We start from the raw sequence: 144179 nt of genomic DNA on the forward strand, positions 1-144179 counted from the left end.
CCATGTATAATTTACTGATCATGTAGATGTTTATAAAAGCTCAGATTAAAGTTATGTTTTATTTGATCAGAAACAGAGAAAACTGAAGAAAAAGTGACTTTCTCAACAAAATTTAGCATTAACTGAACATAAACCCAGTGTGGAGCCTCTGAATGTCCAAATGGGTCATATCTGATGACCATGAAAAGATGATAAACTGCATTTTACACCAATTATTTACATGGATTGATGGTCTCAAAACCAAAATATTTTATGATCTTTTATGACACATGTATGCTCCTATGCTTTATATGCAACAAAGTAATTTAGTGGTTTTATCTCATAAAGACCCAATGCTACTTTTATGGCAGTTCCCAAATGATTTTTTCTCTCTGTTTAACCTTTTTTTTAAGTGATTTATCATCATTTATTATAAAATTATCTTCTACATTTTGTATTTTTCACTGTAAATCATGTATTTTCCTATATTTAATTTAGATGTCAAGAGTTAATTCACAGGTTTTTATGTCAAAAACAGAGAAAACTGAAGAAAAAATGACTTTCTCAAAAAAAAAAAAAAAAAAAAAAAAATCACTAATTGAACATAAAACAAGTGTCTCCATCCACTGTCACTGATTCAAACTCCATGGGTTTTACTGGTGAATCAATGTTATAGAAGATGACAGTGTTTCCATGGTAACTAGCCTTTGAACGTCCAAATGGGTCATATCTGATGACCATGAAAAGATAATAAACTGCATTTTACACCAATTATTTACATGGATTGATGGTCTCAAAACCAAAATATTTTATGATCTTTTATGACACATGTATGCTCCTATGCTTTATATGCAACAAACAAAGTAATTTAGTGGTTTTAACCCATAAAGACCCAATGCTACTTTTATGGCAGTTCCCAAATGAATTTTTCTCTCTGTTTAACCTTTTTTTTTAAGTGATTTATCATCATTTATTATAACGTTATCTTCCATATTTTGTATTTTTCACTGTAAATCATGTATTTTCCCATATTTAATTTAGATGTCAAGAGTTAATTCACAGGTTTTTATGTCAAAAACAGAGAAAACTGAAGAAAAAGTGACTTTCTCAACAAAATATATCATTAATTGAACATAAAACAAGTGTCTCCATCCACTGTCACTGATTTAACTCCATGGGTTTTACTGGTGAATCAATGTAATAGAAGATGACAGTGTAACTAGCCTCTGAATGTCCAAATGGGTCATATCTGATGACCATGAAAAGATAATAAACTGCATTTTACATTAATTATTTACATGTATTGATAGGATTAATGGATAAGAACATATTAAACATTTTAGATCAGTATATGCTCTTGGTTGCCAGTGGCTGTTTTGGGTCTTTATGGGTTAAGGATCACATGTAGCAGAGAACTCCGGGAAACACCTTTTACATAACAACAGTATGAGTGAAGAGGTTTCATTTCCTTTTGGGTAGAGAAAGTAAACAAAACAAAACAAACCAAACCAGTTCAACCAAACCAACAAAGCTGAAGTACAACAAACCAGTTCCAACCCGCTAAAGCAAACAAAACAAATGCAAAAGGAGCCTGGTATTATTCTGTGGATTGCAGAGGTCTTGGGTTTTAATTTTGAGTCAGCATCATTTATTTCTGTAACAGAAGGAACACACGCCAGTTAACAGCTGACCACAGTGACATCTAGCTCCGGTTTGTACCTCTCATGTATTATTAGATTTCTGTCAGGTCACAGAGTCAACAATCACTCTATATTAAAATAGATGTAACCTGTGATAATATTCAACAAAGAAAAAAAAAAAACAAAACACACAGAAGTGGTTCGACGGTGCTTTCAAAAGAATCGACTTCTGTTTTGATTTGGAAACAGAGACATTCACAACTAATGAATGTGTTCTTAAATGCACTTAATGGTTTGCAACACAATGAAAGATAGTCGTGGAAAAATATATTGGACCATCAAAACACATGAAGACATAAAAAAACACAAAAAAAATTTAAATAAATAAATAAATAAAAACACATGAAGACAATACACAGAGGGTAAAACAAACAATAATTATCAAATAGTAATATTAATCAGACAAAACATCATAAACAGTGACATGTGAAGTAAAATTAATGTTTATTATCTTTAGTTTATGTTTAGTTGTCAGGGTTAGAAACTGAGCATTTATTTGTCAAAGTTAATAAGTTGGAAGCAGGAAAAATAAGCCAAATGCACCAAACGGTGGTAAAATTAGCAGCCAACAAATGAGGTGAATACAGGGGTTGGACAAAATAATGGAAACACCTTAAAAAATCAACAAAATATAATTTAATATGGTGTAGGTCCGCCTTTTGCGGCAATTACAGCCTCAATTCTCCGAGGTATTGATTCATACAACTTGTGAATTGTTTCCAAAGGAATTTTAAGCCATTCTTCAGTTAGAATACCCTCCAACTCTTTTAGAGACGATGGCGGTGGAAATCGACGTCTTACTTGAATCTCTAAAACTGACCATAAATGCTCAATAATGTTGAGGTCTGGGGACTGTGCCGGCCATACGAGATGCTCAACTTCATTAGAATGTTCCTCATGCCATTCTTTAACAATTCTAGCTGTATGGATTGGGGCATTATCATCTTGAGGTGAAGGTGTTTCCATTATTTTGTCCAACCCCTGTACTTTGAAGTTTATTTATTTAAAGGGACAGCGCATATTAATAAACTCATTGCATGCCAATATGCAAGACTGCAGCCAAGGCTAATTTCCATCTTTAGTCCCTAACATAAACATGACACACATCAAAACAATACAATCCAGCATACTCATGCAACAAATACAGTCATGGAAAAAATTATTAGAGCATCAAAATTCATTAAAAATAATCATTATGCAATCCAGTACTAACTCCTGCGTGTATCGTGACTAAAACAGACAGAAAAGAAAACATGGAATGCCTAAAAGCACTGTTTTTGTCAGTACAATGCCATAGATATTGATGTAAGAACTAAAGTGATTTTGGTTATTATTAAGAAAACATGGAAAATGGATAGATATCAGCTCTGAAATTAAACTGTTATGAGCTATTTTTGTTATCATTATATTTGTGTATAAATGTGTATGTGGTAAGTTAAATGTTTAAAAAAGAAAAATCAGTTGTTAAAAACTAATGTTAAAAATTAGTAGAGTGGGAGAGCAAGCTCTATCAAAACCAAAGATGAAAGAAGACAATTTAACCCTTTATGGGACACTCATAGAAATAGTCTGAAATTTAAAATTTCCACCTTAATGTGTTATTGTAGGACATAACAAGACTTTAATACTATTGTGAAATTTTTCAATTTTTTTATTGTCATGTAGAAAATCAAGGTCAGTGAAGTTACCATATTTGGTCCCTTGCCTATAAGAGGCAAAATAAAAAAAAAATACAAGTATATTGTATATAAAAAAAATAGAAGAAAAACACATGTACATTGAAAGGAACATACATTTTAGAACACTAGAACATTAGACCAACATAGTGTTGAAGAAAAAATTCTTACACCATCAAAAGTCATCAAAAACAATGGTTATGCAATCAAGTACTAACTCCCGTGTGTATCATGTGACTAAAACAGACAGAAAAGAAAACATGGAATGCCTAAAAGCACTGTTTTTGTCAGTACAATGCCATAGATATTGATGTAATATTGATGTTATTATCAAGAAAACATGGAAAATGTCTAAATATCAGCTCTGAAATTAAAATGTTACGAGTTATTTTTGTTGTTATCATTATATTTGTCCAAAAAAAATGTACCTTTAGTTGTACCAGGCATTAAAATGAACAAGAAATTGAAGAAAACAAGGGTGGTCTAATAATTTTTTTAGCGACTGTAGATACAGGAAAATCATGCAGAAAAACACGAAACAGAACTTCAGTCAGATGCATTAGTTATTCTTAAATCTTAATGCAGTTCAAACAATTATAAACCGTCGAGGCCAAAAATGTGTTCTGAGAGTATACAGTGACTTTGACCTTTGACCTAATCCATTCATTCTTCTGTCTAAATGAATGAATCCCTCAAGGAGTGTGTGTGTGTGTGTGTGTGTGCGTGTGTGTGTGTGTGTGTGTGTGTGTGTGTGTGTGATATCACACCCATGAGAATGAACAGACAAAGGTCAGAGCACACCTGACCTTTTACCTTAACGAGCAAAATCTTTTCAGTTGATTAGCTCAGGGTGAATGTTTATGTCCGATTTTGTGACGTTCTGCCAATATTTTGTGTTTTAAATGAAATGGAGACTGACTTACAAATAAAGCGATGCATGCTCTGATGGTAAAAAAAATATAGAAGAAGAAGAAACCTCAGAGGGAGACGAATCAAACTCATCAGGAGGACAAAAGCAGAGGTGAACTGTGAAGGTATTCCCATCTGTTATAAGCATCCACATTAACTTCCTGCTCCATTTTCCGTAGTGTGTACATTCCCACTCCATGTGAGATTATTGACCACAATGCAAGTGTAATTACTATGAGTTATGGTTCATTTTTATTCAGTTTCATTTATGTGGGGCCAATTATAATACATGATTATCTTATCTTATCTTATCTGTCATGATTATTTATTATTCACAAATTCAGATCAATAAATTTTGTCCACTAATTTTCTTGTTCCTGTTTCCTGCTTCATCACACGTCATTTCATGGATAACTTTTCCTGATCTTGGCAGTCACAAAAAATATAAAACAAGTGGTACCAGGCACAACAAACCCCACCCCTCACATGTATTGTAGCTTATGTTGGCATCGATATAACTGATGTCATCATGTCTATGCACATGCAAGTAAATTGAAATAAAATTGATGTTTTCATAGACATTTTAAATTTTGCCCATTTTAGTAAATGGGAAAAAAAAAAAAATTAAATTCATAAAAAAATTGAACTGTGATCTACTTTTCCCAAAATGTAATCACATCTATTCTGGGTCACTGGCAATCTATAAACTCAATTTGGTATGAATTCAACCAATAGTTTTACTGCTACACACATATGAATTTTCACCCATTATAAGTAAATGAGGATTTTTTTTTTCTTTTTAATTCATAAAAAATTTGATCTGTTACCTACTTTTTCCAAAATGTAACCACATCTATTCTGGGTCCCTGCTAATCTATAAACTCAATTTGGTATGAATTCAACCAATAGTTTTGCTGCTAAAGTGTTAACAAACAAATAAACAAACAAATAAACAAACCGAACCAAAAAAAAAAAAAAAAAAAACAATACCCCTTGCCTCCCTTTCAGGGGGCAGGGTAACAATATTTGTGTATAATAGATTAAATACACAATCTCAAATTCCTCTGTTACAATTTTTCAAGCTGTTTTACTGTAGTTTTTGTGAAATTTTGCCCATTATAAGTAAATGGGGAAAAAAACAATTTTTTTTTTTTTTTTTTTAAATTCATAAAAGATTGAAACTTTGACCTACTTTTCCCAAAATGTAATGACATCTATTCTGGGTCACTGCCAATCTATGAACCTTACTTGGTATGAATTCAACCAAGAGTTTTGCTGCTACAGCCATTTGAAATTTTACGCATTATGAGTAAATGAGGAAAAAAAAAAAAAAATTTAAATTCATACAAAATTTAAACTTTGACCTACTTTTCCCAAAATGTAATCAGATCATTTGTGGGTCACTGGCAATCTATAAACCCAATTTGGTATGAATTCAACCAATAGTTTTGCTGCTAGAGTGTTAACAAACAAACAAAGAAACAGAACCAAAACCAATAGCCCTTGCCTCCTCTTTGGGGGGGGGGGCGGGGTAATAATGTTAAAACCTGTGATAAGTATTTAGATCCTTAACATAAGATAAAGTACCAATGCAGTAGTTCATTAATCTAAAGGCACTGATTGGGTCCTTCTGACTAATGTATTATTTTATTCAGCCTGGTCCCCACTTAGATTTAACTGAGCAAATATCTAAAATCCTCCAGTTGGATCATTCCTGACCTGAAACCCATTGAGAATCTCTGGGATGTGATGTCGAAGACTAAATGCAGCAGCCTGACTCTCCAATATCGCTACAAGGTCTTAGTGAAAAATTAACGTAGCTCTTGATGGAGATAAATGTTGTGACATTTATCGTGGCGTTGCATAAGCATTACGTGGTATAAACAATGCCACGGTGAATGTGTTACGTAATTGAAGCTAAATGTGGTCCATAGACATGTTGTGTTTGTGTTTCATCCAAAACCTGCTTTTTTTTTAATAATATTAACTCTCCAAGACTTAAACAGCTGCCAGCGGAGAATAGCAACTACTGATCTAAGGTGTTTAATCATTTTTGAACCATTAATCCTATCAACACATTGAAATAATTCAGGTAAATACAGTTTCTCAGCTTTTCAGTAGCATCAGATATGATGTTCAAAGACTCATGGAAACACCGTTGTCTCCTGCAACATTGATTTATGAGTAAAACCCATGTAGTTTGACTAATGACAGTGGTTGTAGGTGTTTGTTTTTATGTTCAGTTGATGATATATTTTGCTGAAATAGTCACTTTTGCCTCAGTTTTCTTTGTTTTGATGGAATAACCTTTGAATTTAATGCAAATAATACTCCTTGTATATATGATAAATGGTGAAAAATGACTTAAGAAAGGTTAAATGTAGAGGAAAAATACCACAAAAATAGTTCTAATCCTTATAGTACCAATATCTGTACAAGTATGTATTTGTTTGGCCAAAATTAATCTGAACTCATAAAGACCCAACCAAAAGTATCCAGTGATTTAAACTGTTTAATACCTGAGGATCTACTATCAATACATGTATCTTTTCATGGTCATCAGATATGACCCATTTGGGCATTCAGAGGCTCCGTAGTTACCATGGAAACACCATCATCTTCTACAACATTGATTCACCAGTAAAACCCATGGAGCTGGATCAATGACAGTGAAGGGACACACTTGGTTTATGTTCAGTTAATGATAGATTTGTTGATAAAGTCACTTTTTCTTCAGTTTTCTCTATTTCTGACATAAAAACCCTCAACTTTATTCTCAGCTTTTATGAACATCTACATGATCAGTTGATCAGTTAAGTAGGAAAATACATGATTTTCACTTAAAAATGCAAAATGCAGAAGATAATATTGATTTACCAGTAAAACCCATGGATTTTGATCAATGACAGTGGATGGACATGCTCGTTTTATGTTCAGTTAATGATAGATTTTACTGAAAAATTTGCTTTTTCTTCAGTGTTCTCTGTTTCTGATGTAGTAACCTTTGAATTAACTTTGAGTTTTCATGAACATCTACATTAAATGTTGAAAATGAAATACAGGAAAATACATTATTTACAGTGAAAAGTACAAAATACAGAGGATAATGTTATAAGAAATGGTGATAAATCACTTAAGAAAAGTTAAATAGAGAGTAAAATTAATTTGGGAACTGCTGCAAAAGTAGGGTCTTTATGAGTTAAAACCAGTAAATTATCTTGTTTGTTGCATATAAAGCACAGGAGCATGCATGTGTGTCATAAAAGATCATAAAAGATTTTGGTTTTGAGACCATCAATCCATGTAAATAATTGGTGTAAAATACAGTTTATCATCTTTTCATGATCATCAGCTATGACCCATTTGGATGTTCAGAGGCTCCATTTTGAGAGGCACTATAAAAGTATAACCCACGAAGACCCAAACACCCACTGGTGACCAAAATAATTTACTGATATAAAAAGTTAAATATCTGTTGATCCATTAATCCTATCAATCCATGTAAATAATTGGTGCAAAATACAGTTATCCATCTTTTCATTGTCATCAGATATGACCCATTTGGACGTTCAGAGGCTCCGTAGTTACCGTGGAAACACTGTCATCTTCTACAACATTGATTCCCCAGTTAAACCCATTGAGTTGAATCAATGACAGTGGATGGACACACTGGGTTTATGTTCGGTTAATGATATAATTTACTGAAAAAGTCACTTTTTTCTCCAATTTCTGTATTTTTGATATAATAACCCTAAACTTTAATTTGAGCTTTTATGGATATCAATCATGATCAGTAAATTAAATGTAGAAAAATACCTGATTTTCATTTCAGTGCAATTCAATTCAGTTCAATTCAATTCAATTCAATTTTATTTGTAGAGCCGTATATCACAACAAGATAAATAATAAATAAAATAAATAAATAAAAGTGCTTCACAACAGGTATGTAACATAAAAACATAAAAAAAGACACACAGAAAGGCTGTGACCAGGCACTGGCTCCAACCTGAACCACCTAATCTGAAAAAATGGGTCGATATTGTGAATGAAATTTACCAGATGGAAAGACTAACCTTCTCCCTTCGCTTACAAATGAACAAATTTTCAAATCCATGGTCAAAGTGGATATTTTTTGTTTACACTTACCAAACACAATCTGTTGGAACCCTAAATGTACAAGAAATGACAATATAATGACAATGTATTTGGAATTATCTTGTTTTTTGATTATTTAATTAATTCTACTTTTTATAGTTTATTTTTTCTTTTTTTTTCTTTTGAGAGAGAAGGTCACAGTCTCTTGGTCTTTCATGTGTGTTTTCTTTATGTAACAATGCATCCATTGTTCACTGTTCAATTGTTTTGTTTATTATTAACAAAAAAAAAAAAAAAAAAAGAAAGAAAAACTGATATGTTGAGAATGGAAAGATTGGTTATTGGTCACATATTTGTTACGTGACCACAATGTAATTTCAATGTATGCTGAAATCTTCTCAATATTTCTAAATAAAAATCTGAAAAAAAAAAAAAAAAAAGACACACAGGGCTTTACAGATTTAGTTGAATATGAAAACAAACAGCAGTCAAATAAACAGCAGATGAAGGAAATGGATTAATCTCCCGGGGATCCCCCATCCTTAGACCCTCCTTCTCAGCAAGGAAAACCCAGTGGGAAAAGAGGAACCTCGGGGAGAACCACAGTGAAGGAGAGACACCCCCCTATGGACAGACAGGCTTAAGAATGCTAAAATACTGTCCATGTTATGAGTATAAATGGTGAAAAATCTCTTTATAAAAGTTAAAAAATAGAGAAAAAAATCATTTGGGAACTGCCACAAAAGTAGTACAGAATCTTTATGGGACAAAACACCATAAAGTACAAGTATCTCAAAACTGAACACTTGAGTAAATGAACTTAGTGACTCTCAAACCACAGGATCGCAGTGCAATAAACCAGAACTATGACACATAAGTCAGCTGTTTCGTAATGGATCTGAGGTTAAAAAAACATAATGCACAAAGGCCTGATTTTTGAGTCAGCAGCTGACCTTCCGGCTCTTGGAGAACAATAAAAGGATCAATAAATTGGATAATGGCTGTTTTCTCAGGACTACAGTGGATGAGTGTTGCTTCCCTTTGCTTCGGGGGTCATAATGCCCTGACGCTCCCCTGGGTCTGCATACAGGGACAGTACAGACAGTAGAGGGTTATTAAGCCCTGCGTACATTACCCATAAATCAGCTGATGTATGAAGCATCACAGGAGCTGCATCCGGCTCCTCCTCTCCGCTCAGACTAATGCAGCCATTTTCCATGCAAACAGAGTGTGTTTCTTTGTTTCCTGCCCGCCTCCTTTTCCAGCGAAGGCTCTAAAAGTAGCAACAATACAGCTGACATGATTTTTTCCCCTCTGTTTTTTCTTTTTTTTTTTTTTTCTCTTTGCTTCTTCCCGCAAATGTTTTCCAGGCATTAACGGTGCAAACAAGTCGAAAGAGCAGACATACTGTGAGACTTTAATTTAAAGGGCAGAACAGCCACAGTGTATAATTTGATCCTATAAACATGTTATTATATTCCCTAGATATCTCATTAGTAAAATCCTAAAGACAAAACAAGCTCAATACTTTACTTTTATGGTGCGTTAACACTTCTTTGTCATACCTGCGGTTGAAAGTTGCAGATGAGAAGAAGTGGATCAAGCCTGACAATTTCTCTGTGTTGCTATGTACGTGTTTTGTCTCATTTGTCGTCATTTTATACAGAAGTAAAACATGTGCCAGTATTTAAATAGCCCTTTTCATTTTCACTTCAGTATTCCCAGAAATAATGTTTGATCTCTTAAAAGCAAAGGGTGTAGATTGGATTTATGTTTCCCATTATTTAGCAATAATTTCACAGTTTTCTGGAAGCACACTTCTTGATTCATTTCAATAGCACACTTTTTCTTTCAATAATATATTTATTGAGATTTTTACAGGCTATATATGGGTGCTTCTAGGAAAATGGTCCCTAAAAACAAGATATGGGGGCTAAAAATTCAAACCACGTGTAGACTAATGTTATGAAGCAAGTTTGGAAGTACTTAGTGTCTTTTTTTAAAAATAAACACTTACTGAGATAAAAGAGAAACTATTTTTCATATTTTTTATATTATTTAACATTATATTTAATACAAAAATCTGCATGTAACACAGTAAAAAGAACAAGAAAATTACGTGCTACTATTTTTTTGAATATCTTTTTATTCTCTCACAGGTACATTTTGGGAATTTAACTAATTGTGCAAGGCTGTTTCACAAAAATGACCGTTGTTGCAAAATCATTCGCTGTTTATATGCGTTTAACTGGGCAGGTTCTGCATGTAACATGAGTGGACACGGTGGGTTACACACAAAACCTGGAATGAGACTGAGATTTATGAAAAACCCACATGTCTGGATTAGAAACACCACTAGGATTGTCAAATTTAACAGTGTCTTTATTTATTGCAGTATATAAGATCATTTCAAGTCATATTTTTCCCATCAAATGCACTAACACCTAGGTAGTTTTTCATGTCCCAATTTTGGTTCTATTTTTGAACCCAATGTTTTATTAAAAATTAATTAATTTTGGGATGGCTCAGAGCATGAGTATAATTTTTTTTTTGCATTTATCTCAGGTCATCATTAGGTACATCCTGGGGGGAAATATGTCTAACTTTACCTTTTAATATTTGGTCTAAAAAGCTGGGAAAGTGCCAGGTACTAAAATGTACCCAGTTTCATAGAAGCACCCATATACAAAATAAAAAAAACATATAAACAATCAAACAAACAAATAAAAAAGCACATTTAAAATCAATGATTGAATCCATGAGAGTCCTTCCAGATGATGAGTAGTGTCGTCAGAATCCAGTATATGATTGTAGACTGGTACAGGGAATAATTAAATAACACACTTATTAGTTAGATTAGGATATTTTACTGATAAGAACTGAACATTGAACTCTTACATTTATTTATTTGTTACAAAATGTTTAGATATTTGCTCGTTCCTGCTGTTTATGGTGTTCTGGGTATGGAAAGACCAAGAGTTTGGCATTTTTGGAAATGCTTTCTTTCAGAGATTAAGATCAAAAAGATCAATATCACTGTTATGTATATCTGATAACCCACAGTGAGGTACACTTTGCAAAAAAAGGCTTGAAAAAAGAAAGAATAGTGTGCTAGTTTTGATCAAATAAGGTAATAAAACATCTTTTTAATCTGCAACAAAAGAAACTGAAGAGCTGAGGCACTGTACTCCATTTTTGGCCAAGAAATTTAATAGTTTAGTACGTGAATGTGCACAAGCAAAATACTCTCACTGTAAAAAAATCAAAATCTTACCAAGTGTATTTTTCTCAGTTGTAGTGAAAATATCTCATCACACTTAAAATAAGACATAATCACCTAAAGAGTAACTTTTCAGTGAGATATAAGAACTTATTTTTAAGTTCTTATTTTTAATTAAAGACTTATTTGCGTAATTCAAGCAAAAACAATCTGCCAAGGTCAAGGTTACTTTATTTGTACCCGTAGGTAGATTTGTTTTGCAGTCTAGGTGATTGCTTTGGTATTACAACAATACATACATTGAACATGTAAGACAGGTATTTGATTGAGCTTACAGACTGAACAAAAAGACAGGACAAAAAGTGCTCAGTGTTCCACCATTCATCAGTATAGCAGCATGGATAAGTAAAAGAATAAAATAAATAAATAAGATCAAATAAATAAAAACAAGATGCAATAGAACACAGTAAAAACCAGAAAAGATAAAAACAATCCGGGATAAAAACCAGGATAAGAACATAAAATTTAAAAATTTGAAGTCACAATAATAATAAATAGAGCAAAGAAATGGGATAAATAACTAAAATAAGTTAGTAAAGTGCAATGTCACTATTTCTTATTGAGCTCAGTGACAGCAACAGGAGCAAAGCTGTTTTTATAACGCTGTGTCCTGCACCAGTGGAACAAGTGAAAATAATCTTGGTAAGACTTCTTGAAATAGAATTTTCAAGATCTGTTGTTTAAGAATAAGTTCTTATATCTCACTGATAAGTTACTCTTTAGGTGATCATGTCTAATTTTAAGAGTGATGAGATATTTTCACTGGAAATGAAAGACAAAAAAAAAAAAAAAAAAACACTTGGTAAGATTTAGATTTTTTCCAGTGTTGGGTATTATCATATGTGTATGTGCGTGTGTGTGGATGAACTAAGATGTTCCCCAGATTTCGTTGGGCCTTTACATATAATCTCTTAAACCCATTAATCCATGTGTGTGTTTCATATTTATTTTCCACTCAACCTTGGAATGAAATAATCAAACTTCTTCCCCTTTTCTTGAAAGGACAGGTCCTTGTATTAATAAGCAGACACTCAAAGTATTTTCCTTTATTAACACAGCGTTGCTTTCCAAACAGCAGGGATTTTTCCCTCTGTGGTAACGTCACTGGAAATGTTGACACAACATCAGGCTTCTCCCAAAAACACTCGACTCCAGGGACCAGGATTCCAGTCTGGCCTCCTTCACGCTACAAACTCCTGTGCGATGCTGTTGAGATGTCGTCACTGCTCCGGCTCCGAGTCGTGCTCAGCTGAATGGAAACTCTGTAGGACTGAAGTGATTCACAGAGTCGGTGGCAGTGACTCAGTCCAGGAGCAAAAAGATATTGGCCGTGCTTTAAAGAGTGTCTTAAAACTGAACTATATGTAGGTCACATGGGAACAGTGAAAAAGGAGGATTTATTTTTCCTACAGGCTCACATGGTGGAGCGCTGAACGGAGTTGGAGGGCTGGAAGAGGGCACAGAAATGGGGGTTTTCCTCTGCTATACTTTTCCGAGAAGCGCTGCATTAGAGCTGGCATTGGGAAAAGTGATTTCCTCTCTGAGGATTAGTAAAATTCTGTCACTCAGCGACATGTTTCCACTGCTGCACCACTGATTAAACATCAAATCCACTCACTGTACGATGCTTCAAGTTTGCCTTTAAAGTAGCTTTAGCGACAGTAAATTCCAGCCTTAACCAAGACGATTTATGCATAGAAAATCTCCCTTTTAAAATAGGCTCAAATGCCAGCGGTTTACACACAATTATATACACTTTGTGTAATCGTGTGGTGTGTTTAATCTGTGTGGAGGTGAAACAAAGACAGCGGCTGTTCTCTGAGGTGACATCATGTATTCTCTGCCCATCCCAGTCTGCTGTACAGCTTTGATGGATGACATGGGGATACCATCAAATGTTCCTCCTCCAAGGCCCAACAACCACACCAAACACACACACACACACACACACACACACACACACACCGTCCTTTATCAGTAAGCATCGTTGGATCCCTGCCCGGCTGCTTTGGGACAGCCTTTACAAGCTCTATGTGCCAGAGGACGTCTGTGAGACCTTGACACTTCATGGTTTCATTTACTCGTATGCGTGAGAAGATGGACATGAAGAAAGATGCATGCCATACACGAACACAATTTGCACACATACATTTCAATGTGACTTATCATTCAGACTGATTTGAAGGTTCAGGTGAAGGGTGTTTAGTTGGTTACAGTCTGCAGCTTCACAGCTAGATGTCACTAAATATTACACACTGGACCTTTAAATGCACCGGAATTTCTTTGTAACACTAGAGTTTTAATGGATTGGATTTCTATTGTGCTTTTCTAGGCACCCATAGCACTTTACATTATTGACCCATTATTCATACTCTCATATTCCCCCTCTGGTGGTGGTAAACTACACCTGTATCCACAGCTGCCCTAGGGTAGGCTGACGGAAGAATGGCTACCAATTTGCGCCTCTGACCACCAACGAACATTCATACACCAGTGTGGGTGACACTGGAGGCAAGGTGGGTGAAGTGTTTTGCCCAAGGACACAACGGACTGACTAGGACAAAACGGGATTCGAACCACCAACCCTTTGGCTACTGGACAACCCACTCTACCTCTTGAGTCATGGTCACCCCAAAACAATAGGAACATAACAATTCAAAACAACAGGAAAATATATAGAAGTGTGCAGGGGCGCCGCTACCAATTATGGGCCCCATGAAAGCATAATCATAATGGACCCTACAGAAATTGACTATCTTCTCAATCTGTCGTGAAGGTGTGATTCATAAACAACGTCACTTAAGATACCGTGGAAACGACAATGAAACTTAACATGCTTTCAACATTCGCCTCCCAACTTCTACACCTCTCTTATACAACGGATCTTACACAAAATTTTCATAACTTCTATATCCATTCAACCCCCTCCACTGTTCTATCGGCCCCCCACAAATACTGGGCCCCATGAATTTGTCATGTTTACCCCCCCTTATCAGCACCCCAGGTAGTATGGCAGAAAAAAGTATAGTATCCTGTGCTTGTTTTCACTCCCACTGCCAAATGTTAAGTGACTCAGACAGAAATCATGTCAAGATAAGATTAAAAACATATTTTCAAATGACATTTAGTCACATTGTTCAAAATACATACAGTATAAATCCTTCCTGCACAGATAATGAGATATAAAAAGTCAATATTATTGTCTCTCAACAGCTTTTCATTGTCAGAACAGGACAGGAGAACACAGTAATGACTACAGAGTTGCCTCTTATACAGTGGTGGAAAGAAGTTTTTAGCCACCCCATGCATTTGGGATATATTGCATTAAGAATCACCCAGAGAACTCCACCAAGTATTGTTCCATTCTCCAAACCCACATGCTCCCTTCTGCACATGCTCAGTTCTGTCGAGGTCAAAACTGGATGTTGCAGCAAGATAATGAAACACAACCAGGGCAGGACGTGATGAAACTGTCAAGAATTTAATGTTGTTATTGTTTTCTTGTTAACAATGAACAAAAAATAATAATAATTTGCATTTGTTTGTGTCTGTCTGATTCAACCACACCTTTTGAAAAACAAAAATGATTTTTTTTTGCAAATATTTTATGATAATACATGAGACTGAGTAAAATTTTAAGGGTGTCCAGCATTTTTTCCACTACTGTAGGTCATTCCATGTTGTATTCAGGTGCCCTCATTAACCTTCTGCTCCTTATATGCAGATAGAGCCTGTCTCAGCTACCAGTGGGTGAAAACATTAACCTATTAAGTGTGTTTGTTTGGACTGTGGGAGGAAGTACTTTGAAAGAACCCACATAGAGAACATGCAAATTCCACATAGAAAGGGCCACCCCCCCACTGCTGGCTGGTTTTGGAATGGAACCGAGGACCTTCTTGCTCTCTTCTTACAAGTGGTACGATGACATTGACTGAAACAGGCCATTGCACTGACTAAAATGATATATTATCTGTGTTTGAAAACAAATATTTCATTCAACGTAAATTACGGTGGCTACGCTCCATATATCTGGAACAAACTACCAGAAAATATCAGGTCTGCTGAGAGTCTGAGTTCTTTTAAGTCAAGGTTAAAAACTCACCTGTTCACTGCTGCCTTTGACTAAAAGGCTTTTGACTTTTTAAATGTTATATTCTCCTTCGAAAACTCTGCACTGCAACTCTTACTTTAATATGTGTGTGTTTCTATATTTTTGGGTTTTATGTGTTGTTATTTGCTGTTTTTAATCACCTTTTATATGTTTCTTTTATAATGTTTTAAATGTGTATCATTTTCCCTTGTCGTTGCATTTCCTGTGTGAAGCACCTTGAATTGTCTTGTTGCTGAAATGTGCTATACAAATAAACTTGCCTTGCCTTGATAGGTGGAAACACGCTTCATATACAGAAACAACTTGTGATATTTAAAGAACACAAAAGCTAGAGGAAAACACTGAAAATGCAAAAAAGCTCTGCAAATACAGAAATGCGCTGTAAGAAAAGAGTGCTGCAGAAACTAAAACAAATGCAAGAACATAACGCTGCATATCCACTCATACAACGGAAGTGCTCCAGGCCTCCAGGGGCAGCGCTGAGTTTTCACCAGAGAAACAGACAATGGCCAGAAGAACAGTTTATGGTGGAAGGACTGAAGTGATGTTTGACGTGAGAGAGCACACAGAAACATAAAGATACTTGTTTTTACATTTGGCCTTAATGTTTTAAAATATTATGAAGACCATGGGGGTTTTTCCACGCATGACCTGGAAACGGTTTGACTTTGTGTATCGCTTCTTCCGGTTTACTTGTCAACAGTGGCTGAGCCATACTGAAGTGTCACTGCTGTGTACCCTAGTGTACATCAAATAAATAGAGGCAACTATATTTAAGTTTTCATGGTTTTCCTTCAGATTTAGTTAAAATGAAGAAATTCATCGAGATGAGGGGCCGAACTTCAGAATCAGGAAGTACGTTCATGTGTAGCTGGCATTTCTGGGGAAAATCAGCGGTATTGTGTAAGAAATCAAGAGGTTTAAAGTAGGGAAAACAGTCTGTACCTGCAAAGCTGAGTACCACAACCCAACCCGATCCACACTGAAATACACTGCCTACACAGTAACTCACTTTTAAGCGCTTTATTTTTGGCTAAAGCACACGCATCAGTTCAATTAGCAATTTGCTGTTAGAGCATTGACATGTCATGAAATGGCGTTGAATAACATGTGAAAGGATGACAATGCGTACATATACCATGCCAAATGCAATAAACTGCTGTGACATACGATGTGATTTCATGAGATCAGTCTGAGATCATGACCATCACAATCATCAACACAAAGGTTTAGAAGGTCTACATCAAGGGTGTCAAACTCATTTTAGTTCAGGGGCCGCATTCACCCCAATGTGATCTCCAGTGGGCCTTACCAGTAAAATAATAATAATAATAATAACAGTGAAAAAAGGAAATCAGGTTTACATCTACAAAGTTTCCTTAAAAATCTGAATAACATGACATAACATGAACAACTTAAATTGTCTTAAGAAAAACGAGTACAATTTTAACAATATTATGCCTCGGTTTATCAGTTTATCATTTACACATGTGCGTTACAATTGCACAAAACACTGAGTAACAGGCAGAATATTTGTAAAATTGCATGTACTTTTCTTAAGACATTTCCGTTTATTCATATTTGTTCAGGTTATTCACGTTTTTTTTGTTAAGGTATAGTTTGGTAATGTAAACATTTTCATGTAATTTTACTTTTTTACACCAAAAAAACAAAGAAAGAATTTGGGGTTGTCATTATTTATAGGTTATTATGATAATATTTTACTGGTCTGACCCACTTGAAATCTAATTAGACTGTATGTGTCTGTATGTGGAACCTGAATTAAAATGATTTTGACACTATTGATTGTTAATATCTTCAGTGTAATTTTTGCAGTTTCACAAATCCATCCAGATTGGACCCTTTGGCGGGCGGATTTGGCCCCTGGGCCGCATGTTTGACACCTGTGGTCTACATGGTTTTAGATACTTTAAGATGAAAATGTTACATATTGTTAGCCTCATAGCATAATTGCAGAAGTTAAATTCATATTATTCGTATTATTATTGTTATAGTCATATATTTTTTAGGATGTAGCCAATGATGCAAAATGAAGCAGTGGTGTTAGGAGAGTAAAGTTGGGCAAGTATCACTATTTGGCCACAAATATGACAAAAATATAACAATATTATATGTCCAGTCTGCAGAGAAAACATATTGTTCACCATTTAAACTGAGCTGAAGTTAGATTATTTATGACAGATGCAGATATGTGCTCCTCCTAGACTTTGCATTATATAAGCTGCAGTGTGACTGTCATGCCATTATATAAAAAGGGATTGCTGAGGACGTCAACTTCGATTCTCTTTGAAACTTGAGATGGGTCGTAATGTCCAGGGAATATGCAACATGGCTTTTAATTGACCAGCTTCCTGACAGATATAGCAGCAGGGAAATGCCCGGAGCGTCTATTTCTACCTGCGTGGACCTGAGGCTGATTGGACGTACAGTCAGATGGTGTGTGAACTGAGCTTTGAGACGGCGTCGAGAGCTGAGAGAGTACTCAGCGATGTACCCTTCAACACAAAGAGACAGCTCTTGTGTGGGGATGCCTGCTGTTGTTATTGTACGGCTCAGGAAGGCTGGAGTATCTCTGACCTTGAATTCATCTAGTGGAGCTGATTGCTCACACAAAGTAATGAAATGTGACTCACACTGTTGCCATTCACACGATGGCAACTGCATATTGAGCTGAGTGACCCCCGAGACAAAACACAGCAAAAAAGAAACACTAAACTGTTTAAGTACGTGCAGTAAAATGTGATGAATGTGTAATGTGTTGACCAAACTGCACCAAGGTGAGCCATCATAGCGAGGATGTTTCCTCTCCAGTGTCTGTAAAACATCTCCAAACACAAGAGAGAGGCCGTCTTGTTTAAAAGTGAGTATTAGGGAGCGTTAAATCAACCAGTCAAGTCATGTGGTCAGATATTGTTCTGTTGCCTGAGCAGGGAATATTTATATGTGTGTCTAAGGGTGGTTGGGGGGGGGGGGTGGAGTCAGAACGTTGCCAGGGCAACAGCCTCAGTTATGTAACATCATATGGTGTGGTGTAAACAAAGCATCCAGTAGTTTATACACCCCACCTTTTTTATCAGAGCTGTGGAAATTATGTAAAAACCAGCATTTTACCACAGTGACTACATTCAAACCTGGAATTTATTTATGTGAAGATTTTCTTCTGTAGCTGGTAAAAATCACCTTTTATTAATACAAATTATACCCGGCACGATAGACATTATAGCCTCATAATTCACCTTTAACAGCTATGCATGGCACGTCTAATTGAAAACCCTGATATATGGTTTTGTTACTGAGGCCACTGGCTGTTTGTGCTTTGATCCTGGATCCTGAAATGGTGCTTGAATGGAAAAAAAAAAACATCTTAAGTGATATGTGTATATGATGGGGCTTATCTCTACAGGGCAGCTTTGGTGCCACAACCATTATGTTGTATTTATATAGGGTGTTTACGACCGGGTCTCCGGATATCTACAGCAATAGGAAGTGTACAGAGAAAAGGGGATGAAATAACGCCACCCTATAAATACTTCAGCAACATCAATCTTTATCCAAATGCCTCGCTGTGTGCCAAGAGAAATAGGACACTAAGACACTCCCTTATGAAGACTGTTTTTTTTTCTTTGGAGAGTAGTTCTGGATAAATATCTATACTTGATATGAAGGCCAACAAAGACTGAGAAAGAGCAACAGTCCCCCTGGTTACAGAGCATCAGTTACAGAAGGACACAAACACAAGTGTCTTCCCTCCACATAAGAGGCTATTGTTCAGGGGACAGTTCTGCTGGGCAGCTGTGCTTATTTTCTGTAACCACTCGAGGATATTAATAGCCTCGCTGCTGTGGGGGCAGATGAGGAAGTCCCCTTCTTTAATATGACCAAACTGAGGTTATATGGCCGCGCGCACACAAAGGTCTGTCTGACATTCAAAGTTTAAGAATGTCAGCTTTTTGATCCCAGAAAGAAGAAAAGAGTGAGCTCTCCTCAATCTGTCACATGACATTTGGATCTGTGTTTTAACAGCGGAGTCAACTCGGTTCGCAAAATTGTCTCAAAGGGCTTCTTTATAAGACTCACAGACCCTCATGTCAAAAAAGGGAGAAATTATCAAGAGATAAAGGGTGAAACATGCACAAGAAAACCAGAAAATGTAGTTCACAGAAAATACTCCACTAAAATAAAGACACTGCTTCCGAAAATATCTCTATTATCAGTGAAATGTGTTATGAGTTTAACTGTTTTGATTGATTTAACATTAAATTCTTAATTTTAATCAGGACTGTTTTTAGCTTTAGTTTTGACTGTCTCTTATTCTTGTTTTCATTTCTTTCTTTTTTTTTAATCTTTTTTACACTTTCCTTTTGTTTTAATGTTTTATTCTGGTATTGTCCTCGTATTAGTCTATGATTTTAACCCTTTCATGCATAGTGGTCACTACAGTGGACACCTATTCTCCAGCTGTTCTCTTGTATGTTCATGGGTTTAGTTGTTTTAGTTCCATGTCCTCCTGAGATCCACCAAATGCATTTGTGTCCTCTGTAGGGGACAGGTTTAACAGTTTTACTAAAAAAAAAATGCTGTTCATTGCAAAGGACAATCCATTAAAAAAATAAATATATACAAATAATTAAAAATAAATAAATAAATAAATCTGAAAAACCTATTGCATTATGCAGCCTCCAATCAAGATGACTGTTTAATGTAAAAAATAAAATAAAATTAAAAAAGCTAAAAAAAATTTTTACTTTACGGGGTCTCAGGAGGATATCAACCAACACAGTGGATCATCTACACTGACATTCATACCATTACTGTAACTTTGCTGTTCTTGATTAACCTGATCTGCACTAACATGTTTGAGTGTAAATCAACTGCTAGTTTTCTCAAACAAAAAGTTTTTTTTTTTTTTTTTTTGCATAATATCTCCATGAAATTAGTAAAAACTAGTATTAGAGTGTGATAAAATGTGAGAAAACATCAGATTAGCTGCATTAAACATGTTTTTATTTCATAGTTTTCACACAGTATATCACTTTATGATGATGGGCTTTAAATATATGTTTCTTTGCTTCAAAAATTAAACGCATGGTGTCCAGCTGAGTGGACATTTTTGTAACTCCATAAAAAATAGGTTCATAAAAAAAAAAAAAATCAACCACATTGTTGTTTTCACGCCTAAATAGGAATAAAAACACTCAGGAAAAAAATCTTGATTAAGGTTCTCATAATTCATGCATGAAAGGGTTAATGTAATTGCATGTGCTTCTATGCCCTTGTAAAGAACTTGTGCATGACTGGTGCTACACAAATAAATTTGCCTTGCCTTGCCTACGAGTTTCTTGTCCAGTTTCATAGCTTTATTTAAAAAAAAAACAAAAACACACAACCCAAAAAAAAGATGTCCACTGCAAAGGACATTCATTATAAAATAAAATGTACCTGAAAATATTAGTGCATCATCCTCTTTTCACCTAAGACCATTTTTCATGCAAAAAAGCAGAAACCTGTCCTGTCAAGGGTCAAAGGAGGTTCAAAGTCAAAGTAGCTGTTGTACCGTAAACTGGAAACTGTTACATACAGGTTTTGCATTAATTTTACTACTGTCTCTTTGTGTATGTTACATTTGACTAGTACATGTTGAACACAAAGTACTTTACATTCTGCCGGTTGTTTAATCCACAGCAGTGCATCACATTCTATTAGATGGTCATGTTTTTGTAGATTTAGAGATACATGAGTTTCAGTAGATAAGAAGGTGATGGAAAATTGCAATCTGAAAAGAAACTAAAGATGTCAGACAAACGTAGTGGGGTAAAAAATACAGTGTTTGCCTCTGACGTCCAGTAGCAAAAAAAATGTAAATGCTTTAAATTCAGAACTTGAGTAAAGGTCGTTACTTCCATCACCTTTAAAGATGAACATGTCATAAATGTCTTGCAAAGTCCAATATGATGCAAGAAAAGAACAAATATGAGAACATACTCAGATGCAGCAAAATACTTTAGTGTTCAGCCACTGAAGCACAGGTGTCAAACATGCAGCCCGGGGGCCAAATCCGGCCCCCCAAAGGGTCCAATTTGGCCCTTGGGATGAATTTGTGAACTGCAAAAATTAAACTAAGATATTAACAATCCTTTTAGTTCAGGTTCCACATTCAGACCAATTCAATCTCAAGTGGGCAGGACCAGTAAAATACTATCATAACAACATATAAATAATGACAACTCAAATTTTTGTCTTTGTAAATGTAAATATTTTCATTTATTTACACTAAAACAAAGTATAATTTTGCAAAAAAAAAAAGTGAATAATCTGACCAAATATGAACAACCTGAAATGTCTTAAGAGAAGTAAGTACAATTTTAACAATATTCTGTCTGTTATTAAATGTTTTGTGTTTTTGTAGATCCACTGTGATCTGTAAGTTATAATGTACATGTGTAAATGATAAACTGAGACTGAATATTGTTAAAATTACACTTATTTTTTCAGTTTGTTCATGTTATTCACATTGTTTGAAAGGATAGTTTGTAGATATAAACCTTTTCATAATATAAATTTACTTTTTTCACTCTAAAACATAGAGAAAAGTTTGGAGTTGACATTATTTATATATTATTCTGTTATTATTTTACTGGTTTGGCCCACTACAGATCAAATTTTGCTAAATGTGGCCCCTGAACTAAAATGAGTTTGACACCCCTGTTCTAAAGAAAGACAACCTACCCCAAATGTTCAGTAAGAGGCAGCATTCTGAATAATATGAAGACACTTAGGCTACATTCAGACTGCAGGCAAATGTGGCCCAAATCCGATTTTTTTTTGCCCATATGTGACCTGAATCCGATCTGTTAAAGACAGTTTGAACAGCCAAACCTGATTTTTTTCAAATCTGACCAAGGCCACTTTCATATGCGTTCCTAAATCTGATACGTATCTGATATTTTCCAATGCGACTTCAGTCTGAACGGCTAGGTCACATTTATCCAACCTTTATGTCATTGAAATGCGACAAACATCACAATTCTGCATCCCAGGAGGAGGAGTGACGGGGAAAAACATATTTACTTACATAAGCATAATGCATGCCTATGTGGTTACGTATTACATCAGGACCTCTTCTGTGCATGCGGGTCACTTCAGGGTCGCATTCAGTTCATACTCAAAACTGATAGAAGTCGCATTTAATGTGTAATATGAACAAGCACAAAAAAAAAAAATCTGAATTGTGAGTTAAGACCTGCTGTTTGAACGTAGCCTAAATCCTTTTTTTTGTGTGTGCTCTTTCATATTACACATTAAATGCGATTTCTATCAGTTTTGACTATGAATAGAGGATTGTGACATTTATCGGATTTCAATGATGTAAAGGTCGGATAAATGTGACCTGGCCGTTCAGACTGAAGTCGCGTTGGAAAATATCAGATACGTATCAGATTTAGGACCACATATGAAAGAGGCCTGGGTTGGATTAGAAAGTATCAGATTTGTGCTGTTCAAACTGTCTTTAACAGATCGGATACAGGTCACATACGGGCAAAGAAAATCGGATTTAGGCCACATTTGCCTGCAGTCTGAACGTAGCCTAATTTAGATACTAGCACATGAGTGCCGGCAAGTTTCCACATGATGCAAAAGCATGGGGTCTCTGCATACAAATACAGGTTTAAGCTGTGTAGGGCAGGGACAAAAATGGGCAGTTTTGGTGATTCTGTTTGATGAGCAGATCAGAGAAATGGGTCAAGACATCCAGATTTCCTGCTGCCAGAATTTGACAGAAAGCACAGCTGTCATAAATGATTGTTACATCACAGTGGCGTCCTAAATTCACTGCATTGTCAATGTTTCTGTTGACTAACATAGTGACAGAGTCATCATCCACCTCTGCTTCTGTTGAGATAAAAATAAGAGTCAAAATTAAAGCAAAACCACAGAAATGATCTAATGTTGTAAATTTTCCAAACAGGCCTGAGATTACCTCTTTCTCCACTCACGGACATTTTTCACTGACTGTACCAAGACTTTCAGATCAATACCACATTTCTGCTGCACCTTAAATCTTGTTCAGCTCCAGTTTGATCCATGTTCACATTGACTCCGGCTGACAGAGCAGCAACTGAGAGCTCAATTAATAAACAATTGTTCTTCTTGTGGGTTTGCATTTGCTCAAACCAAACAAGCTGTCTCCTTAGGAAAAATGTTGTTATGTAAAAAGCTTTATACGTCACACACACTCCCCTCCCCCTTGTCTTTTTCATTCTGCAAAAAAACATCTCATTTTTTTTTTTTGCTTGGGTGTATCTCAGTGAATGTAAAAGAAATAAAAAAAAAAATGCCCCTAGAGAAAATGGAAAATGCCTTTGTCAAAACAGGTCCCATTTCAGAGGATGCTGGTTGCAAATAAAGTTGTTTTTGAGAGAAATGGAGAATTCAATTTTACATCCATGAAGTCCCCAACAGGTTTTCACTCATACAAACAGAAATACAGTGTCAGTGTTCAGATCTCTGGCTGTGAAAAGACAACACGTCCTTCCTATTCGTGCAGAAAAATGTTCCACTATTCAAATGTGCCATTTTAAGTTGTTGCAGTTGAAACAGGTGAGTCATAAAGCTCGACTGAGCCAGGAGTCCCACTCTGCAGACTGCAGGAAGCCTGTGATATGATGGTGGGTGGCTGTCACACACTCACTTATTAAAGGGTAGATCTGCCTCACTGCAGCAAAGTTTCTTTGGGTGACAGCAGCCGTTTTGCAGAAACTGCATCTACTGACACAATGAAAAATTAGAAACTGTTCAGGCTGCAGTTTGGTAATCTGGGTCATGTTTTTATCACACTAAAAAAGATGCTTCTCATTCATAAAACCTGCAAAATATGCATTAATTGCTCCTTTTTATTGCCTATGGGTTCCAGCTGATCTGGTAACATACTCTACACAAGAAAGTGGTCTCAAGGCAAAACTTTTGATGTAATTACGCATTGAATTCGGAGCTATTTCTGACTGTATGGCAAAAAATAGCTTAACCTTTTGCGTCAAGATATGTCATAGCTATACTGTTATACGTGGAATACAGGCAGAAGATATAAATAACACTGGGGCTTTACACAAAAGTTTGCACATCTGCTGCATTCAGATATATAACTGTGTTAAAGTAAAAAGTAATAGGAATGAAGTCATGTATGTGTTTTTATCTTTACAGTTTTCTGAAGCTGTTAGATGTTGGTGTGGCCTTGCTTTAGAATAAGCCTCTTTAAAAAAAAACAAAATGAGCAAACGTAAAAATTTCCCTTCCATTACTTTTTTACAAATTGACAAACAGCGAGGTTAGTGTGGAAAATATGAGTCAAATACAGAACAACAAACCTAAGTGTGAGCTGTACAGAGGCTTATGAATCCTCCCTCTTGCATCAGCACATATGAACTCTGACACATTTTTGCAGCAAAATACGAGGTACGTTTAACAATAACTACAAAGCAGCTTCTTTTATCTGCTATTGTTGTTCATATAAATGCATTTTGTGGTATTTTAATAAGAAAATGTTGACTGTAGGTTAATAATTTAAAGAACAAAACATGTATTTGCTTTAACCAGCTGATTTTATCCTCTGGAGGTGGACTTTTGTGTTTGGTATTAGCATAAACACAATGTAGCCAAAACAGTCTTATTAATGTAACTTAAATTATATTGACAGCAATACTGAAGAAAGGGTTAAATAACAATAAGCTTTTTGTTTATAACATTTGACCTGACAGAACTTTACTTGTAAGTAGCATTAGTTTAGTTTTAAATTCAGTAAAAGCATTTGGCTAAGCTATGCTAGAGCTAATGATTAGCTAGTTAACTAGCTAGGCATGAAAACAATGCACTTCTGTTTGTACATATTTTCTTATTTATTCATAATCTCAGGGAGAAAAAATACCTAATGTATTTCAGGACAATCATAATAATGCTTTACAATCTTTTTTTGTAACCACTAACCAATAGCAGGTCAATTTAAAATCATAACTGATCACATTTAATATATTGATACAGTTCTTAATTATTTTTCTGCCCACTAAATCATTAGCTCAATACATTTGAGTGAAAAGACTGATCCCTTTTTATTCCATTTATTTGTAGGTTTTATTACAATATGTTAGTCTCATCTTCTTACTTTATTTGACATTTATACTTGCATTCACTAAATTTTGCCACCGGTGATTCATGTTGTTTGATATACAGAGCTTTTTGATGACTAATATTTGTGTATTTTTTGTGATCTTTGTGTCAGAAAATGGATTTTATTTCATATCTTTGACCATTGTAGTGACCTGAAGAATGAATCATTTGAAAAGATTCATCTGAAGGATCATAATTTGCTTTAAGTATCTGATGCTGAAATATTGATTTGGGTTTTTATTGTGAAGACTTTTGTTTTGACAAAGCTGAGACCAAGGACACAGATATATAACATATAACAGGACATTTATTTTGTGTAAATCAGATGGTCCTTGACGTATCCCTTTGCTTTGGAATTTGCACTATCATAGCTAAAGCATCTTGTGATGTGTATGGCAGAATAACAATAATTGAATAAGAATTGTAATATATTGCTTGTTTATTGTATTAGGCTGTATTTACGTATATGACTTATAGCATATTTATCTTTTCCCGAAAATGTTTGATTTCATATTCATCTTTTTTAACTAATATAAATGAAAACGATGATTTATAATTGAAATATAACTGTAATAATAACAATAAAATCCTTCTGGGATTTTATCACATTTACTGGCAAACTTATTTCCTATAGTGTTTACTTCATCATTTTATGATGGCAATGATTGTTGATGCATGTCCTATCTAGGGACGTAACGATATGAAAATTTCATATCACGGTTATTGTGACCAAAATTATCACGGTTATCATTATTATCGCGGTATTGTTGAAATTGTGCTCAAAATGTTCAAAAAGTACTTAGACACACACTGAAATAATTTAACCAAGTTGTATTGATAAAATAAATAAATAAATAAAATAATTGGCACAATGTACCTTCTGTTGGCAGAAACAGTAAAGTATTAACTCTTAGTGATCTGAGCCTACTTTGGCTGTTTTTCAGTACTTTTGATTTTGCCTTTATATACTAAATAAACAAATGTTTATTATACCCCTGTTTGGTATCTGTTTTTTTCAGCACAACTTCATCTGTATCATCTGCCTATTATTTTTTTCACTTTAACCTACTATAAAAACACAAAAGGACAGAAAACACAAAAAATATATAAAATCTGATTTGAAAAATGTATATAATTTATTGCATAAATAACCCAATGATGCTTAACGGACCTTTTCAAAGACTTTAAAAGTGAATATTGGTTCCAAATATTAGGTATATAAAATTAAAATTGGAATAAATTAAAACTATACTCAAATATTTGACATAAAAGCATATCTTTACATAGGGTTTTTTTCCCCTAAAAGTGCAGTAATCACACATGGTAATCATGATAATTAGAATTTAAACGGTAATACTAACCATCTGCAATTTTACCACGGTTTATCGTTATTACAGTAACACTGGGTTACAAAAAAAATGTTTTTTGCAAGTTGTCTAGGTTTTTTCAGCTGAATTAGGACCATTTTGCACCGCTAAATCCAAAAATGACATCTGTTTTTCCCAATCAGGGCAGGTTTTTTTGCTAATTTGATTTTGAAAAATTTGATCTTCTCACAAAATTGATTACATTTTTGTGACTTTATCAGTTGATTTTTTTATATAGTTCTCACCCAAAATAGGTTTTAAGAGAAAAAAAATCATTTGATCACTTGATTCCTGTTAGATACAATGGTGTATTCACCGCAGATGTAGCAGAATATATCAGGCTTATTTTTGCAAGATCTTCCAGTCGAAGCCATTTCATTCACCTGTAATATTTAAAAAAAAAAAACATTAATCATAATTTGGCAAAAGTAAAATCTTCAGAACTCGTTTATTGCAAGAAATACAAAAGAATTTTGTATCATATGATGTGAAAATGCCCATAAATGTAAGCAAAAATGTTAAAAAGCCAATATGTAGCATTGTTCAGAAAGTTGACCTGATTGAGCAAAATTAATGTGATTTTTGGATTCAGCACACCAAAATGATCCTAAATCAGCTCAAAAAACTTAAACAATAAATTTGTTGTTGATCAGTGTAATCATTACATCCCTAGTCCTATCTGTTGTTGTTTCTTAAATAATTTAAAGTAAATGCTTTAGTGTTAATCATTACCTCTGCAGCAGCTGGACTACACTTCAGTTACAAACCCAGATAAGATTGAGGTGAATTTTAATGTTTATAGTCTGCATATGTTTGCAGTGGTGATGTCCTTGCTGTGGAGGCACACAAGAACTGAATGAATAAAGAGGAAACACTCCTATTTCTTTGTTAACCTCTTTATTATCAGTCCATACTTGATGTGTGTATCATGTGTGATCCCATAAACACAGTGGTTATGTAAGGCCAAACCAGTACAGTTTACACCATTGTTTAGAGAATAAAATCCATTAAAACGCTTGGGGGCCAGAGTTCATCCATCTGTTTTATGTAGCACCAAGGGACCGGTCCTGGAGCGGTGTGACCCAGTGCCGAGTCCCTGCTGCGGGTCTGTACATGGGAAAGCCCGGTCGGTAGTGGCGGAGGGGCACAACGTGACCTGACAACAAGGAACCTCCGGGAAAACCGTCAGTCCTAAACTATGTGCAGAGGAGAGGGTGGGTGGGGAGTCTCTAGGGAGGTCACGACGTACGACTCGACGCGCGGCTCCTCGATCAATGACTCGGTGCGCGTCTTTACGCACGGCGAGCGCTAGAAGTGGGGGGGAGGCGCATCTGAACCGGGACGGATACGTGCGAGGGTGAGACTTTGGCACCGGCTTGCTAGCACAGAGGAGATCACATGTCCCTGCGGTGACGGTGCGGTCCGTCGGGAACCCCCCGCTACCCGGAGAGGACACCCCGTGGCTGGGAGGCGGAGACGGGACCCCCGTTGACGTCAGTGGGCCTGTCTGTTTCCTGCAATAGAAAGTGAGAGAGAAGGTGAAGGGAGAAAATACAGAGCTGTAACCCCCCCTCTGTACACTAAAAGGTGTGTTACAACCCTGACAGTAGCTAAAACTGCACCTGTGAGTATCAATAAATTCAGTTTGGGCGTAATTGCGGTGTTTTCCTGCGCGTCTTTCCAGTGTGAGCGGCTGTTTCTGTCACTGTGATATAGGTCGCTCTCGTTAGCTGCAGCGCCTCAGAGGGTCGGACATGCTTTTATCGCTGCTCCTCCAGTTTTGGCCTGCCCTAAAACTTTGCAGCGTGTTTTTCTGCTTAGTTTGATCCAAGCTGTGTGTTTTGTTTTGTTTTTTTTTGTTTTTTTTTTTTGGCGCAGTGTGTGTGGACTTCTGCAGCAAACCGTGCTTGGAGCTCCGGTGTTTTTTTGTTTTTTTCTTCTTCTATACACAACAACGCTCTTCTTTGTTGATCTTATGCACTGTAGGTAAGCCAACATTTATTTCTGTCACCTCGTGTGTGTTGATGCGTTCACTGTCCTCTTTAAAATGATGGTAAATGTGCAGGAGTGGAGCCTGAAGGTAAGGTAGATGTGCGCAGTTTTGTTGGATAAGGGGAAGTGTCCCAATCGAGCACTGTTGCAGAGACAGTGAGGGGTTTTCCCTGGCTCCTCCCTCACTTACAGGGCGTTCACGTGTTGCAACAGGCATAAAAATACGCTATTCCCACGCATTGTTTTTGCTGACTTCATTCCATGCAGTTATATCCCTATTATTATTATTTATTTCCCATGTGCTGTTGGTGCACCTGATGAAGCAGGCGCTCTCTCTTTTCCCTCTGCAGAGCATGGTCATTACGCGCAGCCTGCGACGCGCTGTGTTTTTATTTTTCTGATATTTTGTCAGTGTAATTACCGATGCCACCCTCTCCTATCGCAGTGCGTTTCCCATTTCCGCCGCTGCCGCCCTGTTTTACATAATGCCTGTGGTTGATCATCAGGTGTGAACGGAAATCATCACTTACTAGACACCTTGCATTCCTGCCTGACCGGGGTTAGGACATAGCGTTATCGCGCAACTATGTCTTGATTCACCGGTATGTGTCTTCAGTATCAGGGTGTTCCCTCAAAAAATATTTGTGCACTCACACTCACGCACGGCACGGCACTGCATGGCACGGACACGCACGCAAAAACACAGGCGGTCAGGCTGGCAGACGCGTTGACAGACACGCCAAAGACGAGAAAAAAAAAAAAAAAAATGTGCACGTCCTTCTCCATCCGTCGCCGTCGAACCTGCACCGAAAACGCAAATTGCATCACTGAAAGGAGTCAGGTGAGGAGCTCTTCATGTTCCAGTCGTGCCAGTTCATGCAGGATATTTTTTTTTTTTTGTACGACCTAGTGCGGTGCGCCGTGCACACAGTGAGTCTATACCGACATCCACCGTGAGATGATGTCATTGCTCTAACGCCACATGTACCAACTGTATGGAGAAAATCATCATCCAGTTGTAGTAAGAGTTATGTAATATTGGTGAAGGGGGGAACAAAGGCTGATTCTCCAACACTGCAGTTGCACTAAAGCTGAGGAGGAGAGGTGTTATGGGGACATGGTCGAGATGATGCAAGGGCAGGAAAGCATCAGAATATGATTAATTAGATATTTACCCAATGATTTGATATCATGCAGAGGTGAACTTTTTCCTCTGCACTTTGGCACAGCTTTCAAAAGCATCTCAGTGCATAACATTTAACTTTCACCTACCTTTTTTGTCTGATGTTGCCTTTAAGCCACAATTTGCATACAACCTATTTTCAGGTGTTAATCTTTCACTTAACAAAAGGGCATCGAAAACATTCACATGCACTCTGGGTTTCTGTTGTGGTCTAACTTAAACACAGGCATTTTTCCTGATAGCAACCTCTGTGTGGTCACCTATTGCTCTCAGTGTTCATCGCCGGCTCACACAGGACCTTATTGTTTGCATCATTCGTCATCCGGACTGACATTTGTCAAAGTGAAGAGCAGGCTCTGTGTATCAGCCGCTGACATGTCAATCAGCTTTCCCATAAACAACAGCCGAGCCTCCACCTCTATCTCTGGCTTTTTTGTGAGATCAGACTGGCAGATAGTAGCTGCTGCAGAGGTTATATTGATATGGGGAGAACATCATTCACACTTCCTCCCACTGAAAACAGACAGTAAACCTGAGCCGCACTGCACATTATTACAGAGCCGCTCAGAAAGGAGAGGCCTGGAATGACAAGTCCAGTAAGGGGCACCTGTTTGAGGCATAAACTCAATCAGCGCCACTATCCTGGACTCCCAGACAGCTGCCAAAGGAGACTACACAAGCACGGAGTCATATTGATCTGCAGGGCTGACCTGACTCAACATATGTTTGCTTTTTCTGTAGATGTACCCTGACTGTGGCTCAGGATTGAGCTCTTCACAAGGTCTAACATTGGACTCCACTTTCCCCAAGATGCATCTGTGAAAGGAGGTGCAAGATGCCGCGGACCAAGCAGAACAACCCGAAAAATTTAAAAGGTGAGTCCCTGTTATACTGTTTTTGTTATGCGTGTTTTGTCAGGATGAATTTGTTAAAGAGGTGCTGCTCGGCTGGATCACACAAAGCCAACAGACAATATCATCAGGCTGAGGTCTCTGATTACACCGAAAATAGCATCTTTATTTCTGTCCTGATTATAATTGAATATCTTCATGTCAGCAGAGACTTCAGGAAGGGACAATACAGGGTTACCGGAGTTGTGTTTTGTTGCTGTTGTAATGGAGAACCATGCAGTGTATTGCTGCATTTCCCTGTGATTTCCCTGGATACTGAATTAACTGGCGGGCTGATTAATCAGTCGAGTTCCTGGTAAATTCCTTTCAGAGATAATCGGTATCAGGGTATTATTTCACCAAACATTATTGCCAATTTTTGGTTTCTCTCAGAAACAACTAGATGCTGCTATCTGCTGATAAATGCTGTTAAGTGCAATGCAACTTCTATGTATATTTTAATGTAATGCATTAGTACATTAATTTAGAATAAGTGCATTTTATTCAGCGTTCAGATTAGATGTATTAAACTGAAAAGCGAACATTAATGGTCATGTAAGTTCAGGAATTTTGTGTTTTAATGAGGTTGTTTTATCAGATTGCCATTGAAATTATCCGTCAAACACTACAATATATAAACACTTTATTTAAAAATGACATCACTGTCACTTCAGTGTTGAACTGCTGCTCCACTGTAGTTGTGTATGTGATTTTTAAACCTGTCATTTTCTGTGCTTTTTCTTGTACTCAGCTGAGAGATTCTGCTTAAGTAAGATGGTGGGATTTGTTGCGTTGACACTTTTTGCTGTCATGCCCTTTTATTCAATGCCAACAGTATTTTAGGGGAGTAATTCAGGGTGAATGGCGCGATACAGCAAAGCTCTCAGGCCTGATGTGAACTTTTCGTTTTTTTTTTTTTTTTGTTTGTTGCACTGTGTTTGTGTGACCCTGTTTTGTTGTAGACCTGACCTTTTATAACCACAACACTCCCACGCTACTGAGATTGACTCACTGTTTGGGACTAAATCACATAGAATGTAGCCGGTATGACAAAGTTACAGCATTATCACATCTGAAAAGACGCAAACTGTGAATTTTGTGCCTTTTTTGTCCAAAAAATGTTTTACAAGATAAAGCTATAACTAAAATAACTCCACTAATGAGTGCATCTCCAGTCAAAACATGCACAAACACATTATTTATAACAGCAATATTACAAATCATCATTAATAATGTGATATGATGCACTGTTGCTGTGTCAAAACATGATGTTTCTGGTTTCATCATGTTTTAGCAGTTGTAGCTTTTGTTTTGTGTTTGCAAATGCATGTTTGTGGTTATAGCTTTCAGTCAGTGGCGTCATGTGGTCACAGAGTGTCTGTTGTCTCCTGTCTCATGAGGTCAGTGTGTCGAATACCAACACACTTGTATTCAAACAGCACTTGCTGTGTATGAGTGTGTCGACATGAGTGAGAAAAGCAGAGGTGTGAATCTTTAATGATCCTAATGCCGCAGCAAACACTTCAGTCTGAAGAAAATGTATTAAACATACATATCAGTGCTAACAGAACATATTGAAGTTAAATAATGTCCCCATGCTGGTACAGAACACAAATTGGCTTGAGTGATTTTGTGTTATGTTGAGAATTGACAGATTTGCGTGTCAACAGACGTTTGCAGTTCACAGATCTCAGAATTTGCAGCATTACATGCTGGGTGTGAAAATGTGCATCATTGCCATTCCCCAGCAGTCGATCCGCACAGCAGATTTCCTAATGTCTGAGCAGCGAGCCAGTCCTCTGTTTATTTATCATATAAACACTTCCTGTACGCCTTTTTTTCATTGAGCTTACTTGGCCAAACATTATAAATAATTAAGTTTGAGAACAGTACATTACATTGCCCAACAGAGGACGATAGAAATGGTGGCCAAATGATACTTGATTCTATTTTTAATGTTGACTGTTCCCTTGCTTCTTTTGGTGCAGACAAAACCCTGCAGCTGCTGCAGTGTCTGTGGAGTTTGTATTTGTGTGCTAAGGATGTGCACTTGAAAAGACAACCTTTTAATTTGGGATAGAAAGGGATTTTTTTGAACTAAAAATATTGTAATAATTCTAACGGTGTGCTTTGGTTTGGATATTTTATCCAAATTTGAGCTCCTGTTTTGTTTAAAATCAAGTCAATACTTCATGTGTTTTTCTAAGTAACAGTGCAGTCTGTCTCTTGAACTTGACGTAACCTGCCAGCTCCATTTCTGGTGAAATTTCTCAGTGTGTTGTGGGTTTCACGCACTTCATTTCCTGATCATCAGATAACTTGTTGAGACAGTTATTTGGCTTCTTGGGAGCCTTTTGACCTGTTTCACTACCTCTCTCCTAGCGTACACTCAAGGCGTTTCCCTCATCACACAGGAAATGCTAATTGCATGGCATGCTATCACATGCTCAAACTCTGCTGTGGAGAATGACTTTTTCCTGGAAACTCCGAGAACCTCCACTCAGTTGCTTAAAGCCATCACATGACCACGTTTAAAGCCCAAGACTGGCTTTAAAAATACTCAGCTTGGACTTAAATTACCCTTTGACGTTGTTATAAATATTTATCTTATTCAGGTCTCTGCCTAATGTTGCCATAATGAATCTTAGAACAGATTATAACCTGCAAAGGTGGTATTTAATTCAGCTGTGAGTCTTGGCCTTAGCTCAGGTTCTTTCTGCCTCAGAGGCTTGGCAGCGTTTTCACGTTGGTATAAAAGGAACCTCACTAACATTTTCCCTCCCAGTCATCTGAAAACTGACTTGACACACTTTGTCCTGTCAGGGGCACAAAGGATGAATTGTTTTATTGACGCCGTCCCCTCCCAGCTGCATTGCCGACATCTATCGAGTGAATTTAAAGCAACACAGCTTCCTGGTTGGTTTGTTTGTGGAGGGGGGGCAGAGAGCATGTCGCTTCGAACATGTAAACCAAGAGTGACAAAATGTGAGTTTTGTTTTTGTTCATTATTTTTCTGTCTCTTAATTCATTAGGTGACACTAGAAAGAGAAACAGAAAGTTGTTGCTGTGAAAGTGCGCAATAAATTAACAAATAGGTTCATTATTGATTAGTCTGCTGTTTATTATCTCTATCAATTATTGATAAAAAGTCAAAAAACACTGAAAAAGAGGCAGAGTCCAAGGTGATGCCTTTAACCAGTGTCCAAAATATATACAAATTTGACCAAAAAGAAGGAAAATAGAAGCATTTAAGAAAGCAGCAAGGAATCGTTTGGCATTTTTACCTTTTTTATCAATACACAACTTTTGCACATTATAAAAAATTCTATCCCCTTATGTGTATTTTTAAGTGTACAAAACAATCAGAATCATTATTTATCAACCTGCTGATATTTTACTAAATGAATTATTTAATCATTCGATCTGCAACCTAAATATCAGAGACAAGAGTGAGTGAACTAAAGCTGATGTCCATAAGTTGCTCTCATTGTCAAACCACTAGACCACAGGTGTCAAACATCCGGCCTGTGGGCCAAAACCGACCCACCAAAGAGCCCAGTCTGGCCTGTGAGAGGAATTTGTAAAATACAAAAATTATGCCGAAGACATTAACAATCAAGGATGTTAAAATCGTTTTAGTTCAAGGGCCACATACAGACACATTTGGTTTAGTTTGTCTGTGTTTTAGGGTAAAAAAAGTAAAATTACTCAAACACTCAATTCACAAACAGTGTGAATAACCTGAACAAATATGAACCTGAAATGTCTTAAGAGAAGAAAGTGCAATTTTGACAATATTCTGCCTGTTACTACATGTTTTGTGTATCTGTAGATCCACTGTGATCTGTAAGTTTTAATGTACATGTGTTAAATGAGAAGCTGAGGCATGATATTGTTAAAATTGCATTTTTTTTCCCTAAGAAGTGACAGTTTTTTCACGGTTGTTTATATTATTCACATTTTTTTTTTTAAATGACAGATGTAGATATGAACATTTTCATAACGTAATTTAAATATTTTTACTCAAAATACAGAGAAAACTTTGGAGTTGAAAGTATTTATAGGTTATTTTTTTACTGGTCGGGCCCAGTTGAGATCATATTGGGCACTGAATGTGGCCCCTGAACTAAAATCAGTTTGACACACCTGCACTAGACAGAAGGATCAAGGTCATGTTTATTTATAAAGCGCATTTACAATAACGCAAAGTGCTGTACAAAGATATGGGTAAAAATAAAAGATATAGTAAAAGTAATTAAAATATATGGATATAGAGGATAAGATATACTAAAACAGATAAAACAGATGTACAATAGGGTCAGATCAAGCAAAGTGAACATCAGTGTCAAAAATGTAAGTTTCAGCTATCATTTCTCAAAGTGAACTCTTATGGAACTGTTTACAAAGTTCTGAGCCTACTGGTCAATATAAAATGAAACCTAAAAAGGACTAAAATATGTAAATGCACTATTAACTTTAATACAAACATTTTCTTCTTTCTTGTATAAGTGATATTTTAAGTCTGTGAATCTGTAGGAACTAATTATTCAACAGTACAAGAATATAGAAAGATTATGTACAATCCAATTATTTGTAAAATATGCTCTGCTATAAGATGTATATGTCACTTCAGTTGTAATGTGTGTTAAATAAAAGTTTATTAAGTTTAGTTCCAGCAAAGTCTTTTATTCTGACTACTGAGCAAAGTGATAAACTGCTGTCCCTGTGTCACAACATATTTGTGTTCATAAAAACTTATCATTTAAACATTTTTATCCAATATTGATCATAACTAAAAATAAATAAATAAATAAATAAGTAACAAACTGTGGAGTGACTTTGTGGAATAATCTAGAACAGGAGATAAAGGAAAGTACAAACAAATGTATTTAAAAAGAGGTATAAAGAATTGTTTCTAAATAGGTATATGGAACATGAAGGATAAAAATAGTATTGTCTCAAAGACCAGTCGTGGTTTCTTGGAATTAAGAGAGAGTAATTTGAATTTCAGAGATTTTCATATGTGTGAGTGGATTAAAGTGAGGGCAGATGTGAAGTCTAGATGAACTGGGATTGTGGGTGTGAAATTATGGAATGGACCTTATGATGCATTTAAGTTATCCACTCCTTTGGCGAAGTAATAAAAAAAAAAAAAAAAAAAAAAAAGAGCACTTTAAGTGTAAATTATTCAGAAATATTGAATTGAGATGGTAGATGTGTTTTTGGTGATTTAAAAAAAAAAATGTTATGGTGTGAATGGTTGATGCTGTACACATTTAAGTTGATGTAAGCAGTGTATTAGTTGAAAAGGATAGGCAAAAAATAAGCTTTTGCTTCTAGCCTATTCCTTTTTTGGTTTTTATGTTTATTACGATTAATGTACTGAATACAATGATTGATGTAAAACCAAAAATAAATTCATTCATTCATTCATTCATTCATTCATATATATATATATATATATTGTAACATGTGTCATGTGAAAGTACTTACTTATTCATACATGTATTAAACATGGAGATGAGTTATTTCGTTTAAACACAGAGACTATTGAACAGGAAATGTGTCTGTGTGTCACCGCTTGAATAATATCTCAGGATCAGGACAGGTGGTCTGATCAGTTTTTTTTTATTGACAGGTCTGTTAATTACTGTCTGTGTTCATTTCTTTAGTTGCAGTTGTATTAAGTCAGACTGCCTCAGGTGCACAAACGTTTAGAATGACTCTAGGTGTAACTAATAATCCTGTGAGTCATTGTTGAAGTGCACACATGAACAAAAGAACCAAACAAATGGCAGAGAGGAAGGAACATCCAGTGTGTTTTGTTTTCATTAATCCTCAGGCTACTTTTGGGAGCATTCCTTGCAGTATTTTGATCTGAATCATAATAAACCATCACATACTATAAACAGAGAATAACAGAGGAATTACCCGCTGCACACTCTGCTTTTTTCTGATCCCTGTTTTTCCCTTCTGAGACGTAAAGAAATAAAACCACCGTCACAGGCACTAAATGAATCATTCGCCCTCAGGGGACAGTTGTGAGATTCATTCATGAAACCTGACAGCTTAATAAAATAAAGGTGAACGGGGTGAAATGCAGAGAGGTTCAACTCAGTCACCCTATAATTTCACAGGTGCCTTTTCCACTTTTAATGGATTTTTTTTTCTCTGTATTTATAGTTCAGTCGGCTCGTTTGCGCGCATCGCCAAGAACCATCCTATGACGCAGTTTGTGGGTAAAAATGCAGGAAGTTAGGAACTCCTGTCCCCCCCTCCTCTGCGTCTTTTGTTTACTTTTTTTTCAAGCAGCCCGTCTCCAGGCAGCTTTAACGGGATACACAGTGGTTTCCCCCTTTGGAGAAGACGCTCAGTGTCTGCGGACGTCGGCAGAAACACACAGACGCTTTCTGACAGGAAAACTACTTCTGAAATGACAAAATATTTTTTAATATGTTAAAACAAACTCAAATAAATCAAGTCAATTTAAAGTCAACAGCCTGACTTTTTTGAGTCCCGTGTGGTTCACAGTGATTCGTTTAGTGGAGTCTCTGACTGTGACATGTGGTTAAAACTCCAGAAAAAAGAAATAAGTGGATGTTGAGCTGAAGACGGAGTTGTCAAAATAAAGAAGTGATGCAGTCAGCGTTTAAATGCATTTTCTATTCTTTATTTGCTGTGTGGTTTGTCTACACATACTGATGCTTGACAAGGGCATCACAGTTTGACATGTCATTCTTCAACATGCAGGATATTCTTTCATTGCACGGGTTGGGGGTCATTTATTACCCCACCCCCCAAAAGGGGACACAAGGGGTATTGTTTTTGGTTAGGTTTGCTTGTTTCTTTGTTTGTTAACACTCTAGCAGCAAAATTAGTGGTTGAATTCATACCAAATTGGGTTTATAGATTGCCAGTGACCCAGAATAGATCTCATTACATTTTGGGAAAAGTAGGTCAAAGTTCAAATTTTTTATGAAAAAAAAAAAAAAATCACCCATTTACTTCTAATTGGTGAAATTTCAAATGTCTGTAGCAGCAAAACTATCAGTGGAATTCATACCAAATTGGGTTTATAGATTACCAGTGACCTAGAATAGATGTGATTACATTTTGGGGAAAGTAGGTCAAAGTTCAAATTTTTTATGAATTTTTTTTAAATAAATTTTCCCTATTTACTTATAATGGGTGACATTTCAAATATCTGTAGCAGCAAAACTATTACTTGAATTCATACCAAATTGGGTTTATAGATTGCCAGTTACCAAGAATAGATGTGATTACATTTTGGGAAAAGTAGGTCGAAGTTCAAATTTTTTATGAATTTTTAAAATCATTTTTTCCTCATTTACTTATAATGACTGAAATTTCAAATGTCTGTAGCAGCAAAACTAGTGGTTGAATTCACACCAAATTGGGTTTATAGATTACCAGTGACCCAGAATAGATCTGATTACATTTTGGGAAGAGTAGGTCAAAGGTCAAATTTTTTTATGACAAAAAAAATAAAAATAAAATCTCCCTTTTACTTATAATGGGTGAAATTTCAAATGTCTGTAGGTCAAAGTTCAAATTTTTTATGAATTTTTAAAATCTTTTTTTTTTTCTCCCATTTATTAATAATGGGCGAAATTTCACGTTTATAAAAACATGAATTTTGTTTCAATTTACTTCAAACTTGGCACATATATAGAGGCAACTGATATGTTGAAATCCCCATACACATAGACATCAGCTGGATCGATGATAAAATCAGCTGCAATATGTGCGAGGGGCAGGGTTTGTTGTGCCTGGAACCACTTGTTTAATACAGGGGCCAGTCTGAATAATGTCTGATGAATGCTATGGTTATGGTTTTGTTAGTTCAGGCATAAAAACAATTCGGAAAAATTGAAAACTGCTCCGACCTCAACACCTTCTAATCCCTTTTAAAAACTCATTTATTTAAGATTGCTTTTAATGTTTAACTGTTTTATGTGTTTGGTTTCTGTTTTTATCTGCTGTATGTAAAGTATCTTTGAGTACCACGAAAAGCTCTATACAAATAAAATTTATTATTATTATTTAATATTATTATTATTATTATTATTATTATTATTATTATTATTATTATTATTATTATTATTTTAATAAGTTCATAGGTAGGATTAGGACAAAAATGGCCAAGACAGCAGCTCAAATAAGAAAGACAAAAAAAGAAAATGCAAACATAAACCACATGGAATGGAACATGAATCCTGGTCTTTTCTACTTTTTTCTAAGTCGTTTTTGTTTAACATGACTTTTACAGCTTTCATACTTAGTTTCCAAAAGGTTTTGACACACACTTCTGCTAAAAATGACCCAGAGTTTTAGTCGTTATGACGCATTTGTCCATTCTGAAAAACGCTCAACTTGTTTTTTTTTCTTTAGTAAATAAAGTGGTTTTGACTTTTATTAGCGCTGTTTTGGTTTTACTCCTTTTAGTTATTTAAACCTTATTCAACTGGAAAGTCTCTTTGGATACTTGAACTCTTTTATAAGACAGACCTGCTACACATACGGAGCACAAAAGTCACATAAAACGCAACAAAACAAGGCTAGAGAGACACAGGAGAAAGAAAACTTGATGAATGACCTCTCTAACCCTAGTGGGTAGAAATTATCAAAATGTAACAAAAATCAAGAGACGTGGAAAGAATATTCAGATGGATGAGCTATTAACCCACAAAGACCCAGAGCTACTTTTGTGTCAGTTCTCACATTAATTTTTCTCTCTATTTCACCCTTTTTAAGTGATTTATTTCCATTTATTATCACATTATCCTCTATATTTTTGTTTTTTACTGTAAATCATGTATTTCCCTACATTTAATTTCCTGCATTTAATTTAGATGGTCATGGAAACTCATAGTTTTCATACTCCAGTTGATTGTAGAAATAAACTGAGATGGTACCCATGAAATGAAATTCAGTGTGTTATGATTTATCCTGCACTACATCTGTGCTACAAATTCTGGCCCAACTAGAACTAAAAAAAATTTTATGAGTGCTCTAAATGATATTTTCCTATTAACCCATAAAGACCTGGTGCTACTTTTTTTTGGCAGTTTGCAAATTATTATTTTTTTTCTATAATTGTTCTTTCTTGAGTGATTTATCGCTGTTTATTGTAATATTATCCTGTGTATTCAGCATTTCTTCAGTAAAAAATCAGGTATCTTTCTATATTTAATTTACTGATCATGTAGGTGTTCATAAAGTCAGAGTAAATTCAAAGGTTATTATATAGAAACAGAGAAAACTGAAGAAAAAGGGAGTTTTTCAGCTAAATCTATCATTAACTGAACATAAACCAAGTGTGTCCATCCACTGTCATTTATTTAACTCATGGGTTTTACTGGTGAATCAATGTTGTAGAAGATGACAGTTTTTCCACAATCACTATGGAGCCTCAGAACATCCAAAAGGGTCATATCTGATGACCATGAAAAGATGATAAACTGTATTTTACACCATTTTTTTCATATGTATTGATAAGAACAGCGGTTCAACAGGTATTAAACATTTTAGATCAGTAGATGCTTTTGGTCGTCTGTGGAGGTTTGGGTCTTTTTGGGTTAAAAGTAGAAGAAAAATCCAAACGTCACTAGTCACTTTTCCATTGACCCTCAAATTGCGGAAAATATAATTTGAACATAAAAATTTACCTAATGGAAAAACGACAATTTCGTCAAAACTCTTGTTTTTCGATTAAAAAGGTTTTGCGCTGGCAAGAGGTGGATTGTCGGGCGTAGCGAAATTAGTACATCATGCAGAACTGCAATGGAAAGACTTTTTTCCACAACTACTCCTGTGACTAAAAAAAACCCCAAAAAAACAAAACAGATGTTGATGGACGTTTCAACAAGCAAAGAAGAAGAGTTTTTTTTAAGAAACATGGTGCGGTATGTGTGGACACACCAGGAAACCGAATAATTTTTTTAAATTTAGTACAGGATAGAGGGGTAATATATAATAATAATGAATATCTCTGTAAATCAACTTGATGTTTATGTTCATTGCCATGTTTATGGAATGAGTTCTCATGTCATCTCGCAATAATAAATAGACAAATCATCGCATTTGTCCAATTTTTAACCTGCTTTTTGCTTTTTACTCTGTTTTATTGCTTGTTTTATACTCTCCTGTTTACTGTATGGTGTCCTTGAGTGCCAAGAAAGGTGCCTATAAATAAAATGTATTATTATTATTATTATTATTATTATTATTATTATTATTATTATTAGTTGTGATTTAATTGAAAAATTGACATTACGCACTTCTGTTTTTTTTTTTTTACATTTAGTAAATATCAGTAAAATTTTGCACAGATGTCTGTTAGAAAAGCAACTACTTTTACAAACACAAAGAACTTTACAATCTCATCATAATACAGTAAAGAATTATTCCTCCTGCAATGCACAGTTAGAATTATGTTTATAAATTACAATCATAGTGCAGTAAATGAAGTCACTCTTGTGCAGAATTGGATGCATGGCCCAGTTACCTGCACCAGAAAAAATGAGTCCAAGTTAAAACCCACTGAAGTAGAAATGAGTGCAGTTTATTAACCTTTGTTACCATGTGTGCTGAGCTGCTTTCCCTCCCTCTTTAGTGTCCATAAGTAGATTCACACACTAGCCCCCTCAGTGTCTACGTGGTGTTTGTCATTTGTCTGTGTGATAATTTTTTATTTTTATTTTTTTCTACCTCCCGCTGCAGCCTGCTCCTTAGTGCCCCTGAAAATGCCCAGACTTGTTAGCAATGCCAGTGTTTATAGAACTGACTCTGCATTCCTCATGTCTTATAAAAGGCCTCTCGCACCAAAGCCCAACAGGTCTGCTTCTCTGCTTTAGCGGAGAACACGCTGCGTGATAAATGGCGAACAACTGTGGTGAAAGGGGGGGACGTTTAACAAGGTGGAAAATGTTTACCCTATAAAATGGATGCAGGGAAACGGCGATGGAGTTTCCCATCCAACATCAGTCACGGAGCTGACAGGAGAGTTTAGACAGAAGTGAAGTTTGTGTATTTTATTACATTAACCCGGCTGCTGATTGTTTAGAAGTGTAATTTGCAAAGAAAGTAAATTTATTACACTTTAACCCATAAAGACCTAAACAGCCACTGGTGATTAAAACCATACTGATCTAAATACCTGTTGATCCACTAATCCTATCAATATGTGTAAATAATTGGTGTAAAATGCAGTTTATCATCTTTTCATGGTCATCAGATATGACCCATTTGGACGTTAAGAGGCTCTGTAATTACTGTGGAAACACAGTCGTCTTCTACAACATTGATTCACCAGTAAAACCCATGGAGTTGGATCAGTGACAGTGGATGGAGACACTTGGTTTATGTTCAGTTAATGAGAGATTTGCTGATAAAGTCACTTTTTCTTCATTTCTGACTTAAAAAACCCTCAACTTTATTTTCAGCTTTTATGAACATCTACATCAGGGGTGTCAAACTCATTTTAGTTCAGGGGCCACATTCAGCTAAATTTGATCTGAAGTGGGCTGAACCAGTAAAATAATAACATAATAACATATAAATAATGTCAACTCCAAAGTTTTCTCTATATTTTATGGTGAAAAAAGTAAAATTAAACAATGAAAATGTTCATATCTACAAACTGTGCTTTTAAACAATGTGAATTACTTGGACAAACTGAAAGAATAAGTGTAATTTTAACAATATTCTGCCATAGTTTATCATTTCCACATGTTCATTATAACTGACAGATCACAGTGGATCTACAAATACACAAAACATTTAGTATCAGACAGAATATTGTTAAAATTGCACTCATTTTTCTTAAGACATTTCAGGTTCTTCACATTTGTTCAGATTATTCACATTTTTTGTGAAATTATACCTTGTTTTAGTGTAAATACATTAAAATATTTACATTTACAAAGAGAAAAATGTGGAGTTGTGAGTATTTATAGATTATTATGATAGAACTTTACTGGTCTGACCCACTGGAGATTGAATTGGTCTGAATGTGGAACCTGAGCTACAATGATTGTTAATTTCTTCTATCTATTTTTGCATTTCACAAATTCATCCCAAGGGCCAAACTGGACCCTTTGGCTGGCCGGATTTGGCCCCCGGGCCATATGTTTGACACCTGTGATCTGCATGATAAGTAAATTATATGTAGGAAAATACATGATTTTCACTTAAAAATGCAAAGATAATATTGATTCACCAGTAAAACCCATGGAGTTGGATCAATGACAGTGGATGGAGACACTTGGTTTATGTTCAGTTAATGATAGATTTGCTGATAAAGTCACTTTTTCTTCATTTCTGACTTAAAAAACCCTCAACTTTATTCTCAGCTTTTATGAACATCTACATGATAAGTGAATTAAATGTAGGAAAATACATGATTTTCTCTTAAAAATGCAGAAGATAATATTGATTCATCAATGACAGTGGATGGAAACACTTGTTTTATCTTCAGTTAATGATATATTTGACTGAAAAACTCACTTTTTCTTAAGTTTTCTCTTTTTCTGATATAATAAGCTTAAATAGAGAGAAAAGTTAATTTTTGTAATTGCCACAAAAGTAACACTGGGTCTTTATTGGTTAAGCAGGTGTAAGAATGTGAATATGTGATGAAATTAGACAAAAACTAAAAGGATGAGGTTGAATCCTGCCTGAGATTCCAGCTTTTTACTAAAATTTGTCAGGGGTTCTGTTGTTTTTCACTGCCTCAGTAATTTGCAGCAAACTGACAACAGTTTCCTGTTAATGATTAACCATGCCTCTGACCTCAGCACTGACTGTGGTTAAATATCCAGAGTCACAATCAACTACACCAGCAACCAGAGCTAATCAGAGCTGCGTGTGAACACAGAGATGGTAGGACACAGGCCTCACAGCTGTTTGCATCTTTACAGCCAAACTACAGCGTGTTTGGCTTTTTTCACAGAGGTTATTGGAGCTTGTGTTGACGATTCTGATAATGGAGGTCAGAGAGGTTTGCGATACCTCCTCTGTCAGCTCTTCACTCTGGCCTTGTGCTTCATCTTTGACCTCCACCTGATGCCATTTAATCCCAGAGTCAGGCCACGGTCGGGGTCAGCTCTGTAGTTCACCTCTGAAACCATTAGCACAATAGAAAAGTGAACAGAAACACCCAATTTAGATGATATTTGTTCCTGTAGGGTGGCTATAATATTACCTGGGCAGTGATTTTAATCCTATTCCAGAGCCCATGTGGGTAATTTTTCATTCCCTCCTTGTAATTACTTGCAGGGGTTTTCTGCAGGCAGGCTGTAAATTAAATCATGTCTACACTGATATCCTTGTTTATTAAAGTGTATCTATGGTGTTTTTCCACAAAAAAGCAGCTTCCCGGCTTCACAAGTTCAGTGTGAAATCAGATTTTTTTTTTTTTTTTTTTTTCAACAGACTGACTGTTCTCAGGCACCCAGAGCTGATTAAGCAGGAGGTGCTGATTGGGTAAAAGGCAAAAGCAGGTGATTGTGGTGGATGGAGGATATTCAGAATCCAGAATTAGAGAGCGGAGTTCCCATCCCAAATCCCATAGGTTTTTAGATTAAAGCTGTAAAGCGCTTTGGTTTGGGTCAGGAAGAGATTGTGGTTTGGTTTATATACTAATAAATACATTGAGTCATCACATCTTTGCAGACTTGTCTGGATTAAACCAACTCTTGGTATCTTCCCTTAAACCAAACCAAGCCCTGTACGTGTCTAAATTGAAACATAAAAGAGACATATGTTTATAATTATAGCCATATTATGTTCTGTTAAAATGCAAGAAGCATATGTGCAGTTAATGCACCGACATGCGTCTAGAGATGTGGATATAATAGGTATTTTTTGGTTTAAAAACATAGCGTTCATACATATTTTGGTTCACTGAAATGTACAAAGCAGCATTTTATTCTATGATGAGACTGCAGGTAATATGTGATCCCCTCTTTCCACTTAATATTAATCCCATCTGAATGACTTTGTTTGTGTAAATGCTCTGGAGGTGCAGAGAAAGAGTTAACAGCTTGGCCTGAGTGAATGGATTTTTACATGTTGTGTCATGCTTAGGCAGCCAAACCAGTGTTTCCGTACAGTCCCTTCAAATTACAGTGTGCGAATGCAGAGAGATTCACACAAAGGGAACTTCTCTCCCCGAGGCAGGAATAAACCAGGGTTTTAGCAACAGTAACTACAACAGACAGGCTGAAACTAGTTCAGGGATGTCTGTTTAACTTGGTGGTAACCTCAGAGAAGCTTTCACTTTGACAGAGAGGGAGGGAACAGGGAGGCAGGAATTTTTATGGCCATATTTTGTGTGAATGAAATTGAATATGGTGAAAAAAGAAGGCTGCCTCTCACTTTGCCTTTGTGAAATGTGGGTTAATGTCTATTCCGTCTTTTTAAGGGATGAATAAAAGCATATATTGTGTGGTGGCTTTAATGGCAGGTTCATAGTTCAGACGCTGTGCAAAGTACATTTTTGATGATGGAAAAAGTGATTATAAGAGGCCAGTTTGAGCTCATAGCAGTTTTTTTTTAATGTCTCGTGCCCTTTTTCCATTTTGTCTAAACTTTATCTATGAGGTGTATCTCTCAAATGAAAATGTTTGTGATTTTCGCGGCCTTCATCAAGTGCAGGGCGGTTGTTCCCTGCACAAATCAGCCCTAAGGGTATAACTGCGGTGGCAAATAAGGGAACCTCCCTAACACCTGGCAACATCTGGTTTGGAGGAAACCAATTTGTTGGCGTGCTAATTTGCAGCAATTTCACACAGCAGCTTGTTAAAATAATTAGCTTTTTTTTTTGTTTTTCAATATAATTATTTGACTTGTTAGTTTGAAGGTGATGCTAAAAGTCACAAATGGGTCGTGAACCACATGCTGCGTTAGCTGAAATTATACCTAGCAACCATCAAATTATATGAAAACTCACACATCGAATGTATTTATAACGTCTGCACCAAGAACAAGTTATCTGAACACAAGTACAATGCAACATTGACAAAGACGAACAGTTGTGGAAACCTGCCATAAATCACAACAAATAACGTTTTTTTTCAGTGCAAGTAAAGAATAGAATAGAATAGAATAGAATAGAATAGAATAGAATAGAATAGAATAGAATAGCTCTATATTGTCACTGTCAGTTTATCAGCTCAGTTCAGTTTAGCAGCAAAATACATAGTGCAAAAGGGACCGTGTAAGAAAAATAAAATAAATAAAAATATCACTGAATATTAAGAAAAAGTAGGACTGTGCAAAGGCTTCAGAATAATATATTAATACACATGTGCTGCTAAAGTAATGCAAGAACTCCTGAGATGAACAAAATATACAGAAAGAATGTACAAAAGCTAACTCTATACTACAGATGAGAGATATTTACAACGAATAGGATATATACAGGTAGTAGTATTGGCATGTATCAGTAGTCGCTTTTCCATTGACCCTCAAATTGTGCAAATATAACTTGCGCATTAAAATGTACCTAATGGAAAAATGACAATTTTGCCAAAAGTCTCATTTTTTGATTAAAAGTTTTTGCGGTGGGAAGAAGTGGTTTGCCGGGCGTAGTGCAAATGATATATCACGCAAAACTGCAATGGAAAGACCTTTTTTCGCAGCTAGAGTCAGGTGAATTAAAATCCAGATGTTGATGGGCGTTACAACAAGCGATGAAGAAGAAGAAACATGGCGCGGTATGAGTGGGCACACCAGGAAACACAATCGTTTTTTTTAATTTAGTACGAGATAGAGGGGTAATATATAATAATAATAATAATAATAATAATAATAATAATGAATATATCTGTATATCAACACCCTATTTATGTTCATTGCCATGTTTATGGAATGACTTCTCGTGTCATCTCGCGATAAATAAACAAATCATCGCATTTGTGATTTAATGGAAAAACTGACATTTTGCACTTCTGTTTTTTCAACATTTAGTAAATATTTATAAAGTTTTACGCAGATGTCCAATAGAAAAGCGACTAGTGTCATTTTTGACAGTAAACATATCTTTATTCTCCTGTTTTGAGCTGATGTTAGTCTTTCATGTCAACTGCTCTGTGTTTCTTTAGACTTGTGGGAGAAAAAAAAGACCTAGTATTGAATAATCCTGTTAATCCTAAAGGGACCTGTTAATTATTGCACAGGAAAGGTCAACAAGCTAATCCTATGTACGCCTGCAGCTGAATGAAAGGTTGAAATTAAAGTGATCAAATCAAAAACTGTAAAAAAAAAAACAAACATAAATTGATTTTTACCTCCTGCACAGATGACATACAGTGCTTGTGATTTAACCAGAACCTTTTCATCTGTTGTGGATTGTTGTGCTGATTTGAACTCCCTCTCTTGACGCCCTCTTTTTTTGCTTTCTCTTCCTCCCACTTCACCTGCTATGTGCAGACTCTCACTTTGAATGTCTGTCAAACTCTGCCAGTTTATCAGACGCTGGTGACTAATAACACAGCTATCGCCTCCCGCCTGCGTGCGCGGAAAAAAGGGTCTGGAGTGTGTGTTGGTGATTGCATTCGTTAAGCCGCGCGCCGTCTCATCTGAGCTGTGAGCGTCTCTGTGTGGAGGCAGAGATGTATTTTCATGAGACAGAATGTTCGACAAATGATCAAGGCATCCTTCATTAACATCCTGCCAAAGCCTCATTAACCTGTCGCGTCCTCTGCTGAGGCAGATGCGTGTGTCACCGTACGCTCGACTCCCACTCCGCCATTTACATACGACCTCCCGATGGCAGATGACCGGACTGTTTATAGACTTTTTCTCTGTGTCACAGACTACTTCTTGGGTCAGTAACAAAGACTTTTACCCAATCAGTTAAATTATTTGGCTTAAACTTTCCCAACTGAAGCGTTAGTGAAGGGCTCAGGCACGTCAAGTTAAATTGGATCTAACGAATGCTGACCTTCTAGCCTCGTACGTCTATGTGTGTGTGTGTTTGTGTGTGTCTTTTCCCACCACAGGTGAGCTTTTGCGGCCTGGGGAGCCACTTCCTGGAAACTTGGTTGAGCAGCATTAATGTTGGCAACTCAAAAAGGTGTGCGTTGGTGTTGGAGCGGGAATGATGAGGGGAAAAAAACAGGGTGGGGGCCGACAGGATTTGCCTTTGCTCACGTCAGCACAGAAACCCAGAATAGTGGAAGAAATTCTCCCTGCGGTGGCGAAACAGGACTGATGCTGGGGCTGGATGTCACATAATTTGGAGATGTGCTTATGACACATTGAGGGGGTGGAGAGCTCCTATACGACACACACACACACACACACACACACACAGACGATATATGTCATCTGCAGAGAAATGCCCCAACAAAACCTGCCTCTGTTAGAAAGGGGGCTGCTCGTTCTCAGGGGGTCCGTTTTATGACTGTGGGGGAAAATGTGACGTGAGTTAAGCTGCTGGAGTTGGAGGTACAAGAAAAAAAAAAAAAAAAAATCTTTGGAAAAACTCAAATTAGAAAAAAAAGAAGGTAGCCTCTGCCAGCCGGAAACCCTTAAAAGGGTGGATGTGTGGGGGCGCCTTTTTGTATGTATGTGTGTGTGTGTGTGTGTGTGTGTGTGTGCAGAGCTGGCATTGCTTAATGGTTTGCACAAGCAAAGCCCAATGTAGGGGTTGCCACGGAAACAGAGCAGCATGAGTCTCGGTCTGCAGGTGCTGTTCCTTGTGTCCTACTGCTGGAACCTCCTACGAATATGAGGGAGGGGGTAAAAAAGACGAATGAGGACAGAATCTGGGGGAAAAGCAAAACCGAGGAGGATGAACTGCGAAAGACGGAAAAGTTTGGATTACTAAGACAGTAACACCGGGTTGGAGTGTAAGCGTGTGTGTGGTTCGATAGAATTTTAATGACGCTAAATCAAATCTGATCACGCTTAGTTTTCCATATTTTCGCATTAAATAGGAAAGTACTGAGACTGTTATGTTACTGCTACGCTTTATTTTTCCACAGCTGTTTGTCTCAAATGCTGAATAATTAATAGAATGGTTCTAGAAAAAGAGGTGTCCGACAAAAAAACAGTCAGAAGTTAAACCTTAAGCACCTAAACAACCAAAAGCATCTGATTTTTAAAATGCTGAATAACTTTTAAGCCATTCATGCTATCACTACATTGAAAAAACTCGGGTAAAATGCAGTTTTTCAGCATTTCAGCAGCTTCAAATGTCTTTTATTTGATGATCAGAGTCTCTTTAGCAACATGGAAACACCGTCAGTTTTTGCAACATTAACTCAACAAATAAACAAATGTAATTCAACAAATGTCGTGGTTGTTTTCATGTTCATTTAATGATATTCTGTTTTTTCAATTATTTTTGGTTCTAATTCCAATTTACTCTGAGATTTTCTGAACATCTACATGGTCAGTAAATAGGAAAGTACTCAATTTTCACTTAAAAATGCAAACTGCAGAGGATAATTTAATAATAAATTGTGATAAAACACTTAAGAAAGGTTAAATGTAGAGGAAAAATTGGAGTAGAAGTCATCACAGGAATAGTTGTAGGTCTTTAAGTGCTGAGCAGTAGAGTTCATTAGAAAAGCTGATGATATTAAGGCTGCGGTTATTGCTGTCATCACAGATTAATCTGCAGGTTATGTTCTCCATTAACTGTTTAGTGACAAAATCTGCTCAGAATTTCCCTTAAAGGACAAAGTGATGTATTTAGAACACTCCTTTTCAACCCCAAATATGATTCAGTAGTGCAGTTTAGGTCCAAACTTGACAGAATTTTTGCAAAGGAAATGTGTGTTTCCTTGCACTGTTGTTATGGGAGTGAGATTTGGATCTAACAAAATAAACAGTTGGTGCTGCAGTCCAACTCAGAAAACAATTAAAGAATAAAAATGAGCAAAGAGATTAGACGATAAGATTTTTTTGTTTCTTATCCACCATTCACATGTGGTCGATTGCATTTAATTTTGTGATGCATCAACATTTTACAGCTTTTCTGGCTAATTTTCAGTCTAACTTACCCATTTATGTGTGTTTTCTCTGTCAGTTTTACTAAAGAATACATGACAGAAACAGTTCTGGTTATTGTAATCCTTCCCTTCGGCACTGAGGGTAAATGAAGACAAATCAAAGCTGGGCATTAGTATCAGATATGAGGAAACCAAACAGAGCTTTGGGTTTAACTCAGACCTTGGCAGCCGTGCATCAGGGGACCATAACCAAAGTCACATTCATGCTGTCAGAGGAGGTTACGGGGAAAAAGAAGAAATCGTTCCAAGAGGAGAAGAGGCAACAATGCTGTCAATTCAGCCCCGAGAATCTGGCAAAGAGCCGGGCAGTGAGGTTTGAGGTCTGACGGAGAGAGGGCGGAGGTGGCTGCGTAACAATTTCTGAATGTGTGGATGTCACTTCAGATCGGCAGGGAAAGCCTCGGTTTCCCCTTCTGTCCTCTCTCAGGCGTGTGAGTGACAAGCCTAGGAGAACATTCATCCTGCTGCTTCGAAAATACGCTTCATGATTTCACCATAGACGCCCCCCCCCCTTTCCCTTCCCTCCTCCTCTGTCCACATCATCCCTTTTCCAGTAAATATACATTGAACTCTGATCATGCATTGCAGAAGGTGCTTTTGAAGGAGGCTGATGCTACTTTCCCATAAATATTGTGTTTACTCTCACAGCCGGTTGTGAAAGGTGATTAAATACGTGTACTGAAGAGGGACTTTACTTGAGTATTTCCATTATATATGATATTGGACTTTTGCTCCACTACATTTATGTGACGGTTACACTTACCAGAGGAGCTGCAGTAACATTTGATTAACTGAGCAGCTGATGAACAAAAAATACAGCATCAAACAATATGGTTTTCAGTGAAAATGTGAATTCTTTGAAATTTACCCCATTGTTAGTGATGATTTATGGCTTCTCTAATTCAGATCAGATGGTCAGCGAAACAAGACTTTGGAAGGTGTCATTAATTTATTATTAATGCCACATTGAAAATTATCATCCATCCATCCATCCATCCATTCTCTTCCGCTTATCCGGGGCCGGGTCGCGGGAGTAACAGTCTAAGCAGGGATGCCCAGACTTCCCTCTCCCCAGACACCTCCTCCAGCTCTTCCGGGGGGATCCCGAGGCGTTCCCAGGCCAGCCGAGAGACATAGTCTCTCCAACGTGTCCTGGGTCTTCCCCGAGGTCTCCTCCCGGTGGGACATGCCCGGAACACCTCCCCAGGGAGGCGTCCAGGAGGCATCTGAAACAGATGCCCGAGCCACCTCAGCTGGCCCCTCTCGACGCGGAGGAGCAGCGCCTCTACTCCGAGCTCCTCCCTGGTGACTGAGCTCCTCACCCTATCCCTAAGGGTGCGCCCAGCCACCCGACGGAGGAAACTCATTTCGACCGCTTGTATCCGGGATCTTGTCCTTTCGGTCATGACCCAAAGCTCATGACCATAGGTGAGGGTAGGAACGTAGATTGACCGGTAAATCGAGAGCTTCGCCTCTCGGCTCAGCTCCTTCTTTACTACAACCGACCGGTACAGCGACCGCATCACTGCAGACGCTGCACCGATCCGTCTGTCAATCTCACGCTCCATCCTTCCCTCACTCGTGAACAAGACCCCGAGATACTTAAACTCCTCCACTTGGGGCAAAGACTCCCCACCGACCCGGAGAGGGCAAACCACCTTTTTCCGGTCGAGAACCATGGCCTCGGATTTGGAGGTGCTGATCCTCATCCCGCTCGCTTCACACTCGGCTGCAAACCGCCCCAGTGCACGCTGAAAATTATCAGCTTTAGCAATAATGAAAATTATTGTTCCTAGACTTTGGATTTTTTGTTTTTTTTTACTTTTAAAATATGTCTTATTTATGTAATTTTTCATTTTTTTTGTTTTGTTTTGTTTTTTTACCTCTTACGTTGTGACTGTCTTTCATGTATCTTTATGCTGAGCTCTTGCAACTCGTTTCCAATGCAGTTTTTTTTGCAAATGACCAATAAACTGTTTCTGATGATTCTAATGAAGCACTGACACAATACAGTATATGTTAGCAAAAATTATACAACCCCACCTCTCCAGCAACAATATTAAAATGTTATTGATATATAAAAAAACAAAACAAAACATGGTTTATTAATGCTTCTAAAGCAGCCAGTTTGCAATAATGATACATACTGATAACACAATATGTATATTTTTTTTCAGTTTGTACATGTATTTTTATAGTTTATAAACTCAAGACATGTAGTAGCTATTTGTACTAAAGTCTTTCAAATAAAAAAATAAATATAAATAAAAAAAGACATAATTTTTTGGGATCTTGAAACAACATGGCATCATGGGAGTTGCTGTTGACCTCCATTGCCAATCGTGACAAAAAACAAAAATAAAAAAAAAAGCAAAAACTAAAATTGGAATGAATGTTTGCATCAGATGTTTTTATTTGTACATCAGTCTCCATTTAATTTCTGTCAGAACTGTTTATAGTCTCAATCATCCTATTAAATAACAATCTGACAGCTGTGAAGTGTGTCTGTATAGGTCTTGGTGAGTAGTTGTACCCTACTATGATGACGGCGACTTTGGCATCATCTCTTATTTCTAACATTGTGAGAAATATTTGATATAATGTATGTACACAAGTCAACAAAATACCTAACAGATCTAGTACAGAGGTGTTACATAACAGCTCACTGCATAATTAATTCAGTGTCAGTTTGTTGTTCTGCACACGTTACACATGCATACATCTGGGACATTATCCAAGATATTACATGTAATGTAGAGAAAACATCCTCCAACTCTGCATTAAAGTTTCCAATGTTGACTCAGACAGATCTTGAGGAGACCTCGTCCTTGACTCAAAGTGGCAGGTCTTCTACCGCCGAGCCCAGCAGATGTTGAGGTGGAGGAGAGGGCAGGTGGGCAGATGGGTGAGAAGACAGAGGTGGTTGTGTGGTTTCCTTAAGGTCAAGCCGTGGGCTGTATTTATCAACACTGACACTCGCTGTTTCTCTGCTGCGTGGGACGTCTGTCATCATCGCTGCTGCAAACCAGCCAATCAGAGCACGGCTGTGTGATTCTGCTTCTCAAAAGTCACATGTATCAGGCAGGGAATGACTAACCATGTAACCCCATGGGAACAGAAGATGTTTCTTTTGCTAACAGGCGATGAAAGCCTCCCCAAAGAGACCCCCATCGCAGTAAAGACCCTATCAGAAGGCATGTCACATTTCTTGTTTAAAAATCTCAACAGTTGTCCGCTCCATCAGACACTATCCCATCTCCTCATCTCAGTGGTCCCGTCAGATCAGTCCCTCCCCCTAAACACTCACTGTGGAGACTGGAGATGCTCAGAGGAGGGATTTGAGACGGCTGTGCATTTTGCAGCACAAGTAATTCTAATGATTTGGGGAAACTGCAGCAAGTTCTTTTTAATGTGTTGTGAAAGACATTGTGCTATGTGTTTGTTGATGCACATTGCTGAGACAATAGTTGTTTATGGTGGAGAGACTAAAACATCTTGTCTGCTTTTAATTAAAGAGGACTTATGTGCATTTCCATGTTGGTATTTTTATTCTGGCACTCTTTACAAGTGGGAGAAAAAACAAAACTTGTTAGTTATCTTAAACTGGCATCTAAAAATAAAGTAGTTCAGTCTGTTTCTGGAGTGGGTTGTTGTAGACTGTCGCGTATGAGCTTTCACACAATTACAGGCCTGAGCTTTTAAACATGGAGTTTAGTTTAATGCAAGCTACCTTTTGACACTTTGATGATGTTTAATCCATCCGTCCATCCGTCCTTCCTTCCTTTGCTTATCTGGGCCTGGGTGGCAGGGATAACAGCCTAACCAGAGAAGCCCAGACCTCCCTCTCCCCAGCCCCCTCCTCTACCTCCTCCAGGGAGACAACAAGGTGTTTCCAAGGCCGGTCAAGAGATTTAAACCCTCCAGTATATCCTGGGTTTTCTCTAGGGTCTCCTTCCGGTTGGACATGCCCAAAACATCACACCAGTGAGGCATCTAGGAGGCATCCTGACCAGCAGAACCACCTCAACTGGTTCTTCTTGTGTTGGAGGAGCAGCAAAGCCACTCTGAACTTTTCACCCCATCTCAAGTTAATCACCCTGCAGAGGAAACTCATCTCTACCACTTGTATCTGTGATCATGTCCTTTTGGTCACTACCCACAGTTCATGACCATAGGACAGAGCAGGAACATACAGTAGATCGATCTATAAATTGAGAGCTTTGCTTTTTTGCTCAATACCTCTTCACCACAGCAGATGAGATACAGTGTCCATGTCACTGCCAGTGCTGCCCTGATCCATCTGTGGATTTCCTGCTCCATCCTTCCCTCATTCAGGAATTAAAAACCCGAGATACTTAAACTCCTCCTCTTAGGGCAGCAACTCATCTCCAACCTGGAGGGGGCACGCCACCCTTTTCTGACTGAGAACCATAGCCTCTGAACCAACTATAACCAATAATATTGTTTTTTCTTGTTCTTTTATTGAATAAAATAATTTCAATGATATTTTAAGCACAATATAAATAATATACCTTTTCCCACATTGGTTCCATTTTAAATTTAAACACTTGAAACACTGACAACAGAAAAACAATGGCATATTGGATATTGAGGGCATATAAAAGGGAGAAACATCTTCTACAAAACACCTTTTTCACCAATTTCCTTCAAGTTGCATTGAATGTTATCACTGAAATACTACACAAATTATTCTGGAACCAAATGATTAATGCATAGCAAAAACCTTTGCTCCGTGTTTTTTTTTTTTTTTTTTTTTCTCATCGCTCCACAGATTTTTGATGACTACAAAAGAAGCCTGAAGCCTGCAGTTCATGCAACGTGGCCTGACTTTGTGTTTTGTTGTTAATGGACTCATAGGTGTTCACTCAAAGTCTAGGGACACACCAGTCCGTCAGCAGAAAGCAAGATGCTGAATAATGAACCTGAAAGCTATATAACTCCAGACTGTGGGCGTTTTACAGGCATCAGTGGACCCTTCGCATGTCAGCAAACAGCCACCTCCTGTGAGGCCTCTTAAAAACCAGGGGCCCCGCCTCATATCGAGTACTAGCCGTTCATTCATAAACTCAGTCTTTTGTTTTCATCATTTCCTCGCTGCTTGTGTAGGCCAGTTGCCGTGAGCAGGAAACATGTTGTTTTGTCTGTGTGGTTTGTTTGTTTGTGAGGTACTGACTTCGCGAGAAGATGGAGGAGTGGGAGGAAGTCAGTGTGTGTGTGTGTGTGTGTGTGTGTGTGTGTGTGTGTGTGTGTGTGTGCGCCCTCGAGTGTCTGTCAGTGTCAGGGGAAAGGTGGAGGAGCGAAGGGGGGGGTCGTTTGTCCTTGGCTGCCCAGACCCATTGGATTCCAGTGGGTCGATGGTGAAAGATTGAAAGCCTCCAACAACATGTGAGTCATCAGGAAGGTTTTGCGGGGTCATTGAGGTCAGGTCAATATTTTAAAGACGTACATGCGGGCGAACACTGTAAGCACACAGGGTCAGAGGGGTCGGCTCAGCGCAGGAGTGGAGACAGCAGTGACAGCTGGCAGTCAGGTGTGAGAATTTGATGCATTGTCTGTCGAAGGCTTTATGATGGGAAACTTGTGCTCCACCCCCCCAACCCCCCCAGTGTGTCCAGCGGTCACATAAAGATGGCATTAAATGTTATTTAAAGCAGCCTATTAGCTTATTTTCAAATACAAAGCCCAGTCATGCAGTGGTGTGGTGTTTCTGCCAAGAAGCAACGATCATGGGCTGAAATTTAACTGAAGTTGTGTAATTCTCCTGACGACTAGTAGATGCTGCCTGCAGAATATCTGGGCTTCAATTTACTTCCATTGAAAACGCTTCTTTCTGGAAATACTAAGTGAGCTGGTGAAGAGGTGAAGTCTTGTCCCTTGGGACTTATATTCCCAAAAATTATGAATGGCAGTTTTTTTGATGCTGTTCAATTATGCCATCATTAACACATAATAATGTTCTCAATTTAAAAGGTAATTTTACAGGTTAAGAAAGTTACAGTTTGTGGATTAAAAAAAAAGTAATGAAACATCTAATTTTGTGTGCAATAGCTCCCTGCACCAACACCCAAAGGGTCGTTACCTTGGCAATGGAGCACCAATAAGGGGGGATAAACATGACAAATTCATGGGGTCCAGCATTTGTGGGGGGCCCATAGAGCAGTGGATGGGGCCAGTGGATATAGGCTTGGCGTGAAAATTTCGTGCACGATCCGCTGTATAACAGAGGCACAGAAGTCGGGAGTCGGACGTTGAAAGTATGTTAAGTTTCAGTTTCATTTTCACATTAGCATAAGTGACGTTATGTATGGACCGTCCCCCCATCTAATTTCACGAAAGAGTCCACAATGTTTACCTTTCATGGGGCCCACAATTGGTAGCAGTGCCCCTGCCTTGGCATAATTCATCACAATCTTCAAGACTTGGGGATAAAAAAAACCTAAAAGAGGTGAAAATCACTGCAATTTTTGTGATGTTGAATCTGGAGAAATATCATCACCGCTAAGACATTATGTGAAGTTGATAGTTTTGCTTTTAAAAACAACTGTCTTAACATTTATCAAACAGCTGAAATTACCTGATGCTCTAACTTCTTGTCGAAGTATGGTCACCTTACACTAAAAAAAAAGCCAAATTGCAAACTTGATATATTGAAAACCACGGTCTAACAAGAGCCTTAAGGCCAGTCGGAAGCATTTACCATCTGTGGTAATGTTAATGATCAGTTATTTACAAGGTCACAACGACCTTGACCTGGGCAACCGAAAATCGAATCAGTTGATTTTTCAGTCCAAGTGAATATTTGTGTCAAATTTGTAAGAAAAAAAAAATCACTCAAACCTTTCTGTAGATGTTGCACACAAGGCAGTACTAAGATGCAGTTGCTGGAATATGATGCGTTTATGTACAAAGATGTGTGGTAAATAAATGTCAAATGTCAGCGGATGATGCCATAGTGCTTACGTCCGCTTCTTTTATACAGTCTCTGCCTTTTGCACAAACATAAATGTCACCCACCTTTTGTTGAATTCTACTCAAAAAAGCCTCAAGAAGAAGGTGAGGAGGAGTGGAAATGGGGCAAAGTGAAGCAGTAGTGGAGGATGGAGGAGTGGGTGGCGGGGAGCCGGGCCGAGGGTGTGAAAGAGAGCGTGAAACAGGGAGAATGATGTCAGGTTAAGAGAACGATGGGTACAAATGTAAAGATGGTTAATAGGGAGGCTGTGAAAATATGTGTAAGAGGGAGTGGAGCAGAGGAGGAGGGGGGTGACTGCCTACTGGCAAAGCTTCATCCTCTTGCATAACATGGGACATCTCCTCCTTTAGCTGCTGTTGCCATGGGGAGAGATGGTAAGGGAGGGGGTTCTGAGCTCCCTGTGCCTCATGGGTAGGGGAGTCTCTGGAGAATTTGAGGCTGCGACAATCCCCGAGTTCCCTTTTGCTGAACAACACCACACTCTGTACGGAAGATGTGGAGGGAAAAAGCTGACTTCATGATACTGGGATGATATTGTCTGACCTTATTGTGGGGCAAAGTTTGACTCTTGGCCACCCTTGGATAAAACACAAAGGAGCTGTTGTAAAAGGAGGAACGTGAAAATCAAAGTTGTGTGTAGTGGGAACCTGCAGGGCATTGAAGTGTGACTCAAACCCTGGTTCAGGTGTGCCTTGTAAAATGAAATCCAGGCATTGTTTATAACCGCGAGTTTGTTTTCCAAGTGCGACATGGCATGACTAACAGGGAGTCTCACAGGTGTACAGGTGTTTCAGTCGTCCAGTCATTGTGTGTCTGAGAGTGTGTGTTGTGTCACAGCAGGGAAAAAATTACATCAGTGCGGGTGAAGAAAATGACAGATTATTTAAGATTTTGGTGATTCGGGTTGAATCTGGGAATATTACAACGGCTGTTTACTGAAAATATGAATGTGCTCAATCTCTTACTGCTAAGTCCTCTTCTTTTGTGACCTTCTCACAGCTCCTTTCAAGGTTAATTGAATGAATGAATGAATGAATGAATTTATTTATTTTTGGTTTTACATCAATCATTGTACTCAGTACATTAATCATAATAAACATAAAAACCAAAAAAGGAATAGGCTAGAAGCAAAAGCTTATTTTTTGCCTATCCTTTTCAACTAATACACTGCTTACATCAACTTAAATGTGTACAGAATTGAGCATTCACACCATAATAATAATAATAATAATAATAAAATAACAACAAAAACATATCTACCATCTCAATTCAGTATTTCTGAATAATTTTAAACATAAGGTACTTTTTTTTAAACTGTTAAACTATTAAAATTTATTGGCATTCATTCAGTGTAGCACATGAAGAACGAAATGCGTACTCAAGTCCCAGTAATAAGACAAGAAAGCACTTGGAGAGCACAGAACTCTGCCAAGACAGGTCTGCCCCCCACCCGATCATCACCAAAATTTAATCATTTGTTCTTTGTGCCAGTATAAATATTTCCTGAAAATTTCATGAAAATCCATCCTTAACTTTTTGAGTTATCTGGCTAACAAACAAATAAACACGCAAACATACAAAGCAAAGTGATCACAATAGGTAATAAGAATAGGGTAAACATATCTAAAAAACAGACACATACATAAGTAAAACACACCTAAAACACATTCACCACTCTTTAATATTTCCTCATAGTGTGTATATCACATATGGAGGTGGAGTGGTGATGAAATTACTGCTGTTGAAATTCCATGGAAAATCTGCAGAGTTTTGTCTGGAAGTTTCCAGGTGTAGATTCCATGTAACGTTGATAATCAGCAGCTTTTGTAATCCTCAAAATACTGTGACATTTTGAAAGGTGGATATTGTTTTCTGTTGTTGTGTTGAGCTGTGGTTAGCCTGGTTGACTTCAATGTTACCAGCACCTGTAAAACTGTGACCAGACATATTAAAAAAGTACAAGATTCTTTGTTGTTTAACAGCTGGATGTACTTCCTTAAGTCTTGTTACAGCCTCACTTTGAAATCATCTCATATACGGACGCAAAAAGCAAAATATTTGCAGTTTCCAGTTCCATTTTTCCATTTTTCTACAATTCATTGTCTTAATTAACTGAATATCTTCGGTTTTTCTACTCTTTTTCAAGTGGTTTAATGTGATCAGCTTCAGTTAACTGTGACCATTACCTGTTTTTTCAGAGGAAGGTGGTGTTGAAGTGGAAAAAGCAGTTGCGCGGTGTAATGTGGACATGTTCAACAAGCTCCAACAAGCTGATCTCTACACCAGTGTTTCCATCCTATTAATGTTTTAGTTTGTAATTGGCTGCTGTTGGCAGAGCTGGAAATCAGTCTGGTTATAGCCTCACTTTGAAATCCTCTCACCTACAGACGGAAAAAGTGAAATATTTGCTGTTTTGGGTACATTTTTTTTCTACAATTAAATGTCTTACTTAACTGAATATCTTTGGGGTTTTTTTTTTTACTTTTTTGGGGGGCCAAAACAAGTAGTTTAATGTGTTCAGCTTCAGTTGGCTGTGACCAATACCATTTTTTTCAGAGGAAGATGATGTTAAAGTGGAGAAAATAATTGCAGACGGAAAAAGCAAAATATTTCCTGTTTCTAGTACATTTTTTCTGCAATTAAATGTCTTCATTAACTGAATATATTTAGTTATTCCACTCATTTTCAAGCAGTTTAATGCATTCAGCTTCAGTTGACCATGACTAATACCTGTTTTTTCAGAGGAAGATGATGTTAAAGTGGAGAAAACAGATGTGGATGGAAAAAGCGAAATATTTGCTGTTTCTAGTACATTTTAAATGTCTTCATTAACTGAACATATTTAGTTTTTCCACTCATTTTCAAGCAGTTTAATGCATTCAGCTTCAGTTGACCATGACTAATACCTGTTTTATCAGAGGAAGTTGATGTTAAAGTGGAAAAAATAGTTGTGGATGGAAAAAGCGAAATATTTTCTGTTTCCAGTCATTTTTTTCTACAATTAAATGTCTTCATTAACTGAATATCTTTGTTTTTTTCACTCTTTTTTTTTTAGGCCAAAACAAGCAGTTTTATTCGTTCAGCTTCAGTTGACCATGACTGATACCTGTTTTTTCAGAGGAAGTTGATGTTAAAGTGGAAAAAATAGATGTGGACAGAAAAAGCGAAATATTTGCTGCTTCTAGTACATTTTAAATATTTTCATTAACTGAATATCTTTGATTTTTCCTCTCTTTTTCAAGCAGTTTACTACGTTCAGCTTCAGTTGACCATGACTAATACCTGTTTTTTCAGAGGAAGGTGATGTTAAAGTGGAGAAAATAGTTGCAGACAGAAAAAACGAAATATTTTCTGTTTCCAGTAATTTTTTTCTACAATTAAATGTCTCCATTAACTAAATATCTTTGTTTTTTCACTCTTTTTTTGGCCAAAACAAGCAGTTTGATGTGATCAGGTTGATGTGATCAGGTTGAGCTGACCATGAATAATACCTGTTTTTTCAGAGGAAGATGATGTTAAAGTGGAGAAAATAGTTACGGATGGAAAAAGTGAAATATTTGGTGTTTCCGGTAAATTTTAAATGTCTTCATTAACTGAATATCTTTGTTTTTTTCAGTCTTTTTTTGGGCCAAAACAAGCAGTTTAATGCATTCAGCTTAAGTTGACCATGACTAATACCTGTTATTTTCAGAGGAAAGTGAAGTTAAAGTGGAAAAAATAGTTGTGAATGGAAAAAGCGAAATATTTACTGTTTCTAGTACATTTTAAATGCCTTCATCAACTTAATATCTTTGGTTTTTTCACTCTTTTTTTTTTGGCCAGAACAAGCAGTTTAATATGATCAGCTTCAGTTGACCATGACTAATACCTGTTTTTTCAGAGGAAGTTGGTGTTAAAGTGGAAAAAAACAGTTGCGCGGTGTAATGTGGAGAAATGTTCAACAAGCTGCAAGCTGATCTCTACACCAGTGTTTCCATCCTATTAATGTTTTAGTTTGTAATTGGCTGCTGTTGGCAGAGCTGGAAATCAATGAGCGGGACTGCTTAGTGGGAATAATGGATTTAAAGGATTTTTGCATCAATATGATGCTGTTAGTCGACTTGAATTAGCCAAGGCAAAGCAGACAATCTTAGTCAATCTGTGGAAATTCCAGAAGATATTACAATACAACACATATGCAATAGCCGGCCGACTTGTGAAAATGAAAAAAAAATAGGCTATTTGAAGCAGTTTCTTGGCTGTGGGTACATCCGTGTTAAACCTGTGTACCACCTACCTCTCTGTCTGACTTCACACATTATTTGTCTTTCAGTGCATTCTCAGTTAGAGCCTTCATTAGTCTCGCGGTGTGCGTAGCGATTGTCCTGGCATTCACGCGCATGCCGTACACAGATGGGATCAATGCACACGCCGGATAGATGGGTATTTATAGCCTCTGTGGGGGCGTGGGAGGTTGTGCGCCACAAGTAGGTTAGCTGCTAATCTGATGTTGACAGCGTGTATGCGTGGCTCCTTGAATGTATGGAGGATTTAGGGTCCTGCTCCGTCTTTAGAAGCCCCATCCTGCTCTGTTTTGCTTTTTTATAGAAAGAGCGCGCGGTGCTACAGAGCCCAGGAGAGTCAGCAGCGCGCGAGCAGGCAGACAGGCAGGGCTTTCCCTGATTTAAAGAAGGGATTTAAAAAAAAAAAAAAAAAAGAAAAAGGAGGACAAGGAGGGAGGAGAAGAGGGAGGAGATAGAAGCGTGGTTGCTACACTGACAGTGGAGACCAGGCAGAAGTGAGAAGTGAAAGCTCGGAGTGGACAGACACAGCTGTGAGGACAGACGCTCCGCTTTTCCGTTCTGCCGTTTTTTTCTTTTTATATGTTTTTTTTTTTTTTTTTCCTTTTCCTTTGGGGAGCACAGGAATGTCAGCAGTTATTGGTCGGGGAAGTGTCTGTCTGGGTCGGGAACGTCAGGTGTTCCCCCTGTAAGTGTGTCTGACTACGAGAGGGGGAAACCAGCAGCCACAGTCACAGAAAGTGTCGACTCCAACACACTCCAGTTCTTCTATAACAGGTATTTGCGCTGCAAAAGCTCCTCTTCTGTTTGTGTTGTATAGCCCTCACTGCAGGCTTTTGTTTCAGTCAGGGCTCTGTCTGACTCAGTTTTATTTCTGTTTTCTTTTTTTTTTCTTCCCATTTTCTCTTTCTCTAGTGCCATTACATCATTTGTAGTTTTTTTTTTTATTGTTCCTCTTGCTTCTGTCCTGTTTTTAGTGTCCTCTGTTTTAACTTTCATGGATTCCTGATTCTTCTGTGATGGGGAAAAGTCGGTGATATCTAATGGGTTTCACACCTGTTTTGAAGAAGTCGTGTTGTCTTGAATGAAAATAGAAATATTCCTTTACTTTTTTTGTCTGTCTCACAATCCAAACCTCAAAAATATTCATATATTAGGAGGGCTATAATGTATGGTAAGCTACAAAGCTGCAAATCTGCATCTGAGCAGCTAAAACTAGAACATATTCTACATTTCTGCGTATAAACTAACTAATCGAACGAATAACAATGGAAAACTGCAAACTTTTGTGGATGGACTAATAAATTGAATGTTTCTGCTCTACTTGTTTCGCATTCGTGCTTTAAGACAGAACATGCAGTCCAAAATTTGTGCGTTTTTCCCCTCATTAAATTGTGTTTTTTTGACTCCCCCACCAGCCCATGAGGTTCTCGCTGTGTGTCCATCCACTGCGTCTATTCTCAGACAATGTTGGTCAGGGGGTTGAAGGCTCCTGCAGCTCAGTGGCTCCAGTCACTGGCTCAGGTTTGGTCGCGTCGTCTCCCTTCAACACAGCTGACGTACACGACGTGAGGACAGGATGAGCCTATGTGCTGCAGCCTGGATGAGCTTGTGGGCGTTATGCAACAGTTTGGTCCAGAGATAGAGCAGAGCTGAACTTAGACACTTCTGACTTCTTCCAAACACCATGAGATCATCAGGCTCGCTCGGCCGCCCTCCCTCCCTCTCCTCCCTCTCCTCCCTCCCTCCCTCCCTCCCTCTCCTCCCACTGAGCAGCTTCATGTAAGAATAGCTGTACCTATTAAAAAGGACAGATACCATGAGGTCAACTGTGCTGATGCATGCACTCTGAGCTGTCTATTTATTTGTAATATCCTTTCCTAATTGCTTCCCCTTTGTCTTTTCTGCTGTAATTTCATTACACACTTTTAAATGCATCATCTTATTAGCTCTCCGGGAAGCATCCACCTCCTTTAATCCTCCGGTGTTGCAAGATTTCCTGTTTGGACCAGTGACACATAGATTAATTGGAAAGGAAAGTCTGTCAGAGCGGCAACAATAAGACAAGGACAACATAATTAATCAGCTCTTATAATCAACAATTATTGGATCATGTATGTAGTTTCACATCAGTTTATTTTGGTGCAGGTCTGACTCAGATCACAACACGTACAACACAAGGAAAAACAATAAAATGTAAAAATGCTGTTACTATGCATCTGGTTTAGACACACAATGTCATAAATAAGGAAAATAAACCAAAACAGCATTACATAACATACGCTGCAATTACACTAATGTGGACCGCTCGCTGACCCTCCAACACCCCCACCCCCACCCCCAGACCTCGGCTACTGTACAAGAAAAATGAGTTACAAAGACACGGATAACACATCAATTACGTCAGCGTAAAGAGCAAACGAATGAATCTGTCGTAAGATTATTTTTAGCACAAGTAAATTAAGATGTATGCATATTAAAAGCATAAAATGAAGCGGTGGAAAAAGCTAATGAAAATTATTTAAATCAGAAAATCTATGTCTTGGAATGACCTTCATCTGACTCGCTAAAGAGAAAGGATCCTGCATATGTCGAGTGGATATAAAGATCTAACGATGATTTCTAGTAAGAAGGGCAATTAATTAAACATGAAGGAAAAAAGGGCAGCTCAGTCTATTAGCATAAAGTAATTTCCTGCAAATGAGATCATTAGAAACTTTAACCTGTTGCATGTTTTTTGTTTTTTTGCTGCTTTAGCTCATTGTACATTATAGTAAATTGATCGTAACGGAATAAATCATCGATTGTAGCTCTAGTTTGTTGTGGTACAGGTATTTTCATGTTCAGACTTTACAAGAAATGGGTGAAAAGTCAGTGAACGTGATGTTTTTAGACTCCGATGTGCGAGAAATGGAGGACGGAGGAGTGGGAGAAGATTTGGGTGAGGGAGAAAATGGGATGGGGGAGTATAAAGAGGCTGGAGAAACTGAGAGGAGGAACATGAAAAGATAGTGAGGTAATGGCGTGTACCTCCGCCCCCCCCGCTTAGTGGTGGTGGTGGTGCGTTCAGGGTGGTTATGTAACGTTACCTCCTGCCTACTGGTTATGGCAGAGGAGCGCTCGGAGTAACAGCAGTGAATGGGGTGGAGGTGGGTGGCAGTAGCGCATCATAGACGGAGAAGCATCCATCAGCACCATATCAAAGGTCGAAAGCTGCTTTTTACTTTCCTGTAATTCCCAGAACCCAACCTGCCACAGATAAGTGGTGTTCAGCACAAACCTGCAACTCTACCTCAGCTCAGATTGAGTTGTTTTTTTTTTGCGGGGGGGGTTCAGGAGTGAGACAGACACATTGTACAATCATTTACGTTGACATTTGTGCCTTTACCTGCAGGAGGAAAAATCTTTGCTTAATTTGCCAAGGCCTATATGTATCTGCCTATACTTTTTATTGCTTTCCTGCTGTAATGCTTTTAATGTTTTATGTAAAGCACTTTGAATTGCCTTGTACATGAAATGTGCTATATAAATAAACCTGCCTTGCCTTGCCTGAATTTCAGAATGTAAAGTCTCAACTTTGATAGATTTTTAGTGTCAAAGGACAATATGGCAAGTTCATTTGATTAGTCCAGGTTTCTAAAAATTGCGAAAAATCACAAAATCAATGTTATTCCTCTGGAGACATCAAAATGCAACTTGTTTATTTTTTGTGACGCATTAATTGTGAATGTTTGTTTTTTTTCTCCAGTTGTATGTGATGTATGGTTGTGAGTAATTTTTCAATCATGCAGAAAAAAAAAAATCAATATTTAATTTTTGGACATGTTTCCCAGCTTTACAAAATAAAGCAAAAGTATAAGAAAAAACAAACTACAGAATCTGTAACAGTTTACTGTGCTTTGCAAGACAATGGAGATGTGGCCCAAGAAAAATCAAAACAGAAACATAACAACCAGAGAATACACGGTATCAGTATCATCATTTTCCTCATTCTTAGACATTACTGTATTTTTTCCTCTCTGAGCTGTTTCTGTAAAACAAATTAGTACCGAAACTGATGTTATGTTTATGAAAATGACTGTTTTGATCGCGTCTTTACATGTTCCAACCCTTAAAAGGTTAATCTCTACCTCTGGTTCTCCGCTTCGCTGGTTTTCGCCAGTGTCAAGACATGTCCCTCCGTGTTTACATACAAGACCAGCCATGTATATGTGAAAGTGTGCATGTGCTAAATGAGCTATAAAAGCAGATGGTTGTCTGGCGGCATCCGCAGAGCGAGAAACCAGAGAGAGCTTCAGAGCAGCTGCAGGAAAAGCCCTGTGGGAGTCTGCAGAGCTGGCCACCGGTCTCTGAACGGCGGCACAGTAACAACACACAGTAGCAGTAACAACACATTACACTGTGGTACAGAGGACACACTGATACTTGTAAGGGAAGCTTTCTGCATCCATGTAAGATTTATTCACTGAAAATACTCAAAAAATATGTTACCTGTCATCTCTTCCTGTTCTGTATTGTATGTTTTTGCAAGTAGGTCATGCTGAGATTTTTCTTTTAACCAGATTTCAGTCAGTTTGATCCCCTTATTTACTCCTCCAGCAGAAATAAGAATTAAAACTTAAATGTTATTATTCATTAAATCTGCAGGAGCCAAAATCACTGGCAGAAAATACAGGAAGTTGAGAATAAACACCTTCCTTCTGCAGTTACCTCCTCTCCGTGTAACTGAAAAGACATATATAAAGATAGATGAAGCTGTCATTTCATTCTATGATGGTAAAGTGAAGCAACATTTCCAGGCTTCTATGTTGAGATACAGAAGTAGAATCATGTCCAGGTTATATCTGATGGAATCTGATCCATCTGATTAAACATCAATCAGCATTTAACCCTCCTGTCTGTTTGGAAACATCTGTGAATAGACAAAAACCTGCATCAGAGTAAATTTTCCACAGTTTGAAAACACAGAAGCAGTAGATTCCCATATCGTGTTACCACTTGAATGACAATACGCTGAAAGCTATTAATGGAATTTGGCCACTGATGCTTAAAAACTATTATCTGGTAATTTTTTTCGAATGTAAAATTTCAGGTAAAGGTGAAAAATCTCCTCTTAAAATGTTAAAAAAAAAAACCCAAACAGAATCTTGACCTTTTGAGAAAGTAGATTCAGCTGTTTGCCATTTACCAAATAATTAACTAAAATGATTGTTTATGGAAAAACTGCTCCGCAAATTGAAGTGTAAACTCATCAGTTAGCTGTAACAGAATGAAGCAGAAGGATATTGTCTAAAATTAAATCATGTAATTAGTTTCGTCTATGTACGACACTTCACATACATACATAACAGGCCTCATTAGCATGTTAGCTCCTCCCCAGAGGGCGCACAGTGGGAGGGGGTGGATAATGGAGAGAGCGATGGGTGTTTTGTAACATAAACAGAAGAAGGGAGACGTATTGGTAGATAATCAACGACCTCTTTTACCTTTAGATCCTTATTTTCTGTATCGGTTCCTTTGTTGCACTCTCTTACTCTTCCAGCCTCATAAGCAACAGATCTAATTAAGACTCTCTTTTCCTCTTTTGCTGCAGTTGTAATAGTCTCTGCTCCTGTTGTAAAGAAAACACTGTGATTAGATCAAGAGAAGTGAGAGAAGCATCTGTCAGACGAGTGAAACTTATTGACCACAATTGTATTAGATTCTCTGATTGGACTTGTGGTTACGTCAGTGCCTCAGTTTGTGTTGGAAAGTACATGCGTATATCCAGCTCTGTAAATACACCACCAAATAACCAGTAACCACAACCATTTGTTCCTGTTCATCCTACATTCAAACTGAAAAGTCACAAATGTCGCAAAAGACGGTGGCTTGAGGCAGTTCAGGAGGTTTAGTCTGAGAAAAAAAACACAGCACAGAGGCAACTTGTTTTCAGACGCGGATTTTACAATTCTTGTGAGAGCTATAAGTATTATTACGGATAAAGATACACTGCAAAAATCAAAATTTTACCAAGTGTATTTTTCTCATTTCTAGTCAAAATATCTCATCACACTTAAAATAAGACATAAATAACAATAATAAATAAAGAGTAACTTGTAAGTGAGATATAAGAAATTATTTTTAGACAATAGATCTTGAAAATCTTATTTCAAGAAATCTTACCGAGATAATTTTCACTTGTTTGAGATTTTTTTTGTTTTGCTTGAATTTAGCAAGATAAAAATCTTCAATTAAGCAAAAAAAAATGAGTGAAAATTATCTCGGTAAGATTTCTTGAAATAAGATTTTCAGCATCTATTGTCTAAAAATATGTTCTTATATCTCACTGAAAAGTTACTCTTTAGGTGATTATGTCTTATTTTAATAATAATAATAATAATAATGGATTGGATTTATATCGCGCTTTTCTAGACACTCAAAGCGCTTTACATTATTGACCCATTATTCATTCGCTCTCACATTCTCCCTCTATTTTAAGTGTGATGAGATATTTTTACTAAAAATGAGAAAAATACACTTGGTAAGATTTGGATTTTTGCAGTATACAACACCTATTGCACTGATTTTTATAAGAAGGGACTGGCCAGAGGCAGAAAAAGAGGCCAAAAAGTGCCATAAAACAATGAGTAATAGGTGTAAATTTCATCACATTTGTTAGAATTTGTACCTTTTACTATTTTTGTTTCTGTGTGTGTGTGTGCACTGCATAAAAGACCTGCACAAAACTAAGAAAATTAAACTCATTATTGGGTTAAAATGTCTTTTTTCATGTAAAATTATCTGCTAGTGCAGTAAGAAAATTGCATTTATCATGTTTTCTTAAAATAAGAAAACATTATCTTAGGATTATAGCTCACTAAAATTCTTATTTTAAGCACAATATATTTGTTTCATGTCTTTATTGTAAAATTGAGGACAAACAGTTACTGTGTCCACCATACTTATCCCCCCCAAAAATGTAGCTTGTTTTGTTATAGCCTAAATATTGCTTAAAATTAGTTGTAGTATCTAAGTGGGGTAGCTCAAGATGAAAATTCTTGGAACAAGTTAAATAATTTACAAAATAACAAGATTCAGTCTCAATAAGTAAATCTAAAAAAATGATCTTTCGAGATAAATATTCCAAATTCAACTCAGTTTATCTAAGTCAGATATTCTTTTTGCAGTGTGTGTGAGTGTGTGAGTGGATCGTAACCTACACTACCTACAGACTTGTATGCAGAAGACTCCTATTTCGTCTCGTATTTGTCCATGAAAAGCCTTATTCTTGCTCTTTAGTACCGGAGAGCATCTCGTCTGCCGCTCTCATTACTGTGCAAAACAAGCTCAGAAATGGCATCCATCAACAAGCAACCTGTTCCCAGCACAGCGTACACTCCGACCTAAACTTTAACCATTACCGCACAATATATAATACATGACCTTTTAATCTACCGGGCTTGTGCGCTGACACGTGTTTGATTTTTCCAGTGAGGTATCTTGTCTTATGACATAACACTGTCCAACTCAAACGGTCTTAAAGGCCTTCGACTCCAGTTTGACATTTTCCTTCTGAATGTAGTCTTTGTGCCCAGTGGAATTGCAACAGTATGCATTAAATTCTTAATATGGAGACAAGTGAAAGGAAGGTTACCAAGCCAACTTTTCTGAGTAAGATAGGGATGAAAAAAAAGGAAAGGAATGCTGCAGTAGAGCTTTGTTATTCATCGGTTCTACCCACATGGTTCTGGATCGGTTTCATTTTGGTGTGATGGGGTCAGTGTGGGCGGACAGTAGTATGCAGAGACGAGAGGATATTGGAATTTTTGGCAACAGCGTCCACTCAATTCATGAGTGTTTTGAATGGCTGTGAGGGTGTGTGTGTGTGTGTCTATGTGAGTGTAGCTCTGTTTGTAGACACCTTCGACCTTTACCGGACACACAGATGGCCTGGTATTGGAGGTTACTAGCTGGATTACTTCATTCAAGCCTGTTGCATTATCACCAGCTCAGCTGTCATTGACTCAGATGTTCCCACAGGGATAAGGCGGTGTCCTCCAATGCTCTTCTCACTTTTTGCGCACACACACACACATAAACACTCACTGAGGTGTGCAGTGTTTACAGAGTGATTCGTCCTTTAGGTCATTTTTCCAAACAGCACACATTCAGCGCTGATCTCAGTGAGTCAGTGCTTATTTTTTGCTTTCAACTTGCCAACGCCGACTGTACGTTGTTGCTTTGGTGAGTCTAATTACACAGGGCAATGTTGATCCTGGAGTTCTTGCCTGTCAAGTATTTGTCTTCTGTACCCCGGCAGTGACACAGCAGAAAGTGCATGGTCACGCTGTTGTTGTTTCTGTTCTGGGTAAACATTTATCTGATCTGCTGAACCTCTTTTGCGGCCAAACTGTGAAACCCTTCTCGGCCTCAGAATTCCCCATAATGACTAAACCAAAAATAAAGTAAGAGGGATCTTCCTCTTTTCAGAAGTTTCCATTGCTGGGAGAGCACACATGAAGGGAGATACTGATGATGTGTTTATGTAACGTACTGGGTTAAGAGCTCATCAGTTACAGCCTCCTCTGCTCTCAACAGGGTGAATCCCCGCTGTATTAATATCATAAAGGTAGGTGTAATAAGCTATGGCTCCAGCCTACATCCATTCGATCAGTTATATAAATCCACTTGCTTTATTTTTGGTCGTGTTGTCATGGCTTAACAATAAGGCTAAGCCAGTCAATAAGAAAATGTATGTGAAATATTTATAGATATATAGCCTTTTGAGTCTGTAATATGGACACAGTAGCACGAGAGAGAAACACTGCATTCTTAACACATTTTTTTTACATGTACAACTGCTAAAAACAACAAGATAATATAAGATATGACTGTATTGATTCCACCGTGGGGAATCTGCAGTGTTTACAGCAGCAAAAATACAAAAAAACAAACTGCGGAAAGACAGGCAGAAACATTCAAGAGTGAAAACAGGAAAAATAAGAGAATCTTCTATTTATATTAGTTGTTCTGTACGTATAAATTAAGATTATGTCATTAAAATTAAATTATGTTCTGTATATAGGAGACAGATGTAGGCTCGGTGATGTAGCAGCTACGTAATGATGTATTTTAACTGGATCACGTGGTGTTGGTGACGGTAGCAATTCATGATATATATATATATATCACTGGTTCACTTTAGGTGCGGTTTGGTAGCGAGTGGGTGATGGGGGGGGGCTCACTTTTTGCTGACCGCTTTATTTTGTCCTTTTAAGTATATTTTCTTGTCATGGATTAACTTAACGCCTATTAACTAAATCGCAAGACGTTTTTAATGCTTGGATGCCTAAAGAATTTTTTGTGATACAAATAAAGGAGTCTTGTTTAAACCATGGATTGTTCTTTGGACTGAGGCGCGTCGGGCAATTTCTCCCAGTTCAGCCGCTCGGCAACATGAACTTTGTTAGATAGTCACCAAAACTGTAATTAATGTATATATTATATTCTATAATGTAATATTGTATATTCTGTACTATATGTATGTGTATATAATAAGTGATGTAATGTGTTATTATTTTACATAATTGCATGTTATTTACATTATCGACAACTAGTTAGAGTTTGAGATGAGATATAAGACACATGTCCCGCTGTATCCATACTCTGATGTAGGGATGCACCGATACCACTTTTTTCCAGACTGAGTACAAGTACTTGCATTTGATTACTTGCCAATATGAGTACTTAATAAGACCATTACAGTTCTTAGTTACTTTTAAAAATGTGCTTTATTGTCGTTGTCATTACTCTGATTGTAACAAAGTGCTGCTACTGACATTTAATGCGTTGGAATGAGCGTTTCTCAATCAATCCACCATGGGGCGCCGCTCTTAATTAATCATACTTGTCAAATATTACGAAGAAGAGTAAAGTTTTTTTGAGACGAAGAAGAAAGTAAATACTAAGAAACATGGCGTGACAGTAGAGGTAATGCTAATGCAGATGCTAGTTGTCATAGGTATCTCAGTAGTTTTTCACTAACTCACAGTCGCTCTTTGAAAAGATCCGCTACCTCCGCAGTTCCCGGTGGTACTGCTCTGAATTCTCTGTCTGGGTACGCATCTGCGAGCACCTGGGAAATGGACAGAATTATGTACAGAATGTTGACTCCATTCATATCCGTCTGTGTCTTTAATGTAACTTTCAGTCACTGTTGCTTTTTTCACTATCGTTTATTTTGAAAAATCTCCACACTGCTAACATTACTCCTCCGCCACGTACCTGCTGCACAACTGTGATCATCATGCTGCCGTAATGTGTTTGTATTGGAGCACTTTTATGAGTACGAATAGAAGTACCTGCACTCAGTATCGGACCAATACCTGATACTGGTATCGGCATCAGTGCGTGGATACTCTGATGCTGATGTTGTTCGATGTTTTTCCAGATTATCTTAAGGGTCAAATATGTGATGGTTTATAAAGTTTATAAAGAGCCAAAGTGACATTCTTCTCCTACTGTTTCTGGAGCCAACAGAAGGATGGTGCAGAGCTCAGGTGCTGTGTTCTATCACCAGGCAGATTTCCTGTAATAATAATAGCTCTGAACAGTGTGAGCTTTTCGGGTGTGTGGGCTTAAATAGACCTCAGCTAATGTGGCTGAACCAAGGGGCTGTGTGGGGATGACTAAGGTGAAGGCAGAAGTATTTCAGTCCAGTCCCAGAATGAGATGTGGATAATAGGTGTAGAATCTACTGCAGCCAAAAATCAGCATTTACTACAACTGAACAATATCATTTTAATTCAAACATCAAAAAAAGTTCACCAACATCCTCCACTTTTTGGTTTTTGTGCCCACACACACATTTTAGTGTCTACTTCTGGAGTTAATATAAAACAAAAATGCTGCTGGGTGTCTGACTTTCCCTTAGTTATGATAATGAATAAAGGTGGTTTTCTGCATTTTGTGCTGCATTAACATTAACATGAGCTCAAGATCAACACACAATTCTCCTTTAAGTCCTATTCAGGAACGGAGAAGCCCCCAAAAAATACTACGTTTTACCAGCAGCTGATGCTTAATTATTAGGTAACATATTTGTTCTACAGAAAATCAAATATTACACTATTTGATTGTACATAAAACAATACAACCTCTTTTTGTATTATACCGAATCTAGTAGCTCTTACAAAATGGTGGGGTTAGGACACTTTTAACCCTTTAACAACTGCAATCTCTTTGGTGCTACATTTTGCACTTTGCAGCATTCAAATTACTGCATATCCTGAAGTATTTGCACCATCCACAAAAGAGACTTCCACACAGGCTGAAAAACACCTGGAATTAACAAAAAATATGAAGCCATAATATGGATACTGAATGTTCAAGACCAAAAAGTGTGTTTGAGCAGATGCAAAGTAGTTGAACGTTTATTTCTGTAATCTCAAAAAGTTTTGGTATGGACATTTACAGTTGTTTCTCATAAATATACTAAATACTTCAAGTCTTTTTTTTTTTTTTTTTTTTTTTTTTACTAAAACATATTGTTTTAATCATTTATTATTTATAATAATGATAATTAATGGCCAGATACAGAAAATGAAGTTCTTCTAGAAGACAAAAGTGCAAAAGAATTTGGCAAAAAATACATTTTCTGACACTTCCTTTTTTTTACACTTTTACATTAGGTTTTACATTTTTTAACAAACGGATAATAAAACAAAAAGTAAAAACATACAAAACAAGAGACGTCAACAAGCACATACAGGGTAGTATCAAAAACTGAAGTACAACAATAAATATGTGGGTCAATGAGTCATAATTTTATCCCATCATAAGAAGGTTGAGATAGTTTGGGTATTGTCCTGTTTCAGTCCAAATCAGATGATTCAGATATATTCTTATATTGCATCCGATCATGTCATGATCATGTGTCCCGTAAACCTGCTGACATAGTTACATCCGTTTTCTGACACTTTCATTGCAAAGAAAACATGAAGACACTAAGGCAGCCAGTCATAATGGCAGTCTTAAAGAGGTCATATTTTTCTTTTTTAAATGGAATTATGCATTTTCAAACATTTCCCTGTGGTCTACATAAACTGTAAATGCTATGCTTGGGTCTGAATTCTTCATTAATTCAACTCCACAGGTCCATCTTCAACCCTATTTTTGAGTAATGACACCAGAAAGGTCATTTTGAGCGCCGGCCCTTTAAATGCACATGAGTCACTTCACACCCCACCCCCCCCAGGTTGTTGACCTTGCTTCTCTTTCCCGTTTGTCCGTATTCAGAGAAATGTTTGTCAGAAGTCCTGACCTTATATGTGCAAATGTTGTGAAGTAACTAGTTATAGATGCAACAAATTAAGAAAGAATTAAAACATGTTGTAGAAATCCACTCAATTTTTTCCAAAATGAATATAAACATAGCTTTACAGCACCTGGAGAGTTCAAATTCAAACTTTTTGAGCTATTAGGGACCCCAAATACACAAATAAATGTACCAAAGACTAATAAAAGTGGGTTTAGCAAAATATGACCCCTTTTAAAAAGGATTAAAAGTGACAAAAAGGGCCTTAACTAAAATATATAAACACTTTGTGACTACTTAATAACTTTCCACCACAGGCCAAGGTCAGAACAAAACACTGTGAAATGACTAAAACTCATATTCATTGTTGAAAGGGAACAGAAAACTTTGGCCGATCAGAACTGAAAGTTAAAAAAAAAAAAAAAAAAAAACACCTTGAAGCATCGTCGACAGTTGAGTGAGCTGTTGGGCAACCGGCACTTGGCAGGGCACATAAAAACCCTCCCCCTTCGAGACAAACAGCAAGAGGGAGGGAGGCTGTGCAAAGGATCCCCTGGAGGGTGCCAAAGCCGGTTTTAGTGACGTCACCTGGCCTGCTCTGTTTGGGCAGGCCCTCCCCCCCCCCCCCCCTCTCTCTCTCTCTCTTTCTCTCTCTCTCTCTCTCTCTCTCTCTCTCTCTCTCTTCCTGGGCCTTACAGGAATTCCCCTCCTCGTCACATTATTCTGAGGAAACCGCTGGCAACGCCCCGACTGTGCAGAACCACAGCTGATAGGGCGGAAACGCAGACTTGTGACTGCTTGTGTTGACACAGGAGTTCGCATGCACTACTTGTTCTTTCTAGAGCGTCCTTTTGTTGCTGAACAAAAGCGGCTGCTGAGTGTTTGTTCCATGAAACATCAACAGAATCCGGGGGTAAGAAGTGAACATTTTGTCCTATAGACTATTGTGAAACGCACTCATGTATGCACACAATGACATATGTTGCAATAATTTTGTTGTGATAGAGGCAGTTTTACAGCGTGAGTAAGCGAGGAGTTAAGATTAGAATGCCACAGAAACTGCTCTCGACAAACTGTGCGAGACAGGTGTTGTCAAAGCGAATGACACAGACAGGAAGCGGTCAGTGGGCTGTCATTCAAGACGTGGCGCCACGGTAACCAACAAGTGGGCAGTGGGACAGTCAGACAAGAACCTGCATGTTGTACTCTACTGTTGGTTTGTTTTTTTCTCAGGGTAGTTGCTTTATTTTTAGTTTTGATTTGCCAAGTCTAACCTGGAAAGTACGACGTAATGATATTCACGGTAAAGACTCCAAACCTTTTAGATAAACACTTCCCTTTTCGCTGCTGTAGATTTATGCTTTTATATAAGGCCAAGTGTTGTGTCATATGGAGTTTTCTAGCACATTAAGGGTATTACTGTACCGATGAAGTACTTTGTAAAGCTAACAAGTTTTCAAAGTATGTTTAATCCACTCATGTTCCTGGCAGAACTGTGTGCATGTGCAGGCTATGATGTATGCGTACAATAAATGAAAACCAGACCTACTCATAGAGAAACAGCTCCATAGCACTACTAGAGGTGTAAAACTTCAGACTTCTTTGAGTAAGTTTCATAAGTCCAAATCAAATATTCCAATCTTGTAAAAACATCTACAGTTTCTCAGAGATTATGGTGACTTTGGAGTTGATAGAAATAGAAGTGACTGCAGTGTGAAGTTATTTAGCATAAACAGCTGTTGGTTTAAAAAAAAAAAAGTAAGACATTTAATTACGTTATCATACTTAGAGGGAATTAACCCACATGCAGTGTAACCTTCTGAGCACTTCAAAGACTACTTGCCATGTTATCCATGACCAGAAGAGGCACTTAATGAACATATAGCCAGTTAATACCTGAAGTCAATCAAAGCTTTAAAAAAAAAAGTTAATTCTAATCATAACGTTGCACAAAATGCTAATTAACATGAAATACAGTATTGCATTATACGCATAGAACCCCCCTTTTTCTTCTTCATTGACGCACAAAGTTTATTATATGTGCAGAATTTGTTTTTACTGAAATGAAACATACTTCCTGTTCTGTGAGGCCCAGGCGTCATGTGACGACATGGCAGCCATCGTTCGCTCAGTGCAGATAGGGAAACCACAGCGGCACTGTTATTTCTGTGTCACAGCTCGAGATGCTGACTGGATGGAGTTTGACGCGCAGCTTGTTTTACTTCCAGTTTTTTAGCCTCGGCAAAGAAAGAAGTGGGTGTTTGTGTACGGTCGCCGAGTCGCTCCTGGATCTCAATGACTGTTTCACATCTGATCTGAAATGGTTAGGATCAAATGGAGACATAAATCAAAACTGAACAGTTATCCAGAGTTCACTCAGAGCATTTTTTTTTTTTTTTCATGCAATGACAGCCATTTAGTAGAGCTGAGATAATTAGTCGATTATGAAGTGAGTTGAACAAAAACAATAAATACTCGCTGGTTTCAGTTTCTCAGGAGTTTTGACATGATTATGAACAATTGCACCTTGGTTTTGGACATTTGAGTTGAGTGATGAACAAAAATATGTGGCAAATATGCTGTTCTTTACACAGTCCATCCTGTAACTTATAATGATTTGGACCTTTTCTCAATCATACGTAAGTAAATACAATTGGGTTCAGGACCACATAATAATGTTATACATAATTATATCCTGGACAATTGTCTGTGACATTTTTCACTGTTAAGCAAAACAGTTTATGTAAGGAAGTAATTAGTCGGTGAATTGATAATGAAAGTTGTTGCTCTAGTTTTAAGATTGTACACAATGAAGCAACTGCTGACCATGTAAAATATGATGTTTTTATGCAAAATACACATAAAATAATGTGCATTACCAAGAATTATCCCAAACCCCACCATGATTTACATAAATATGTTGATTACGTGACATACTTCCAATTTTTGCTAACAGTATTTGTCATTTTTAATGCATGAGTAAAGGTCAGAGTTTGCATGAAAGTATTATGATAGTAGTTTTACATGTAAATGGTCAGCGCACTTCTGTTTTTTTGGACTGGATTGGACCAAATAAGCAGAATTGGGGAACCAGTTTGAGCTCTGTGAATACTTATTTCTACTGCTGGCTTGTCCTCTGACAGACTTGATAATTACCATTGAAAGAGGTCAGTATTGAGAATAATATCCCCTTGTGTTGGTGTTGAAAATGTTCACTCTGATTGGGCAAAACTGATTATATTCTTAATTTCTCCAAGCAGCTTGTGAATTATCTTACTCGAGTCTAATACGGGCTTTAGAGGCTTCACACCTTCAATGATTTGTGACTGCGAGAAAAGGAAATCATTATTTAGTGTTCCTTGGCTCTGTGTTCCTGCACCGGTTTGGGAGTCTGGCTCTTTTTCGTCTATTTTGGTGCAGGCTGACTTTTTTATTTATTTTTATTTTTTGGGTGGTGGTGGTGGTGGTGGTGGTGGTGGGGGTTTAAACGTGCATGTGTGGTCTGAAAAAGATAGAAGAGGTTATACTTGCATGCACGTTTCAACCACGCCTGCACCATTAATCCTGCGCGCACACAGAGTTTTCTACCCACCCAGTACATTTCTCGTTATATCAATTTTTCACAAGGGTGCCCACGCAGTCCCAATAATCAGTGGCCTCCAGTCTGCTGCTTCTTCCACCTACAGTTTCCTGCGGGGGCAGCAGTACAGTACACACCAAACCACTGTCTTTGTCTGTGTGTGCGCTGGAGAAAGAGATGTGATCAATATTTCATTTGTTGACTGGGTGTTTGCAGCACGAATTATTGGGAGAATGCAGTGATGCCTATGCCTCCAAACATGCCTTCTAATTACTCTTATAATGAGAGAAACGAGGAGGGTAACTCCGACAAGTTAATCCTCATAACTGCATTGTTCATCTCGCAGCTCCGTCTGCAGGATCTGCACGTCTCCCCCCCGTTTACAGCCGTACATTATTAAAAATCCGTTGCCCAGAGCTGCTCTAATGCCGCACTTTTTAACTCGTACCTGTTCTAACAGCGTCATTATCCCGCAGCATGCTGTTTCATTCGCATATAAACAATCTCTCCTCCTTGTCTTTCCCATCAGAGGGTAAACAGCTACACTGGCTGCCTCCACATTCCTCCTTCTACCTCCTCTTCCCTGGTAGGGAGATGCTTAGCAGTCAGCAGCTGATCCCCAGGCTGCAGGGAGAGCAGGACTTGCTTGAATGCCCCAAGTGTTTTTAGAAAAACACAAATCCTCCAAGCTCCCCTTTTTTTTTTTCTTATACCTATTCTTCAGGCATGTCTATTCTTGTGCTTATAATAAAATAATAGCAGTCAGACACAGCAACATATTCCTCAAGTCCATTCTACTGAGCCAAAACAAATAATATTGGTAACACTTTATAATAACTGCACACTATGAAGCATTAGTTAAGCATTAATAAATACTGAATTCATCATTTATAAAGCATATTTCTGGCATGAATGCTCATTAGTATATGGTTTATAAGCACAGTTATAAATGTTTTACTCATCATTAATAAGCTCATCTACAATATGCTTAATGATTGTATGTTCATACTTTATAAATTATGGATTCAGCATTGAAAAATTTAGTATTGCATCACTTACAAACCAGTTATGATGTGCACATACAATATTCAGACATGTACTAATGGTTAGTGAATATGTTAGTAGGTATTTTATACTAACTCACAATTTTTTTTCCAGCAGATGTCCTATAAACAGTTATTAATACAGGAATCCATTATTTCAGACAGTTATAAAGCACTTACTACTCATTAATTAAGTATATGGTGTGAGCTCATCTAAAGTGTGCACTATCTATGCCATATAAAGCATTTACAAATGAGATTTAAAGGTTGGCAATGTCTAAAGACTCACAAAAGTTTCAGTTATTCTAACAAAGGAACGACACAGCACATGGGATTATCAAACAAACTGCATTAAAATAAACTCAACACATGATTCAGGGCGTTTAAACCATACACTACTGAGCACTCATGTCAGAAATATGCTTTATAAATGATGAATTCAGTATTTATTAGTGCTTAAACAATGATTCATAGTGTGTACTTATTATAAAGTGTTACCATAATATTAAATACGCAAATCTTTGATCTTTCTATTACCTATTGAAACCTAAAATAATGTTTGAGATAGCTGCATGATGACTGTAGTTTAGAGTAACATTTTTTAGATAATTCTGAGTGCGCTCATCCACACAGCTCTAAATAGCTGTACACTCATACCTTAGTAGTCACTACATTTTCAGCAGTAACACCCAGAAAATAATTTATACTGACTTTCAGACTTTTTAACGTGTTTAGTCCAAGACCATGGACTAAAGCTTAAGCTGTTTAGAAAGATATCAACATGCAGGACAACACTTGTAAAATAAAGCTTTATGATTTTGAAAATGTTATGTATTTAATGTATGTTTTACTTCAAGATCAACCTCCACAGACCACCCGCAATAGAGGTTTATAAGTCCATTTTCCCCCATCAGCAATTAGAACTGAAGAGGTCTCTTTGATGATAGACAAAATGTTTTCAAGAGCCAAACTAGTCCAGTTGAACCTAGAAAAACTACCAAGAAGATTCAAGATCAATAGGATCTTTATAAAAAACAACAATGGAACATAATAATTGGCACCCATTTTTCAGCCTAAAATCTAAAAACAACATTCCCAAAATGATTAGGGTATAAATAACAATGTTTCACTTCCAAAAATTTGGGTTCAAAACAAAGGTAACACTTGTGAGATTGATGTAGAAGTGACAGAATCATTACCACATGTACTGTTTTAGAGTAAATGCAGCTCTACAATACAGAAAAAAATATATAATTTTCAGCTCAACCCAAAAAAACAACACAGTAGTTAGGATGAAAACCACTTAGAAATCATGGGTTAGTAGGCTAAGATCCCCTTTGGCTGGGAGCCTCTGGCTGAACAGGACAATCCTTGAATCACAAGTTGTAATTTAGAGGATTTTTTTAGTTTTAGTTTTTAGCATCGTTTGTCAAAAATTCCAAAATTACCTTTTCAGCATATTGTATGAAGTCTCAGGGGTACAAAACTCTGCTATATATTCCATCCTGTATTTTCTCTAGCTGTAGAACTCTACACAGTGTTTTGTGTAATTACAGGAATTTCAGACAGGCAGGGGGTTAAACATGTGATTGACAGCTGTGATTACCAATCAGATTCCATCAGATGTGACATGGACTTAATTCTACTGCTCTACTCCATGTGGAATTTTGGAAAACTGATATTTTTCCATAACAGCATAAAACAACAGATCTGATCATGTATGTATCAATGTTTATATTTAGTTTTATGATTTAGACAGAGGACAGAGCTGCAATAGGAGGGTGTGTATTATCAAATTGTGATGTCAATTCCCATTATATCTGTGATTCCCGCTCGTGCAGCTTAAAGTGAGGACTTTACGGACATCGTTTGCTGTCATCGCGAATATCATTTTGCATTTCAATACATAATGGCAGGAATTTTGTAGACATTTAGGTAGAAAAGTTTATATCTACAGTTCTTGGGTTGTGTAATGAACTATCCAAAACTGTAACAATCTGTTTCCAACAGAGAACAGCAGCAAAATGTCACATCTAGAAAATAGAACCAGCAAATATTAGGATTTTCCTGAATGCAACATCCCCCATTTTGATAGTTCACATTCAGTTCAGTTCACATTTATTTACAAATTTACAAATTTATTAATTTATTTATAAATTTACAAATTTACAAATTCAGTTCACATTTATTTACAAATAATTTGAAATACATATACAAGTTATAGTCATAATTTCCAGCAAGATATGATTTTGTAAAAAGGGTAACCCCAGAAGCTATCCATAGCTTACAAACGGGGGCCCAAGACATTACGCAAAACAGTACAATTTATTATGAAAATAATCTCTATTTCTACCAAAGCTAAAACCTAACCCTTGCTCTAAGAACGACCTAAGGTAATTCCATTGATGCAGACAGTATAGAATTTAGACAGTATCAGCACATCAGGCACATGAGGCAAAAAGATACAATAACACAGACTTAAATTAAACATATTTGAGAAGCAGTTTTTGTTTGAATTGCATTTTAAATATGGACAAGGGACTCTTTTATGATGTTCTCAATCTCCTGCCTTTTCACTCTGTCCTTGTTTGATTACTCTCTGAATTGTTTCTTCATAACTTTTTGGCACATTCTAGCTGGTAGTAAAGTACAATGTGATGTGATATGTGATACAGAGCCCTGTGTTATCTGAGTTTCTTCACTTCCTGGCCTTATCTTTACAGTATTGCTCTTTTATGTCGATTAGATTTGATAAAGTGAGCTGCTCCAGTTCCCAGACCGGTCAGTGCGTGAGAGGAGAGGGAAGGATGTGACTTTGCACTCCCCTCTAAACGGGCTGATGATGATGGACTGCAGGGTAATGGGACTCTTCGTCTACGGTGGGGGATCCCTCCACTTTTCTGCATCATCCTCGGACTATGATGATGGAGGGAAAACACAGTGTACTTCCTGTGGCGGCAGGTTCATCTTGCTCAAGGCCACCGGGTGTTTGTGTGTGTATGTGTGTGTGTGTGTGGGCGTGTCTGCGAAAAGAAAGAATGTGTCAGATGCTGACAGTTAGCCTTATGGTCACTTATTGCATGGGTCAGCTGCTGAGAGCTGCAAAAATGCTCCACAGACCACAGGAAGAAAAGCTGAGATAAGATCAACAGACTTCCCTTAATGGTGACAAGGAATTTCTGCAAAGCTTCAACTATATATGTACCAGCTGTTATGACTACCACGGGAGCTGTTTTGATTTAATAATAGCATTATTATTATTATCATCTGACACAGTAAATAAAAAAAAAAAAGTATTAGCCTATTATTTTACATCTGTGGTTTAAAAACTGCAATTGTAATAGAACATTTTGGCTGTTAATCAGCTCAGTGTTTGGCTACTCATGCCTTTATTTGCTAAATCTGTTTCATCTGGCATCAGTTCGCTATTTCTACTGTACTGGGTTCAGATACATTCACAGCTGCTTTTCCAGTTTCTGTTCGGTAGTCATCGGTCAAAGGCCACAACAGCAATAAATAACAGAAGTCTGAAAAGAATTTCAAACAAATCCTGTCTATTTTTATTCACCTGATTAGCTTGACAGAAAAGACCTTTTTGGTGTTGGTTGTGGGCTTCAAACACTTTTACATAACAATTGGCTTTTCTAAAAATGTCAGAACAAGGAGGTGGCCATGGCTCAGATGATAAAGCGGGTTGTCCAATAACTAAAGGGTTGGCAGTTCGAATCCTGCTCTGTCCATGTGCTGTTGTGTCCTTGGGCAAGACACTTTACCCGCCTTGCCTCCAGCGCTGCTGTATAAATGCATATGAATGTTCGGTGGTGGTTGGAGGGGCCGTAGGCGCAGATTGGCAGCCACGCTTCCGTCAGTCTGCCCCAGGGCAGCTGTGGCTACAAATGTAGTTTACCACCACCAGAGGGAGAATGTGAGAGTGAATGAATAATGGATCCTCTGTACGCGCTTTGAGTATGCGTTCATAGAAAAGCGCTATATAAATCTAATCCATTATTAAGGAGAAAATTATAAATCATTAGTGTCTAAAGGTTTAGACTAAGAGGACCAACAGTTCATTCTCATTGTTTACTTCCTTTTCTTTTGGCTGTTTAAACACTGTCTGTGTTGGAGCATATTACCAAAGTCAGTTTTTTCCAAAAGTAGTGTTTGAATGACGGACTTTGAGCATTGACCTTGAACATGTCAGATTGTTCCAGTTGAGTTTTCAGGTGGTCGCTGGAGTCGGTTTTGTTTAGGTGGAAGGTCTTTGTTGTAGTTTTAAAAATGCATCAGTCATTGGAGTTTACAAAGCCTGTCCTGTACAGCAGCCTGGTGGAGGTGCTCACGTTACATAATCTCCCTCCTGCACAATGACAGGGTAGACGGGAGCAGCTGCCGACTCCAATCCCATCATCTTTTATTTTCCTTTCCTTTCCTTTCCTTTCCTTTTCTTTCCTTTCCTTTCCTTTCCTCCATCTGACCTGTTATACCAACAGATTTCGCAAGAATCTGAATCCAGCAGACTGTGAACTCACCACACACTTGTAACCTGAAACAAAAGCCTTTTGGTGTAGTTTTTTTTTTTTTTACTTGGTCTCCTGCTTCCTTATTGCTGGTGGACGCCCATCTGCGCTGGCATTGTTCAGGCTTGTTGCTAGTACACTGCTGTAGTGTCATGCATACTGATGACACCTCAACCCTCGCAGATGCTGTTTTTGCAAAACAACCAGTTTCCCCCTTAACACACACATGTCTCTTGATGCTAGCAGGAGAAGCAGCACCAGGCTGTAGCCAAGGCTCAGAGTCCATCTGAAACACATGACGTTGTACATATGGACCACCACGAAAAGCTGCCACTAGGCTGTTGATGGTGGCCATTTGGCATGGCGAGGCCCAGCGGGGCAGACGGTTGAGCAAAATGTGAATGTGTTACAGGCTGGCAGTGAGGGTAGAGGGGTGTGTGGAGTCTGGTGGTTGGTTGTCAGTCGTCCAACAGGAAGAGGTGCAAAGTAACTGAATATAGTAAATTAATCAGGTATTTTACCTGCAATTTCAAGGAACTTTTGGTCCTAGAGGATTCATTCATTCCCTTTCAGTGCATTTATCTGAGATGTTATTTGAGTTTTAGATGTTTTCAGAAAAAATAATATGGAAAATAAACAAGAGATTAATCTAAAAGGCTAAATATGTTAGTTGACTCAGATTAAGGTTACATATAAAACAGTATGATCTTAAAGAAATCCTGTTCTACTAGTCTTACAAATCAAACACTGTTCAGCAATCACTTGACTGATAATAAAACATATTATAGGTTAACATTGGCGTATTTTCAAGGCCAATACAAATGGATTATGAATAAAGGCAGATTATTAAACCCAATTAGGGACAAATACTAAATAAATGAGCAAGTAAATTTGGATGTGGAGTTTCAAAGTAAACCAATAAATCTGGACCAGAACATCAGTCTGGTGGGTGGGATTCCCTCAGAATCCTCCATTCCATTTGAGTTTCCCAGTACTGGCCATCAGCCACTATTATACAACATCCTTGACCACCAAATCATCAATTTACTCTGCATATTTCAGTACATTTAAAGGCATGAGTCTGGCGTATTTATTTATTTAGTTGCGATGTGTGTTGGTGCAGAAAGGCAGTAGCTCTGAGGGGGAATCCGGTGCCAGGGACATTCAGCTGCCACTCTGCTGCAGATTCATATTGTTTGTTATTAGACAGGCAGAGGTCGACTTTCATACTTAAGTTGAGTTTATTAGGTCCATCTTCCAGAGGTGAGTTGTCACCCCATCTCATTAGAACGCATTTGTATCTGTGGCTATTACAGCCACGTCTTCACCAATTATTGTCTGTCAAATGCCTTAATAGAGTTTAGACAGGCCTCGCCTCCCACTGAGCATACCCCCCCCTTACAGCCCCACTGTAGCTGATGGCTAGTAAATTCACATCAGGTGGGCGGTGGGATTCGTGCACTGTGTGATGACGTCACTTCGGCCCTCGGGGCACTAGTAATCACATTTCCCACTCACTCCTAGACTGCGCAGAGAGAGGAGTGGGCTGGAAGATGCAGGGAAAGGGGGGGTACATTAAAGATTCGTGGTTGTCATGACAGCGACCAGCGAGGAGACTGACTCCCTCGCCTACAAACTCCTGCCTAATTGGCATGCACCCGCCCACTCTGGCCCCTCCCAGCCCCATCCTCACATATGCTCTGGTATCACATTGCTCAGATCAAAGATCCCCCACCTCGAGACTCGGGGCGAACGTTGATCTGCATTTCACATCAGTCCTGTCGGCTTTGTCTGCTCAAAAACCTGCATTTGTAGGTGTATTGTCGAGCAGTGCAGGCATAGAGAGGAGGGGGAGATTACTAAGCAAGAATTTATGATCTACTGCAGGTCTAGTCTGAATGGTGTATAAAAGTGCCAGCTGTAGATCAGTCTCTTCATGATTTGAGTGAGATTGAATAGCACCAGCACATGTTTAAGTTAGTGGAGTGTATTGATTCTCAGTCTACTAAATTATTAAAGCTGTTCAGATGCTTTTTGCTTACAATAAAGCCTCTCTTAGACAAGTCATTCAGCACGCTTTTCAGAGCCTTGGTAATTTTCTGTGCCTTTTTAAAGCCTTAGAGCATGCGTGCTGGGATTAAAGTGGCTTTTGGCAGGTGGGGGAACCCTAGGGTTGGTGTAGCAATGCAGAAGGGGAAAAATACTTGCCTGAAGTTACCATTAGAGGGTGAGGTTGGGTGATTATTGACTGAGTCTGTGCTTGTGTTTTCTGATGATCCAGCATCACCTTTACTGACAAAAGCACTGCACCTGTGAATGTTAGATGGGAGGATGACTTTTCACATGTGACAAAGTAAATGTTACCTCTTACCCTGTTAAAAATCTGATATTGTAACTATTGGGGACGCATCAATATATCTGCTGATATTTGCTGATATCAATATCACATTTGAGATGTCTTTTCAGATAGAAGTGACAGTTATTTATCTGTTTTTATTTTTGATTTTTGATTTTAGTGATTTATTTCAGAAAATCCAATGAAATTTAACATACATGTGAACAAGTAAAACATAAATAATAATATAAAAATCAACAATGAAGGCAATCTTAGACAGAAGAACAGCACAATAGTTTCATGCCCGAAAAGGGGTGGGAAGAAGTGCAACTTATTTAATGCCACCCCTTCTCCATAAAATATTATTAATATATATATTCATCTGTTGTGTTGTAATGTATGCAAAACAGTGTCATAAAGGAATGAAAGTCTTTAAAATGTAACTCTTCTTATGTTTATGGAATGATAATAATGATTATAAAATCATCTCTTTGTTAAGTGCGGGATGAGTAATAACTGAAATTAAAAAATCAGAGTAACATCTGTATCAGCATCAGCTATTGAATAAAATGTAATTTTAAATATCACAATCAGTATTGGCAAGATTGGCACGAATTTTGTCATCTGTGCATCCCTAGGAACTATTATAATTATTTCAAAGTCATGTAAAAGTTCCATGTGATGGTACTTTTCTAACAAATATTTTTTAGTGTGTAATAAGGGTGAAAAGTATAAAAGTGTTGAATTTCCATTACTGAAACTGTTCTTGTCTGACTACATGGCTGCTATTATTGTAGACATAAGCTGAGTTATTGTGTTTGGATTTAAAGGACTTGGTTGTATTGTGTTTTTTGTAGTAACTGTAATGGATCACATACATTTATAAAGTAATCAAACTGCATAATGCCATTACATGTCAGATGTAAGATGATATGCAAGGAATAATATAAGAGAGGAATACGCTCACCATCACCAGACCCAGTAATTACACTGTCTCCTCCAAACATTGAATAATATTTATTGCATTGGCTTGGTTGAGTATTTACCAGAGACACAGTCTGCTAATGACCCACTATGGCTACAAGTCCTATATACATTATATGTACATGGCATTCTTTTCAATGTGACAATCCCTATGTGATGTCTCTGCTGAATACATTTAAATAAAAAGATATAGATAAATAACAATTATTTGCTAAGACATTTTCTCACTATGCTCAGCTGATTATTGATTGATTGATTAATTGATTGATTGATCAAGTCCATTATTCTTTATTCCAAAGTTATTCCTAATAGATGAGATAATCATTATCATGTCTAAATAATGTAGGAGTGCCATCATGTCTGTATATTGTGTGGATTAGTTGCTACTGGAAAGTATTAGTTTCACTTTGATCATCTGCATACGGTCACATGTTCAGGCACGATGTGTTTATGTTTTCCGTATTTCACTCTCTCTCGTCAGAAACAAAGTCACAGATCACAGTCCTGAAGCGTCTCCAAATTTAATCATTCAAAGGAGTCGGAACATTCCAGCTCATTTCAGTCCCTGTGTGTGTGCTTCAGTTTTCTTAAGCAGAATCTTTTTGGGCATCTTTTTGTTTTGTTGGAGACCTCCGATGTAAATAGTTGAGTTATTGGCAGCAGTTAAAGTGGGGCCACATTATGAGTCCCCCCCCCCTCCCCACAAGATTGTGTTTTCTCTCTCTTCCTTCAAATTTAGTGGTCATGTTCCACTGTATGCTCTGGTTTTCATCATGGACAGCACACAACGTTTGTGTACATTCCTTTTATTGTTTTCTTGTGGATACGGGACAATTACAGATTTCAGAGGGCATGATGAATGTCTTAAAGCCCCGTAGTGAAATATGTAACCATCACCCCGACCGCCTCAGTAACCCCAACAGCCATAATGAGGAAAATATGAACAACCCTATAATCATTCCCTGCTGTCTTAATAACTTGGGCACTGTGGATGGAATTTTTTTTTTTTGTCCTCTTGAGGCCAACAGATGAAGGCAGCACTGCCTTGTCCCTTTCCACTCATTTGGGCTGGTGTTTCCTGTTCTTTTCCATGCTTCAGAGCTTGACTTCATGGGTGTCATTCAGCATGAGGGGTCTTGTTTGCGGTTTATTATGTAAGAAGTGCAATTTGATATTTAATAGCTTATACTCTCATCTTCTACCATACACAACCACTAATAAGATTTTTGTTGGGCAGTAATCACTTACGCTTTGGTTTGCCAGTGCGGTCTAAAACAAGACATATGCATCAAGCTGTGCAAACAATGAAGCATAGCTAGTGAAAATCTACCTCCAAATCATTTCACCACTAAAATAAGCATTTATTATGTCAAATTGGTCTGCAATAACATAGCCGTTGAGTTGCGGAAGCTGCGAGGCTGTGCTGTACAGCGTGGTTTCCGTGACTGTGCTGAGCTGAGGGAAGCTTCAGGATCCTCTCTGTTTGGAGGAATACCATGCCAGCTTTGTTGCCAGGAAAACACAGCCTACCTGATTCCTTTTGTCAGCAGGCGAAGGCGTTCACATGATCGCTTACATGCAAAAACACTAGACGCACAAACGCGTACCTCTCCCAGCCTTTTTCCGTCCACCTTTTTAGTGTAAGATTCACATAAACATAAGCTCTGCCCCCTCCTCATGTGCCTGGGTTGCTGTGTTTCTGCTGGCAGGGTGCCTTTGTTTTGCTCCACGGCAGCACAGGGGTGGGGACGCATTATGTAATCTGTGGCGTGTGCCTGGGATATAGAGGAAAAGAAGGAAAGACATGCAGAAGGGTGTGACTGTAGTAACACACACAGGATGACATAATCCACTGACCTCCTCTGTGGCTTTCTTCTGTCCACCCCTCCTCCGAGTGTTCCCGGCATTGCACTTTGATTTTGGGAACCGCAGATGAAACATCCTCTTTCACCCTCCATTAACGTTTGTGCAATCTAGGACAAAATTGTTACCACTGCTCCTCAAGGACTCTAATGTCATGAGCAGGGCACAGAGGCCATGGCGGGTTTAATTTTCCATCTAGTTTCCATGGTCGTAGGAGACAAAAACATGCTGTAGTGCTTTGCTTTTCTGGAAATGACCAGTTTTCCATCTGTGCGTAATGTGTGTCATACTAGTACTTACACGTGTAGAAGACTTGTTGTATTGTTTTTTTTTTTTTTCTTTTTTCTTTTTAATTTTTTTCACAAAAACAAACAATGAAAATTTCCAATTTAATGTTTCTGCACATTTATGACTAAATAGTAGACACCGGCCAGTGTAGTTTGCAACGACAGCCCCAAATGTGTTTGACTCAAAATATAAAATGAAAATAGGAGAATTGAATTGAATTACCTTTATTTGTCATTGTGCAGAGCATAATGGAATTTAATTTGTATTAAAAGAAAATGCATGTGTTAATAAGTATAAAACACTAAAGTACAGTGAATAAAATTAAATACAGTGAGTGGTTGCATGGACAATAATGTGAAGTATATGCATCAATAATTTACAACAAAAAAAAGACATGGAGTTAATATTATTTTCCAGTTTCAGACCTTAGTGTTTGTCTTCAGTTTATTTTCTAAACTAGCGTTCATATGTTGCAGTTATAAAGATTTTTCACAATTAGGAAAGTAATGAAACATATGCATTTATATTTGTCACATTAATAGCCTATGTTGAAGTCATTCTACAGCAGCAAGAAAATGTGACTTACCCCCTTCCTCTGCCTCTGTCACACGTTCATGCTACATTAAGCCAGTGTATGTAATTAATATTAATTACAGTTCCTCACCGTCAGTACTGCGTCACTTCCCACACATCTTTACAGTTCTTGCAGTAACAGGTTTATCACCTGCTGGATCGTGGGTGATGATTGTGACATATAGAGGGGAATTAATTTGTCTTTTCTGAGGGGTGTAAACAGCATTTGAATATGCAAAGTGAACTGTGGGTTAGTGCTCGCTCTGTGATAATGAGAGTGAACCCACCATATTGACTTGTTTGCAAACTTAACCTGTATATCATGCATATTCATGCTGTTATTTCTATAAGTAGGCGTACTTCTAGGGTACTATTATTCTGTGCACACATACTTGCCCCCTTCACGGTTGCAGGAGTTTCCATATTGAAAGCGTGCACTCTCTCAGCTATGGAAGAATGTCTGTTTCTCATTTGAAAGATCTTCATTTTGCTGCAGCCGTGTGGGAAGCATCCCCAGTATCTTTAGTTCTATTCTGTTGTGCACTTCACCGTGGAGTACGAGTGCGTGTGTGCAGATGTGTGCTTCTGCTCTGTGTACTCAAAATGGTATCTGTTCTTGTTTTGCAGATAAAATCGAGGAAGCACAGAAAGAACTGAAAGACCCCAAAAGTTCGCAGAAAGGTAAGAGCCTTTTAAAATTCACAATTTAAATTTCTGAACAAGAACACTGCTCTCAAAGGGTGTAAGATTAATAATTTTTCAATATTAGTACAAGATATAATGCTGTTTTGTTTGTTGACTATTTTATACTTTGTAGCTGTGTTTTTCTGACATGCAAACGTGGTCCTACACAATTTATTTTTCATATCCTTGGCCTGAATATCCCCCTTGTGGTTGATAAAAGACATGTCAAACTATTTCAGAAAAATTCACATTAGCATTTCAGATTTTTTTTCTGTGTATCAGAATTAAATTTGGAGACCAATTTTAATGAATGCAAGGCAGTTCAATATAATGCTATGTAATAATGAATAAACCAGAAAATGCTAACTCATTATATCAATATTACGTTGTACCTTTGCATTGTGCAATAACACTAACACAAACTAGTTATTACACACAAAAACCAGTTTCTTTTTTATTGTCAGTTGTTACATAACAACATATAAAGCCAGTTTAGTTAAGTTAAAGCAGTGCCATGTTGTCGGTTTAAGCCTGAGAATTAGCCAGCTGAGCCTACCTCATCACTGCTGCATTGTCCTTTTAAAAAAACACCCATCTTATTTGCACGACATGCTAGCTGTGATTGAATCATCCACTCTAAATGAGATTTGGCGGGGACACTAGAGAAAGGATACAAATAAGAATATCTCAATCCCTGTCTCAGCACAGCAGGTACTGATGTCCCTGCCTGCAGGTCAAGGGTTAATCCTCTTGAAGACATCAGTGGTTCTGTCACAGTAGAAGTCTAATGCGTGCTTTTCAAACTAGACAGTCATAGAAGGAAATGATTTAGTTTTGTGAGATGACAAAGATGCTGATTATATTATACATATTTTTTATTTAACAATAGCCCTGACAGATTTTTATAACAATAAACATTGTCATGGCTGGCAACAATCAAATGATTGTTTAGGTTCTTTATGAAGTCATTGGATTTTGTTTGCAGACTTGTGGTTTCTAGGAATAAGTAATCTGTTCCCCATGTCTTTTAGCAGCAGCTGGATGTGTGACTCTTCAGAATGCGTTTTTAGAAAGGGTTAGGAAAAAAATCACAGGGTTCGCTTTGAGGGCTATATTTGCTATGTACTTGTCGAATGCTCTGGTTCCATGTTTGTGTGGAGAAGGGATTTACTTATGTAAAGACAAGGCGTTCCTAAATCTAATTATGCCAGAGGCTCTGAAGGAACGCTGACCTCATCTTGGGAAATACCTAAACAAGCCAGGAAACTGTGACATGGCATTGCTGCACTTATGCAACATGTCCTTAAGAACCCATGCCTCACTTTATTGCAGGCCAGCAGGACAAATGATGGCACACCATGGTATGGGTGTGCCCTTTCCAAACAGTACTGCCTTATTGCTGGGATGTCGCAGGGAAAGCATGCACACTTTGTTAGTCTTTAAGTTTGTTAATGTTTTTAACAGCCACACTTACTTAGGTTTACATTTTTGAATAATAATTAAGAGATCCTTTATATATTATGTAATACCAGGTAAGTATTTTGTGGCTGCAGTCATATAATACAACAAATAACAGGATGGTTTCAGCATTACTGATATTATTTGTCAACTTTCACTTATTTTAAATATATCAGTACATTTTGCATACAGTATATTATGTAACACTGCTATTTAAAACAGAATGTTAGTTCTGATTTAAAACCTGAGTTTAGTTGCAAAAAACCATCATGGTAACCAATGTTTGACTTTTTATACAGACTGTCACTCATTTTAATGGTTGGTGTAAATTTCAAAGTAGTGCAACTTGAAAGTAAATCACATGAATTTAAAATGCTGTAATCTTAGAAATCTAATAATCTCTAATCAGTTGCTTTTTAAGAGGTTTCAAGACAATACAGAGAAAATAAATACATTTTCGTTTAATTATTTTGCAGTGAGACAATTCAGTGATTTTGCTGGGGGGCCAAATCTGCTATTCATTTTCTCTCATTATATTTCTTTCTACAGGGATTTCTGAAAGCAGTCGAAGAAATGCAGATAACGTTAAAGGACTGAAGAGGAAAAAAGTGGTTGCAGGAAATCAGCTGAAGAAAATTCCTAAGTCTCCAGTGAAAAAGCCCCTGCAGTCCAAACCATCCGAAACTGCCCTCCACGGAGCACCTTCCAAGAAAACTACACCTTCATGCTCCTCCTCCAACAGTCCTTCCACCAATCCTTCAACATCACCCAGTGGGAAAAGGGACCCTCAGTATGTCCAACCAGATGCAGTGTCCCCTGGCAAAGGGGCATCTTCCACTGACCATGAAAGGCTGAAGCAAGAAGAAACATCTTCTAGGCCACCATCACTAGGGCCCACTGATGGTGAGGAGGGGTCTTTGATTACGACTAAAGTATCTCAGCCCAAACACAGCACAAGCCAAGAGCCAAGCTTTGAGGGAGATCCCTACCACACCAGTGCTCCACTTGATGTTCTACTTAAGGCCATGGAGCCTGACTTCAGTACGCTGGCTGAGAGGAAAAAATCCTTACAAGTCACAGCCATTGGGAAACCAGGTCCCACACTTAACCCTCAATCCTGTGGTGAAGTACCAACAATGCCATCACTCAATGTAGGGCTTCAGACTCAACATTCTCATATGCAAACTTATTACATTGACAAACAAGGCAACTTCATTGGCATTGCAGCACCACTACAGGGAAATGTGCAGACATCAACACAGGGTACGTCTTTGCAATCTCCCCCGCTTGCTACACCACAGTTTATGCCTGTTCCTTCAAATCCAGAAAAACCAAGATTACAAATGAGCTTTAATACTGGACCATCAACTTTAACTCACGCACCTGTTCCCTCAGGCTCTACTTCTTTGCCACAAAGCCAACCCCCAGTTGTGCAAACATGCCAGTCTGTCTCAGCAAGTGTTCCCAGCAGCATTCAGGTCCCAGTTACACCTGGCGGCAACCAAGTTCAGATGACAACTGTAATGAACTTTGGTTCTGAACAAATCTCCAAAGACCAAAAGCCTAAGAAGCCAGGAAAATATGTTTGTGAATACTGCAACCGGGCATGTGCAAAACCCAGTGTGCTGCTCAAACACATCAGGTCTCACACAGGAGAAAGACCATACCCATGTGTTACCTGTGGCTTCTCATTCAAAACCAAGAGCAACTTGTACAAGCACAAGAAATCACATGCCCATGCTATAAAGCTTGGTCTCATTGCACGCTCTGAATCGGGAGGTGGATCGCTATCTCAAGAGTCTGATAAAGCCCTTGGGACACATTCAGAAGCAGAGGACAGTGGGGACAGTGATGAGGAAGGTAGCACTGCAGACTTGGATCCTGACTCCTCACAGAGCAGTGTGGCAGCTTTATCTGAAAATAGTTTACAGAGTACAGGTACAACCCAAGCAAACCATGTAGAAGCAGACTCATGTGCTGTGTTCGAGTCTGGCAAACCAGTAACTGGTCAGAGGTCTTATGAGCCCAAAGTGACAGCTGCACTTCCAAAAGTTGTTGTATATCCAGTTAATGTCTCCCCTTTGAGAGCAGACAGCCCAAGAGTGACTGGGGCAGCACCTGAGCAAGCAGCTGCACGGCAACGTGAGTTCCAGACCGCCAACCTGAGATCCAGTATCACAGTTTTGTCATCTTTGAAGGAGGTGGATGGTACAAATCCTTCACTAGACATAGCAAGTGAAGATGAAGACCAACAGTGCAAATCTCCCCTGTTAGGTGGACATGCTCAACTTCAGAGACAACAAGCAACTGATTTTTCTCAACCGCAACAAGTTAAGTGTCTACTAAGTCCCCGCAGTTTGGGAAGCACAGACTCTGGCTATTTCTCACGCTCTGAAAGTGCTGACCAAGCCATGAGCCCACCAAGTCCATTTGTAAAGATTATTCCACCAGTAGACATTGACATTACCAAGAATGCTCTTTCAAACATCCCTCCAACAGTTGCCACTGTATTGCATGTAGCAACTGAGCAAAAGCACCGAGCTGTGGAAGGACAAATGCGTCCACCACTAGAGACAAAAGCACTGTCTTTGGAAGAACGAATTTCAAAGCTGATATCTGACAATGAGGCAGTGGTTGATAACAAGCAGTTGGACAGTGTAAAACCAAGGAGGACTTCTCTCTCAAGGAGAGGCAGTATAGACTCTCCAAAATCATACATATTCAAAGACTCTTTTCAGTTTGATCTTAAACCAATAGGAAGACGATCAAGTTCCAGTTCTGATATCCCCAAGTCCCCATTCACTCCCACTGATAAATCTAAGCCAGTATTTCTCCTCTCTGTACCCTCTCAATACCCGCCAATGGATTGTTTGCCAATAACACGGAGTAACTCCATGCCTACCACACCAGGACACTCTGCTCTCCCCGTAAATGTTGCTCCTCTCCCACACCCTTTGCGAATTTGCCAGTCATTCGATGATAAAATTAGTTCACTAAACGATGATGTATTTTCATCAGCTCCATCAACCCCAAATCCAGCAATACACTCTCGCACCTTAGTCAGACAAGCAGCAGTGGAAGACTTTTCCACAAGTGAGGGGCATGGACTCCCTACTGTCCGCTCAATGGATGAGGGATATCATGGTCCAAGCAATTTCACAGAACTCATGCAAAGGAGCAGATCTTTTGAGCACAACCAGGAGAGAAACCGAAAGCCTCTGCAAAATAAAGGCACGATGTATGAGTGTGAAACCTGTCGTAACCGGTACAGAAAGCTAGAAAATTTTGAAACTCACAAGAAGTTCTATTGTTCTGAGCTTCATGGTCCAAAAAACAAGCCAGTTGCTGTAAAAGAAACTGATCAAGATGTTTTTCATGTCAATATGCAGCAGCCCATTGTCCCAAGATCAGCTATACTTGATCAGCAGACATCAATTAGAAAGAGAAGGAAAATGAAGAGTGTTGGAGATGAAGATGATCAGTCTCCAACAGACACCACACCACCTTGTTCAGTGAGTTTTGATGCATGTCAGTTACCAACAGCTCTTGCAGGACGTACATTTTCCCAGCATGCTGTAATGGTAGACATACAGCCTAAAAACAACCAGACAAAACTACCTCAGATTCAACTTGTAGCAAGAGGTATAAATGCGTCAGATTCTAGACTGTCTCCGATACGAGAAACCCAGATCAGTATTTCCAGTAAAGGGGAAATGCAGAGACAAGGCAGTGGTACTTCAGTCATTAGACACACCAATTCTCTAAGCAGACCCAATTCCTTTGAGACAGAATCTATTGACAGGGTGTCACCAGTTGAGAGTATGGAAAAAGATCCTCTGAATAAACCCAAAACAGATGCAATATCAAGTATTTCAATTGACAGCTACCATGAAAAGATATCCAAACCCAAGAGTGTTGACTATGGAAAACAAAGGATGGAACAATGCGCCGATGGCACAGTAGGAGAAGCTGGTGCAAACTCTACTCCTGTCCATCAATCTCGTCTGGTTCGTCAAAACAACATCCAAGTTCCTGAAATTCTTGTCACAGAAGAGCCAGACAGAGAGCATGAAACACAAACCACTGAATCAGCAGATAAGCCTGCAGATCAGTTTAACTGGCCTCAGAGAAGTGAGAGCTTGTCAAAGTTACCGGCAGAGAAACTTCCACCTAAAAAGAAGAGAATCCGTCTTGCCCAAATGGAACACTCATCAGGCGAATCCAGTTTTGAATCCAGCCTCTCACGAAGCCTCAGTAGAGACAGTAGTCTCTCTCGCTGTTCTAGTATTTCTGCCTCTTTTGACAGAGAGGAGCCATCCAGGTCAGAGAGTCCTTCTAGAGCAGAGTGCGTCAGCAAAATCTCAGAGACACAAGGCTTGCCAGCAGCCTTCAATACCCTTGGTGTACCTGGCATGATGAGGCGTGCTGCATCTGAACAGATCACCTGTACTCAGCCCTCTGTGGAGATTTCATGTGATTATCGGAGCAAGTCTTTTGATTGTGGCAGTGTGTCTCCCAGCAGATCTCTGTCCCCTGTTGGCCATCCAAAAAGTGGGCAAGTCTCTCAAGTTGCTCCGGTGCCACTTATTGAAAGAAGGAGAGGACCATTAGTTCGCCAAATGTCTTTGAAAATAGGTCCTGAGAGTCAGCAGCCTGTTCGCAAAACTGTCATACCTCTTGAAAAACCTCCCATAACAAATGTTTGCTCTTTAACTCAGAATAAACCCCAACAGATTCATATTGCCAACAGGATCAACATGGCTCAGCCTTTTGTCCTACATAGTGGAGAGCCACCTTTGCAAAAGAATGAGCAAATAGTGCAGAGCATTAACTTGGGCAGTCCAACTCAACAGCCCCAAGTCCATGGCCTTCCACACCCTTGGCATCAGACATCAAGGGTTCAAATATGCCAAAAGATGCAACAGCCTCTGAACCAGATCTTAGTTTGTCGGGACAATGTTCAGAACAAGTCAGCTGACTCTGAAGGAAAGGAATGTTTTGTGCCCAAATATCAACTGCCGTGTCCTACTCTGAGAGCAAGCCAAACATTTTCATTCTCCAACACACAGGGAACTCAAATTGCTTTGCCAGTTTTAACAATACCTATTGCCAATCCAATTTTGAGCATTTCAAAACCTTCTGAAGTACTTCAAAATGTTTTTGTTGCTCAACCAACTCAACAGGCCACTGAGATTAAGACACAAGGTGTTGTTTTGCCAGTTGAACCTCCAAGGGATAATTTCAAACACAACCAAGCAGGTTCTATACCATTGCCACAGATTCTGATAACTCATGAACAAATGCACTCTACTCCCTCTGTACCTAGTAAAAACAGCTTTTTATCAGCTCAGTCTGTCGATAGTGATACTCATGCTTCACCAATGATAAAGAAGGATAATATTCAAAGCGTTAGCAGTCAAAACCATACTGGAGAGCATGCACCTTCTCTTGGGTCTTTGCACTGCACGCAGAAACTGGCATCTGTAACTTTGTGTCCACAGCAAGAACCCACTGCTTCAAGTAAACGAATGTTATCACCTGCCAACAGCTTGGACATCTACATGGAAAAGCACCAAAAGCGAGCTAAGGATGAGCATGGTGTGGCCTGCCTAACTGATGGCAGGTCAGTCAACTATCTTAATTCTAAGATGTCGGAGGTGACCAGACAGCGAAAGCTAACACTTGTGCGCCAGGTTTGTACAACTGAACCAGCGGACAGTCCAATTGAAACTGAGGCCCCCCCTCTGCCCCAGGTTAAAACAGATGCTGAGAAGGACTTAGAAGCTACTGATGATGTCAAGCCCATGTCACCTGACAGTGCTGGTCTAGAAAAAGGCAGAAGTACTATAATTCCTGAGGAGGCACGCTCTGTATTGAATACTACACCTGGTAACCAGGGAACCTCCATGCCAGTTAATTCCACTTTGAAGCCTCAAGAAAAAGCTGAGGAACAGAGGTGGACTCCTGCCAAATCTCCTATTAGGCCTTCCAGTTTCCATGGTGGTCAGGTAAAACTGACCACATCTGTTTCTGTGGTTAACACAAAAGACAGCCATCGACTGTCTTTTCCAAGCCTGAAGACTGCCACAACTTTTACATGGTGTTTCCTGATGAAGAGGAAACCTCTTCACGTTCCTCAAACTGACCTGAAGACTTCAGCATATGCTTCCTGGACTGTCTGCCCCAATAACCCCAACCCACTTGGGCTGCCAACTAAAGTGGTCATGTCTCTGTTCGACTCCAAGCAGAGCGCTAAGAAAATACACTACACCTCGGCCATAAGAACTGGTGGAATAAAAGACATCTTGTCTTACTCGGGAAAGTTGAAGGATGTCATGCCACGGGTAAGAACTACTAAGAAGGCAGAAATTCTTATATTCTTCACTTTACTTTTTTTTTGCTGCTGATCAATGCATGACTATGTCGTCTCTCCACAGGTGCCACCAATCCAGAAGTCAAAGTCGATTGAAATGAGAGGTAAGGTGCAACCAGAAACTCAGACAAGCACTGAAGCAGACAAGGACTTGGCATCTAAAACGGAACCAAGACGGGTTAAAATATTTGATGGCGGGTATGTTTCTTAAAAGTTAATTTTATTCATTTATTGATCAACCTGACATATTTTAACTGTATATTCAGCTACTTAAATTGATTCTTTTTACTCTACAGATATAAATCTAATGAAGAGTATGTGTATGTACGTGGTCGTGGGCGTGGTAAATACATTTGCGAAGAATGTGGGATCCGCTGTAAGAAGCCCAGCATGCTGCGCAAACACATCCGTACACATTCTGATGTCCGGCCTTACCACTGTGTCCACTGCAACTTCTCTTTCAAGACAAAAGGTTAGAACTCAGTGTTTATAGCTAAACATAAAAAGCATTAATAAATGTTTTATTTTTTTCTGCCATGTGTATGTATGCCAGTGTCAGTACTTGTAATTTTACTTAATTAAAAAACATTTTAAACATATTCTTGGGTACATTAAGAATAGTGAAGGAAATTAATTTTCAGCTGTTTCATGACAAATTTCTTGGGTTTCAGTGCAACATTTTAACAAAAAATTTACATACTGATCCTTTATTTGGAGATGTAATTTATGTTTGTATGGGCTTGCACTGCTACTGTCTTTTCAAAATGCAATGGAATTAAAGATACTGTTCTACCATCTCTTAAACCAAGACAGTATGATTCATCATTCTTTATCGAACTTGCCTACCCACGCGACACTGCAGAACAGTACTTGGTGTCAGAGCTACCCACGTTCATTTAAAAATGTCTTTATCAGTTACTCACCCTTTACATACAGCTTGCCCAAAGACCGCATTCTCTTACATAAACTCCTTCTGTGCTATTGTTCAAGACCTACCCACCCATAAAACCTTATTGCATCTCCTTTTGCAGGAAATCTGACCAAGCACATGAAATCCAAGGCCCACAGTAAGAAATGCATGGAGATGGGGGTGCCTGAGGGTCTCATTGACGATCAGGATGCGGAGGACTCCGGTACAGTGCTTCACTGCTCAGCCTTAGACTAGAAAGGAACACAGTAGGAGCATTGTGTGCTCTGGAGCCATAGCTTATCAGACAAGAATAAGCTTTCATTTTTATTAATTTAGTGGTTTGTTTACAGGTATATTAGTATGTATGTATGTATGTATTAGTGAGTGAATGCAGAGAAACCTTGTTTAGCTCATTTCTTTTGGTTTCAGAAAGGATAGCCCTTCTTTAAATAGCTCTTTTAATGGCATGAGATATAAAACACGGACAGTGCCTGCTTGTGCTCTGTTGCTATGTCGATCAATAGCTTTGCCATGGTCTAATTAGAAATTCTAAATGCAGCTTCTTCCTCTGTTAACTCAAAGTGCATGTGGGCGGCATGCACAGCATTTAGAAAGAGGAAATTGCTGCATCTAATTTTAGAAAAAAAAAAAAAAAGAGACAGAGAAAAGCTGCCTGAAAGCATTCTGTCGTCCCAGTCTCTAAGAGCATATTTGTTTTTCCTTCGCTGCCTGTGATGGAGCTCTGGGGCATTTAGGGGTGTAGGGTGTGAAACACTCCGCTACTGCGCCGCAAAATACCTCTGAATGGTATTCATAGTTGTGGGATTTTGAAAGAAACCTAGGTGAGAGGAAAAGGTTTTTAATGAATGAAAGAGGTACTTCCTACGAGCATGTCTTCATGTGATGAGTCATGCTCTGCAGAAAACTAAGATTTGACTTCTCATCTGAGTTATTTGATGCCAGGTTAGTTTTACAAAGTAGTTTTAGTTTTATTTTGAAGAAATGCCTACTTTTACTTGAGTTTCATTTCTCAGAAAAGTGGATGAAAAAAAGTAGGATCTAAGACCACATGGCATTTAGCTAAAAGCTTTTTTTCACTGCTAGTATTAGTCTGGGTTTTCATTAATTCTTTAATTCTAATCCTCTTTCCTACTCTTATCTACAGGAGACCGCAGCCAGGTGAGCAGCGCCGACCGCCAAGATTCAGACGGCGATGACTCCGATGGCCCCGACGATGAGGAGAACGACGACAACGAGGAAGAAGAGGAGGACAGTCAGGCAGAGTCTGGCCTCTCCACCAACCCGTCTGTTTCTGCCAGCCCACAGCACATCCCATCCAAAGAGGCTGAAGTCCCCCCTAGTGCCCTACTAGCCCAAATGTCAATCAGCTCAGCCCCCCTCCCTTTCTCCCAGCCTCCAGCTCCTGAATCCCACACATCAGACTCAGAATCTGTTCCCATGATGAGCCCTGTGTCCCTGAGCAAACAGATATGCATCTCCGGGTCGTGCATCAGCCCAGTTCCCCTTCCTAACTCTCCTCCAGCTGTCGCCACCACATCCGACTCCTACACCTCAGATACAGAGTCAGTGCACATGATGAGCCCTGTGTCACCGTGCAGGCAGATGTCTATCGACTACCCTGACTTTGACGTCCCCCCTAGTCCCCCAGTGCCAGGCAAAGGCTCCAAGCTTGGCCAGGTGAGGTCCATGTGTTCTCATTGTGTCTTTGTCCACCCACCCCTGCCTGCACCCCTTAGCCTGCTTTCCAACCCTCACTTTGAGTCCTGCATGCGAGGCACTTCCGCAAAGCTTCTGTGAATGCTATGACAAAAAAAGGTGAATAGTTTTGGAAGTCATTTGGCTTAGGTGGCTAATACAAATACATCTGCATTTCTTCTTTGCTGAATCAGGGTTTCTGCAAGTTAAATGAACACTTATTTAAATATATAAAAAGAAGTAAGCCTTCATGATTGCTTTACTTTATATTATTTCTTATTATAGCCACATTATACATTATAAATCTTTCTAACAATGTTCAAATTTAGTAGATTCTATAATTTCATTTGGTTCGTTTTGTTGCCTATGGATGGAGTCCAATCCGTTTTATTTGCATTGATACTCCTTTCTAGTGTGTAATTAGAGTGAAATGACATATTGTAATGTGAATGCAACTTCTACATCACCTCATCTATAAAAATGTTTCGTTTAAGCGTCAGATTAGATACATTTTCATCAAAACTCCCATGATCCCACACCACTACTTCATAATTTCTTCTAAATCTTTTATTATACTTTTTGCCTTACCTTCAAAACCTTATGACTTCTATGGAGTCCAACCTTCATGATGGGGTCCAACTTTGGTGATGTTTCCAATGAGAAAACAGAACCATCTTGGGGAGTTTGCTGATATTCTTGTTTTTTGGGTGGTTGCTTTATAATTTGGTGACCTCCCATGTGATTCTAAAATCTTTACTCCAGGAGTTTGTGAGTTGTGCAGTGCATTGCTTGAAATTCATTACTGTCAACAGGCTTAAACCAAGCACTAAATCTATTTGTGTTTAAGATGTACAATTGAGTTTGTTGAATTTGAAACTTTTAAGGACCTGCAGAAACCCTGTTAATTGGTGTACCAGAATTCAATCAAGAAATTAGACCAAAGCTGTTTTTTCCTGTCTCTCCACAGGATGTCTGCTCTGCCTCTTCCACTGTGACGACCAGTGAACTGGGAATACCAGTGGACCGGAGTACTCAGACTTCCTCCTATGCTGCTCAAAGTCCCATGCACTTTCCCCAACACTTGTCCCAAACACCTGGAGCGGAGACCCAGACCCACCTGTTCAGCCACCTGCCCCTGCACTCCCAGCAACCTTCTCGCTCCTCTTACAGCATGGTCCCAGTTGGGGGGATCCAGCTGGTTCCTGCCGGCCTAGCAGCTTATTCCACCTTTGTACCAATCCAGGCTGGTCCTGTCCAGCTCACCATCCCGGCAGTGAGTGTCATCCACAGAAACACGAGCCCGTTACCGCCGCCCAACACCCCACCGCAGGCAGAGGGTTTGCAGGCTCAGCCTCTTGTGGTTCAGGAACCAGTCAGTAGTGTTGTGCCCTGCTTCCCTTTAGGGCAGGTCGCCGGTCTGCAGGCTCAAACGATACAACCAGTGGGTCTGGAAGCGCTCAACCTAATGGGGCTGACCAACACCGGCTTGGCATCCACCCAGCTGCTGCCCCAGCAAGGGCTCACCCTCAACGCCACCCTCGGTCTGCAGGTTTTAGCCGCTAACCCCACTTCCCAAAGCAGCACAGGCCCTCAAACACATGTGCCAGGCCTGCAGATAGTTAACATCGCGCTGCCTGCCATCATTCCTTCTGTCAGCCCCCTCTCGACCCTTAGTCCTCTTCCTGGGTCGTCAGAGAGGCAGGGCAGCCCAGAGACTCTGGCAGCCCACCAACCTCAAATCGAACACGCCCCAAGTCCTTCAAAGAGTTGCATGTCACCTTCACCCCCTGCTCCTTTTAAGGCCAACAGCTCTGAAGAACAGACCTCAGGCCCCAGACCTGGTTCTGGAGCCAGCGGTGGAGCAGAGTTAACAAAGAATGTGGAGAAGGAGGAAAGGGATAAATCCCCACGGCAGCATCCATCACCAGCTCCCGAGAGTCGATCCGACAGCTATAAGGGGTCACCAGCTGAGGGAGCTCGTGATGCAACACCTCTGAGACCAGCGCTGGCGTCCAGCTGGCAGAAGGTGACTAATGATGACTATAATGAGGCATCCAGTGATGATGAAGACAGACTGGTCATTGCCACCTGAAGACCCCAAGAGAAAAGCTCTCCTTCATTCTCTTTTTGTAATTCTTGTCACTTTGTAAGACTGAAACACTTCTTCAGGGGTTTGTTTCTTTGCAAATCACCTTTCAAAGCACAGATGCTGACATTCATATTGTATGTGCAATCATATGAGAATTATAATGATGACCAATCATTTTATTTTTACTTCTTGTCAGCTCCAAACAACTTGTTTCTTTTGTACATGTTGTATAGACAATTGTGCCTTTATGGAGTTTCTTGTTTAGGAACCTGTACATAATTACTTATAAATTCAGTAGTTGCTTGTGTTTATTTCAAACAATAAGTAAAGAGAGACATAACAGGTGGAGATCAGTTTTATTTTGGAGGATTTGTCATTCGTAAATTTATGGAATTATCAATGTTGTACTGGTATATGTACATTTCTATGGATTATGGGGCAATGTTTCTGTGTACAGATGTTGTGTTCAACTATTTATTATAATCCATCTAGTGCCCATTATGATTCATAAGTCCATAGGTATGTGCATTATGGTAGCTTTACATTGCTGTATGAATATTCTTAACTGTATCAGTAAAAATTTGTTTATAAAAATAAAGTGGTGTTACTGTGTTTTATTCATCATTGACTAGAGCAAAGTGATTTGGATTATGGGTTAATTCATTCACATGTTTTGGTTTTTCCATGGATCTTAATTTTACTAATTAAGTTTGGCAGTTATTCCCCTCGCCGCAGGGTATTGTCATAAGTTCGTTGTCCGTCCGTCCATCTGTCCGTCCGTATGTGTAAAAACTTTGGCATTGACTGAAGGTCAAATACTACCATGAAAACCTGCAAATAATGACAATTCCAAATTTTTCCTTTTTGTTTTACTGTAAAAAAAAAAACAAAAAAAAAAAAAGGGAAATTACATGAAATTGTGTACATTTACAAACTAGCCTCTCACAAAAAATATGAAAAACTAGAAATGTCCTAAGAGAATTAAGTGTAATTTTACTAATATTCTGCCAGTTGCTAAAATATTTCGTGTATTTGCACATCCATTGTGCTCTGTAAGTTGTAATGTATATTTAAAAATGATAAGCAGAGGCAGAATATAGTTAAAACTGCACTTATTTTTCTTAATAAATTACAATTTTTTCTTGGTTCTTCATGTTATTCACATTTTTAAATGGACAGTTTATAGATTTAAACATTTTTGATAATGTAATTTTACTTTTTTTTTCACTATAAAACACATTAAAATGTTTGGAGTTGGCATTATTTCTATATTATTATCTTATTTCACTGGTCCGGCCCACTTCAGACCATATTGGGAGGATGTGGCCCCTGCACTAAAATGAGTTTGACACCCCTGGTTAAGACTATAGGAGTTTACTGCTAAAGCATTTCTTAATACACTGTCATTATCAACAAACTCTCTTGAATAAATGCCATTGATGCCTAAACACATTCTATATGATACAGATATTACTGAATGACACCATTAAACATACACTAAGGGTCAGAAGCTGTATTTATAGTAAAGACCTTCACTTGCTCATACATTTTACACCAGTCGTGTTGCTCTGTTCCTCTGGTAATTGCCCTTTTCCAATACCAGTATACTGCTTAAAAGAGCCATAGAGGATTGGTTATTTTTAACAGGAGGGTCGGCCTCATGGGAGCACCCTCCTGTTCCCACACTACCAACGAAAACACACACCCACAAACACTTCCCAAAGGACACTGCTGCACGATGTGACATTTCTAATTGTGCTATCCCATTTTATCCAGTGTTCTTCCCTTTATATCCACTGTGTGTATTAAAGTATTACATAAATATACTTTGATTTTTAAGCAGCAGACTGTGTTCACCTCTTGTTTATCAGGTTCTATATTATACTGGGACCGCATTTCACTTCACATACTATATATTATGACCGTATTTTACATCGCGTACCATACTGTGTCTAAATGTACCCAAATATATCCAGCATACCTGAAACACCATATGGACCACTTATTAATTATATTAATTTGTCTTCTATTTATATAGTCTATCATAATGCATGATTATCTCAAATTCATACAAATTCAGACTACATAAAAGGAAACCCTCCTACCCAAAAGCAATAACAAACAAATAGCTGTCCACAACGTCCGTCTTCAGATCATGTAACCTTACCACTCAATCATCAGATCAGCCATCAGTGAACTCCTATCGAAGCCACTCCGGAAAATACAAGAAACATATTATAAATGTATTTTATTTATTTCATCCTTATTTAACCCATAAAGACCCAGTGCTACTTTTGTATCAGTTCCCAAATGATTTTTTTTCTCTATATCTAACCATTTTTAAGTGATTTATCACCATTTATTAAAATATTATCCTCTGTATTTTACATTTTTCACTGGGAATCATGTGTTTTCTTATATGTAGTTTCCTATATTTGATTTAGATCAGGGGTGTCAAACATGCGGCCCGGGGGCAAAATGCGGCCCGCCAAAGTGTCCAGTTCAGCCCCTTGGATATTTTTGTCAAGTGCAAAAATTCTACAGTCTCGAATTGAATTAAGAAAAAAAAAAAATTAGCTTGAATTAAGTAAAAAATCTTGAATAAAGCCCAAAAAAAAAAATCTTCAATTAAGTAAAAAAAATCTTCAATTAAGCCAAAAGAAATCTTCAATTAAGTAAAAACATCTTCAATTAAGCCAAAAAAAAATCTCAAATTTAGCAAAAAAATCTTGAATTAAGCAAAAAAAAACAAAAAAAAATCTTCAATTAAGTAAAAAAAAATCTTGAATTAAGCAAAAAAAAAAATCTTCAATTAAGTAAAAAAAATCTTCAAATAAGCCAAAAAAAAAAAAAAAATCTTCAATTAAGCAAAAAATCTTGAATTAGGCCAAAAAAATTCTTCAATTAAGTAAAAAAAAAAATCTTCAAATAAGCCAAAAAAAAAATCTTCAATTAAGTAAAAAAAAAAAATCTTGAATTAGGCCAAAAAAATTTCTTCAATTAAGTAAAAAAAATCTTCAAATAAGCCAAAAAAAAAAAAAAAAAAATCTTCAATTAAGTAAAAAAAAAATCTTGAATTAGGCAAAAAAAAAAAAAATCTTCAATTAAGCAAAAAAATCTTCAAATAAGCCAAAAAAAAAAAAAAAATCTTCAGTTAAGTAAAAAAAAATCTTGAATTAGGCCAAAAAAAATCTAGAATTAACAATTTTTTTCCCTTTGTTTTAGTGCCAAAAATAACATTAAATTATGAAAATATTTACATTTACAAACTATTCTGTAACACTAAAATGTGAATAACCTGAACAAATATGAACAACCTGAAATGTCTAAAGAAAATTAAGCACAATTTGAACTCTTTTCTTCCTGTTCCTCAGTGTTTAGTGTCTTTGTAGATCTGATCCATAATGCACATGGACAAATGATAAGTGGAGGAATAATATTGTTAAAATTACACTAAATTTTCTTATGTTTTTTAATTTAAATTTCAGATTTTTTCAGTTTTTTTGTTTTTGTTTTTGTTTTTTGTTTTGTTTTTTTTGGGGTTAGTTTATAAAATTAAGTATTTTCGTATTTTAATGGGGTTTTTTGCACTAAAACAAAGACAAAAATTTGGAGTTGTCATTATTTATAGGTTATTATGTTATTATTTTTCTGGTCCGGCCCACTGCAGATCAAATTTAGCTGAATATGGCCCCTGAACTAAAATGAGTTTGACACCCCTGATTTAGATGGTCATGAAAACTCATAATATAATAAAAAAAAATAATTATTGACATGAACTATTGCCAATACTAGTTGTGGAAATAAACTGAGATGGTGCCCATGAAATTAAATTCAGTTTTATTACATCAGATTCTGGCCCAACTAGGATTAAAATCATTTTGTGCGTACTCTTAATGATATTTTCCTATTAACCCATAAAGACCCAGTGCTACTTTTTTTGGCAGTTCGCAAATGATTTTTTCTCAATATTTACCCTTTCTTGAGTGATTTATCGCTGTTTATTGTAATATTATCCTGTTTATTTTGCATTTCTTCAGTAAAAATCAGGTATCTTTCTATATTTAATTTACTGATCAAGTAGATGTTCATAAAATCTCAGAGTAAATCCAAAGGTTATTATATTTCAATAGAGAAAAGTGACTTTTTCAGTAAACTGTATTAATAACTCAATCTGAACCCAGTGTGTCCATCCTCTGTCACTGATCCGACTCTATGGGTTTTACTAGTGAATTAATGTTGTAGAAGATGACGGTGTTTCCATGGTAACTACAGAGCCTCTGAACGTCCAATCTAATGATCATGAAAAGACGACAAACTGCATTTTACACCAATTATTTACATGTATTGATAGAATTAGTGGATGAACAGGTACTAAACAGTTTACATTAGTAGATGATTTTGGACAACAGTGGATGTTTGGGTCTTTAAGGGTTAAATAAATGATGTTACATCCTGGACTATGGAGTGTATTCCAATTTTGCATCCAGTGAAACACTCAGCTCATGAGAAGACAACAAACTACATTTTACACTAATTATTTGCATGTATTGATAGAATTAGTGGATCAGCTAAACAGTTTAGATCAGTATTTTGGATTTAGATTATTAGATTATTTAGATTATTTTGGTCGACAATGGATGTTTGGGTCTTTATGGGTTAACCAGGAAGTCCCATTGAGATTAGAAATCTCTTTTGCTATGGAAATGTGGCCAAGGTAGCAGCCATATAGAGTACAAACCAAACAAAACACATACATGATACACAGTGAACAACAAAACACAAAAACAACTATTCAATGGCATCAAGAAAAACAGTGACATTCCTCCACTGCATTCTTCATGATGTTTTTTAAATCATTAACAGAAACAAATGCAGAAATGACAGCTTTTCTGCAGAAATAGAACCGAATCAAGTTTTGAGATTTGATGTAAAACATTCCTGTAAACCTCTGAGTTTTCAAAACCTTTTGTCTGTTTAAGGGCCATTCCACTGAATGGGTGCCATTTCCGTCCCCAGGACATTATACAGGGTGGGGAAGCAAAATTTACAATGAATATTTAGTTGTTTTTTCTCAGCAGGCACTACGTCAATTGTTTTGAAACCAAACATATATTGATGTCATAATCATACCTAACACTATTATCCATACCTTTTCAGAAATTTTTGCCCATATGAGTAATCAGGAAAGCAAACGTCAAAGAGTGTGTGATTTGCTGAATGCACTCGTCACACCAAAGGAGATTTCAAAAATAGTTGGAGTGTCCATAAAGACTGTTTATAATGGAAAGAAGAGAATGACTATGAGCAAAACTATTAGGAGAAAGTCTGGAAGATACTATTAAAGAAGAATGGGAGAAGTTGTCACCTGAATATTTGAGAAACATTTGCGCAAGTTTCAGGAAGCGTGTGAAGGCAGTTATTGAGAAAGAAGGAGGACACATAGAATAAAAACATTTTCTATTATGTACATTTTCTTGTGGCAAATAAATTCTCATGACTTTCAATAAACTAATTGGTCATACACTGTCTTTCAATCCCTGCCTCAAAATATTGTAAATTTTGCTTCCCCACCCTGTATGTATAAATGTGCATAAAAATCAACTCTAAAATACATTTAACTATTAAGCAAAGTGTCCTGCACATTGATCTAATTGCAAATTTCAAATATTTATTTGAAAACATTGATAAAAACTACCTAGAACACTGAAAAATAGCATTTGTTGCCTGTCCCCATTCTCTAATGCTACACTTTACCATGAAATATAATGATTAAAATACTTCAGAAATGTTTGTTTGTTTTTTTTGCATTGTTGTGTGACTCCATATTCCATCTCTGCTTTAAATACATTTTTTTTCATGAGAAATCCATAATATTTTTGTGAAAATATACATTTTAGTGGTGTCCCTGGGTTCTCACTCAGTCCTGTTACCCTAACACATTCTCCCCTCTGAAAAATTTGGAATATTCCACAAGTCCCAAGTTCAGCAGGAAGTTACATCAGCTGGATTTTCTGAAGGCCATGGGAAGATCAAAACTAAGTTCTTTCTTTTTTTTTTTTCTGTATATTTGATGATATTGTAACTGTGACTGAGAAGGTTAATCTCAACGCTCAGTCCTGTTATCAAAATTATTTCATAGATGTTATTTGTTTATCTTAAAAATACATATTTTTTGCAAATCACAAGAATGTGCTCAGTGTCCTCATGCTATTACCATGAATGCCATGTGGCTGTATTTCATGAACTCGCTAATTCTGTGCTAAAAACTCATTCCTGTTACTTTCAGTCCTGTTACTCAAATAAAGAGTAACAGGACTGAGTAACAGTAACGGGAGTGAGTAGCGTCCTCTGGTTTATTGATTTATTAGTGAATTTTACTCAATATAATACTATTCACTTGATTTTAAAGTTTTACAGTTGAAATTATTATATTCATTTGGCTAGTTCTGTTATAGTATATAGAGCAATCTGCACGTGTCTGTGCAACCTCTAAATATTAATTAATTTGCATAAAATTTGGACCAAAGTAATTTAGCCAGATATGGAACCAAATGCAGGGTTCTAATCCAGAGAATCTGAAAAAAATTTTTTTGGACCACTCTAACACACACACAATCATTCCTGTTAGCCAATGTTCATTCCTGTTACTAAATAACTTTTTCTAAAAAATAAAGATAAACCGCTGGATTTTTTCAATTATGTGTGGTCCATTCTTTGTCCAAGTATTTAATGAATTACATCTTAAAAATTTTGATAAATTTGAGGTTTGGGTCTCCTCTAAAATGAAAAAATGACTGCAGTTTTAAGAAAATTACAACTTGCGTGCATATATAGTGATTTTTTAGTCACAAATATTAATTATTTTAACATGTAACCAACCATTTCTTTAAAATAAACACTTTGTTGAGAGGAAAACAAAGGAATTAGTTGACAAGCTTTTAAGTGTGCTTTTTAAATGTCACATGAGTTTTGGTAACAGGACTGAGAAAAATGCAATCATGTTCCGCTTAAAAACCTTGTAAAAAAAAAAATGAAATAAAGTTGCCTGAGATGGACCAATACACATTTTGAATAGTTAAATATGTGTGTTATTAGATTCAGTGTTGAAAAAAGATAAAAAATGAAGTTTAATTTGGAAGAGTTATAACAAGCAAATGGCACCCGTTCGGTGGAATGGCCCTTAAATCTGCACTGGGAACAACATGTCACTACACCCTCTGAAGTGTTATTTGGAAAATGTTGCGCTGCAGGAAGAAGGATGTTGCTGTCATAATGTTGAGAAAAAGGCAACTAACAAAGGACGACAGACAGTCCATTATAATGACATAAAGAAAATGGATGTGCCTAGAAGAATTTCACCATAAGTGTATATATCATTTCATCTTGTGTAATTTACAATGTCACAGCATGTCACTCACATTCTACATAGCGTAAATATTCAACATGTATATATCAATAGATAAAGGAAACATCCTCTCACCAGCTCAGTGATATAACATAATTGAACATCTCCAAGTGCATGTTGAAGGAGCAGCATTTGACGAGAACTGATGTTTGTTTGATAGGTTAAGTCACAGTAAAGAGCCCTCAACGGACAGAACCCGACACAATAATCTGACCTCAACGAGGGAAACTTCATTCATTTCAAGAGGCTATACAGCGATAATCTCCTTGTTCCACCCCATTCAGAGGGTGAGTCATCCATCTACACTACAGACCCCCACCATCCTACCTCCTCCCTCAGGGCAGGAGAAAACCTGCAAGGGAAGCAATAGTAAAGCAAACAGAGACCCCTAGTGGTCAATATCTGCCACTGCTCACAAGACAAAGGTAGTAGACTGTTGTTCATGGAGCCAAATATTACAATTTAACCTTTTCATGCATAGTGGTCACTCCAGTGGACAGTTATTCTACAGCTGTTCTCTTGTATATTCATGGGTTTTGTTGTTTTATTTGGATATCAGCTAACACAGTGGACGCTTATGCACCATCCCAAACACTGATATTCAGACCATTACTGTAACTTTGCTGTTGTTGATAAAACCTGATCTGCAGTGACATGTTTGAGTGTAAATAAATTTAAAATCAATCTTTTATTTATATATATATATATATGTATATATATATATATATATATATATATATATATATATATATATATATATATATATATATATATATGTATTTTGCATATTATCTCCATGAAGTAATAACTAGTATTAGAGTATGTTAAAATGTGAGAAAACGTCAGATTAGTGGCTTCTTCCTACTCCTTTTCGAGCATGTATTATTCAATTTCCTTTGTTTTCTTTATATTATTATTATTATTATTATTATTATTATTATTATTATTATTATTATTATTGTTATTATTATTATTATTATTATTATTATTATTATTATTATTATTATTATTATTATTCATTCATTCATTTATGTACCAGTACTTATATTTTTCTGGTTGATTTTTGTTTTTATTTTATTGTCTACATGTCTGAAATAAAGATGTCATTCATTCATTCATTCATTCATTCATTCATACAATACTAGAGTAACAACAAATACACTGGCCTTTATCCCAAATAGCTGCATGTGCAACACCACTCACTTCCTCTAATTTGGTGTGTATGATGTAAATCAGGGGTGTCAAACTCATTTTAGTTCAGGGGCCATATTCAGCTAAATTTGATCTGCAGTGGGCCGGACCAGTGAAATAATAACATAATAACCTATAAATAATGACAACTCCAAATTTTTGTCTTTGTTTTAGTGTAAAAAAACAACAACATTAAATTATGAAAATACTTACTTTTATAAACTATCAAAAAAAAAAAAAAAAAAAACCCTGAAAAAACTGAAATTTAAATTTAAAAACATAAGAAAATGTAGTGCAATGTTAACAATATTATTCCTCCACTTATCATTTCTCCATGTGCATTATGGATTAGATCTACAAAGACACTAAACACTGAGGAACAGGCAGAAAAACTGTTCAAATTGTGCTTAATTTTCTTTAGACATTTCAGGTTGTTCATATTTGTTCAGGTTATTCACATTTTAGTGTTACAGGAGAGTTTGTGAATGTAAATATTTTCATAATTCATTGTAATTTTTTGCACTAAAACAAAGAAAAAAATTAAGTTGTAATTCTACTTTTTTTTTTTTTTTTTTGCTTAATTCAAGATTTTTTTTAACTTAACTGAAGATTTTTTTGGGCTGAATTCAAGATTTTTTTGTAACTTAATTGAAGTTTTTTTTTTTTTTTTTTTTTTTTGCTTAATTCAAGATTTTTTTTACTTAATTGAAGATTTTTTTTTTTTTTTTGCTTAGTTCAAGATTTTTTTTTAACTTAATTGACAATTTTTTTTGGCTTAATTCAAGATTTTTTTTTACTTAATTGAAGATTTTTTTGGCTTAATTCAAGATTTTTTTAAACTTAATTGAAGATTTTTTTTTTTTGGCTTAATTCAAGATTTTATTTTAACTTAATTGAAGATTTTTTTTTGCTTAATTGAAGATTTTTTTTTTTAATTAATTGAAGATTTTTTTGGCTTAATTGAAGATTTTTTTTTTTACTTAATTGAAGATTTTTTTTGGCTTAATTCAAGATTTTTTTTGCTAAATTTGAGAGATTTTTTGGCTTAATTGAAGATTTTTTTTACTGAATTGAAGATTTTTTTTTTTGCTTAATTGAATATTTTTTTTAAACTTCATTGAAGATTTTTTTTGGCTTAATTCAAGCTTCTTTTTTTTAACTTAATTGAAGATTTTTTTTGGCTTAATTCAAGATTTTTTTTTTTTACTTAATTGAAGATTTTTTTTTTTTTTGCTTAATTCAAGATTTTTTTGCTAAATTTGAGAGATTTTTTGGCTTAATTGAAGATTTTTTTTTACTTAATTGAAGATTTTTTTTTTGGCTTAATTGAAGATTTTTTTTAAACTTCATTGAGGATTTTTTTTTGGCTTAATTCAAGCTTCTTTTTTTTAACTTAATTGAAGATTTTTTTGGCTTAATTCAAGATTTTTTTTTTTTTTTTTTTACTTAATTGGAGAATTTTTTTTGGCTTAATTCAAGATTTTTTGCTAAATCTGAGATATTTTTTGGCTTATTTTATTACTTAACTGAAGATTTTTTTTGGCTCAGTTGAAGATTTTTATTTTTTTTACTTAATTGAAGATTTTTTTTTTTTTGCTTAATTCAAGATTTTTTCCTTAATTCAAGCTAATTTGTTTTTTTGCTAATTCAATTCAAGACTGTGGAATTTTTGCACTTGGCAATAACATCCCAGGGGCTGAACTGGACCCTTTGGTGGGCCGCATTTGGCCCCCGGGCCACATGTTTGACACTCCTGTAAATTCCTGTAAATCCTCTTTAATCAGCCTCTACTGCTGCTCTACTCTCTGCTGTCTTTCCTGAATGAAGAAGAGTCCCCATACGCTCCCCCTGCCCAGTGGAAACTTTCAGACACCGGCCTCTGATTAGCTGCAGCATGTCAGGATACCTCACCTAATACTTTTCCACTTGGAACGTGCAAGCGCATGCATGTGCACACACACACACACACACACACACACACACACACAAACACACACACATCGGGTCAATTTTCCATTGCCGCCTACAGCACAGTGTCTCTGAATATGTGATTAAGTGAAACTAAGTGCCCCTCGGTTTCCACTGTTTATTTTAATTGGTGGTGGAGGGAGCCCATTAGATTAACAGTCACTTTGGAGCCTGATTGTACTCTCAGTAATCAATATCACTTCATTCATCCATTAATAAAGCAGCCGTGGAGCATTTGGTTCAGGGCCTTGAGCTCACACTGGAGGAAAAACATGAAAAAAATGCAAGAAAATGGCTTTTGACTTTACCTAGTGGTGTTGATACACTGCAAAAATCTAAATCTTACCAAGTGTATTTTTTTTTCATTTCTAGTCAAAATATCTCATCACATATTAAGAAAGATTTGTTCATGCTGTTTTATGTTGTGCCCCTCGGATAAATACCAAGTAAAAAAAGTTTTGGCTCTTGATCGAATGGGGACGCTTTATACAACATCTTGAGAATAATGATTTATCACACCTAATGAATGAACCTGGAGAGAAATAACCATAACCTCTGCATATCCACGTATCTATTTTACATACATGGACTTTTCTGCCTTTATTTTTTTCTTCTTTTTTTTCTTATACCCTGTGAATGGACTCTTGTGGACTCATAGTCTTGCCGAATGAAACTTTTGAACCACCATGTTTGTAAGCTGTTATTGTTTACTGTTGTAAAAAAATAAATAAAAGAAAATCAATAAACCATCATTGGTCATCATTGGTTAAAAAAATGTCATCACATTTTTTTGTTTTTTAATCTTTTTTTATTATTTGAAATTGTACATTTACACAAACATGTACCCATACACAGGGAACTACACAGACACAACATATACAAACAAACCATACAACAAACATGCCAAACCCCCGCAAAAAGAAAAGCAAAAAAAAAAAAAAAAAAGCAACTAGATAAAATAACGTTATCAACTCCTCTTTACAATACTCAGGGCTGTCGTCACATTTAAAATTAGACATAATCACCTAAAGAACAACTTTTCAGCAAGATATAAGAACTTATTTTTAGACAATAGATCTTGAAAATGTTATTTCAAGTAATCTTACCAAGATAATTTTCATGTGTTCCATTGGCAGATTTTTTTTTTTTTGCTTAATTATTTTATTTATTTATTTATTTATTTATTTATTTATTTATTTATTTATTTTTGCTCAATTCGGTGTTTCTCACATGGAGACGCTTGAAATTCAAGTGGGATCACCTGAAATTTCTAGTAATTGATAAAAAAACAAACAAACAAACAAAAAAAAAACAACAACTTACTTTTAAAAAATATATGGTGAGTTGAGAGAGACAATCCCAATACATACATGTATAAATACATGACAAACTGTGAAGCTGAAACTGAAGCACTATGGTTCTGTTTATCTTTCAAATGTTCATTGTGGTCGGTTTCAGATGCTGCAGCTCTTTCATAATTCAATACATTATATAGACTAAATGTCCTATAAATTAACCTTTATTTGCAAAATAGTATAGCAAACTATTACATGATCCAAAAAAAATAATTTTAGCAAAAAAAAAAAAAAAGTCTCCACATTTCTGGGGTCACCAGAAATGTGTGATGTTAAAATGGGGTCACGAGCCAAAAAAGGTTGGGAACCACTGGTTTAACCCTTTCATGCACGAATTATGAGAACCTTAATCAAGATTTTTTTCCTCACTGTTTTTATTCCTCTTTCGGCATGAACAAAACAATGCAATTGAAAATTTTCTTATGATAAATAAATAAATAAATAATATAAAAAAACAAAAAATAAAGTTAAAAAAAGACATACTACTACTACTAATAACAATAATAAAAATGATCTTATGAACCTATTTTACATGAAGTTGCAAAAATGTCCATTCAGCTGGACACCTTGCATTTAATTTTTGAAACGAAGAAACATGTATTTACAGATAAATTGTGTGAAAACTGAGGGGGGTGAGAGTATGCTCAGGGGAGACCTACACAATGTTTCCAATTCATGTCAGAAAAGATATGTCGTGTCTTAAAACTTCAATAAAGATATATGCAAAAACAAACAAACAAACAAACAAACAAACAAACAAACAAACAAACAAAAAAATCCATGAATATATAAGAGAACAGCTGTAGAATAGCTGTCCACTGTAGTGACCAGTATACATGAAAGGGTTAATTCAAGCAAAAAAAAATCTGCCAGTAGAACAAATGAAAACTAGACAATTTCCACACGCGGAAATCGTGAGAGGGGCTCGGGGGTCGGGGGTGGTGGTGGGGGGGGGCACACCAGTTAGAGTCCATGTTCAGGCTGAAGTAGTATGTAGCTGGAGAATGACACTGAGAAATGTTGGAGAAACACAGCAGACATGACAGGAGACTGAATTCATTAGATACTGTCATGTGTGACCTGATTGGCTGATGCTGATCACCTGACACCTGAGCTTTAACTGTCTGTATTCTATATTCCATCTGCAGCTGAGAACTGAAGAGCTTTGAGTGTGTGTATGTGTGTGTGAGTGTGTATGTGTGTGTGTGTGTGTGAGAGAGAGAGAGAGAGAACTGATTGAAACGGATTCTATCAGTAATAAGAGGAGAAGGAGAAGTAGTAGAAGTAAAAGTAATACTAGTATTTGTAGTAGTAGTAATAGAAGTAGTGGTATTTTTAATACTAGTAGTAGTAGCTTCCACAGCGACGGCGCTCCACTGACACACACAGAATGAAACTGACACACAGAGCAGAAGGAATAGGCTGAGACTGGAGCAGAAAAGGTCCCAAGAAACTGCTAATTACTGGAAAACTGTAAAAGATAGGAGAAAACTGAAATGACCGTGAGAGTCAGAGAGACCTGGGGAACACAAAGATATAGGTTTTTTTTCCAGTACTGTGAAAAATGACCGTGTTAGGGCAGTTTTAAAACAGTCAACTGACCAAGACAAGAAGGAATCCACTACAATGGAGAGTTAATGGAGGAAAGAAGGGATGAGCCTCCAAACTAGTGCCTGTCATTTCACTTTAAAAAGAGCTAGGTCTTCAAACATGGGTTCATATGAAGCCCAGGAACCATGGCTACGTTTTTGGAAAAGATCATTTGCCTGCGATGTATCGTTTGGCCAGGAAAGCGATTTATTCAGAGAATTTTCAGTTGAATTTGCACTGCTCTTCCACTCTAGCGTGATGACATCACACACTCTAACTCAGGAAATTTGGACAATTTTCACTCAACCCAGGGGTTTTTGAAGACTCACCTATTGAAAACCGTAAACCCCATCCTCATACCAAGTACATTCGTGCGGAGAGGACAAAAAGGCCTGCGTTTTAAAGTTTCAATGAAGTCTGTAGGTCAAAGTATGGCGAAGTAGTAGTGTCTGGAAAAAAGTGGACTTTTCTGGCTGATTTTTTCCTCTCCCCATTAGTTGTAGTCATGTGTGACCTGATTGGCTGATGCTGATCACCTGACACCTGAGCTTCAACTGTCTGTGTTCTATACTCTGTGTGTGTGTGTGTGTGTGTGTGTGTGTGTGTGTGTGTGTGTGTGTGAGTGTGTGTTAGTTTTTGAGTGTGTGTTTGTGTGTGTCAGTGTGTGAGTGTGTTTGTGCATGAGAGGGAATCAGTTTGAATCAGTTTAAAAGTAATAGGAGGAGAAGGAGTACAAGTAACAGTAATAGTAGTATTTTTAGTAGCAGTAGTGGTAGTAGTAGTAGTAATTTCAGTAGTAGTAGTAGTAGTATTTTTAGTTGTAGTAGTAATAGTAGTAGTATTTTTTGTAGTAGTAGTATTTTTAGTAGTAGCACCTGTAATAGTAGTAATAGTATTTTTTAGTAGTAGTAGTAGTAGTAGTAGTAGTAGTAGTATTTTTTGTAGTAGTTGTAGTAGCAGCAGTAGTAGTAGTAGTAGAATTTCTAGTAGTAGTAGTAACATTAGTAGTATTTTTAGTTGTAGTAGTAGTATTAGTAGTAGTAGCAATTGTAGTAGTAGTAGTAATATTTTTTAGTAGTAGTAGTAGTAGCAGTAGTAGCATTTTTAATAGTAGTAGTAATCATAGTATTAAGAGCAGTAGTAGTATTAGTAGTAGTATCTGTACTTTAACAGACACACAGCGTTGCTATGGACTCTCCAGGGTTGCTATGGGAGGAGAAACATGTCAGACTGATTGGGTTTATTGGACACACCTGGGACACAGAGCAGAGGGGCTGTTGCCACAGCAACGGCGCTGCACTGACACACACAGAGAGAGAGAGACACACAGAGCAGCAGGAATAGACTGAGTGACTCACTCAGAACAGGTCCCGGAAAACTGCTAATTATGGGAAAACCGTAAAAGATAGGTGAAAACCGAAATGACCGTGGGCATCAGAAGGCCCTGGGGAATGCACAGATGTAGATTTTTTTTCCGTACTGTGAAAAATGACTGAGTTAGGGCAGTTTAAAAACAGCCAACCGAGCAAGACAAGAAGGAATCTGCTATAATGGAGAGTTAATGGGGGAAAGAAGGGACTTGCCTCCAAACTAGTGCCTGTCATTTCACTTTAAAAAGAGCTAGGTCTTCAAACATGGGTTCATATGAAGCCCAGGAACCATGGCTACGTTTTTGGAAAATATCATTCGCCTGCGATGTATCGTTTTGCCGGGAGGGCGATTTATTCAGAGAATTTTCAGGTGAATTTTTCACTCCTTTCTCACTCTAGCTGCCGTTACCATGGGGACCACACACTCTAGAAATGAGGATTTTGAGTCAACCTGGGGGTTTTTGAAGACTCACCTATTGAAAACCGTAAACCTCATCCTCATAGCAAGTACATTCGTGTGGAGAGGACAAAAATGCCTGCGTTTTAAAGTTTAAATGAAGTCTCTAGGTGAAAGTATGGCGAAGTAGTAGTGGTTGGAAAAAAGGCAAGTTTTTTGTCACTCCCATTAAAAATGAATGGGGTTTTTCTTCGCATATTTGTGCGAAAACCGTAAGTGATATCGTTACCACGTGATGACACAGATAATCTTTGGGCCAAGCTGAACATTTCTGCGTTGACAGAATATTTTTAGGACAAATCGTTTGGGAATGGTAGCCACTTGAAAATGGCCCCATTCATTTCGGATGGAGAAATTTGACTGGTTTTTCGCAATTTTAACGAAATCCGTGCATCGGAATGGAACGCCTATAACATAGCACACGATTCCCGAGCAGGACGCACATTTTTGTAATAACATGTGTTGGTCTATTTCCAGCGGTTCGGGCTGAATTAATCGGCGAAAAGTGGCGGAAGATGAAGAATAATATTAATAATAACTAGACAATTTCCACACGCGGAAATCGTGAGAGGGGCTCGGGGGTCGGGGGGGCATGTCGGTTCGACGTTACCAAAGACTTCATGGTCGGAGGGGAATTCTGTGTTCTGAACCCCCATTCACTTTATATGGACAATCTGTGTGTCAAAGTTTGGCAGCTGACCGACGTCACCGTTAGTAGTAGTAATAGAAGTAGTAGTAGTATTTTTAGTAGTAGTAGTATTTTTAGTAGTTGTATCAGTAGTAGTTGCCACAGCGACGGCGCTGCACTGACACACACACAGAATGAAACCGACACAGAGCAGCAGGAATAGGCTGAGACTGGAGCAGAAAAGGTCCCGAGAAACTGTAAATTAAAGGAAAACCGTAAAAGATAGGAGAAAACTGAAATGACTGTGAGCGTCAAAAGAACCTGGGGAAAATACAGATGTAGGTTTTTTTCCTGTACTGTGAAAAATGACTGAGTTAGGGCAGTTTAAAAACAGTCAACTGACCAAGAAAAGAAGGAATGCGCTACAATGGAGAGTTAATGGGAGAAAGAAGGGATGAGCCTCCAAACTAGTGCCTGTCATTTCACTTTAAAAAGAGCTAGGTCTTCAAACATGGGTTCATATGAAGCCTAGGAACTATGGCTACGTTTTTGGAAAATATCATTCACCTGCGATGTATCGTTTTGCCGGGAGGGCGATTTATTTACAGAATTTTCAGTTGAATTTTCACTGCTCTTCCACTCTAGTGTGATGACATCACACACTCTAACTCAGGAAATTTGGACAATTTTCACTCAACCCAGGGGTTTTTGAAGACTCACCTATTGAAAACCGTAAACCCCATCCTCATACCAAGTACATTCATGCGGAGAGGACAAAAAGGCCTGCGTTTTAAAGTTTAAATGAAGTCTGTAGGTCAAAGTATGGCGAAGTAGTAGCGTCTGGAAAAAAGTGGACTTTTCTGGCTGATTTTTTCCTCTCCCCATTAGTTGTAGTCATGTGTGACCTGATTGGCTGATGCTGATCACCTGACACCTGAGCTTCAACTGTCTGTGTTCTATACTCTGTGTGTGTGTGTGTGTGTGTGTGTGTGTGTGTGTGTGTGTGTGTGTGTGTGTGTGCGTGTGTGTGAGGGTGTGTGTGTGTGTGTATGAGAGAGAATCAGTTTGAATCAGTTTATTCTATCAGTAAAAGGAGGAGAAGTAGAAGGAGAAGTAGTAATAGAAGTAATATTTTTAGTAGTAGTGGTAGTAGTAGTTGTAGTAGTAGTAGTATTTTTAGTAATACTAGTAGTAGTATTTTTAGTAGTAGTAGTAGTAGAAGTAGTTTTCATAGTAGTAGTAGTGTTTGTAGTAATAGTAGTATTTTTATTAGTAGTAGTAGTAATAGTACTCGTATTTTTAGTAATAGTAGTAGTACTTTCAGTAGTAGTGGTTGTATTTTTAGTAGTAGTAGTAGTTATCATAGTAGTAAAAGTAATAGTAGTGGTATCAGTACTGTCTCACACACCCAGCGTTGCTATGGACTCTCCAGGGTTGCTATGGGAGGAGAAACATGTCAGACTGATTCAGTTTATTGGACACACCTGGGACACAGAGCAGAGGGGCTGTTGCCGCAGCAACGGCGCTGCACTGACACACAGAGAGAGAGAGAGACACACAGAGCAGCAGGAATAGACTGAGTGAGTCACTCAGAACAGGTCCCGGAAAACTGCTAATTATGGGAAAACCGTAAAACATAGGTGAAAACCGAAATGACCGTGAGCGTCAGAAGGACCTGGGGAACACACAGATGTAGTTTTTTTTCACGTACTGTGAGAAATGACTGAGTTAAGGCAGTTTAAAAACAGTCAACCGAGAAGGACAAGAAGAAATCTGCTATAATGGAGAGTTAATGGGGGAAAGAAGGGACTTCCCTCCAAACTAGTGCCTGTCATTTCACTTAAAAAAGAGCTAGGTCTTCAAACATGGGTTCATATGAAGCCCAGGAACCATGGCTACGTTTTTGGAAAATATCATTTGCCTGTGATGTATCGTTTGGCCGGGAGGGCGATTTATTCAGAGAATTTTCAGGTGAATTTTTCACTCCTTTCTCACTCTAGCTGCCGTTACCATGGGGACCACACACTCTAAAAATGAGGATTTTGAGTCAACCTGGGGGTTTTTGAAGACTCACCTATTGAAAACCGTAAACCTCATGCTCATAGCAAGTACATTCGTGCGGAGAGGACAAAAATGCCTGCGTTTTAAAGTTTAAATGAAGTCTCTAGGTGAAAGTATGGCGAAGTAGTAGTGGTTGGAAAAAAGGCAAGTTTTTTGTCGCTCCCATTGAAAATGAATGGGGTTTTTCTTCGCATATTTGTGCGAAAACCGTAAGTGATATCGTTACCACGTGATGACACAGATAATCTTTGGGCCAAGCTGAACATTTCTGCGTTGACAGAATATTTTTAGGACAAATCGTTTGGGAATGGTAGCCACTTGAAAATGGCCCCATTCATTTCGGATGGAGAAATTTGACTGGTTTTTCGCAATTTTAACGAAATCCGTGCATCGGAATGGCACGCCAATAACATAGCACACGATTCCCGAGCAGGACGCACATTTTTGTAATAACATGTGTTGGCCTATTTCCAGCGGTTCGGGCCGCATTAATCGGCGAAAAGTGGCGGAAGATGAATAATAATAATAACTAGACAATTTCCACACGTGGAAATCGTGAGAGGGGCTCGGGGGTCGGGGGTGGTGGTGGGGGGGCATGCCAGTTTAGTCCATGTTCAGGCTGAAGCAGCATGTAGCTGAACAATGACACTGAGAAATGTTGGAGAAACACAGCAGACATGACAGGAGACTGTATTCATTAGTTTTAGTCATGTGTGACCTGATTGGCTGATGCTGATCACCTGACACCTGAGCTTCAACTGTCTGTGTTCTATACTCTGTCTGCAGCTGAGAACTGAAGAGCTGTGTATGTGTGTGTATGAGAGAGAATCAGTTTGAAATAGTTTATTCTATCAGTGACAGGAGAAGAAATAGAAGTTGTATTTTTAGTAGTAGTAGTAGTAGTAGTAGTAGTTGTAGTAATTGTAGTAGTAGTAGTAGTAGTACTAGTAGTATTTGTAGTAGTAGTAGTATTTTTAGTTGTAGTAGTAGTATTTTTAGTAGTAGTAGCAGTAGTTATAGTAGCAGTATTTTTTAGTAGTAGTAATAGTAGTAGTAGTAGTAATAGTATTTTTAGTTGTAGTAGTAGTATTTTTAGCAGTTGTAGTAGTATTATTTGTAGTAGTAGTAGTAGTTATCATAGTAGTAACAGTAATAGTAATGGTATCAGTACTCTCTCACACCCCCAGCGTTGCTATGGACTCTCCAGGGTTGCTATGGGAGGAGAAACATGTCAGACTGATTCAGTTTTTTGGACACACCTGGGACACAGAGCAGAGGGGCTGTTGCCGCAGCAACGGCGCTGCACTGACACACACAGAGAGAGAGAGACACACAGAGCAGCAGGAATAGACTGAGTGAGGCACTCAGAACAGGTCCCGGAAAACTGCTAATTATGGGAAAACCGTAAAACATAGGTGAAAACCGAAATGACCGTGAGCGTCAGAAGGACCTGGGGAACACACAGATGTAGTTTTTTTTCACGTACTGTGAGAAATGACTGAGTTAAGGCAGTTTAAAAACAGTCAACCGAGAAGGACAAGAAGAAATCTGCTATAATGGAGAGTTAATGGGGGAAAGAAGGGACTTGCCTCCAAACTAGTGCCTGTCATTTCAGTTTAAAAAGAGCTAGGTCTTCAAACATGGGTTCATATGAAGCCCAGGAACCATGGCTACGTTTTTGGAAAATATCATTCGCCTGCGATGTATCGTTTGGCCGGGAGGGCGATTTATTCAGAGAATTTTCAGGTGAATTTTTCACTCCTTTCTCACTCTAGCTGCCGTTACCATGGGGACCACACACTCTAAAAATGAGGATTTTGAGTCAACCTGGGGGTTTTTGAAGACTCACCTATTGAAAACCTTAAACCTCATGCTCATAGCAAGTACATTCGTGCGGAGAGGACAAAAATGCCTGCGTTTTGAAGTTTAAATGAAGTCTCTAGGTGAAAGTATGGCGAAGTAGTAGTGGTTGGAAAAAAGGCAAGTTTTTTGTCACTCCCATTGAAAATGAATGGGGTTTTTCTTCGCATATTTGTGCGAAAACCGTAAGTGATATCGTTACCACGTGACCACACAGATAATCTTTTGGCCAAGCCGAACATTTCTGCGTTGACAGAATATTTTTAGGACAAATCGTTTGGGAATGGTAGCCACTTGAAAATGGCCCCATTCATTTCTGATGGAGAAATTTAACTGGTTTTTCGCAATTTTAACGAAATCCGTGCATCAGAATGGCACGCCAATAACATAGCACACTATTCCCAAGCAGGACGCACATTTTTGTAATAACATGTGTTGGCCTATTTCCAGCGGTTCGGGCCCTATTAATTTTTAAAATTTGTCCGGAAGATGAATAATAACTAGACAATTTCCACACGCGGAAATCGTGAGAGGGGCTCGGGGGTCGGGGGGGGCATGTCGGTTCGACGTTACCAAAGACTTCATGGTCGGAGGGGAATTGTGTGTTCTGAACCCCCATTCACTTTATATGGACAATCTGTGTGTCAAAGTTTGGCGGCTGACCGACGTCACCGTTAGTAGTAGTAATAGAAGTAGTAGTAGTATTTTTAGTAGTAGTAGTATTTTTAGTAGTTGTATCAGTAGTAGTTGCCACAGCGACGGCGCTGCACTGACACACACACAGAATGAAACTGACACAGAGCAGCAGGAATAGGCTGAGACTGGAGCAGAACAGGTCCCGAGAAACTGCTAATTACAGGAAAACTGTAAAAGATAGGAGAAAACTGAAATGACCGTGAGCGTCAGAGAGACCTGTTGAACACAAAGATAAAGTTTTTTTTCCGTACTGTGAAAAATGATCGTGTTAGGGCAGTTTAAAAGCAGTCAACTGACCAAGACAACAAATAATCCGCTACAATGGAGAGTTAATGGAGGAAAGAAGGGATGAGCCTCCAAAGTAGTGCCTGTCATTTCACTTTAAAAAGAGCTAGGTCTTCAAACATGGGTTCATATAAAGCCCAGGAACCATGGCTATGTTTTTGGAAAATATCATTTGCCTGCGATGTATCGTTTGGCCGGGAGGGCAATTTATTCAGAGAATTTTCAGTTGAATTTTCTCTGCTCTTCCACTCTAGCGTGATGACATCACACACTCTAACTCAGGAAATTTGGACAATTTTCACTCAACCCAGGGGTTTTTGAAGACTCACCTATTGAAAACCGTAAACCCCATCCTCATACCAAGTACATTCATGCGGAGAGGACAAAAAAGCCTGCGTTTTAAAGTTTAAATGAAGTCTGTAGGTCAAAGTATGGCGAAGTAGTAGCGTCTGGAAAAAAGTGGACTTTTCTGGCAGATTTTTTCCTCTCCCCATTAGTTGTAGTCATGTGTGACCTGATTGGCTGATGCTGATCACCTGACACCTGAGCTTCAACTGTCTGTGTTCTATACTCTGTGTGTGTGTGTGTGTGTGTGTGTGTGTGTGTGTGTGTGTGTGTGTGTGTGTGTGTATGTGTGCGTGTGTGTGAGGGTGTGAGGGTGTGTGTGTGTGTATGTGTATGAGAGAGAATCAGTTTGAATCAGTTTATTCTATCAGTAAAAGGAGGAGAAGTAGAAGGAGAAGTAGTAATAGAAGTAGTATTTTTAGTAGTAGTGGTAGTAGTAGTTGTAGTAGTATTTGCAGTAGTAGTAGTATTTTTAGTAATACTAGTAGTAGTATTTTTAGTAGTAGTAGTAGTAGAAGTAGTTTTCATAGTAGTAGTAGTATTTGTAGTAATAGTAGTATTTTTATTAGTAGTAGTAGTAATAGTACTCGTATTTTTAGTAATAGTAGTAGTACTTTCAGTAGTAGTGGTTGTATTTTTAGTAGTAGTAGTAGTTATCATAGTAGTAAAAGTAATAGTAGTCGTATCAGTACTGTCTCACACACCCAGCGTTGCTATGGACTCTCCAGGGTTGCTATGGGAGGAGAAACATGTCAGACTGATTCAGTTTATTGGACACACCTGGGACACAGAGCAGAGGGGCTGTTGCCGCAGCAACGGCGCTGCACTGACACACACAGACAGAGAGAGACACACAGAGCAGCAGGAATAGACTGAGTGAGGCACTCAGAACAGGTCCCGGAAAACTGCTAATTATGGGAAAACCGTAAAACATAGGTGAAAACCGAAATGACCGTGAGCGTCAGAAGGACCTGGGGAACACACAGATGTAGTTTTTTTTCACGTACTGTGAGAAATGACTGAGTTAAGGCAGTTTAAAAACAGTCAACCGAGAAGGACAAGAAGAAATCTGCTATAATGGAGAGTTAATGGGGGAAAGAAGGGACTTGCCTCCAAACTAGTGCCTGTCATTTCACTTTAAAAAGAGCTAGGTCTTCAAACATGGGTTCATATGAAGCCCAGGAACCATGGCTACGTTTTTGGAAAATATCATTTGCCTGTGATGTATCGTTTGGCCGGGAGGGCGATTTATTCAGAGAATTTTCAGGTGAATTTTTCACTCCTTTCTCACTCTAGCTGCCGTTACCATGGGGACCACACACTCTAAAAATGAGGATTTTGAGTCAACCTGGGGGTTTTTGAAGACTCACCTATTGAAAACCGTAAACCTCATGCTCATAGCAAGTACATTCGTGCGGAGAGGACAAAAATGCCTGTGTTTTAAAGTTTAAATGAAGTCTCTAGGTGAAAGTATGGCGAAGTAGTAGTGTTTGGAAAAAAGGCAAGTTTTTTGTCACTCCCATTGAAAATGAATGGGGTTTTTCTTCGCATATTTGTGCGAAAACCGTAAGTGATATCGTTACCACGTGATGACACAGATAATCTTTGGGCCAAGCTGAACATTTCTGCGTTGACAGAATATTTTTAGGACAAATCGTTTGGGAATGGTAGCCACTTGAAAATGGCCCCATTCATTTCGGATGGAGAAATTTGACTGGTTTTTCGCAATTTTAACGAAATCCGTGCATCGGAATGGCACGCAAATAACATAGCACACGATTCCCGAGAAGGACGCACATTTTTGTAATAACATGTGTTGGCCTTTTTCCAGCGGTTCGGGCCGCATTAATCGGCGAAAAGTGGCGGAAGATGAATAATAATAATAATAAACGAGCGGAAGAACAATAGGTGCTCGTGGCATCGACACGAGCACCTCTCCCCCATTGCAAAGCAATGGGGGAGAGGTACTCGTATTTTTAGTAATAGTAGTAGTACTTTCAGTAGTAGTGGTTGTATTTTTAGTAGTAGTAGTAGTTATCATAGTAGTAAAAGTAATAGTAGTCGTATCAGTACTGTCTCACACACCCAGCGTTGCTATGGACTCTCCAGGGTTGCTATGGGAGGAGAAACATGTCAGACTGATTCAGTTTATTGGACACACCTGGGACACAGAGCAGAGGGGCTGTTGCCGCAGCAACGGCGCTGCACTGACACACACAGACAGAGAGAGACACACAGAGCAGCAGGAATAGACTGAGTGAGGCACTCAGAACAGGTCCCGGAAAACTGCTAATTATGGGAAAACCGTAAAACATAGGTGAAAACCGAAATGACCGTGAGCGTCAGAAGGACCTGGGGAACACACAGATGTAGTTTTTTTTCACGTACTGTGAGAAATGACTGAGTTAAGGCAGTTTAAAAACAGTCAACCGAGAAGGACAAGAAGAAATCTGCTATAATGGAGAGTTAATGGGGGAAAGAAGGGACTTGCCTCCAAACTAGTGCCTGTCATTTCACTTTAAAAAGAGCTAGGTCTTCAAACATGGGTTCATATGAAGCCCAGGAACCATGGCTACGTTTTTGGAAAATATCATTTGCCTGTGATGTATCGTTTGGCCGGGAGGGCGATTTATTCAGAGAATTTTCAGGTGAATTTTTCACTCCTTTCTCACTCTAGCTGCCGTTACCATGGGGACCACACACTCTAAAAATGAGGATTTTGAGTCAACCTGGGGGTTTTTGAAGACTCACCTATTGAAAACCGTAAACCTCATGCTCATAGCAAGTACATTCGTGCGGAGAGGACAAAAATGCCTGTGTTTTAAAGTTTAAATGAAGTCTCTAGGTGAAAGTATGGCGAAGTAGTAGTGTTTGGAAAAAAGGCAAGTTTTTTGTCACTCCCATTGAAAATGAATGGGGTTTTTCTTCGCATATTTGTGCGAAAACCGTAAGTGATATCGTTACCACGTGATGACACAGATAATCTTTGGGCCAAGCTGAACATTTCTGCGTTGACAGAATATTTTTAGGACAAATCGTTTGGGAATGGTAGCCACTTGAAAATGGCCCCATTCATTTCGGATGGAGAAATTTGACTGGTTTTTCGCAATTTTAACGAAATCCGTGCATCGGAATGGCACGCAAATAACATAGCACACGATTCCCGAGAAGGACGCACATTTTTGTAATAACATGTGTTGGCCTTTTTCCAGCGGTTCGGGCCGCATTAATCGGCGAAAAGTGGCGGAAGATGAATAATAATAATAATAAACGAGCGGAAGAACAATAGGTGCTCGTGGCTTCGCCACGAGCACCTCTCTCCCATTGCTTTGCAATGGGGGAGAGGTGCTCGTGTCGATGCCCGAGCCCCTAATAATAAGTATAAACGCGCGGAAGAACAATAGGTGCTCGTGGCTTCGCCACGAGCACCTCTCTCCCATTGCTTTGCAATGGGGGAGAGGTGCTCGTGTCGATGCCCGAGCCCCTAATAATAATAAACGAGCGGAAGAACAATAGGTGCTCGTGGCTTCGCCACGAGCACCTCTCTCCCATTGCTTTGCAATGGGGGAGAGGTGCTCGTGTCGATGCCCGAGCCCCTAATAATAAGTATAAACGCGCGGAAGAACAATAGGTGCTCGTGGCTTCGCCACGAGCACCTCTCTCCCATTGCTTTGCAATGGGGGAGAGGTGCTCGTGTCGATGCCCGAGCACCTAATTAATAAACGAGCGGAAGAACAATAGGTGCTCGTGGCTTCGCCACGAGCACCTCTCTCCCATTGCTTTGCAATGGGGGAGAGGTGCTCGTGTCGATGCCCGAGCCCCTAATAAACGCGCGGAAGAACAATAGGTGCTCGTGGCTTCGCCACGAGCACCTCTCTCCCATTGCTTTGCAATGGGGGAGAGGTGCTCGTGTCGATGCCCGAGCCCCTAATGATCTTGGTAAGATTTCTTGAAATAAGATTTTCCAGATCTATTGTCTAAAAATCAGTTCTTATATCTCACTGAAAAGTTACTCTTTAGGTGATTATGTCTTATTTTAAGTGTGATGAGATATTTTGACTAGAAATGAGGAAAATTCACTTGGTCAGATTTCGATTTTTGCAGTGTAGGTAACGTCTGTGATCATAATAACATCACCGCTTCACCTCATGCATTGTCACCAATATGTGCAGCTTTTATATCTTTGGCATAAAGTGCTACAGATAAAGATGTTTGCATTTGTTATATAACGTTGGGTGTAGTGTCCATGAGTTTAACCCTGTTCTAAGTAACAGAGGTCGAGGTGTGTAACAGTTGGATTTGTTTTTCCTGCCTAGTTCTCAAGTCTCAATCAATCATGCAAAGGGTGAAATTCCCTTCTTTGTCTGCAGCGGTACAAGTTCTGCGCTTAAGAATAATCCTTCAAATAATGTGAGATATCAACGGTCAGGTTTAGTACTTCTATTATAACTTAAGTGTCTATATTTCATAGACTTTTAGATTTTGGTATGGTTTTTAAAAGCTTATAATTTTTCCGAAGGGTAAGAACAATGGGTGCTTTGTGCTGTGAAGGTCTTATCAGGAAGCTTTTCTCAGTTTACTCTGAAGCTGTTTTTACTGGTGAAACTATTTGTCACATAACATTTTAATAAATGAACCTTTCACAACGTTAAAAAGGAAGATTTACTGCCAGGATGCCACAAAGGCCCTTTTACCTCAAAGGTTAATCCAAACAGGAGCATTTTTCCCCTTCCACTTGTAGTTAGAAATACTGTATTACTTGTTTTTCAGATTACATTTTATTCAATTTTAACCCTTTCATGCATGAATTATGAGAACATTATTGAAGATTTTTTTTTTCCTGAGTCTTTTTATTCCTTTTTATGCATGAAAAAAAAAGATTAAAAAAAAATTATGAACCTATTTGTCATGGCGTGACAATAAATGTCCACTCCACTCGTTCAATTTTAGAAGCAAAGAAACATGTATTTACTGATATTCTGTGTGAAAACCATAAAATAAAACATGTTTAATGCTGCTATTCTGATGTTTTCTCACATTTTAACAGCCTTTTTGTTTAAAAAAAAAAAATAAATAAAAAAAATAAAAATTGTTAATTACAGTCTAATAACAATTAGCAACTTTTTTTTTATTTTTTTTTTTATGTCAAACATGTAACTGCAGATCAGGTTTATCTAGAACAGCAAACTTACAGTAATGGTATGAATTACAGTGTATGGGATGATGCATAAGTGTCCTCTGTGTTTGCTGATTTGGAACTAAAACAATAAAATCTATAAATATACAAGAGAATACCTTTGAACAGCTGTCCACCGTAGTGACCACTATGCATGAAAGGGTTAATGTAATGTGTAGGATCTTATATTAATGTTGAGAAATATTAAATTATAAAATGCATTTATCTCAGAAATTAAATTACATGTTCTTATCTTATTCTGTTAGTATTGGTGTTCTTTTTTGTAACACTTTATGTGAGCTATTGATTTACCCATAAAGACTTAAACAGCCATGATGACCATAAGCATCTACTGATCTAACATGTTTAATAACTTCTGAACCACTAATCCTATCAGTACATACAAATAATTGGTGTAAAATACAGTTCTTCATCTTTTCATGGTCACCAGATATGACCCATTTGGATGTTCAGAGGCTCCGTAGTTACCATGGAAACACAGTCATCTTCTACAACATTGATTCACCAGTAAAACTCACGGAGTTGGATCAATGACAGTGGATGGACACACTGGGTTTATGTTTAGTTAACGATATATTTTGCTGAAAAAGTCACTTTTTCTTCAATTTTCTTTGTTTCTGATATAATAATCCTCAACTTTAATCTGAACTGTTATGAACATCTACATGATCAGTGAATTAAATATAGGAAAATACCTGATTTTCACTGACAAAAATACAAAAATACAGAGGGGTATGTCATAATAAATTGTGATAAATCACTTAAGAAATGTTAAATATGGAGAAAAAAAAATATGTTGGAACTGCCACTAAAGTAACACTGGGTCTTTATGGGTTAAATATCAGAAATCGAAAATAAAATTATCATTTGATTAAATTTTTATGGTGGTTCAATCCTATAACAGACTGGAAATTCCAGCAGGATAGATAGATAGATAGATAGATAGATAGATAGATAGATAGATAGATAGATAGATAGATAGATAGATAGATAGATAGATAGATAGATAGATAGATAGATAGATAGATAGATAGATAGATTGATTGATTGATTGATTGATTGATTGATTGATTGATTGACTTTATTAATCCCTAAGGGGAAATTTAAAATACGATCACCGCTCCACAGAAACAATCATACCACATCAGCAATAAATAAATAAATAAATTAATTAATTAATTAATTAATGCAGAGTATAAGTAGCTAATAATAAGTTAGATTAAAAAGAAAGTAAGTGAGATGTGTAATGTACAGCACTATATGCAAGATTAGCCAATAAAATAACAGTATTTTCTGAATGATTCAGGTGACACATACATTTGTTTGTTTGTCCATTTATTTATTTCAAATTTGCATTAAAACCAAACAACAGGATTTAATAAAAGAAAGTCCAACAAATCCACTCCGAAGAAATTTAAACATCTGATTTATCAAGACAGCACGCAATTAATTTACTAATTAGACACAAACAGTCCATAAAATTAATGCTTAACCCTTTCATGCATGAATTATGAGAACCTTATAGTTGAGTTTTTGTTTTTTTGGTTTTTTTTGAGTGTTTTTATTCCTCCTTAGGCATGAAAAAACCAATAAGATTGAGGGTTTTTTTCATAGATTTACAAAAATGTCCACTCAGCTACACCATGAATTTTATTCTTGAAGCAAAGAAACATGTATTTAAAACCCAATATCATAAAGTGATATGAAAATAGTGAAATGAAACTATGTTTAATGCAGCTAATCTGATGTTTTCTCACATTTGAACATATTCTAATACTACATTGTCTGTGGAGATAAAACAAATATCAAACATAATTCAGTTTAAAACAAGATATAAAGAATTGATTCTTGAGAGGTACAGTATATAATAATGACAATGAGGCTTGTTTGTTTATGAATGATGCTGTACTGATAAATCTGCTGGAATTATTGAAGAAAATGTTTGATTTGTTGAGTCTGTTTGTATGACTGTGCAGACATGAACATACTGTTGTGGATAATTCAGTTACTGTATTATGGATTGTTGTGGCATGATGCTAAAATTAGGGAAATAGTATAGGCTGATTGCTGTATAAAGTTAACAATAAAGGTGTAAAAGCACTGAGGGGTAGGATTAAATAAGTTTATACTTCTTCCTACTCCTTTTCGACCATGCAAAATTCAGACTTGTATGTGCTCGAAGATAGATTCTGTCCATTTAAATGTTATTTTGTTTATGTCTTAATTTGCTTTGTTTTGTTTTATTTTCTTTGCATGTTCAAAATAAAATTAAAAAATAAGTAAATAAATAAATACAGGGTGGGGAAGCAAAATTTACAATATTTTGAGGCGGGGATTGAAAGACAGTGTATGACCAATTAGTTTATTGAAAGTCATGAGAATTTATTTGCCACAAGAAAATTGACATAATAGAAAATGTTTTTATTCTATGTGTCCTCCTTCTTTCTCAATAACTGCCTTCACACACTTCCTGAAACTTGCGCAAGTGTAAATATTCGGGTGACAACTTCTCCCATTCTTCTTTAACCCATAAAGACCCAAACAGCCACTGACGACCAAAAGCATCAACTGAACTAAACTGTTTAATACCTGTTGATCCACTAATCCTATCAATACATGTAAATAATTGGTGTAAAATACAGTTGGTCATCTTTTCATGCTCATCAGATATGACCCATTTGGACGTTCAGAGGCTCTGTAGACAACGTGGAAACACTGTCATCTTCTACAACACTGATTCACCAGTAAACCCACAGAGTTGGATCAATGACAGTGGATGGACACACTTGGTTTATGTTCAGTTAATGATAGATTTTACTGAAAAAGTCACTTTTTCTGCAGTTTTCTCTGACTTTGATACAATAACCCTCAACTTTAATCTGAGCTTTTATCAACCTCTGCATGATTAGTAAATTAAATATAGGAAAATACCTGATTTATACTGATAAAATTCAAAATACAGAAAATACCATTATAATAAATGGTGATAAATCTCTTAAGAAAGGTTAGATGTAGAGAAAATTTCATTTGGGGAGTGACACAAAAGTAGCACTGGGTCTTTATGGGTTAATAGTATCTTCCAGACTTTCTCGTAATAGTTTTGCTCATAGTCATTCACTTCTTTCCATTATAAACAGTCTTTATGGACACTCCAACTATTTTTGAAATCTCCTTTGGTGTGACGAGTGCATTCAGCAAATCACACACTCTTTGATGTTTGTTTTCCTGATTACTCATATGGGCAAAAGTTTCTGAAAAGGTATGGATAATAGTGTTAGGTATGATTATGACATCAATATATGTTTGGTTTCAAAACAATTGACGTAGTGCCTGCTGAGAAAAAACAACTAAATGTTCATTGTAAATTTTGCTTCCCCACCCTGTAAATAAATAAATAAATAGTTATTACTCGCTTCATGGAGATAATATGCAAAAAATAACAATCAACAATTAATTTCCACTCAAGAACCAATCAACAACAGCAAAGTCACAGTAATGGTATGAATTGCAGTTTATGAGATGATGCATAAGCGTCCACTGTGTTGGCTGATATGGAACTAAAACAATAAAACCCATGAATATACAAGAGAACAGCTGGAGAACAACTGTCCACTGGAGTGACCACTGTGCATTAAAGGGTTAAAATCTTTGTGTCTGCTCCAACTTTACAAGCCATTAAACAAAACTCCTTGAATCTACATTTTCAAACTGCATGTAATGTGTAATCCCTACCCCTCTCCTGCCCCCTGCTGTTTCACACCTGTAACTGCACTCCTCTAACAGGACTGTGGCACAGGTCGCATTCAATCAGCCGGCGTCTCCAACATCCCGTCAGTCGGAACCAAGGCATCTCAAAGTCCTCCTGTAGGTCTGAACAGCTGCTTATCAGCGACCGACTGCTCACAAACAGCATTGTCTGGGTATAAGCCAAAGGACAAAACTGTACAGACCGCAGAAAGAGGAGGAGGAGGAGGGGGAGTGGGGTGGGGGGGCAGTTGTATAAAGTCAAAAGGCTGCACATGTGGGACCACATTGTCAGAGAGACTCCAGACTGACGCCTCTGCGCTCCTGAGGACTGATCACTGCAACCCTTTTTGCGAACCAACAACAACAGAGGATCATTATTTTCCACTTTTCTGAGGATTATTTATATTTTTCAGCACATTTTTCCAACAGAAGACTTTAAAAATGGATATGTACATTTTGTTTTCCGTCTTGTCAGTGATGTACTCTTGTATTTTACGCACAGGTAAGTTTTACGCGTTTTTTTTTTTTTTTTAATACCATTAAATCAATCTGGGCTTTCTAGTTCATGCACTGTCAGTGATTTACTGCAATAAAAACAAATACAAACTCATATTTCATGTATTTTTTATCATTCATTTTAACTGTATTTCTACATCAGCGCAGAGTAAAACGCTTACAAAGCTCCACACCTGAGCACTTCCCATAACAAACATGAAGTTAACAAGTTGTAGACAATGTTTTGATAACCATTCTTTAATTACAGCTCTATCTGCGCCTTCTGGAAACGCACCAACTGATTCCACCGTCACCCAAGAGCGCCATGTGAGGACTAAACGCTGCTCCTGCGCCACTTTCCTGGACAAGGAGTGCGTCTATTTCTGCCACCTGGACATCATATGGGTCAACACACCTGAGTAAGTCTAAGAAACATTAAAAAAACTGCATATTTTGATTTAAACAGAGCAAATTAACAACTTTGGCTATAAATGGAAGTGTGATGTATTGATCAGAAAACGATATTTGCTTTAAAAGTCTGTGCGTAAAAAGTGTTTTTCTTGATGCGTCATTAACAACTTTGGGTATAAATGGAACAACCGAAAGTGTGATTTATTGATCCGAAAATGATATTTGCCTCAAAAGTCTGTGCGTAAAAAGTGTTTTTCTGCGTCATTAACAACTTTGGGTATAAATGGAACAACCAAAAGTGTGATTTATAGTTCAGAAAATGATATTTGCTTCAAAAGTCTGTGCGTAAAAAGTGTTTTTCTGCGTCATTAACAACTTTGGGTATAAATGGAGCAACCAAAAGTGTGATTTACTGATCTGAAAATGATATTTGCTTCAAAAATCTGTGCGTAAAAAGTGTTTTTCTGCGTCATTAACAACTTTGGGTATAAATGGAGCAACCAAAAGTGTGATTTATTGATACGAAAATGATATTTGCTTCAAAAGTCTGTGCGTAAAAAGTGTTTTTTCTGCGTCATTAATAACTTTGGGTATAAATGGAACAACCAAAAGTGTGATTTATAGTTCAGAAAATGATATTTGCTTCAAAAGTCTGTGCGTAAAAAGTGTTTTTCTGCGTCATTAACAACTTTGGGTATAAATGGAGCAACCAAAAGTGTGATTTATAGTTCAGAAAATGATATTTGCTTCAAAAGTCTGTGCGTAAAAAGTGTTTTTCTTAATGCGTCAATCACAAATATATCACTCTAGATAGCGAACATTAGCTAATGTCGGTTGTTTCTGTTTTGGTGTCTTAGACGCGTGGTTTCGTACGGACTGGGAAACGCACCCAGGACGAAGCGCGCAGTCCGGGGCTCCATGGCAACCGGAGATGGACGTCGCTGCAAGTGCGCCCGTGAAAACGATATCACATGTAGGAACTTCTGCCAGCTGGAAAACCACCTCGGGTATGTATCCTGATTTGCACTTGAGCAGAACTTTCAAACATCTTGTAAACACGCGCTCCCACTAAACAGCCAAACATTTATCATGTTTACTGTCAACGATACTACCAATCACCTAAGTCTATCATTTTTTGCGCGTGTGTTTTAGACCTGTAGGGACACGTTTCGATTCTTAAATACACCTAAATGTGTCGAAACCACCAGATGAATAATTGAACTAAATCTGATCCCTCTCTCATCGTGTTTTTTTCCGTGCGCTCCCGCTCCCAGGTATGAGACATCGACAGACACGGTGATCCACTCTGCCCACGGCGATGCTTGTACCGAGGCTCAGTGCAAACACAAGCTGGCAGTCGACACGGGCAAGATTAAGAGGTAAGACAACCCGCTCACACCGAAGAATGCTGAATACCACAAGTGTATTTGCAAAATAAATGGACATGGTAATTATAGACTCATGCAACACTGGTCTTTTGTGGGACAAAGTGTTTCAGGGCGCGTAATTTCTGCATGCGCACAAGCTGTTAAACCTGAGAGATAAAACAGATTGCATGTATTTTGGAAGCAAAAATGTCAAGATTAGCCCTCCAGCAAGGAATTCCCTTTATATTATGATGACTGAGCACTCATGTTGAATATTAGAAAGCCTCTGGGTAAACCTCAAAGATTGAATGGAATTTGCCCAAAATTGAGCTGCATCACTTTCTCCTCAAAAACTAGGAATTATGTAGGTAACCAAGCCGCCCCTCCTGAGCTTTACTCAAGTGCCATCATGTTACAAACCAAAACACTGTAAAAGTCTGTGTGTCTGCACTTTGTGGCACATTAATAAATGGAAACTTAATTTTGCACACTGTAAAAAAAAATCATGTTGTTTTTACGGAAAAAAAAACTGGCAGCTGTGGTTTCCAAAACGATACTGTAAAAAACACATCCAACTGTAAACATATTTACAAAGTAACATGTAGATTTAACATTTTAAACATGTAGATTTAACACTGGATTTAAATGGTAAATGGACTGCACTTATTTAGCACATTTTCTCCACCTTCATGCTGTTCAAAGCACTTTCCAAAACCACCAGGTACAACTGTGACCAGTTTAGGGTTCAGTGTCTTCCATAGACACTTTAACATATCAGTCGGAGCCAGGATTTGAACCACCAACCCTTTGGTTATTGGACAAGCCCCTCTACCAACTCTACCAACCCATTAATTTACAAATTTAAAATGTTACATGTTAAATGTTTACATTTTTATAACTTTAAAATATATGTATATAATAAAAGCAAATAGGCCGTTATTTCAACATTATGGTCTTAGCTATTTAAACGGCATCACATTGTTTTTCAATTTACAGTTTTATTTTCTAAAAACAATAGAAATACATAATTTCTACATCCAAATTCTACATCCAAATCTGGTTTTGTTCACATACCCTTCCTGAAAAAACTACAGCTATATTTGATTTAATCGTTAACACAAAAATCTTTTCAAACAAACAACTTTGCATTGTATTGACACTTACAGTTTTTTTATGTTGCAATTTTACAACTTTTTGGGGTTAATTCTACAGTCATTTTTTACAGTGCAGAATCAGACTGTGCCTCATGACATGTGCCATACTTAAGGAGAATGACTGACAGCCTGATCCACTGAGCTATAGGTGTAGATCTGACAGAACTTCAGTGATCAATGTTCCACATGTCTGATTTTTATCTGTTTTGTCTGCAGAAACAGAAAACAGGTGTCGCCTGTGGCGCTCAGGGCGGTGGTGAAAACCCGCCTGCTGCTTGAGAAGTGGAGGGTGAGACAGCGCCACAGGGCCAGAGCATGGGAGGGCGAGAGCACAGCCTCCTAAAGACGACACAGCGCCTCCACACCCTGTCACTCAGAGGAGGAAAAAGGCTTTAGAATCACGGGCCCTTCTCTAAAGTCATCTTCTGTGGGGAGCCCGGGGCCACAGCCCCCCAGGATGGCACTGGAGACTCCACATAAAGCTGGAGAACCGTCTCCTCGTCGGTGCCGTGAAGCGTCTGCAGCAGAGCAGAGCACATTTACTACTCTACATGGTTGCACTTCAGAGGAATGAGACAATCCAAGGAGTTCAGGTGAACACAGATAAGCTGAACGGAGGACTTGGCCTTGCAGAGTCAGAGGCAGACATTGACCTGCCCCGGGGTCATGGACAGACTCACCTACAGACACAGTCACACTTTGAAAGACACCATTTCACATTTCACTAACTTGACTTTACCTGGAGAATCGAACGTCCCTGTTGCAGACAGCAAACCTCTTCCATTTGGACAAACCAGTCATGATGTTCTAGCAGATGCAGAACAGACTGTTGTGCTTTAACAGGGTGGATTATGTGCCTTGTGTCGTTTCTCTACATGAGACATTTTTCACCGACTGAAACTCCACTGCATTTATGTCACAGGTTGCTGTTGTTATTGTAGCTATGCAGTACTGTAACTCCTGCAAGGTTTTCTTGCAGATGTTATCACATTTTTTCCACTGATCTTAATTTAAATTGTCACTATTTTCTGTGTTGTATTATTTATTCATTTCATACATTGCATTTTTACGGCCACATTGGTCTTGAATATGTTTGGTTTCTCATTTCTGTGAAATGTATTATCACCAAAATACCAAGATATGGTCAAACTTAATAAATTTTTACACTTTTATTTAAAGCAATTCTTTCAGATTCATTTAAACTTGTGTTGTGTAATGTTTTTGCTTCATATACAATGTTGTGATACAGTTATCCTGTTAAAAATGTGCTCCTGAAGCTATTAGAAATGCTTCAACAAATGTAAATTATTATATTTTACTGCAAATGAGTTGAAATTTCCTAAAAATATTAATTTACACTTGACAGTCAAAACAAGTTCGCAACAAAATATTACACTCAAACCTTTGTTACAGGTTTATTAGTAAAACTTTATTAAGATGTTTTAATGTTTCAGAAAAACACATCTATAGCCTCAGATGTAGTCTATATTTAGGTCAACGTCTGAACCTAAAACAATCAACAGGTCTGGGATCAGTTCAGCAAGTTTTAACATTATGACCTGAATAACTGTAGTTCATTATCTCTTATTTAACAGATTACAGTAAAACTTTATTAAGATGTTTTAATGTTTCAGAAAAATGCATCTATAGCATCAGATTTAGTCCATATTTAGGTCAATGTCTGAACCTAAAACAATCAACAGGTCTGGGATCAGTTTAGAAAGTTTTAACACTATTACATGAATAACTATAGTTCATGGTCTCTTATTTAACCCTTTCATGCATGAATTATGAGAACCATCATTGAGATTTTTTTCCTGAGTGTTTTTATTCCTCTTTAGGCATGGAAAAAACAACGCGATTGAAATTTTTTTATGAACTTATTTTTCATGGAGTTAGAAAAATGTCCACTCAGCTGGACACTAAGCATTTATTTTTAAAGAAAAAAAAAAGTATTTAAAACCCATCATCAGAAAATAAGATACTGTGCGAAAACTATGAAATAAAAACATTTTTCATGCAGCTAATCTGATGTTTTCTCACATTTTAACATACTCTAATACTAGTTATTACTAGCTTCATGCAGATAAAATGTAAAAAGACGGTAATGGTATGAATTGCAGTGTATGGGATGGTGCATAAGCGTCCACTGTGTGCTGATATGCAACTAAAACAACAAAACCCATGAATATACAAGAGAACAGCTGTAGAATAACTGTCTACTATGCATGAAAGGGTTAACAGATTACAGATACACTTTGTTTGTAATTAATTACATAACAGTGTTATGTGTATCTACTGATAATGTGTCGATAAAAACACAAGTGAAGAAGGAGAAAGGTATCCTGCATACTGACCATTCGACTTGCAAAAAACTCTAAATAAAGTTTAATTTTTAAGTTTTTTGAAAGTTGAATGGACAGAGTGCAGGATCCCTTTTTTCTTCTTCACTCGTACCTCCTGCTCCCATACACCTGTCCCCTGAAGACTTTTTAGGAGTGCACAAGGCTCCATACCTAAATAAAAACACGACACATTTTCTATAAAACTGACTTTCATGTAAGTCTGGGGTGTCAAACTCATTTTAGTTCAGGGGCCACATTCAGCTAAATTTGATCTGAAGTGGGCCGGACCAGTAAAATAATAACATAATAATATATAAAAAATGTCAACTCTAAAATTGTATCTATGTTTTAGAGAGAAAAAAGGTAATTTACATTAGGAAAAGGTTCGCATCTACAAACTATCCTTTCAAAAGATGTGAATAACATGAACAAACTGAAAAAATAAGTGTAATTTTAACAATATTCTGCCTCAGTTTATCATTTACACATGTACATTATAACTTTCAGATCAAAGTGGATCTACAGGGTGTCCCATAAGTCTCCATACATAGGAAAAATAAACGTTTCTTGACATAAACCATTTTTATTTATATAATATGCTCTATATGACTGCCATTTTGTCGGGAACACATTTCAATGCGTGTCCTCCACTGCTGAAGAACTATAAAGAAGAAATATAAAGAAATACATGTTAGAACCATATACGTATGGAATGTATTATGTCTCCTATGTATGGAGACTTATGGGACACCCTGTACAAACACAAAACATTGAGTAACAGGTAGAATATTGATAAAATTGTACTTACTTCTCTTAAGACATTTCAGGTTATTCACATTTTTTGGCAAAATTATACTTTGTTCTAGTGTAAATACATGAAAATATTTACATTTACAAAGAGAAACATTTGGAGTTGTCATTATTTACAGGGTGGGGAAGCAAAATTTACAATATTTTGAGGCAGAGATTGAAAGACAGTGTATGACCAATTAGTTTATTGAAAGTCATGAGAATTTATTTGTCACAAGAAAATTGACATAATAGAAAATGTTTTTATTCTATGTGTCCTCCTTCTTTCTCAATAACTGCCTTCACACACTTCCTGAAACTTGCGCAAGTGTTCCTCAAATATTCGGGTGACAACTTCTCCCATTCTTCTTTAATAGTATCTTCCAGACTTTCTCGTAATAGTTTTGCTCATAGTCATTCTCTTCTTTACATTATAAACAGTCTTTATTGGGGGTGGGCAATTAATTTTCCTCTGGGGCCACATGAGAAACTTTGACAGTTATTAAGGGCCACATCAATTCACTTGCAGCTCTGCACAATATATATCTCTATAAAAACAGTAAATGAAACAGTACAATGATACAATGAAAATGTGGAGCGCAGAATACAACTATCTAATGAATATTCACAAAAAGATGTTCAAAAATGTGCAAAACCAGCTCCATGTTAACTTTACATGAAAAACCATAAATGCAGCTTTGTTTGTTTGCATATCTCAGTTCCTTTTCTGACTTCAGTGAAGAAATACTTAGAAGTCCATGTCTTGTTAAAATCTCTGCAATCTTAATCGATCTTTCTCTTTTTTTTTGGCATTAGCTGACATTTGAATGGGCTGAAACTGACCAACAAACCAATAAGCTTTATTATAAACGTAAGCTTCACGCTGAGAATGGAAAGTATGTGGGAAAACACGCTAATTTAGCAGATCCTACTAAATAAAAGCTGTGCCATTGCATTGGTTGCATCTATTACCTTGATAAATATTTGCATTGACTTTTAATTTGCCAGTGACCTCATGCGGGCCGGTCAGGGTCAGCATGTGGCCCAAGGGCCTTACTTTGCCCAGGTCTGGTCTTTATGGACACTCCAACTATTTTTGAAATCTCCTTTGGTGTGACGAGTGCATTCAGCAAATCACACACTCTTTGACGTTTGCTTTCCTGATTACTCATATGGGCAAAAGTTTCTGAAAAGGTATGGATAATAGTGTTAGGTATGATTATGACATCAGTATAAGTTTGGTTTCAAAACAATTGATGTAGTGCCTGCTGAGAAAAAACAACTAAATGTTCATTGTAAATTTTGCTTCCCCACCCTGTATACTTTGTTTTAGTGTAAATACATGAAAATATTTACATTTACAAAGAGAAACATTTGGAGTTGTCATTATTTATATGTTATTATGGTAGTATTTTACTGGTCTGACCCACTTGAGATTGAATTAGTCTGAACATGGAACCTGAACTAAAAGGATTGTTATTACAGTCTACTCTCGTTATATCGCCAACTTCCGTTCACGGCCAAATTGGCGGTATAGCGAAAATGGCGTTACAACGGGTTGCGTCCATAATGTGCATGTCTTTACTATATGATGTCTATGCTGCCTCCGTTAACCCGTTCTAATTGCGTTTCCAAATAAATCTTGATTCTGTTATGTTGTAAGGGATCATTTAAAGTGGGGAAACATTTTAAGCATAATTATACCGTGTCGGGAAATAACACCCCATCATCTTGAGGCTTTGGCTTAATCCCACGTCCTCTTCCCGACATCCTGACCTACTGAGTGTTCTGCGATAAATGAACGGTGGCCGTTCCGTAGACCTACTCGTAGTTTGTCGCGATCAGCGTCTGGTGCGTTTGTTTCAGTGCATTGTTAAAATTTATGTGTACTCGATGGCAATCACGCTGGCGGTATAACGGTCGGGAAATCAATGGTATAAGTGTTGTTTGTGCATGGAACTGGGCTGGCGGATGGCGATAGGCGGAAATGGCGGTAGCTAATGGAATAATGCATTGGGGATTTTTGTGCAATGGTTTTGGTCGGCGGTGAGCGAAAATGGCGGTATAACAGCGGGCGGTTTAACGAGAGTAGACTGTAATATCTTCAGTGTAATTTTTGCATTTCACAAATTCATCCCCAGGGCCGGACTGGACCATTTGGCGGGCCGGATTTGGCCCCCGGGCCGCATGTTTGACACCTGTGATGTAAGTGGATGTTAATGGAAACACACAAAAGGCAAAAGTGAAAGAAAAACAAGCAAGTCACAAACAGAGGTGGGAATAAAGAAAGACAGACAACAAAAAGAAGATGTCGATGTGGAAGATGACGAGGCAAACACCAATAAAAACCCCCTAATCCTGCTCTTTCATCTGTGTGCCAGTCTAGTGTATACACTGCAATTTCTACATCAGCTGAAGTTGGAGTTTAGGCTGTTTTTAGACTCAGGCGTTTTAGATTTCAAAGAAACACCAACGTGTTGTTTGTTTTCCGCCCTGTAATGATCATTTCTTCTGCACCTTTAGATATCAACAATCCACCACCTTCCAACATGTTTTTATAGTGTCATAGAAAAGTGACTCAGCCAGATAGATCCACGGCTGTGTTGTTTACTACCTTGCCCTGGTTTTGAGACCCACCTCTCCTTTCAGCCAACAATTATGACAGATAAAGAAAGGCCATTATTTACAGCTTCTATCCCTTAATCTCCTTTTACCATTCCTCTAGGGCGTTGTATTCTCCCTAACTGAACCCAAACCTCCTGGCATTTTCGTGGATATCTTTAATTTCGTCTCAGCCTCCGAAATCATCCGCATTTAATTTCAGTAAATCTCTCATTCGTCTTATTCTGCGTGCCAAAGTTTGAGGAAATGAGGGGACGGCGGCAACGTTTCGATACCCGTCAGTTAAAAATAAAGTTAAGCCCAAAATAAAGAATCATCTTAATCCTTAAACAAGCATGTAATCCTTCAAATGATGTGAAAAACCATCCAGTATCGTTGGACGCAGTTCAGAAAAACATACTAAACTTCTAATTACGGCTGCAAAATTCTATCACGTGCATCAAGTGTATTTAACCCTTTCATGCATAGTGGTTACTACAGTGGACAGATATTCTACAGCTGTTCTCTTATATCACAGGTGTCAAACATGCGGACCGGGGGCCAAAATCGGCCCGCCAAAGGGTCCAATCTGGCCCCTAGGATGAATTTGTGAAATACAAAAATTACACTGAAGATATTAATAATCAAGGATGTTAAATTCATTTTAGGTCAATTCAATCTAAAGTGGATCAGACTAGTAAAATATTATCATAATAACCTGTAAATAATGAAAACTGCAAATTTTCCTCTTTGTTTAAGTATAATAAAAGTAAAATTAAAAAAAAAAAAAAGTTACATTTACAGACTATCCTTTTACAAAAAATATGAATAACCTGAAAAAATATGAACAATCTGAAATGTCTTAAGAGAAGTATGTGGAATTTTAACAATATTCTGCCTGTTATTAAATCTTTACGTTGTGATGCACATGTATAAATGATCAACTTAGGCGTAATATTGTTAACAATGCACTTTTTTCTTAAGAATTTTCAGGTTGTTCATATTTGTTCATGTTATGTTCAAGTACGGTTCGTAGGTGTAAACATTTTCATAATGGAATTTAACTTTTTTTCACTCAAAAACAGAGAAAACTTTGGAGCTGACATTATTTATAAGTTATTTTCCTATTATTCATATTATTTTACGGGTCCGGCCCACTTTATATCATATTAGGCTGAATGTGGCCCCTGAACTGAAATGAGTTTGACACCCCTGTCTTATATTCATGGATTTTGTTGTTTTAGTTCCATATCAGCCAACACAGTGGACTCTCATGCATCATCCCATACACTGTAATTCATACCATTACTGTAACTCTGCTGTTCTTCATAAACTTGATCTGCACTAACATGTTTTAGTGTAAATCAATTGCTTGTTATTGTTATTAGAGTGTAATTATTATTATTATTATTATTATTATTATTATTATTATTATTATTATTATTATTATTATTATTATTATTGTTATTTTAAACAAAAAGGTTTCTTTTTCACATATTATCTCCATGGAGTGAGTAATGACCGGTATTAGAGTATGTTAAAATGTGAGAAAACATCTGATTAGCTGGATTAAAAATGTTTTTTTTTCATAGTTTTCACACAGTATATTAGTAAACATGTTTCTTCTAGTCAAAAATTAAATGCATGATGTCCAGCTGAATGGACATTTTGGCAACTCCATGAAAAATAGGTTAAAAAAACAAAGTCAATCGCATTGTTTTTTTTAATGCCTAGAGCAGGTGTGTCAAACTCATTTTAGTTCAGGGGCCATATTCAGCTAAATTTGATCTGCAGTGGGCCGAACCAGAAAAATAATAACATAATAACCTGTAAATAATGACAACTCAAAATTTTTGTCTTTGTTTTAGTGTAAAAAACAAAAACAAAAACATTAAATTATGAAAATACTTACTTTTATAAACTATCCAAAAAAAAAAAAAAAATACCCTGAAAAAACTGAAATTTAAATTTAAAAACATAAGAAAATTTAGTGCAATTTTAACAATATTGTATCAACTTATCATTTCTACATGTTCATTATGGATCAGATCCACAAAGACACTAAACACGTAGAAACAGGCAGCAAAAATGTTAAAACTGTGCTTAATTTTCTTTAGACATTTCAGGTTCTTCATATTTGTTCAGGTTGTTCAAATTTTAGTGTTACAGGAGAGTTTGTAAATGTAAATATTTTCATAATTTAATGTTATTTTTTGCACTAAAACAAAGAAAAAAAAATTCAGTTGTTAATTCTAGATTTTATTTATCTTAATTGAAGATTTTTTTTTACTTAATTGAAGTTTTTTTTGGCTTAATTGAAGATTTTTTTTAACTTAATTGAAGATTTTTTTTGACTTAATTCAAGATTTTTTTTAACTTAATTGAAGAGTTTTTTTGACTTAATTCAAGATTTTTTTTTTAACTCAATTGAAGTTTTTTTGCTTAATTCAATATTTTATGCTAAATTTGA

General features: G+C 37.6%; 2 protein-coding genes across 4 annotated transcripts; both read left to right on the forward strand.

The window, feature by feature from the left end:
* Positions 1-28832: 28832 nt before the first annotated feature.
* Positions 28833-102987, forward strand: hivep1 (HIVEP zinc finger 1). 3 transcript variants are annotated; one of them, XM_030147828.1, is made up of 9 exons: positions 28833-28920; positions 31213-31346; positions 89787-89840; positions 91851-97645; positions 97739-97872; positions 97971-98146; positions 98706-98807; positions 99750-100282; positions 101268-102392. In XM_030147828.1, the coding sequence occupies exons 2-9, from the start codon at positions 31307-31309 to the stop codon at positions 102390-102392; spliced, it is 7959 nt and encodes a 2652-aa protein (XP_030003688.1). In that variant the 5' UTR covers positions 28833-28920; positions 31213-31306. The 3 variants fall into 3 exon arrangements, with proteins under 3 accessions (XP_030003688.1, XP_030003690.1, XP_030003689.1); XM_030147830.1 differs by lacking the exon at positions 28833-28920 and adding an exon at positions 29165-29282 and having other exon boundaries at positions 99750-100420; positions 101268-101394; XM_030147829.1 differs by lacking the exon at positions 28833-28920 and adding an exon at positions 29166-29282 and having other exon boundaries at positions 101268-102987.
* Positions 102988-132819: 29832 nt separating this feature from the next.
* edn1 (endothelin 1) lies at positions 132820-137152 on the forward strand. The gene is made up of 5 exons (XM_030146557.1): positions 132820-133049; positions 133311-133461; positions 134311-134460; positions 134728-134832; positions 136191-137152. Exons 1-5 carry the CDS (start codon positions 132989-132991, stop codon positions 136315-136317), a joined length of 594 nt encoding a protein of 197 aa, XP_030002417.1. The 5' UTR covers positions 132820-132988; the 3' UTR covers positions 136318-137152.
* Positions 137153-144179: the final 7027 nt, after the last annotated feature.

Source organism: Sphaeramia orbicularis, chromosome 11 (genome assembly GCF_902148855.1).
Source record: "Sphaeramia orbicularis chromosome 11, fSphaOr1.1, whole genome shotgun sequence".
In the NCBI taxonomy this organism is placed as follows: domain Eukaryota; kingdom Metazoa; phylum Chordata; class Actinopteri; order Kurtiformes; family Apogonidae; genus Sphaeramia; species Sphaeramia orbicularis.

Bases quoted from the DNA above. Each gene is read 5' to 3' on its own strand.
- hivep1 (XM_030147828.1), top strand. From the start codon at position 31,307: ATGCCGCGGACCAAGCAGAACAACCCGAAAAATTTAAAAG. The intron at 31,347-89,786 runs GTGAGTCCCTGT...CTTGTTTTGCAG, and splicing joins CAACCCGAAAAATTTAAAAG to ATAAAATCGAGGAAGCACAG. The intron at 97,646-97,738 runs GTAAGAACTACT...GTCTCTCCACAG, and splicing joins TGAAGGATGTCATGCCACGG to GTGCCACCAATCCAGAAGTC.
- edn1 (XM_030146557.1), top strand. From the start codon at position 132,989: ATGGATATGTACATTTTGTTTTCCGTCTTGTCAGTGATGTACTCTTGT. The intron at 133,462-134,310 runs GTAAGTCTAAGA...TTGGTGTCTTAG, and splicing joins ATATGGGTCAACACACCTGA to ACGCGTGGTTTCGTACGGAC. The intron at 134,461-134,727 runs GTATGTATCCTG...TCCCGCTCCCAG, and splicing joins CAGCTGGAAAACCACCTCGG to GTATGAGACATCGACAGACA.